Source organism: Gossypium arboreum, chromosome 8 (assembly GCF_025698485.1).
Source record: "Gossypium arboreum isolate Shixiya-1 chromosome 8, ASM2569848v2, whole genome shotgun sequence".
NCBI classification, from domain to species: domain Eukaryota; kingdom Viridiplantae; phylum Streptophyta; class Magnoliopsida; order Malvales; family Malvaceae; genus Gossypium; species Gossypium arboreum.
This window is the reverse complement of record NC_069077.1, coordinates 84634742-84778920: the sequence shown is the minus strand read 5'-3', so window position 1 is coordinate 84778920 and position 144179 is coordinate 84634742.

Below are 144179 nucleotides of genomic sequence, written 5' to 3'. Positions count from 1 at the left end.
TCACTACGAGTTTTTAGTGATGCTGTTTGGGCTCACTAATGCCCCTGCGGTATTTATGGATTTGATGAACCGAATTTTCAGGCAGTATTTGGACCGGTTTGTAGTTGTGTTTATAGATGACATCTTGATTTATTCACATGATGAAACTGCACATGCTGAGCACCTAAGATTAGTGTTACAGATTTTACGGGATAAGCAGCTGTATACTAAGCTCAGTAAATGTGAGTTCTGGTTGAGAGAAGTTAGCTTTTTAGGGCATGTAGTATCTGCATCGGGAATTCGAGTTGAACCGAGCAAAATTTTAGCCATACTTGATTGGAAACCCCCGAGAAATGTTACTGAAGTTTGAAGCTTTTTGGGGCTTGCTGGTTACTATAGACGGTTTGTAAAGGGTTTCTCGATGATAGCCACACCAATAACGAGACTACTTCAGAAAGATGTTAGGTTTGAATGATCAGAAAAATGTTAGAAAAGTTTTGATCAGTTGAAAACTTATTTGACTGAAGCTCCAGTGCTTGTACAGCCTAAATCCGGTAAAGAGTTTGTCATTTACAGTGATGCATCTTTGATTGGGCTGGGTTGTGTGTTGATGCAAGAAGGCCGAGTAGTAGCTTACGCGTCGAGACAATTGAAACCACATGAGAAAAACTATCCAACCCATGATCTTGAATTAGCTGCCATTGTGTTCGCTTTGAAAATTTGGTGACACTACTTGTTTGGAGAGAGGTGTCATATATATTCGGATCATAAAAGCCTCAAATACATGATGACTCAAAGAGATTTGAATCTATGGCAAAGACGTTGGCTCGAGTTGTTGAAAGATTATGAGCTTGTCATCGACTATCACCCGGGAAAGGCTAACGTGGTTGCTGATGCCTTAAGTCACAAATCACTGTTTATTTTGCGAGCAATGAATGTACACCTTTCCATTTCACCCGATAATGTGTTGGTAGCAGAATTTTTGGTCGGGCCAATTAGTACAGTTTATTAGTTAAAGTCTCCCCTGTATCAGGGTTTGACTACTCTGACCTCTATGTATTACAAATTAGATATCTACATGTACAGGGCTTCAATGCCTATACCGTTTGTCTCTAATAAAACTAGACTCAATAATGAATCTGTACATATAAAGCATGACTTCTAATTATTTTTGTAAAATTTATGGTGAATTTCCAAAGTCATAACAGGGGATCCAGAAATCGCTCTGGCTCTGTTTCACAAAAATTTAAACATCTCATAAAATATAGCTCATATACCTGTTTGGCTTCTTCCATATGAAAATAGACTCATCAAGGTTCGATTCCATAATTTATTCATTATTTAATTCCATTTCTACTATTTTTAGTGATTTTTCAAATTCACATCACTACTGCTGTCTGAATCTATTTTATGGTAAAATTTACCTATTTCATGGTTTCCATGGATTAGCTAGTAATTTGGCATACATAACACCAAATATGATCTTGATTAGCCATTCCAATGGCTAGTCATTACCAAGAATTTCCATACTATTCAATAACCATATCATAAGTGTAACACCGAAAATGATCAGCCATGGCATACGGCATAATAATCAAATAGACTTAGACTATTACTCACTCAAAACCGAATTATCAAGGCCAAACTTACTGAACCTTATAACTAAGCACCCATAAGGCCAAATCCAAACTTAGCATTTAAACCATATTCGCATGGATAAAAGTTTGCATATTAATGTTCAAACAAAACATAATAGCCTATAGATGCCGAATGTTCTCTTAGACCAAATAAGAAGAGGGTACCAAAAAGTTGCAAGCCGGTGTGATGACTTCGACGATGGTCCCGAGCACACAAAATGGGTCAAAGAAACCTAAATAAGTAACAAACAAACACACCAAATGAGTATATAACTCAGTAAGTCATAAGCCTCACATACCGTCCATTTATAAAAGATCATAAGAGAAAGTAAATAATGCAAAATCAGCTACTCCAACCATACCGAACTATGCTATAATTTCTTAGAATTTCGATTCAATCTCATGCCAAGTCCTACAATCAAATCAAATACCAAAAAAACCCAATTGATTTAGACCCGATTCCTCAAAGCATGGAATCATGATGCACTAGATAAATTTATACCTACTCAGCACATGGCTCAAGTTCGATATTTTAGTTACTAGTTCTACCACTTCGTTCTTTCATGCACATTTTATATTATCAACCGAATTTGCACACATAGTGCTCGTAACACTCGCACACATAGTGCCGTAGTAAACCGCACACTCAGTGCATTGGATTTTCTCTCATGCTTCAACATCCAAATCGGCACACATAGTGCCACTTAATTCCGCACACATAGTGCCATATGTTAACTCATTATGATAAGGCAATTTACTTAATTCAAATAGCACATATGGTCACATTAATAAATAGGAAAATCGCTCCAAAAGAATACTCATCAAAAGGAATTCTTTTATGATTCACTAGTATTATTTATATACAAACTAATCAACCTTACAAAAATGCTTAAGGACTTACCTTGTGTTGGGTAAAACGGTTCCAACTCGGCTACTCGATGTTCTTTGCTTTGCCCTTGCTTGATTCCCCTCCTTTAACTTCTTGAGCTTAATTGAATAAGTTAAACTAGTTTAACCGTCTTGCTAAATATTTATATCAAGATATTAGTGATTTCATATCATAAGAAACACATGGTAAATTTTTATCTTTCTACCTTATGCTTTTGAGCCATTCGGCTAATAACCATATAATATCACCTTACTATCAATAATCCAATTACACATACATATATACATATTTGTATATTAGGCAACCACCCTTACTAATTACTCATTTTAGTCGATTTTATACAATCAAAGGTAATATCACAAATGGGCATACTTATATAGCCGAATGTGCAAAAATTAGATTTAACATCACCTATACACTTAATTAGATGGCCGAATACATATACTATCAATTAATATCATTTTTATTCTTTTAAACACATAGTTTCCTCTCATGAACACTTGACCGAATTTTTCCTAATCTAGCATAGCTTCACATCTATTTGTAACATCATATAAATCCACATATAACTACATTTCTACCTAAATTTTCTTTCACCTTTCTACTATTTCCATTCACAACATCAAAAGCACCATACTCTTAGCACTTACCTCTCCCTAACAGTATGCCATTTAATTACCTATTTAGGTAGAAAATTAACATATGGGATATAATAAGACATTGGCTACTTGTAACACCCCGTACCCGAGACCGTCGCCGGAGTCGGACACGAGGGGTTAACGGGCTTAATCCACTTACTAGCACAGTTCATTTTAAAAATTTCCAGACAGCTGGCTAACTGTGTCACTGTCACCTTAAAAATCATATCTTGAGTTCCACAACTCAAAAATCAGTTTCGTGATTTTTCCCTGAAACTAGACTCGTATATGCATCTACAAATGTTTTTCTAGAATTTTTGGTCGGGTCAATTAGTACAGTTTATTAGTTAAATTCTCCCATGTTACAGGGATCGACTACACTGACCTTTGCGCATTACCACTTGGATATCTCCCTGTACAGGGCTTCAATACTGATGTCGTTTGTTTCTACAGAAACTATACTCGAAAAGGAATCTGTACATATATGGCATGACTTCTAATTATCTCTGCTCAATTTATAATGAATTTCTAAAGTCGGAATAGGGACTCCAGAAACCGTTCTGGCCCTATCTCACGAAAACTTAAATATCTCTTTACATACAACTTATAGGATCGTTTCGTTTCTTCCATGTGAAAGTAGATTAATCAAGGTTTGATTACATAATTTATTCACTATTTAATTCCATTGCTACTATTTTTAGTGATTTTTCAATCTCACATCACTGCTGCTGTCAGCATCTGTTACTAAAGCAACTATGCCTATTTCATGATTTTTCCTTGATCTAACTAATAATTCATCATACATATTACAAATTATGATCATGACTAGCCATGCCAAGGGTTAATCATCACCGAGCATCTCCCTACTATACTATTACCAAATCATGACTTTAACACCGAAAATAATCAGCCATGACATATGGCATAATAATCGAGTAGGCCTCGACTAATACTCAACCAAAACCGAATTACCAAGACTTCTGTCCAAACATCATAGAACCAAATCCAACCGAACATTATGCCATTTTCGCATGGCTAAAGTTTACATACCCAATTTCAACAAAACATAATAGCCTATACATGCCGAAATGTTCTCCTAGACCAACTAAAAAGAAAATACCAAAAGTTGCTAGCCGGTGTGATGACTTCGATGACGGTCCCGAATACGCAAAAAGTTGAGTCCATGAAAGCTAAAATAGGTGACAAGCAAACACCGAATGAGTATATAACTCAGTAGGTCATAAGCAATGCACTACCAACTATTAGTAACATTATCACAAGAGGAAACAAGATGGAACGAGGCTAATTACTCCATTCAAACCGAACTATACCATAGTTCCTTAGACCTTTCGATTCAATCTCGTACCAAGTTACACATTCACATTCCGTATACTAATCAATAGGAGATTTGAGGCATTTTTATACACCATTTTGTTTTCGTTACAATCATACAACTACATGACCTTTCACTTATTCCACGATAATTCTTATGTACGTGACTTCAATTAAAATTGTCACATAGGTTCAAAACTTACCAAGCTCAACTCCAAATATAAACATAGCGCCTATTAGCCATGAACTCAAGGTACTTACCCGATCCGCTGTCCGTGGTCAACTCAATAATGTCGCACACTCAGTGTCAATAGTGATTCAAAAGCATATAGTGGGTCCACACGCTTAGTGCTATATAATCAACTCGCACACTTAGTGCTATATGATCAAACTCGCACACTTAGTGCTGTACAAATTTTAAACCCGCACAATTAGTGCCATTCTCTTGATCACAAATGTTTATACCCGCACACTTAGTGCCGAAATCAACAACTCAATACATCTCACCTCTTTTATTTTCATTCAATACTTTCATCACCACATACATACATGTATATAAATTTATCATTCCTTTCGGCATAATTACATAGACATTATGTCTATTTAAATCAATACAAAATATATGCTTAGTGACCTACCTTGTGTTGGGTAAAATAGTTCCAAGTCGGCTACTCGATGACCTTCGTCTTTCCCTTGCGTGATTCTCCTTCTTTAACTCCTTGAGCTTAATCAATAAATCAACTAGTTTAACCATCTTGCTAAACATTCATAATTCAATTACACATGCATATGTATGTTTGTATATTCGGCAACCACCCTCACTAATTACCCATTTAGTCGATTATACACATAATTAAAGTTAACATCACGAACGGGCATACTTATGTATATTTATACATATATATATACACTTCCAAATGGGCATCACAATTAGATTTAACACCACCTTCATACTCAATTAGATGGCCGAATGTATGTATATATATACAATGTCAACTATAACATCTTTTAAACACCTAATTTCATCTCATCAACACTTAATCAAATTTTCCTAATCTAGCATATATTTTCACATCTATTTGTATCATCATGTAAATTCACATATAACTACATTTCTTAAGTTCTACATCTTAATGCCCATTATAGCCATTCCCATGGTCAAAATCTAACAATCGGCAACACCTACATTTTCACTATGTTTGCCGAATTCTCATTCTCTTCTTAGTCCTAAATTCGGCACTTCCAACAAATTAGCTTAACAATTCCAACTTTCATGCTAACATCCCAAGCAACTCAACACATCCATATAACTAACATGTTAATAGCTTCAAGGTATCAACTAAAATTTTTAAGCTTCTTTGTTAAATCCCAATTCTCCAACAACCCCAAATTCAACCATGGGATAGATAGAATTCAAACTAACAACTAAAACATGCATGAGTCTCATGGACAACATCAAACATACCTTGGTCTAGCAACTACCATGGCTGATTTTCTCAAGCTCTTCCCCCCCCCTTCTTCTTAGGACATTCGGCCAAGCAAAGAAAATGAAAGGATGGACACTTTTTTTTTCTTTTCTTTGTTTTCATCATATTCCTTTTTCATTATTTTATTCTCTCTAACATAACCACTAACTAAACATGTTTGCAACATGTTCCCACTCATAGCATGGCCGGCCATCATGCTTAACTTTTGGGTAAATTGACATGCAAACCCATCATTTTCACATTATGCATTAATAGCCCACTTTACATTTGCCTAGCACATTTCTAGATTTTCTCACATAAGTCCTATTTGATAAAATTCACTTACAATTAACAAAATCCAAACATGAAATTTTCACACATGTATATGTACATATAATGAGCATCAACTATAACGGTCAATTATTTTTATGTCTCGGTTTAGTGGTCCCGAAACCACTTTCTGACTAGGGTCAATTTAGGGCTGTCACACTACTACTAGATTTTCACAAAAATTTTAACAAAACTAACATGAATCCTACCTTAATCAATCCCCTTAGGATGGCCGAATGTCTTAGAACATTTCTCTCTTCTTTCTCCTAGATCACGACACTTGAAAAAGAAAGAGGATGAAGACTTTCTCTTGCTCTCTTATTTTATTCATCTTTCCTTTTTTTAATTTATTTTAACCATTTACTAATAAAAGCATTACATTAAAAATTCAACTTAATGGAAGAACCATCCTTGCTTGGCCGGCCACTACTTGAGTTTTGGGCAATTTGACATGCAAAACCAAGTTTTCTCACCTTGTTGTTATTTGATCCTTACAATTTACCTATCATCTTTTCTAAGTTTCTCAACTAAGTCCTTTCAAGAAAATTCACATTCCTAAGAATAAATTAAAACATTAATTTTCCATACACACACTATTACACATCAAATATATGCAATTAAAATTAAAGTAAATTTTTATGACTCGGTTTTGTGGTCCCGAAACCACATTCCGACTAGGGTCAAATTAGGTCTGTCACACTCACGAGCATATCGACTGAGTCTCACAAATTTGCACTCATATTCTGTCACAGTCATACGACCCTGTCTTAATTTGAGAAATTCCTTGTGCTTTGGATCAATGAATCTCTGGCTGATATATTTCTTACGGAACTTAGTCTGAAAAAAGTCTCAGGTCACCTGTTCTCTCAAAGACACTGATACTAGTGTAGTCCACCAACGATATGTAGTGTCTCGTAGTAAAGATATAGCACATTTTAAGCATTCATCTGGTGTACAAGATAACCCATCAAACACACGGATAGTATTATCAAGCCAGAATTCAGCTCGCTTAGCATCATCATCATCAGCAGCTCTGTATTCTTCAGCCCCGTGTTTTCTGATTTTATCAACAAGAGGCTTGTTAAATCTATCGGATCAATCATCGAAGGTACCACAGGTATTGGAGATGGATTAATCAGGGGTGGAGGTTGTTGTGTAGCCAGATTAGTTTGGATATATTGAGTAACCCAATCATTCATCACTTGGTAGAAGGCTTGTTTAGCGTCCCCCTCATGGCTACTCGAGATCGGTCGAGAATCAACTGGCGCTGTCCCTTGCACTGGAGCAGGCACTATGCTCTCAACATCATCATCTACAGCTTTGTCGAGATCCATATACTATACGAAAACACATTTTTAAATGTCAGAAGTCATCACACTATCGCAGTAAATTTTATGGCATGTATAGCTAGACTTACACATGCTACATTAGTCCTTGAATCGACTAAAACATAGCTCTGATACCAATAAAATGTAATACCCTTAACCCGTATCCGTCGCTGGAATGGGTTACGAGATATTACCAGAGGAGACATAGCTTTTAGACAATCATAAACATGCTCACATTGTAATTACATTTCAAATCAAATATATATATCATATATATATACAAGTTGACCCAAATATTTATCAAAAATATTACCATTTCAATAAACAAACTGAATCACCAATCTATATATATACAAGTTTTAACTACAATAAGTGATACACCTTTCACTAATTACAACAAGCAATAATCACATCTAATTGTACACATACATATTTCATAACTGAATATGCCAAACACATCCAAATATTTAGACCACATCATTTAATCAAAACATAAACCCATATTTAGCAAATGAACAAGCCATAGATAGCTCAAACAGAATTATTCATATCTCTTAACACATAATCGAATGACCTTACTTCATTTACAGATATTTAACTAACATATATACTTTTATATTAATAGTATATATTGCCACATCAATTAAAAGCCATATCATGACAGAATTATTTCATGTTCGAACATAATAATCAACCTGTAAGCATTGAAACAATTATAATTCATTGACTTAAAACAACCACCTCAATCACTTATAACATATTCTATAAATACCTTAGCCGAATCACTCATATATTCATTCAAGATCATTAACCATTTCCAAAACATAAAATACCTATCATAAACAACATCATTTTATATCACATAGTAATATAACAAAAACAGTTTCAAGTCATAACCAAACATAACCGAAATCAAGCATAGAAAATTTTAGCCATTTTCGCATGGCCTTTATTCCAAAACGCGTTCCAGCCTATACATGACATAGTTCCAAAATATAACTTATAAAATACAGAAGATGGTTGATAGTGTGATAGACTTTACTGACAATCCCCGAGCTTGTAACTTGAATCCAAAATCTATAAAACAGAATGAACATGAAAACAAAAAGTAAGCTATAATAGCTTAGTAAGTCATAAGCAAATAAACATCCCGTTGTTATAATCAACTCATTTTAATCTAATCCAAATTTCATTATCATTATCAAGCTTAACCTCAAACCTACAAATGAGATAAATAACATATTTTATACACAAAATCTACCTTGGTCGAATGCTCACTTAATCAATTTGACCTAATATTATTCATCGTTCAAAGCCAAAATGTCTTAATATAATCAAACATACACATGCGTATTTATATAAGCTCAAGAGCCATAATATAACATCATGTACATATACCATTTATATGGCAGAATTTACATGATCACATATATTCACATATCCAAGAATCAATTCTACAATATTCATACTATTTATTTACAAGGCCGAATACACATACTAAATTCACATGTAATCTTCATTTGTATCACATATAATTAGTAACAAATATCAAGTTACTTATTTACCTTATCTCAAGTAAACAACAAGTTAACTCGTACCTGATTATTTAGCTCGTTTAACGTATTCAATTATCACATCAGCATAAATTATTTTAGGCATAAACTTATAATAATTCACCGGCATAAAGCCTGCTAGGCTTAAGCCTATATTTTACACCGGTACAAGGCCTACTAGACTCAAAGTCTAATTTTTATACACCCGCAATAAGCCTGCTAGGCATAAGCCCAATTTAATTCACCAGCATAAGCCTTGCTAGGCTCAAAGCCCGAATATCACTATTATAAAGCTGTCTCATAAATAATTCATAAATCGAAAAATCCAGATATTCCATATAGTTCATACGGACTTTCAAATGTAATAACTCAGTCGAATTAAACACAAATACATTATTTCCATGCTTAATCACATTCGACTAACTCTACTATAATTCTATGAATTCTAAATTAGCATATTAAACTAATTTACATTCAAAATTTATGATGTTTAATTGCTTAAAGACTTACCTCGGATATCGACGAACAATGTAAATCGACTATTCGACTATTTTTGCTTTTCCCCGATCCAAGTCTGATTTCTTTTGTTCTTGATCTATACAATTTCAAATTAATCTCATTCAAACACAATTTCATTCAATTTAATCCAACAACACATAAATGGGAAAATTACCATTTTACCCATGATATTTCATACTTTTACAAATTAGTCCTAATTGCATAAAACACAAAATACACAAAATCTCACAACAACATAGTTAGTCTGGATCTTGCTTATATTCATACTAGTACATATATTTCATTTATTTCACATTTTAGTCCCTCAATTTATTATTTTTACAATTTAGTCCTAATTACTCAAAATCATCAAAAACTCCAATACAAAACATGTTAATCTAAAACATATCTTTCATATTTCATCATCAAACAACAAAAATCTCAAGCTCACATCAATGGCATAACTAAAAATATTCATCAAAATTAGAAATTCAAGCATGGGTCGGATAGTATTCGAAGCAAGGATCTCAAAAACGTAAAAATTATCAAAAACCGAAACCAAACTAACCTTGAATCAAGCTTGAGAATGGCAGAACCTAAGGAACCCTTATTTCTTTTTATTTTCTTTTATATTCGGTCATGCACATAATATGAGCAATGGCTTTTTATTATTTTATGTTTTATGTTATATAACATTATTAACCATTTTACATTTTTAACCTTTAACTTAAAATATAAACCCATTATAAATTAAGGTTAGTACCGTCCATCATACTTAATCATGGCCTAATTGCATTATAAGTACCTCATGCATCAAATACATCATCAATTCGGCCCTTTTTACATTTAACCACCAAATTATCAATTTACACGATTAAGCCCTTTTTATTAAATTGAGTACTTAAATAACAAAATTAAATCACAAAAATTTCACACATATAAATTCACACATAATAAACACTAAAAATATTTTTTTAAAATATTTTTTTGACTCGAATTCATGGTCTTCAAACCACCATTCTAAATAGGGTTTAAATCGGGCTTTACACCTCTAATTACTAATCCAATGCAATTTCATGCTTGAAGCTTCTAGAACACAAGTTTTGCATCTTATTCAATTTAGTCCTTAACTTCAAATTGGACACTTTAGGCATAGAATTTATTCATGAAAATTTCACACAAATACAATCATATCATGGACCATCAAATAATCATAAAATAGTTATTTCTATTTCGAATTTGTGGTCTCAAAATTAATATTTTGACTAAACCCTAATTCGAGATGTTACAACCCGAAACTATAAGTTCCTCGAGAATTTCTTGTAATTTTTTAGCCTCAATATTTCTCATCAAAGAAGAATATCATTCGTCTTCAAAATCAAGTAATTCAAAGAATTCATTAATAACTTTTAAGCTTATTGGTACCTTGATTCCTCGGACAAAAACTTTCGTTAATTCATTTGAGATCAAATTCACATAATATTTAAGAAGTAACTTTTCATTTGCACTCGGTCTTTTTCTCACAAAACAACTCCCAATTGAGGGCTTCAGTAATTTGTCAAATACACACCATGAAATCGATATAGTTGCTCTCTTTCATGTGTAAGGCCTTTTTCTGGGAGCATTTGCTGATTTTTGAAGACGCAATCATATCTCGCTTTAGCTATTTCACAGTGAAATTTCTTTTGTGATTCTTCAACTTGGACAAAGGCACAAGTTCTTTTTACGAGGCATGATTAACCTGAACATAAGATGGAAACAAATATTTTCTCAAAAATTCAATTAGTATAAAATATTAATAATTCAATAAATTTTAAAAAATTTAAAAATAAAATAAAAGTGAAATTTGGGAGAATTTTTTTTTCTTACCACCGTTATATAAAAACTAAAGACTGAAATAAAACAAAAAATTTAAAGCAAAAGATTTTGATCGAGGGTTGGTTGGAAAAGGTGATCGGTTGGCGGCTAAATGTGATGGAAGTGTGGTGCAAAGGTGACAAGGGTGTGTGGTTTGTGCAAGGGTGAGCACAAATTGAAGAAAGGGGTAGCAGCAAGGTTGAGGCGCACAAAAGTTTTAGGCCAGCAACAACGTGCGAGATCAGTAGCAGCAGTGTGTGAGCAGGGGTTAGTGTGCAAGTCTCCAGGTGTGCAAATAGGTGCATGGCAGTAGGGCGTGCAGGCTTAGAGATGTCATTGGAAATAGTTGCTGATTGGTGCCCAAGTCTCCAAGTGTGCGAGCGGTGCAGAAGTAACTAAGTGATTCTGTAACACCCCGTACCCGAGTCCGTTACCGGAGTCGAACACAAGGTGCACACAGACTTAACTTAATTGTTTTCACAGTCCATAAAAAAAATTTCCAGACTAGCTGGTTACTGCATCACTGTCGCCTTAAAAATCATATATTGAGTTTTAAAGCTCGAAAATCAGTTTTGTAATTTTTCCCTGAAGCTAGACTCATAAGTCCATCAACATAATTTTCTCTAGAATTTTTGGTTGGGCCAATTAGTACAGTTTATTAGTTAAAGTCTCCCCTAATCCAGGGTTCGACTACACTGACCTTCACGCATTATGAATTGGATATCTCCCTGTACAGGGCTTCAATACTGATGTCGTTTGTTTCTATAGAAACTAGACTCAGAGAGGAATCTATACATATATGGAATGACTCCTAATTATCTCTGGTTAATTTATAATGAATTTCCAAATTCGGAACAGGGGATCCAGAAACCGTTCTGGCCCTGTTTTACGAGAACTTTAATATCTCTTAACATATAACTCATATGACCGTTTCGTTTCTTCCATATGAAAGTAGATTCATCAAGGTTCATTTACATAATTTATTCACTAATTAATTCCATTTCTGCTATTTTTAGTGATTTTTCACATCCACACCACTGCTGCTGTCAGCATCTGTTTTCAAGGTAACTTTACCTATTTCGTGGTTTCCATGGACCAACTAGAGTTTTGTCATACATAGGTCCACATATGATCATATTTAGCCATTCCAAGGGCTGATCATTGCCCAACACTTCCATTCCAGTCCATAGTCACATCATAAAACCATATATATACATAAACACAAATGGTCTAATGCCATACTCCACTTTTACGAGCCATTTTCGCATGGCTGTACACACATACATCACAAAACGTACTTGAAAAACAGCAAAGGGTAGTCCTATACATGCCATATCCAGACTTCAACTAAAAGAGTACCAAAGGGCTTTGATAGTGTGGATGACTTCGACTTCGATGATCCCGAATCCGATAGCTAACGAGCAAAATCTATAAAACAGAGAGCCAAAGCAACGGGGTAAGCATTTTAATGCTTAGTAAGTCTCAAGTAATGAAATCAGCTTTGAATAAAGTATTACATTCACATAGCTAAATGAATCACTTTAGTAATACACATTCTCATAATCATACTTACTTCACACTTCATCAACATATACACACACAAGGTATCAACCTATCTAAGAGCTGAAAGTTCGTTAGTCGATCGAACGAACACTATTTCAAACGAATCGACTTTTCCGATGCACATGTAAACATACCTTATCGTATGGGTTTTTCGAGCGTATTAATTGAATTTATTACAGCACCAAAACGCTCACCTTCAACCGAGCTTCTTCGGAATTTAGCCAGATATAACCACAAGCACAATTGCCTTCGGGTCTTAACCCGGATTTGGTAACTTGCACAAATGCCTTCGGGTCTTAGCCCGGATATAACAACTAGCATGAATGCCTTCGGGTCTTAGCCCGGATATAATCACTAGCATAAATGCCTTCGGGACTTAGCCCGGATATAATCACTAGCATAAATGCCTTCGGGACTTAGCCCGGGTATCATTCAAATGCTCATGTACACATATATCAATAATCACGACACATCCATATTTCATTCTCGTTACTAAGGCTCAAACACAAAACATTTATCAAACCTTTCCAATTTCGGCTCAAAAGCCACACACAAAGGCATGATTTTGATTTGTTTATTACATAATCTAATTATACCGTAATCTAAATTCCATTACTCGAAAACTTACCTTGGATGTTGTCGAATGATTCCGATGGCTATTCGACCACTTTTTCCTTCCCTTTATCGGATTTAGTTCCCCTTTGCTCTTGAGCTTAATTTAACAAATAAATTGATTTAATCATTTGAGCATCGAAAAAGGAATTCAAGGTACTTAGCCCACATATTTTCATTAGACATTAAAGTCACATATGTGCGGAAATCATGAATCAACTCAACACATTAGTTAGTACTCTCCTTAGCCGAATTTTCTAAGCCAAGAATAGGCATCAATATGCTTGCCTCTAACCGAATGCATGCACACCAATTCCCCTCATGTGGCCGAATATGCATGTCCATGTTGAGGCCAATTATACACTTAATACCACACAAAAACAGCATACATTTTACTAACTAATGCATTCCATATTGTAACTCAATACGCATCAATCATTTCCTTCATAATCGAAACATCATCATAAGTAAAGATATACCTTGAGATAGTATATATGTCATACCAATACATCATGTGCAAACATATATACATATATATATGCTAGAGCCGAATCTCAAGTTGATTGTAACTAAACATGAACATAAATCCAAAACACAAATCTTACTTTCCATGCAATGAGCATAAATCATACTTATGGATGTACCATGGCGAATACATCACAACACCATAATTTTTGGTCATGATTAAACAAAGAACTTAATGTCTTACTCAAAATACTAAAAATAAAGTCCAAGAGCCATCAATCCACCATCACATGTATCATTAGCAAGCTTCATATTTAACATGCAATGGCATTAACACAAAATCCACCTTGGCCAAATACCATCCCCATGATATAACAAAGATTTGAACCATGGGCTAATAAGAGCATCAAGCTATCAACTAAAAACATGCATGAATCTCATGGCACAACCTCAAACATACCTTAATCTAGATACAAGTATGGCCAAACCTCCTCCTAATCCTCTTCCAAACCAAGCATGAAGCAAAACTCCTTCCTTCTTCCTTAGTATTTTCGCCAAAAGGAATGAAAAGGTTGAACAAATTTTTTCTTTGCTTTTCTTCAACTCACTGAAAGGGAGGAGGAGAAGCCTTCACACACATTTTTTTCATTTTTTATTACCATACAACTTACTTTATTTATTCCAACATAAACCACTTACAAAACATGTTTCATGACATGTTTTGCCCATCCCCTTTGTCATGGCCGGCCACTAGTTCTTAAATGGGGAAATTTGACATGCAAACCCTCATTTTTGCATGCATGATCAACTAGTCATCACACATTTCCCCATCATACTTCCAAAGTTTACTACTAGGTCCTTTCTAGTGAAATTCACATTTATAACTCTAAATCAAAACATCAAAATGTCACACATGAGTTAACACACATTATAGGCATCAAAATAAATTTTAAATTATTTTATGCCTCGATTTTGTGGTCCCGAAACCATATTCCGACTAGGGTCGTTTTAAGGTCACACAACTCTCCCCACTTAAGAAATTTTCGTCCCGAAAATCTTACCATAAATAGGTTTGGGTATCGCTCTTTCATAGAGTTCTTGGGTTCCCAAGTAGCTTCTTCTATCCCGTGTTTGAGCCATAACACTTTCACTAGCGGAACCCTCTTGTTTCGCAACTCTTTCACTTCAGTGCTAGGATACGAATCGGTTCTTCTTCATAACTCATATCGCTTGAATTTCGACCTCGATGGACTAATTATATGCGATGGATCGATCTATAACGTCAAGCATCGAAACATGAAAGACGTCGTGAATCTTTTCAAGTTCAGAGGCAAAATCAATCGATATGCAATCGGACCGACTCATTCGGATACTTCATATGGCCCGATGAACCTCGGGCTCAATTTGCCTTCGGCCAAATCGAGTATCTTTTTCCAAAGCGAAACTTTAAGAAACACTTTATCTCCCACGATACTCAATGTCTTTTCATTTTAGATCCGCGTCGACTTCGGACGATCGGAGGCTATCTTGATTTTCACGGATTACTTTTACTTTACATTCAGCATCTTTAATCAAATCCACTCAAAATTTTACTTTCACCGAGCTCGGTCTAAAACAATGGTGTATGGCATTTACGCCCGTACAAGGCCTCGCAAGGCGCCATCTTAATACTTGATTGAAAACTATTGTTGTAAGCAAATTCAATCAAAGGTAAATACCGTTCCATGAACCATCGAACTCGAGGATGCAACATCTCAACATATCCTCAAGTATCTGAATTATCCGCTCGGATTGACCATCGGTTTGTGGATGAAAAGCGGTGCTAAAATGCAGCTTGGTACCCAAAGCTTCTTACAATTTCTTCCAAAATCGCGAGGTGAATCTCGGATCTCTATCCGACACAACAGAAATCGGTACCCCGTGTAATCTCACAATCTGAGAAACGTACAATTTAGCGAGTTTATCCAATGGAAAATCCGTACGCACGGGGATAAAGTGAGCCGACTTAGTCAGTCTATCAACAACAACCCAAATCGCATCCTTCTTACTTGCGGACAATGGCAGTCCGAACACAAAGTCTATTGTGACTCGATCCCATTTCCACTCGGGTATCTTGATCTGCTGAAGTAATCCTGAAGGCACTTGATGTTCCGCTTTCACTTGTTGACATATTAAGCATCTCGAAACAAAGTCGGAGATGTCTCGTTTCATGCCATGCCACCAAAACCGACGTTTCAAATCGTTGTACATCTTCAGACTCCCGGGTGAATTGACATTCGGCTACAATGGGCTTCGTTCGAATCATCGAAATAAGTTTCAATTCCTTGGAACACACAAACGACTTCGAACCTCAAACAATCATCATCATCAATTTGAAACTCCGATTCCTTGTTCGAACACACTCAAATTGCGTTTGCAACCATTTCATCATCGACTTTACGAGCTTCACGAATTTGATGAATCAATAATGGTTTGGCTTTTAATTTAGCTACTAACACATTGTCGGGTAGAAACGCACAAGTGTACATTCATCGCTTCAGAAGCGAACAAGGATTTCCGGCTTAAGGCATCCGCAACCACATTAGCCTTTCCCGGGTGATAATCAATGACCAGCTCATAATCTTTCAACAACTCAAGCCAACGCCTTTGTCGTAGATTCAAGTCTCTTTGAGTCATCAATTATTTGAGACTTTTGTGATCCGAAAATACATGGCACTTCTCACCAAATAAGTAATGTCGCCATATTTTCAAGGCGAATACGATGGCGACTAATTCGAGATCATGGGTGGGATAATTTTTCTCATGTGGCTTTAATTGTCTCGACGCATAGGCCACAACTCGACCTTCTTGCATCAATACGCAACCTAACCCAAGGAGGAGGCGTCACTATAGATGACAAACTCTTTGCCCGATTCGGGCTGCACTAAAATTGAGCTTAGTCAAATAAGTTTTCATTGATCAAAACTTTTCGACATTTTTCCGTCCATTCGAACTTAACATTTTTTGAAGTAGCTTCGTCATGGGTGTGGCTATCATTGAGAATCCTTTTACAAACCGTCGGTAATGTAACCGACAAGTCCCAAAAAGTCTCGAACCTCGGTAATATTTCTGGAGGCTTCCAGTTAAGTATGGCTGAAATTTTTGCTCGGTCGACTCGAATACCCGTCTGAGATACCACATGACCCAAGAAGCTAACCTCTCTTAACCAGAACTCACACTTGCTGAACTTAGCATATAACCGCTTATCCCGTAATATTTGCAACACTAATCTCAGGTGTTCAGCATGTTCGGTCTCATCTCTTGAATAGACCAAGATGTCATCAATGAACACAACTACTGAACCGGTCCAAATCTCGTCTCAAGATCCGATTCATCAAATCCATAAATACCGCAGGGGCATTAGTGAGCCCGAACGGCATCACTAAGAACTCGTAGTGACCGTACCTCGTTTTGAAAGCAGTTTTGGGTACATCCGAATCTCGAATCCGCAACTGATAATAACCCGATCTCAAATCTATCTTTGAAAACACTGAGGCTCCCTTCAGTTGATCGAACAAATCATCGATCTGTGATAGCGGATATTTGTTCTTTATTGTCACTTTATTAAGTGATGATAGTCGATGCACAACCTCATGGTTCCGTCCTTCTTTTCACAAACAACACCGGTGCACCCCAAGGTGAAAAACTCAAGAAGCAAAACCTCTATCCACCAACTCTTGCAATCGAGCTTTCAGCTCCTTTAATTCCGTTGGTGCCATACGATACGGAGCTATCGAAATTGGCGTAGTCCCCGGTACAAGCTCAATACCAAACTCTATCTCCCGAACAGGTGGCAATCCTAGTAATTCTTCGGGAAAAACATCCGGGTATTCACAAACCACCGGCACAGATTCGGGTTTTATTTCTAACTCCTTATCATCAAGTACATACGCAAGGTATGCTTCGCACCCCTTTCTTATATATTTCTGGGCCAACATTGATGATATTACAACGGCAACCCTTTAAGTCGATGAGACTCAACTCGGATCATCTCGTTATTTACGCACCTCAAATCCATAGTCTTACTTTTGCAATTCACAACCGCATCATGCACGATCAACCAATCTAAACCGAGGATAATATCAAATTCGTCAAACGACAACAGCATCAAGTCCGGGAAAATAGGAACCTCGAATCACTAGGGGCATTTCTTACACACTTTGTCGACAAGCACGTAACGACCCAAGGATTTGATACCGAATTACGAACTCGATGAGACTCAATAGGTAAAGTCTTCTTGGATGCTAAGGTTTTGCATATATAAGAATGAGTAGAACCGAGGGTCAATCAAAGCAATCACATTAGTATCAAAGAGAGTGAAAGTACTGGTAATAATGTCCGGCGAGGAAGCATCCTCACGCCTTGCAGTATGGCATAAGCCCTAGCAGAGCGCCGAGCCTCGGATCTGGTCGTAGCATCTCTAGATCCTCTCGACCACCACTAGCATTGCCCGTATTTCTAGATGGTCTACCTCGAGCAATGGTAACACCGGTTCCCACTCGATCTACATTCATTCGAGACAACCTTGGGCAATCTTTAATGAAGTGGTCAATCGATCCGCACTTGTAACAGGCGGTCACGAAATCTACAACTTCCGAATGCCATTTGCCACAATCGACACTCCGCTACGTCTCGACGTTCATTCCCAACATCGGCGGCCGAAGTGCCTCGTGTACCCACAGGGGGTCGATCACGATCTCGTCTAAAAATGCCCGAAGTGCCTCTAGACCGGCCCACATCATCTCTAAATTTCTTTGATGCATGTTGAAGAGACTTTCCCGAGGATCTTTTACAAAACTCTCCAGTTCCCACATCTACTTTTTGTTTTTCTTTTCTAAGCTCTTCGGCTTTACAAGCTCGCTCGACAAGTACTACGAACTCTCGTATTTCAAGAATGCCAACAAACATTTTTATGTCTTCATTCAGCCCATCCTCAAAGCGTTTACACATGACAGCCTCGGACGAAACACATTCCCGAGCGTATCTACTAAGTCTAACAAATTTTCGCTCGTAATCGCGAATGGCGACATAGAACCTTGCTTAAGCTCAAGAAATTCCTTCCGTTTTTATCAACAAATCTCGATGATATACTTTTTCCAAACTCGGTTTGGAAAAACTCCCAAGTTACTTGCTCTTGGGGCACAACAAAGTCGAGTACTCCACCAATAGTAGGCGTAATCGCGTAGCAAGGAGATAGCACACTTTAGGCATTCATCGGTGTGCAAGATAGCTCATCGAGTACCGGATAGTGTTGTCCAACCAAAATTCAGCTTGCTCGGCATCGTCGCTATCCGTAGCTTTAAATTCAGTAGCCCCATGTTTTGGATTACATCAACTGGGGCTTATTCGACCTTATTTGGTCGATTCTGGGAGGCATTGTAGGTGTGGGGGTGTGTTTGTTGGGAATGGAGGTTGTGGAACAACAGTATTAGTTCGAATGTATTGGTTGAACCAATCATTCATCACGCTATAAAAGGCTTGCCTAGCCTCATCGTTCGGATTACTAGCAATAGGTTGAGAGTCCGCCGCACTGTCCCTTGTGCGGGAGCAGCGCCACACTCTCCACATCATCACTATCGCTTCGGTTGGGATCGGGATCCATTACTATAAATAAACACAAATTCAAATGTCAGAAATATCCACACTATCAATTAATCACATAATGGCATGTATAGCTAGACCCAAACGTATTACGGTAGTCCTAGAATCGACTAAACCATAGCTCTGATGCCAATAAAATTGTAACACCCGCACAGAGTCCGTTATCGGAGTCGAACACAAGGTGCACACAGACTTAACTTAATTGTTTTCACAGTCCATAAAAAAAATTTCCAGACTAGCTGGTTACTGCATCACTGTCGCCTTAAAAATCATATCTTGAGTTTTAAAGCACAAAAATCAGTTTCGTAATTTTTCCCTGAAACTAGACTCATAAGTCCATCGACATAATTTTCTCTAAAATTTTTGGTCAGGCCAATTAGTACAGTTTATTAGTTAAAGTCTCCCCTAATCCAGGGTTCGACTACACTGACCTTCACGCATTACGAATTGGATATCTCCCTGTACAGGGCTTAAATACTGATACCGTTTGTTTCTATAGAAACTAGACTCAGATAGGAATCTATACATATATGGCATGACTCCTAATTATCTCTGGTTAGTTTATAATGAATTTCCAAAGTCGGAACAGGGGATCCAGAAACCGTTCTGGTCCTGTTTCACAAGAACTTTAATATCTCTTAACATATAACTCATATGACCGTTTCGTTTCTTCCATATGAAAGTAGATTCATCAAGGTTCATTTACATAATTTATTCACTAATTAATTCCATTCCTGCTATTTTTAGTGATTTTTCACATCCACACCACTGCTGCTGTCAGCATCTGTTTTCAAGGTAACTTTACCTATTTCGTGGTTTCCATGGACCAACTAGAGTTTTGTCATACATAGGTCCACATATGATCATATTTAGCCATTCCAAGGGCTGATCATTGCCCAACACTTCCATTCCAGTCCATAGTCACATCATAAAACCATATATATACATAAACACAAATGGTCTAATGCCATACTCCACTTTTACGAGCCATTTTCGCATGGTGTACACACATACATCACAAAACGTGCTTGAAAAACAGCAAAGGGTAGTCCTATACATGCCATATCCAGACTTCAACTAAAAGAGTACCAAAGGGCTTTGATAGTGTGGATGACTTGACTTCGATGATCCCGAATCCGATAGCTAACGAGCAAAATCTATAAAACAGAGAGCCAAAGCAACGGGTAAGCATTTTAATGCTTAGTAAGTCTCAAGTAATGAAATCAGCTTTGACTAAAGTATTACATTCACATAGCTAAATGAATCACTTTAGTAATACACATTCTCATAATCATACTTACTTCACACTTCATCAACATATACACACACAGGTATCAACCTATCTAAGAGCCGAAAGTTTGTTAGTCGATCGAGCGAACACTATTTCAAACGAATCGACTTTTCCGATGCACATGTAAACATACCTTATCGTATGGGTTTTTCGAGTATTAATTGAATTTATTACAGCACCAAAACGCTCACCTTCAACCGAGATTCTTTGGAATTTAGCGGATATAACCACAAGCACAATTGCCTTGGTCTTAACCGGTTTGGTAACTTGCACAAATGCCTTGGTCTTAGCCGGATATAACAACTTCGCACGAATGCCTTGGTCTTAGCCGGATATAATCACTAGCATAAATGCCTTGGGACTTAGCCGGATATAATCACTAGCATAAATGCCTTCGGGACTTAGCCCGGTATCATTCAAATGCTCATGTACACATATATCAATAATCACGACACATCCATATTTCATTCTCGTTACTAAGGCTCAAACACAAAACATTTATCAAACCTTTCCAATTTCGGCTCAAAAGCCACACACAAAGGCATGATTTTGATTTGTTTATTACATAATCTAATTAGACCGTAATCTAAGTTCCATTACTCGAAAACTTACCTTGGATGTTTTCGAATGATTCCGATAGCTATTCGACCACTTTTCCTTCCCTTTATCGGATTTAGCTCCCTTTGCTCTTGAGCTTAATTTAACAAATAAATTGATTTAATCATTTGAGCATCGAAGAGGAATTCAAGGTACTTAGCCCACATATTTTCATTAGACATTAAAGTCACATATGTGCGAAATCATGAATCAACTCAACACATTAGTTAGTACTCTCCTTAGCGAATTTTCTAAGCCAAGAATAGGCATCAATATGCTTGCCTCTAACCGAATGCATGCACACCAATTCCCCTCATGTGGCGAATATGCATGTCCATGTTGAGGCCAATTATACACTTAATACCACACAAAAACAGCATACATTTTACTAACTAATGCATTCCATATTGTAACTCAATACGCATCAATCATTTCCTTCATAATCGAAACATCATCATAAGTAAAGATATACCTTGAGATAGTATATATGTCATACCAATACATCATGTGAAAACATATATACATATATATATGCTAGAGCCGAATCTCAAGTTGATTGTAACTAAACATGTGACAGCCCAAAATTGACCCTAGTCGGAATGTGGTTTCGGGACCACAAAACCGAGGCATAAAAATAATTTAAAATTTATTTTGATGCCTATAATATGTGTGTGCTCATGTGTGACATTTCTTGATGATTGATTTAGTGTTATAAAGGTGAATTTCACTAGAAGGGACTTAGTAGTGAACTTCGAAAGTACGATAGGGAAATGTGTGATGACTAATTAAAGCATGCATGCAAAACAATGGACTTGCATGTCAAATTCCCCTTTTTATAGCTAGTGGCCGGCCATGCCAAGGAAATATGGGCAAAAATCATGTCATGAAACATATTTGGTAAGTGGGTTATGTTTGAATGAATAGAATAAGGAGTATGGAATAAAATAAAAAATGTGTGTGTGAAGGCTCCTTTCCCCCGCCATTGCCGTGTAACTAAGAAAGAAAAACAAAAAAAAAAATTGTTCATCTTTTCCCTCCTTCTTTTGCCCGAAAATTCTAAGAGGAAGAAGAGATTTTTGCTTCATTTTCTTTGTTTAGAAGAGATCTAGAAGGAGATTTGGCTAAACTTGCATCAAGATTAAGGTATGTATGAGGTTGTGTTATGAGTTTCATGCATGTTTTAGTTGCTAACTTGATGTTCATGTTAGCCATGGTTCAAATCCTTGTTATGCCATGGAAATGGTATTTGGCCAAAGTTGTTATTGTGTTAAAGCCATTGCATGCTAAATGTGAAGCTTGCTAATGATGCATGCAATGATGGATTGTCTACTCTTGAAATTTCTTTGTAGCAATCTTGAGTAAGACATTGAGTTTTCTTTTGTTTAACCATGACCGAAGTTGAAAGGGGCATGATTGTGATGTATTCGCCATGAAGCATTCATGAGCATGGTTTATGCTTCTTGCATGTTAGTTAAAATTTGTGCTTTGGATGGTTATGGACACCTTGAAATTGCCTTGCACCTATATGTGTATATATGTTTGCACATGATATTTTGGTGATGAAGAAAGTGATAAATATGTTTGTTTAAAGAAGAAATTTGTTTAAGAATGTTGTGAAATTTGCATGTACATTCGCCTAGTACATGTATAGGGTGAAAAACCTTGAAATTATTTTTGATTTTGTGTATTTATGACCATGTATAATCGGCCACATGAGTAATTTGAGCACTTGATGTTATGTTAAAATTCTTGAGCTTAAATATATGGATGTATGTTATGTGGCCATATAATGGCGTTTTGGTTCAAAGGTTGAATGATAAATTATAATAAAGTGAGATGATATGAGATGCGAATGTGATTGACTAGTAAACATTATTGAGAAAAATATTGAATACTTCTACTTGTATTCGTTAAGCTCAAGAGCAAAGGGAGCTAAATCCGATAAAGGGAAGGAAAAAGTGATCGAATAGCCGTTGAAGCCATTCGACAACATCCGAGGTAAGTCCTTAAGAAATGACCCTACTCGAATTATGTGAAATGAAATATGGATGTGTAATAATTATTGATTTATGTGTGTATGAGTATTTGAATGATACCGGGCTAAGTCCCAAGGCGATTATGCAAGTGATATGTTTGTGTTTGAGCCTTAGTAACGAAAATGAAACATGGATGTGTAATGATTATTGATGTATGTGTGTGCATGAGCAATCTGAATGATATCCGGCTAAGTCCCAAGACATTTATGCTAGTAATTATATCCGGGTTAAGACCCGAAGGCCATTGTGCTAGTGACTACATCCGGGCTAAGACCCGAAGGCATTCGTGCAAGTTGTTAAATCCGGGCTAATACCCGAAGGCATTTGTGCAAGTCGTTCTATCCGGGCTAAGACCGAAGGCATTCGTGCATGTGGTTATATCCGGTTGTATTCAAGAAGCTTGGGCTGGAGGTGGCGTTGGTTGCTGTAATAAATTTAATTAGTACGCTCGAAAAGTCCAAAGGATAAGGTATGTTTATATGTGCATTGGAAAAGTCGATATGTTTGAGTAACATTCGCTCAATCGGCTAACGAGTTTTTAGCTATTGAATTGGTTGATATCTTGTGAAAGTATATAATGATGAAGTGTGAAGTAAGTATGATTATGTGAATGTGTATTAATGAAATGATTCATTTGGCTATGTGAATGTAATGCTTTAGTTAAAACTGATTTTATTGCTTGAGACTTACTAAGCATAAAAAAATGCTTACCCCGTTGCTTTGGCTCTCTGTTTTATAGATTTTGCTCGTTAGCGATCGGATTCGGGATCATTAAAGTCGAAGTCATCTACACTATCAAAGCCTCCATTTTGGGTATAATTTTGGTTGAACTTTGAAATGGCATGTATAGGACTACCCTATTGTAGAAGGTCATGTACCTTTCGGTTTTATGTAAGCTTGGATAGCCATGCGAAAATGGCTTATATACGTTGTTAGTATGATTCTATAATCGTTTGTATGATGATCATTATGGGGTATGGAATGGTTTTGAAAAGATTAGCCATTTGAATGGTTAATCATGATCACACTTGTGCTATGTATGCAAAAAGGGCCAATTGAATCGTGGAAATCATGAAATAGGTAAAGGTTACCTTGAAAACAGATGCTGGCAGCAGCAGTGGTGTGGTTTTGAAAAATCACCAAAATTTGTAGGAATGGTATTAAATAGTGAATAAGTTATGTAAATGAACCTTGATGAGTCTACTTTCATATGGAAGAAACGAAACGGTCATAGGAGTTACTTGTTAAGAGATATTAAAGTTATTGTGAGACAGGGCCAGAACGGTTTCTGGGTCCCCTGTTGCGACTTTAAAAATTTTCTATAAATTATCAAGAAAGAATTAGAAATCATACCTTATATTTTCAGATTTCATTTTGAGTCTAGTTTCATTAGAAACAAACGGCACCAGTATTAAATCCCTGTACAGAGAGATATTCAAGTTGTAACGCGCAAAGGTCAGAGCAGTCGATCCCTGTAACATGGGTGACTTTAAGTAATAAACTGTACCAATTGGCCCGACCAAAAATTCTAGAAATTAATCCATGGAAGGATATATGAGTCTAAATTCAGGGAAAATTTACGGAATCAGTTTCCGAGTTTTGAAACTCAAGATATGATTTTTAAGGCGACAGTGACGCAATTTTCCAGCCTGTCTGGAAATGCCAAATTGGTCGGTGCTTTAAGAGGATTTAGCTCGTTAACCCCTCGGGTCCGACACCGGCGATGGTCTCGGGTTCGGGGTGTTACAAAACATGAACATAAATCCAAAACACAAATCTTACTTTCCATGCAATGAGCATAAATCATACTTATGGATGTACCATGGCCGAATACATCACAACACCATAATTTTTTGGTCATGATTAAACAAAGAACTTAATGTCTTACTCAAAAATACTAAAAAGAAAGTCCAAGAGCCATCAATCCACTATCACATGTATCATTAGCAAGCTTCATATTTAACATGCAATGGCATTAACACAAAATCCACCTTGGCCAAATACCATCCCCATGAGATAACAAAGATTTGAACCATGGGCTAATAAGAGCATCAAGCTATCAACTAAAAACATGCATGAATCTCATGGCACAACCTCAAACATACCTTAATCTAGATACAAGTATGGCCAAACCTCCTCCTAATCCTCTTCCAAACCAAGCATGAAGCAAAACTCCTTCCTTCTTCCTTAGTATTTTCAGCCAAAAGGAATGAAAAAGGATGAACAATTTTTTTTTTGCTTTTCTTCAACTCACGCAAAGGGGAGGGGGAGAAGCCTTCACACACATTTTTTTCATTTTTTATTACCATACAACTTATTTTATTTATTCCAACATAAACCACTTACAAAACATGTTTCATGACATGTTTTGCCCATCCCCCTTTGTCATGGCCGGCCACTAGTTCTTAAATGGGGAAATTTGACATGCAAACCCCTCATTTTTTGCATGCATGATCAACTAGTCATCACACATTTCCCCATCATACTTCCAAAGTTTACTACTAGGTCCTTTTAGTGAAATTCACATTTATAACTCTAAATCAAAACATCAAAAATGTCACACATGAGTTAACACACATTATAGGCATCAAAATAAATTTTAAATTATTTTTATGCCTCGGTTTTGTGGTCCCGAAACCACATTCCGACTAGGGTCATTTAAGGTCATCACAGATTCAACTCTTGGTAGGCTAGGGGCGATTGTCCATCTTTGCCATTGGCGACTTAGAGGTGTGGCACTTGGAGTGTGGAGGCGAGTGATGCTAGGGTATATGAAGGGTGAAAGGTGGTAGCTTTGATGGAAAAGAAGGAGTATATGAATGTGGTATTTAATGTGATCGAGGTAAGAGTTCCACTAAAATTCTTAGAACAAATTAAAAAAATATTCTAAGTCCTAATGTCATATAAAGTTAATAAAATTAATAAATACTATAATGTATATTAAAATATTATTTGCTATTACTTTATTTATTAAAATAAAACTCTTGATGAAATTAAAAGCAATTCTATTCTTATACAAAACTCGATAATAATTAATATATATTATAATAAATATAATTATATATTAGTTATTATCAAATTATCAAAAATTAAAAATTTAAAACCTTTATTTTAGTTTTTTAAAATATTTACAAAAAAGACAACTAATTTTGATATTTAAAAAAACATAACTGAATTTTGCAAATAATTCAATTAAGTACCTAAATTTAAAGAAACTTTGAAAATTGAGCTGCGATTAAAACTTGGATCAAAATTGACCATTTTATTTGAAAAATAAAATTTTATTTTGTTGCTTAGGACATAATTTCTCGGAATACTATGTTAAAATCAATTCCCAAGAAAGATTGGAGTGGTCACAACCGGTCTCGCTTAAGTTCCAATCTCCTAGACATAATTTATTTCAACATACTAATCTAAAAAGTGTAGCCTAAGTCATTTATTAATGGAAACAAGAAAAACTAAATATCTGATAAAATAAGCGATGATTTGTCCCGTTCAATTTTATCCCCCAATAGTGTTTCAAACGCTGAGCATTGACTCAAAAATACCTCTCTTACTGTCGAGTTCAACAACTCCATATGGAAAAACTTGGTGAATAGTGAATGGATCAGACCAACGTGATTTCAACTTACCTAGAAAGAAATTTAACCTAAAATTAAACAGCAACACTTACTGACCTGCTTCAAATGCTTGGACTCGAATGTGCTTGTCACTCCATCTTTTTAATCTCTCTTTGTATAACTTGGCATTTTCATATGCGAATGTTTGAAATTCATCTAACTCATTAAGTTGAAGCATCCATTTCTCTTTAGTGAAATTCATCTAACTCTTTAAGTTAAGCATCCATTTCTCTTTAGCAAGCTTGAGATCTAAGTTAAGCCACTGAAGAGCCCTATAAGCTATATGTTCTAACCCCAAAGGTAAATGACAGCTTTCCCAAATACCAACCTACAGGGAGACATCCCTAAAGGTGTTTTATATGCTGTCCTGTAGGCCCATAAAGCATCTTCCAATTTTTTGGATCAATCTCATTAATTGAAACAAACTACCTTATCGAGTATACCTTTTATTTTTTTGTTTGCTAGTTCAGCTTGCCCATTTGTCTACGAATGGTAATGTAACAGCCTGATTTTGGGCCTAGTCAGAATATTAGTTTTGGGACCACAAATCCGGCATAGAAAAATTTGTTCTTACCACATTTTCATAGTCTACAGTTTTACGGAATGATTTCGTGAAAATTTCATTCAAAAATTTTGATGTTTGAGCACTCAATTTAGTCAAAAGGACTAAATTGTAATAAGTGCAAAAGTTGAGTTCTACATGTTAAAGGTGTCCAATTGCTATGAGATTTTAAATTAGTGGTCCTTATATGATAATTAGACCATTTTTTAAATTAGTGGACAAAAATGGACATGAGGTAAGAGAATTTTAGTGATTTGGAAAAAGGGCATTTTGGTCATTTGGTTAACAAAAGAATAAAAAGGGAAAATAAAGCCAAAATTGGTGTCCATCTTCTCTCCTTGGCTGAATTTTACAAGACACCATAGCTAGGGTTTTCTTCAACTTTCAAGCTTGATTGTAAGTACATCCTAGCCCCGTGTTTAATGCTCTTTACATTTTTGAAGTCCTCGTAACCTAATTTACCTATTTCTACCATTATTTTGAAGTAGGGTTCATGTTTAAAAATTTACCCATGTGTGACATGCATGTATTTTGATGTTTTATGGAGGATATTGTATGTTTAAGGTGTGATAAACCATTTTTACTAAGTGATTTTTTAATGAAAATGTATAAAAAGGACTTATTTGTAAAAGTTGTTAAAATGGGTAGTAGAAATGTGATTTGATGAAAAATGTGGGCTGCTATAAGCATGAAATTGGTTTGGATAGGCTTGGGTTATCAATAAATTGAATACATTTCATTTTACGAGCCTAGGGACTAATTTGTAAAAATGTGAAACTTTAGGGGCAAAAAGGTAATTTTACCATAATGTGATGTTTGGGCTGATTTGAGTAATGTGAATAATAAATAAGCTAAATTTTCTATTATAGAGAAAGAAAAACAAAGTTCAGACCTTGATCGGGGGAAGAATAAGGTGTTTGACAATTAAATCCTTTTCTACTAATTTGTACCGAGGTAAATTCGTATGTAAATAATGCATTGTTTTAATTTTGTTTTAAACACTTTATAATTGTATGAATTGTGATTAACCCTTGGACGTATTCGAAAAATTTCTGACAAGCATGAAATCCCAGTTAAACCTCAGGAATAGATAGGATACAAATTTCATGACATTAGTGTTATTTGAGATTACGTGTAAGACCATATCTGGGATATGGCGTCAATATGAGACTTCGTGAAAGACCATAGAGGGGCTATTGGCATCAATATGAGATCCCATGTAAGACCATATCTAGGATATGGCATTGGTATGGTGGTATGAGTGTGAGATTTCCCGAGTATCCTTTAGTATTTCGAGTGGTTCAACGGGAATCGTAACAGAAATGTTAATGTTGCAAAAGAGCATGATATGTTGCAAGATGGTACAGGTATGTACGTAAGACTTATGCTTAATGAGCTCGATATGTGAAGAATCCCTCAGTAAGATTATGATTGTGCAAGTTATGATACTAAGGTTATAATAATATCCATGCCAAGTTGGACTATGAGATTTATAATGACATATATGTTAATTCACTTCATGTAAATTGCATGATAAATGTGTGTTTATGATGCTTATTATTTTCATAGGAACTTACTAAGCTTTAAAGCTCACTCCCTTTCTTTTCCCTTGTTTTATAATGTCACGAAGCCAGCTCAGGGATCAAAGACTGTCGGAGATCCATTCACACTATCAACTTAACATTTTGGGTACCAATGATTTTAATGTTTGGAGTTATGGCATGTATAGGGACTTGGACTTTTGTTATGTGTCATGATTGATTTGGCCAAATGTGTTGGCTTATGTTGGTTGATAATTCATTTTGTAAATGGCCATTGAAATTGGCTAATATTGGTTTAAGTATATGCATATGATGATGCACTTCATGGATGTGGAAATCTGTATGGTTTGAGTTGAATAGCATGTGATGGTTGTATGTGATAGATAATGGTATGTAAATGATGTGTGGATGCCTTGTTTGTGGCTGATTTGGTTGAATGTATGTACCTGGAATGGTGCTATGTTTGTTGTGTAGGTTTGTGCATGGAAGGGTGACAATATGGCTTGGAAAATAGCCTTATTTTTGCCCACACGGGTAGATACACGGGCATGTGTCTAGGCCATGTGTGACACATGGCTTGCCCTATAGGCGTGTGATCCGGCTGTGTGTGCCCTGCACCTTAATTTTTGCAAAACGAAATGCTCAGTATCAAGCACACGGGCAAAGACACGGGCAAAGACACGGGCATTTGTCTCAGCCGTGTAGGCGACATGACCTCAAACACGGGCGTGTGCCCTGGTCGTGTGAAGTCTGCACCTATTTTATGAAAAATTATGAAAATTAAATTGACCACACGGCTAAGCACACAGGCGTGTGCCTTGACTGTGTGACTTAAATTTATTCTTTGGTAACAAACAGAGAGTTACACGGGTTAGGGACATGGGCATGTGTGACCACACGGCCTGCCCACACGGGCGTGTAACTCTTAAAACATGAAAAATTTTTCTAAGTGTGGTGAAATATTCCAAAGTTCCTGGTTTAGTCCTGAACTATTCCAAAAGCATGTTTTTGGCCTTGTAGGCTCGTGTTAGGGACTTTATGAGTATTTGCAAAAGTTTTTAATTTGGACGAGAATTTGTGGCTCGAAAATGTTTGTTTGCTTGTGTTTAAGTCTGGTAAAGCCTCATACCCTGTTTCGGTGTTGAATTTGGGTAAAGGGTGTTACAGGTAAACTGTGGCAACCTTGTGTTTCACTCCATGTCTATCGAGTAACCATTTCAACCATTTGTTCACAAAATGGGACCCCTCATCACTGATGATAGCCCTAGGAGTTCCAAAACTTGTGATCACATGTTTCTGCAAGAACTTCTTCACCACCTTGGCATCGTTTGTCGGATATGCCTCGGCCTCAACCCTCTTAGATACGTAGTGTACTACTACCAATATGTACTTGTTACCAAAAAAAGAAAGGAATGGACGAAGGAAATCAATACCCAAACATCAAACAATTCTACTTCAATGATGTTTGTCTGGGGCATCTCGTTTCTATTAGTAACATTTCCAACCCTCTGGCTTCAATCAAGACTTTTTACATAAGCGTACGCATCTTTAAATAAAGTTGGCCAAAAGAATTTGACCTGTAATATTTTTGATGCGATCTTGTGCTCGTTGATTTTGAGTCATGAATGTCCCGATCGTAAAATTGAGAAGTATTGTTCTACTTTGAGTTTAATTAAAGTTGGCTTAGTATAAGCTTTTAAACAAGGGTTTTCGAATAGGTTTAAGATAGTTTAAGGTTATGGTTCAGCCAAACAAAGAGTTAAGGTGATTTTTAAGGTTGGCAATTTAGATGGAACGATTGAGCTTAAGGTCAAGAAAGAACCAATACTATAGATGAGTATTGACCCAAATCTTATAGGACACTTAAAATGAATGTATGATAGGAATAATACCTTGACCCTCTATCTATTAAGAGATAGGAACCAAAGGTATCGGGGTTGAACGCAACACTCAAGGTGTGATAAGTTTACAAAGAAACAAGGTAGACGCCACTAGCAAGGCTAGATAAGTTAGTTTGAGTCTTAAACGAACAATGAGAGTTGAATAAACTCACAAAAGAAATATTAAACATATAAGGTGTCAAAAGTTTGAATTACAACAAATGAGCTTCATATTTATAGCTCAAAAACATAGCTAGCTGAGTGGACACTAAGTAAGCTAAATGGTCTGCCTTAATTCAGCTTAATTGAGCTGAAACTTCCTTGAATCTTCCCAAAACATCCCTTGTAGTCTCCTCGGTCATCTTAGCTTAATTGAAGTAAATGCGTAGCTAAATGGAGATGGATATGATCGGCTAAGAGGTGTGAACAGCCTTTAAGGAGCTGCCTTGAATAGCCAAATAGTCTTGATTCTTAAAAGTCAACTTGGGCACTTCAATAGCCTTGCAATTGACTCAACCAAAAATGAGTAGCCCTTAAAGTGAAAGCTCAAAACCAAATGCTCTTGTGTGTGAAAGGAACCTCTAGCGAATTTGAACAAGTGTGAAACCACTTGTGGCTGTTGATATACACGATAAGGCTGCTTGGGAAGAGAAATCAATAGTTCACTTTGGCTCATGCTATTCATGAAGAGTTGGTTTGGAGGAGAGTAATCATCAGCACACCTTCCTTAATACTGTCCATGCATGTGCCTACAAACAAATTAAATTCAGCTAAGTCAACTTAAAGGCAACTTAAATTCGACAGCTAGGAAAACTTAAATTTGGCTAAAACAAATTTAATTCAAAACATGTAATTAATTTATCTTACGCTAAGACACATTAAAAAAACTAATTAATAAGTACTTAAACTAGGACATAATTAAAACACTTAATTAAGCTGTTCAAATCATAACATAATTAATACTTAAACTAATTAACTAATTAACTAAGACCGAATTAAATGTTTATTCCAGTAGAAAAATGCGCAAGTTAAACGACTAGAAATGAGCTCAAAGAGCTAGGAACGAGCTAAATGAGCTTGTAAAAGGTTGCAAGGCATTCTCAGTTAACTTGTCCAAGAATGTTCGATTAGCCCCGCAACAGTTTGACCCCATACTCAATCAACCAGAACTGAAACAACCTCTTTGAATCTCTTAGCTTGAGCACGGGTTATCGGACCTAATGGTAGCTCAATAGGATCCATGTCAGCTCTAGGTGAGTGTCGAGTCTTGGCTGTATCATCCCCTCCCTCTTCAAAGCGATTTGTTCACAAATTGTCACCTACATCATAGGGAGATCAATTAGACACGTTAAAACTCACGCTATTGTTATACTCACCTGGAAGGTCGAGCATGTAAAAGTTCTCGTTAATCTGTTCCAACACTTGGAATGGACCACCTCCTCTAAGTGATAATTTTGACCTCTGTTGAGCTGGAAACTGTTCTTTCCTCATGTGAACCCAAACCCAATCCCTAGGTTCAAAAATAACACACTTTCTTCCTTTGTTGGCCTTGTGCATGTAATGTTCGGTCCTTGCCTCAATATTGGTCCTCACTTTTTGGTGTAGCTACTTCACGTACTCAGCCTTCCACTTAGCATCTACATGAACAAGCTGATTGTTAGGCAAAAGAATTAAAAGTGGAGTCAAAGGATCGAAACCATAAACAATGTCAAAAGGTGAGTGTTTAGTTGCTGAAATAGGGTCGTATGACCGTGACCGAGTATCAGCAAGAATTCATCAGACTTAGTAAATACGCTCGAGAGTGTGTTTCCACCGAAGCTATTGATGCGATCTCGGCCTCATTGAGAGGTCTGAGTCATTTATGTGCCCGATCGTCAAACGAAGAAGTATCGTTCCAATTGCAAGCAATGTGTGTATTCGGCTAAGTATGGGGATATGTGTTAAAAATAGGCTCAAAAATGGCTAACTATTTGTTTTTATAGGTTCGCTGACAAAAAATTGAAATGGATAAGTGATTGCTTGGGTGGGATGGAAAAATGAACTTAAGTGTTAAGAATAAACCAACACTATAGGTGAGTGCTGACTCGGGACTTATATGACCTTAAGGTGAATAGGTGATGGAAAGAAGACCTTGACCTATTACCTAGGAAGGTAAGAACCAAAGGTATCAATTTTGGGTGAACACCACACTACGAGAGTGATAAGTTCGATAGAAGAAATAGGTTAATGCCACTGACTAGCAGATAAGTCAAGCTAAGTCTTGGATGGAATTTGAGAGATGAAAACCTCACAAATAACACAAAATTCATTCCAAATGCAAAAAGTCTATACAACTAGCAAATGGGTGAATATTTATAGTAAAATCCTAAGGCTAGCTAAATAGGCAAACAAATAGATAAATAGTCATTATTTTCAGCTTTTAATGAACTGAAAATTCTAGAATAATTCATGAAAGTTCCAAGAGGTTTCTTCAGCCTTGAAAACATCACTGGACAACTTCTAAATAATGTATAATCAGCTAAAATGAACTTGGAGTGAATGTTAGCTGGTTGGCCATGTCTATGTTTGGCTATGGTGCTTTAATAGGCTTAAATGGAATGCCTTGTTCAGCTGAATGGTTTGTGAAATTAATGAGCAGCTTGGATATTGCTAAAGGCATTTGAAGTGTGAATACTGAACTTGAAAGGCCATCCATGTGTGAATGCATAGAACCGAAAAGCCTTCATGTGTGAATGGGATAATCAGCTAGTGTGAAAGCCTTCAAGGCTTCCTTGGGGAACTAATCAACTAGCTTGGAAAACTTGAATAGTCAGCTACTCTTTGACTGAATGGGCACTTGGGAGAAACCAAACATCAGCACACCTTGCGTTGAAGCCATCCATGCATTTGGCTGCACGTAATTCAAATGAACACATTAAATTAGTTTAAGACATATTTAATTCAGTTGCACTAGGAGATATTAAGAACTTGTTTTAATTTAAGAAATATTAATAACATGTATTTAAGCTAAAACTCATTAAATACTTGTATAGACTATGACACATTAAATTCGGCTGAAACAAAACATATTAAATTATGCAATAAGCTAAAACATAATTATGAGGTAAAACTAAATTAACTAACTTAATTAAATACTTGAATTTATTTCAGCTAGTAAATGCATTAACTAAAAGAAGTAGAGATGAGCTCAATTAAGCTGAATTGAGCTAATCTAAGCTCATGGAGCTAAGTTTGAGCTGTGTTCAGGTTGGAAGAGGTTGCAAGGTATCTTGTTGAGCTGGTCCAAGCTCTCTCAATGTGTCCAGCCAATGTCTCGTCCTATACTTGGTTTACTAAATCCGAAATGGCCTCTTTAAATTGCTTAGCTCGTGCTCGACTGATAGGTGTGGCAGCTCCAAAGGATCCTTGCTCGAGTTTGGTGTCACCCAGGGAGTGGCCGTATCATCCCTCCTCTTCAAAGTGATTTGTCCTCAAATCGGAACCTGCATCAAAGGGAGGCAAATCAGACACATTAAAGCTCGCACTTATATTATACTCACCTGGTAGATCAAGTAAATAGGATTTTTTTTTGATTTGTTCCAAAACTTGAAAGGGTCCATCTCGACGCAGTAGTAGCTTGGACCTACGTTGGGCTAGGAAGCGTTCTTTTCACATATGAACCCAAACCCAATCATCGGGTTCAAGCACAACTCTCTTTTGGCCTTTGTTTGCTTTTTTAACATAACCCTCGATTCTTGATATTGGCTCGAACCTTTTGATGCAACTCCTTGACATACTCGGCCTATTTCTTCACATCTACATGAATAAATTGATCGTTAGGTAAAGGCACTAAGTCTAATGGAGTCAAAGAATTAAATCTATAAACAATTTCAAAAGGAGAAAATTTAGTCGTCGAATGAACTATTCGATTATATGCCAACTCGATATGAGGTAAGCACTCCTTCCATGACTTTAAGTTTTTCCAGATAAGGGCTTGCAACAAAGTGGACTACACTCAATTAACCACCCCCGTTTGTCCATCCGTTTGGGGGTGAAAAGTGGTTGAAAATAGTAACTTGGTCCTGAGCTTCCCCCACAACGATCTCTAAAAATGACTCAAAAAATTCGCATCCCGACCAAACACGATCGTTCTCAAAATTCCATGTAGTCGAATGATCTCCCTAAAGAAAAGATTAGCAATATGAACAGCATCATCAGTTTTTGTAGATGAAATAAAATGTGACATCTTTGAAAATCGATCAACTACAACATAAATAGTGTAACACCCCTAACTCGAGACCGACGCCGGTGTCGGACACGAGGGGTTAACGGCCAAACCCTCTCAAGATACCAACCAGTTTGACATTACCAGTCAGGCTGGAAAACTGCGTCACCGTCGCCTTAAAAATCATATCTCGAGTTTCAAAACTCGGAAACTGGTTTCGTAAATTTTCCCTGAATTTAGACTCATATACCCATCCATGGATTTATTTTTAGAATTTTTTGTTGGGCCAATTGGTACAGTTTATTAGTTAAAGTCACCCATGTTACAGGGACCGACTGCTCTGACCTTCGCGCGTTACAACTTGAATATCTCCCTGTACAGGGCTTTAATACTAGTGCCATTTGTTTCTAATGAAACTAGACTCGAAATGGAATCTTTACATATAAGGCATGACTCCTAGTTCTTTCTGGATAATTTATGGTAAATTTTCAAAGTCGCGACAGGGGACCCAGAAACCGTTCTGGCCCTGTCTCACGAGAACCTTAATATTTCTCAGTATACCGCTCATATGGTCGTTTCGTTTCGTCCATATAAAAATAGATTCATCAAGGTTCAGTTCCATAATTTACTCACTATTTAATTCTACTTCTACTATTTTTAGTAATTTTTCAATCTCATCTCACTGCTGCTGTCCGCAACAGTTACTGCAGTAGACTATGCCAATTTCATGAATTTTTCCTTGGCCTTAATCATCCATCATACACGACACAAATTATGGCCACCTTATCAAAATTTGAGTTTCTAAGACTCGTGGCTATAGGTTCTAGCATCCCACTCGACGACCACATAGGCCATTTTCACATGGCTTAAAGTTTACAACCCACAATTCGACAAAATATAATAGCCTATACATGCCAAATGTTCTTCAACAACAAAAACAATACCACAAGATTTCAGCGGTGTGATGACTTCAACGACGGTCCCGATCACGCAAACAATACGAGTCCGAGAGACCTAAAATGGGTGACAAGAAAACACCGAGTGAGTTTACAACTCAGAAGTCATAAGCATTCATCAATCCATCGATAAAGTTACTACAACATGAAACAATAAACGAGGCTAGGTACTCATCCATATCGAATCTATACCAAGTCATACATCCACATTTCATATTCTACACAACAAGATATTTGAGGCATTTTTACACACTAACTCATTTCCATCACAATCATACAATTTCAATCATCACATAGATTTAAGGCTTACCAAATTCAACCCCGAGCATGAACATATTTTCTATTCGTCATGAGCTCGAGGTACTTACCCGATCCGCTGTCCGGGATTAGCTCGATAATGTCGCACACTCAGTGCCAATTGTAATGCAAGAGCATATAGTGAATCCGCACACTTAGTGCTATATGTACTCAACTCGCACACTTAGTGCTATATAATCAAACTCGCACACTTAGTGCTGTACAATTTTAAACCCGCACACTTAGTGCCAATCTTGTCACCGTGTCCATTTATACCCGCACACTTAGTGCCGAGACCAATACCTTATGTATTTTGCTGCCTTTATACATTCAACAATGGCATCATTCCATACACACACATTTCCATTTACACACCAACTCATTTAAACACATTTGCATATATATATTGATCATTTAAATCAACACCAAATATACGCTTAATGACTTACCTTGTGTTGGGTAAAACAGTCCAAGTCGGCTACTCGATGACCTTCGTCTTTCCCTTGCTTGATTCTCCTTCTTTAACTCCTTGAGCTTAATCAATAAATCAACTAGTTTAACCCTCTTGCTAAACATTCATAATTCAATTACACATGCATATGTATGTTTGTATATTCGCAACCATCCTCACTTATTACCCATTTGGTCAACAATCTAAGCCAAGATAAGGCTTCAATATGGTTGCCTCTAACCGAATACATGCACACCAATCTACTTCCTTTGGCCGAATATGCATGTCTATGTGGAGGCCAATTTTACACTAATACTACACAAAAAAACAGCATACATTTTCCTAATTAACGCATTACATATTGTAGTTCTATACACATCTCTCATTTATTTCATAACCAAAACAACATCACAAGCAAATAGACACCTTAAAATAGTATGCATGTCATACCAATTCATCATGTGCAAACATATATTCATGTAGGTGCAATGGCGAATTCTCAAGTGGCTTATATCCAAATATACACACATATCCAAAGCTTAAATCTTACTTACCATGCAACATGCATGAATCATACTTATGGATATAACATGGCGAATACCACAACACCATACCGTTTCAATTTGGTCATGGTTAAACAAAGAACTTAGTATCTCATTCAAAAATGCTAAAAGAAAATCTAAGAATCCCCAATCCACCATCACATGAATCATTATCAAGCTTGATATTTAGCATGCAATGGCATTAACACCATATTCACTTTGGCGAATTTCATTCCCATGACATAACAAAGATTTGAACCATGGGCTAACAAGAACATCAAGCTAGCAACTAAAATATACATGAATCTCATGGCAAAACATCAAACTTACCTTAATCTAGGTACAAGTATGGCCAAACCTCCTCCTAAACCTCTTCCAAACCAACATGAAACAAGAATTCCTTCCTTCTTCCTTAGAATTTTCAGCCCAAAGGAAATGAAAATGATGAACAAAAATTCTTCTTTCTTTCTCCACACTCACGGCAATGGGCATGCATGAGACCATTTTTTCTTTTTTTTGTTCCTTTCATTATTAAATTCCCATGCTCACTATTTTATTTTTTCTTACATACACCATTGTCCCAACATGTTTTATGACATGTTTTTACCCATAATCTCTTGTCATGGCGGCCACTAACTATTAGGGGGAAATTTGACATGCAAGTCCTCCCTTTGACTACATGCACTATTAGGTCCTTATAGATTAGCCTATCACTTTTCAAAAGTGTCACACAAGTCCTACTAACTGAATTCACATGCTATCGGCTAAATCGAAGCTTGAAATTTTCACACATTCATAATTACATATTCTAGACAATAAATATTACGTTCAAACATTTCGGTGACTCGGTTTAGCGGTCCCGAAACCACTTCCCGACTAGGGTCAATTTTGGGCTGTCACAAATAGACTCCTTCCCCATTTTTGTTCGAGGTAATTCAAGGACAAAGTCCATGGATATATATCCAAAGAGCTTCGGGTATAGGGAGTGGCATGTACAGCCCATGTGGTTGAATATTTGGTTTGGCCTTCTTGCATGTCACACAATGCTCACAAACACTTTGACGTCCCTTTTCATCCTAGGCCAATAAAAATGCTCTTGGAGCATTGATAATGTCTTGACTACACCGAAGTGTCCTATAAGGCCCCCATTATGTGCCTCGTTAACCAACAATTCCCAAATGGAACTTTGTGGGATACACAATCTTCCTTCTTTAAAAAGGAAACCTTTGTACCTATAAAACTTTTCAACAAAGACATTCTCACAAGAAGCAAATAGTTCACCAAAGTCATCATCATGAGCATATAATTTGTGACAGCCCAAAATTGACCCTAGTCGGGATGTGGTTTCGGGACCACAAAACCGAGGCATAAAAATAATTTAAAATCTATTTTGATGCCTATGATATGTGTTAATTTGTGTGTGACATTTTTGATGTTTCGATTTAGTGTTATAAATGTGAATTTCACTAGAAAGGACCTAGTAGTGAACTTTGAAAGTATGATGGGGAAATGTGTGATGACTAGTTGATCATGCATGCAAAAATAAGGGATTTGCATGTCAAATTCCCCCCCCCCAACATGAAGTGGTCGGCCATGGCAAGAGAGGATGGGCAAAACATGTCATGAAACATGTTTTGTTGGTGCATTAGGGAGAAATAATAAACAAAGGTGTATGGGTAAGAAAAGAATGAAAAAAAAATGTGTGTGAGTGTGGTATTCCCCCCATTGCCGTGAGTTGTAGAGAAAGAAAGAAAAAAATTTGTTCATCCTTTCTTTGAGCCAAAACTAAGGAAGAAGGAGGGATTTTTGCTCCATTTTTTGGTTTGGAAGAGATCTAGAAGGAGATTTTGGCTATACTTGCATCAAGATTAAGGTATGTATGAGGTTGTGTCATGAGATTCATGCATGTTTTAGTTGCTAACTTGATGTTCATGTTAGCCATGGTTCAAATCCTTGTTATGCCATGGAAATGGTATTTGGCCAAGGTTGTTATTGTATTAAAGCCATTGCATGCTAAATGTGAAGCTTGCTAATGATGCATGCAATGATGGATTGACTACTCTTGAAATTTCTTTGTAGCAATCTTGAGTAAGACATTGAGTTCTTTGTTTAACCATGACCGAAGCTCAATGGGGTATGATTGTGATGTATTCGCCATGATGCATTCATGAGCATGATTTATGCTTGTTACTTGATTGGTAAAAATTTGTGTTTTAGATGGTTATGAACACCTTGAGATTCGGCCATGCACCTATATGTATATATATGTTTGCACATGATGTGTTGGTATGACATATATACTATCTCAAAGTATGTATTTTCTTGTGATTATGTTTTGGTTATGAGGTAAATGATAGATGTGTATTGAGCCACAATATGTAAAGCATTAGCTAGTAAAATGTGTGCCATTCATGTGTGGTATTAAACATGTAATTGGCCTCAACATCAACATGCATAATCGGCCCATGAATGAGTACCTAAGAGGTTGTGTTGTTCGGCCACGAGTAAGCATGTTGAAGGCTTTGTGTGTTGAGTTTGATTCATGAATTCCGTACGCATGTGACTATAATGTCTAGTGAATATATGTGGGCTAAGTGCCATGAGTTCCTCTTTTCGATATTCAAAACGATTAAATCAATTTATTTGTTAACATTAAGCTCAAGAGCAAAGGGGAACCAAATCCGATAAAGGGAAGGAAAAAGTAGTCGAATAGCCATCGGAATCGTTCGACAACATTCGAGGTAAGTTTTCGAGTATCGAAACTTAGATTTTGATTCGATTGAATGAAGTAATAAGCAATCGAAACTGTACCCTTGTATATGGCCATTGAGCCGAAATGATATTTTTGATTAAGTAAAATGTGCATAAAAGTTTGTTATGAAATTGAAACAAAGATGCGAAGGCAATTGTGCGAATTGTGATATCCGGGCTAAGCCCGAAGGCAATTGTGCGAATTGTGATATCCGGGCTAAGCCCGAAGGCAATTGTGCGAGCTATGATATCCGGGCTAAGGCCGAAGGCAATTGTGCGAGTTGTGATATTCGGGTTAAGTCCGAAGGCATTTGTCTGGTTACCATAACCGAGCTATGTCCCGAAGGTGTTTTGAACGAGTAACTATATCCGGATAAACTTCGAAGGTATGTGATTTGAAATTTATAAGCTGCTGGAAAATTTTCAGTTATTGCATTTGTGAAATTCCCAACAAGGTATGTTTTGTGTGTGCTTTGCACACTATGAGTAAATGCGTACGAATATTCGCTCTAATGATAAATGAGCTATCGGCATTAACTAGGCCGTTATTTGTGTATGAATAAGAGTTGGGATTGTGAAGTAAGCATGTCTTTGAGAAATTGTGCATATGAATTATTGTTTAGCTACTTGAATGCTATGCCTTGGTTGTGTGTATATTATGGCTCGAAACTTACTAAGCATAAATTGCTTACTCCGTTTCTTTGTTTCTCTGTTTATAGATTTTGCTCGTTAGCGATCGGATTCGGGATCATAGAAGTTGAAGTCAACCACACTATCAAAGCCCTTTTTGGTACTCCTTTAGTTGAGTTTTGGATATGGCATGTATAGGACTACCCTCGGTTATTTTTAAGTACTTGTGATGTATATGTGTACGGCCATGCGAAAATGGTTCGTAAAAGTGGAGTATGGAATTTGACCATATGTGGTTTGTAATTATATTTGGTTTCATGATGTGATTATGGTTTGGAATGAGAGAGTTGGTCACATGATCAGCCATTGGAATGGCTAAATATGATCATATGTTGGACCTAAGTATGACTAGACTATAGTTGGTCCATGGGAACTACAATATAGGTAAAGCCTACCTTAAAAACAGATGCTGCCAGCTGCAGTGACGTGGATGTGGAAAATCACCAAAATTTGTAGGAATGGTTTTAAATAGTGAATAAATTATGCAATCGAACCTTGACGAGTCTATTTTCATATGAAAGTAACGAAATGATCATATGAACAGTATACCGAGAGATATTAAAGTTCTCATGAGACAGGACCAGAACTGTTTCTGGGTCCCCTGTCGCGACTTTGAAAATTTACCATAAATTATCTAGAATGAATTAGAAGTCATGCCTTATATGTACAGATTCCTTTTTGAGTCTTGTTTCATTAGAAACAAACGGCATCAGTATTGAAACCCTGTACAGAGAGATATTCAAGTTGTAACGCGCGAAGATCAGTGTAGTCGACCCCTGTAACATGGGTGACTTTAACTAATAAACTGTACCAATTGGCCCGACAAAAAATTCTAGAAATAAATCCATGGATGGATATATGAGTCTAAATTCAGGGAAAATTTACGGAATCAGTTTCCAAGTTATGAAACTCGAGATATGCTTTTTAAGGCGACAGCGACGCAGTTTTCCAGCTTGCCTGGGAATGTCAAATTGGTCGGTGCCATAAGTGGTTTTGGCTTGTTAACCCCTCGTGTCCGACACCGGCAACGGTCTCGGGTTCAGGGTGTTACATAATTCTTTCAAGAAAGAGAATCCAAGTAATTTAGAATCAAGATACGATAATAGAGCATACCTTCTCAAAAGTGCATCAGCCACAATATTATCTTTACCTTTCTTATACTTGATGACGTAGGGAAATGATTCGAGGTACTCGACCCACTTCGCATGGCGCTTGTTCAATTTGTGTTGGCCCTTGATGTGTTTCAATGTTTCGAGATCAGAAGAATCATGAATTCCTTTGGCCATAGTTAATTTGGTATAGTTCTTTGGTGAAGATAGTAAGTAAATGAATTCAAAATGAATAGAAGGATTAAATGTGAAATCAGTTGTTATAAGTATGAATTGAGTGTGGATTAAAAGATTGAATGAATCAAGTTATTATGTTGCAAAATGAGCATGATTTGAATGTGATATGAAAGAGAACTTAATTATTTGAGTTGATAAATTGAGTATGAATTGGATATAATATGTTTTGCTATGCTAAATTGTTGTGTGGATTTATGTGATTTGCATTAGTAGTTTTTGATGTATTAAGTAAACTGACATATTCGTTGTTGTAGTGGAATGCCATATTAATTGTCAAATTGGTTTAATAGTTTAAGTTAGCTTAAGATCAAGGTATGTTGTGTTAATTCCATATGAGCTTACTAAGCATTTGTAATGCTTATTTTGTTTGCTTTCCTGTCTCTGTATAGGTTATTTTGCAGAACATGTCAGTCGAATCCATCCAGAGCTCACACTATCTAGCCTCTGATTCAGAAGTATTTTAACTGTTCTAGACTCAGTTATATGGCATGTAATTAGGGTTGGTTTCATACTTATGTTGTCTTAAAAAATTATAACTTTGGTCTAATAACGATATTGAGTTTAGATTGATTTGGTAAGTTGTGCAAAAGTGCGTGGAAATTAACATTGTGGTAAGCCATGTTTGAGACAAGTGAATGGTTAAGTTCTGATGTTTCATAGGTTGATATTTTATGTTTGGATTTGTAACACCCTATGTTCAGTTCGGTCAATCGACCCAAGTTATAAGGTGTTACAACTATAAAATGTTAACATTGTTCACTAACATGACATTAATATCCAAATAGATCATTTCATAATTAAATTACAATAATTTCCATGCTAATCAATCATATCAGAACTTAATCGAGCATACAAAGCATTTAAAACAAATTGGGAACAATTCTAGACTAAACTGACACTTTTACAACAAATTAGGCAAAAAGTGAAAACAGGGTTCACACACCCGTGTGACACAACTCAGACCATGTGGCTCAAGGACATGGTCATGTGGCCAAACCATGTAACAAATTGTGCTTGTGTAATGCAAGGTCACACGACCGTGTCCCCAGGTCGTGTAACTCTTTGTGGCCGTGTGGACAAACCTACACCAAAATCAAATAGGCTAGATATAACATCCCGTTTTTAGTCAAATCAGAACAGTGGTTTCAGTGTAACACCCCTAACCCGTAACCGTCACTGGAATAGGTTAAGAGGCATTACCAGACTTGTAACTCAATTTAGAACAATCATATATCAAATATCATCTCATTTCAATAAATATAAGTCATTCTTATTCAATATGAACTTAAATCGAGCATACAAAGCCTAAATCATGCATTCGGGACCAAATCGGTAACATATGAAAGTTTCAAAAACTTAGAAAAATTTTAACTTTTCAAGTTTCACATGCCCGTGTGAATAGGCCATGTGCCTCACACGGAATTAGACATGCCCGTGTGTCTAAGCCGTGGCAAAACAGACCATACATGCTGACTTGTCCACATGGTCACAAGACATGCCTGTGTGCCAGGCTGTGTGAAAGTTAGTGAGGCTACTGACTTGGCCACACGGCTGACTACACGCCCCTGTGCCAGCCTGTGTGACACACACGACCAATAAACACGCCCTGTGTCTAGGCCATGTCAAAACTGGAGGGTATACTAACTTTAATTCGTAGGGTACCCCAGGGGACACACGGCCATGAAATGTTATCGTGTGTCACTCACGGCTGAGACACACGCCTGTGTCTCTACCCGTGTGGACAAAAATAGGCCATTTGAATAGCCAACTTGCCACCCCAATTGGGTCAAACCTACAAACACCAAACCAAACATATATACACAACAACTTCAGCCAATTTTTATACCAAACCATACATCATTCATGCCATAACATTATCAACCATTTACATGCTCATAAACTCCACTCAATTGTGTCAAAACATAAGACCAAATCATATCAAACATATGGTTTCATAATCTCTAAACTCATGGCCAAATCTCACACCAAAACTTGCCAAACTTACCATTCCTCCTAGCCATTCATGAACACATCAAATAGATCATCTTGCATCACATTTCATATACCAAAATAAAAAACATAAACGCAACCATTTCAAGCCATATCACATGGCTAAATATAAACATTACAAAACCTATCCAAAGTACTTCTAGCCTATACATGCCATACTTTACTGTATACAATTTCAAAAGGTACCAAAATGAGATTCAAAAGTGTGGTGACGATCCTCGACGATCCCCGAGCTCACAGCAACTTCGATATCTATAAAACAATGCAAACACACAGAAAGTAAGCTTTCAAAATCTTAGTAAGCTCGTACTAAATATCATCAACAACTTATAAAATATAAAACATCAACACATAAGCACTTATTAGTTCTCAATTCATCTATCAATTCTATGCCAACACAATTCATATGTTTATACCAATCCACGAACTTCATATACATAATATCATCTACCACATAGGTATCGTACATAACTTAACCTTCCTGTATTTATTCATTTTCATTCTCATCTCTCGTCCATATATTTTAAAACTTTCTGAAGATTATTCATGCTTTAAGCATCCACACACTTAGAGCTTTAAGGTTTAGCCGAAGCTAGAATGATTCTGCACACTTAGTGCCATCTCAATTAACCGAAGCTATCTCGGTATCGCACACTTAGTGCCTCATAAAACCGAAGCTATACCATTTCACATACTTAATGCTATTTATAGCCGAAGTTATTTTGAATCGCACACTTAGTGTCAAATGCAGATGATTTATCATCGTATTCAACCATAATCAAATATATACACAATTTATGTATAATAAAAGTATCAAAAATATACTTGTAACATCATGTATCACGTACGAACTTACCTCGTATTCAGAATTGCTGACTTAGATTGTCACTCTATAACCTTCTACTTCCATCAGTCTAAATCTGAATTCCACTTTTCTTGATCTATATGTATTCAAAATTTACCCTTTTATTCACCAAATAATTCAAATCAATCCATAAACATTTATTTAGAGCATTTTACAATTTAGCCCTCACATTTTCACATTTTGACACTTTAGTCTCTAATTTACAATATCACAAAATACACATAATTTGCAACACTCATGCTTGGTCGAATTCTCCTATACTCATACTAGCCTACACATTTCATTTATTTCACATTTTAGTCCTTCAATTTACAAATTTCACAATTTAGCCTATTTTACTCAAAATCACCAAAAATTCAAAGACAAAATATATCAACCCAACATATATCTTTTATTTTCCAACAACTAACATCACAAAGCTCATAATTTCATCAATGGAACATTTCAAAATCATCAACAAAATCAGAAATTGAGACATGGGTTTGATAGTATTCGAAGCAACGATTACTAAAACGTAGAAATATCAAAAATCGATCAAAACACATACCTTAATCAAAGATTACAAGTGCCAAACCCTGAGCAAAATTTTCTCTTTTCTTTCCTTGTATTTTCGGTCAAGGATGAACATAAAATGATCCATTTCCATGCATTTGTTTTATTATTATTAACATATTAATTAAATTCCCATTTTACCCTTTTGTTATTAAACTATTAAAACATGAATATCAAGGTCATAAATGTCCATTAACCATATAAATGGCATATTAACCACATAAGGACCTCTCAAATAATAAGCCAAATCAAATAGGCACTTTTAACATATAACAGTCAACTTTTACATTTTATGTGATTAGACCCTTTTTCAAAATTAAGCACACAAACATTCAAATTTCCATACGAGACATCCACACATATCAATTCACATATAATAAGTACGAAAAATAATATTAAAATATTTTTCTAGCTCGGATTTGTGGTCCTAAAACCACTATTTCGACTAGGGTATAAATCGGACTATTACAATTCTCCCCCCTTAGGGATTTTCGTCCCCGAAAATCTTATTGTTGAACAGATTCGGATATTGTCGTTTCATAACATCTTCAGGCTCATACGTGGCCTTTTCAACACCGTGCTGATGCCACATCACTTTCACTAACAGAATTCTCTTATTTCTTAGTTCTTTAACCTCACGAGCTAAGATATGGATTGGTTCGTCTTCGTAAGTCATATCAGACTGAATTTCAATATAGATAGAGGAATCACAAGTGAAGGATCGGATTTGTATCGTCGAAGCATCAATACTTGATACACATCATGAATCACTTCTAACTCTAGTGGCAACAACAATCTATATGCTACCGACCCAATATGCTGGGTAATCTCATACGGCCCGATAAACCTCAGACTCAATTTGCCTTTTCTACTGAACCGAAGCACTTTCTTCCTCGGAGATACTTTCAAAAACATTTTGTCACCAACCTTAAACTCAATATCTTTTCTTTTCAAGTCTGTATAAGATTTCTAACGATTGGAAGCTATTTTCAAACTATCTCTGATCACTTTCACTTTCTGTTCAGTTTCTTTTATCAAATCAACCCCGTATATCTTATTTTCATTGAGTTCAGTCCAATATAAAGGTGTACAGCATTTGTGACCACATAGAGCCTCGTAAGGTGCCATTTTAATGCTCAAATGAAAACTATTATTATAAGGAAATTCAATCAAAGGCAAATGTTGTTCCCACGAACCTTCAAACTCAAGAATGCGACATCTCAACATATCCTCGAGTATCTCAATAATCCATTCAGATTGATCATGCATTTGTGAGTAAAAAGCAGTACTGAAATGTAATTTCGTACCCAGGCATCTTGCAACTTCTTCCAGAATCGTGATGTGAATCTTGGACCTCTATCTAACACAATAGACAGTGGCACATCATGCTATCTCACAATATCAAAAATGTATAACACAGCTAACTTATCAAGTGAGTAATTAAATCGTACCAGAATAAAATAAGCAGATTTCATCAATCGATCTACTACAACCTAGATTGTATCTTCCTTTCTCGGATACAGGGGCAAACTCGAAACAAAGTCCATTGTCACTCTATCCCATTTCCGTTCCGAAACCATAATCGGTTGTAACAAATCATATGGCACCTGATGTTCAGCTTTAACTTGCTAACAGATCAAACATTTAGAAATAAAGTCAGAGATATCTCTTTTCATTCCAGACCACCAGTAATGTTATTTCAAATCATTATACATTTTTGTACTACCCGGATACACAGATAATTGACTATTGTGAGCTTCATTCAAAATCATCTGAATTAAATATGGATTTCTCATAATACAAATTCTCTCTCAAAATCTCAGATATCATCTTTATCAACCCTAAATTTTGAATCAAACTCTAAATCACACTGAGCTCATTTTGCTAAAATCTCATTATCAATCTTCTGAGCTTCGATAATCTGCTGTAAAAACAAAGGTCTCCCTTTTAATTCAGCTAAAACTAAACCATCATCGGAAAAAACCAAATGAGCATTCATCACACGCAGAGCAAACAATGATTTTTTACTCAAAGCACTAGCAACAACATTTTCCTTACCTGGAGGATAATCAATGACAAGGTCATAGTCTTTTAGTAGTTCTAACCATCTTCTCTATCGCATATTCAAATATTTCTATGTCATCAGATATTTCAAACTCTTATGATCAGAATATATGTGACATTTCTCACCAAACAAATAATAACGCCAGATTTTCAAATCAAACACAATCGCAGCTAACTCAAGGTCGTGTGTCAAATATTTCTTTACATGCGGCTTTAACTGTCTTGAAGCATAAGCAATGACTTTACCTTCTTGCATCAAAACACATCCCAGACTGATCAACGAAGCATCACTATAGATCACAAATTCTTTACCTAATCCGGGTTGTACCAATACCAGAGCTTCAGTCAACAAAGTTTTCAACTGATCAAAGCTGTTCTGACACTTTTTTTACCACTCAAATTTAACATCTTTTTGAAGCAGTTTCGTTAACGGAGTTGCAATAATAGAAAAGCCTTTTACAAACCTTCTTTAATAACTGAAAAGTCCCAGAAAACTACAGACTTCAGTGACATTCCTTGAAGGTTTTCAATCTAGAATGGCTGAAATCTTGTTCGGATCAGCTCGGATACCAAATGTTGATACAATATGTAACAATCTGGTTTTGACCCAAGCCGGAACAGTGGTTTCGGGACCACATATCCGAGTTAAAAAATAGTTAAATATTATTTTTGTGTTATGATGTGCAAATTAGCATGTGTGAAAGTCTCGTATGAAAATTTGAATGTTTGTGTGCTTAATTTGGTAAAAAGAACCTAATCGCGTAAAAGGTAAAAGTTGTTTGCTACTTGATAAAAGTGCCTATTTGATTTGGCTTTCTAAAGAAAGAGTCCTTACGTTGTTATTTTTCCATTGAAAATGTTAATGGACTAAAACAACCATCCATTAAATGGTTTTATAATTGTTTAAAAAAGGGCAAAAATAGGAAATTGGTTATTAAAGTCATAATAATTAAAAGAAAAGCTATCAAATTCATTTTATTTCTTGGTTCATCAATAGAATATTAGAAAAAAAATGAAAAAAAATTGGTTCTAGGGTTTCAGCACTTTGATTGATGATTAAAGTATGGATTTTGTTCAGTTTTTTATAATTTCTATGCTTTTGTAATCATTGCTTCGTATACTATCAAACCCATGCCTCAATTTCTAATTTTGATGATGATTTTGAATTTGCCATTGATGAAATTATGAGTTTTGTGAAGTTAGTAGTTGATAAATGAAAGTTTGATGTTGGGTTTACATGTTTTGTCTTTGGATTTTTGATAATTTTAACTAAAATGAACTAAATTGTGAAATTTATAAATGAGGGACTAAAATGTAAAATAAATAAAATGTGTGGACTTGTATGAGAGCTATGAAAATTCAGCTAAGCTTGTGTACAAGCAAACTTTGTGTATTTTGTGATTTTGTGAATTAGGGACTAAAGTGTCGAAATGTGAAAATGTGAGGGCTAGTTTGCAATATGCCTTAATTGCGTGTATATGGATTGGTTTGAATGTTTTAGTGAATAAAAGGGTTAATTTTGAATACATATAGATCAAGAAAAGAGGAATTCAGATTTAAACTGAGGGAAGTCGAAGGTTATTGAGTAAACAATCTGATTCGACAACTCCGAGTACGAGGTAAGTTCGTACATAAAACATGATGTTATAAGTATGTTTTGATGCTTTGTTTATACATAGATTGTATATACATTTAGTTTGGATGAATACGATGATAAATCAATGGTATTTGGCACTAATTGTGCAATTTAAACTAGCTTTGGCTATATGAGGCACTAAGTGTGCGATACCGAGATAGCTTCGGTTAATTTAGATGGCATTAAGTGTGCGGAATTATTATAGCTTCGGCTAACCTTTAAGGCACTAAGTGTACGGATGGTTATAGCATGAAAGATCTTCAGAAAGTTTAACATATCCTAACGAGAGGTGAGAATAAAACTGAATGAATACGGGTGTAACACCCCAAATCATGCTCAATGTTACGACCAAATCTGACGTGTCACATTGAAGAGTCGATTGAAAAAGGTTCATTATTGAATTTTAGATCCCCTTTTAATTAATTGCTATTGAAAACGTTAGTGTTGTAAAATCATTGCATGTTAACCACGTATTGGTCCTATCAATTGTTACGAGTTTATTAATCTAAATTAAAACCACGGAAGCTTTTCTAATTTGAAACCTTAATGTTTGAAATGCGTGATTTTCTCTGAAAACAGTTGTTATTTTGAAACCTATTTTTCCTAATCTAGCAGTTGTAGTAAGAAGTTGAAACCAAATAAAAGTTAAAACCTCAAATGGCCTTATTACAAAATCAAACCCAAAAATAAAGTTTAGAATTGTTAAGTCGAAAGCAGATAAACAATGTTCATGTGGCCACCTCCGAGTCCCTCGTGGCTCCAAATCGATTAAGGCTGGGGATTGCCTGAACAGTCAAAGGAAAAGGTGAGTTTACAAAAACTCAGTGTGTAATCCCCTAGCAGTCAAACAGAAGGCAGTGCATGTGAAAATAATCTGGGCCTAAGCCCTATTCAGAATCATAATAGTCTGGGCTTTGGCCCTATACAGTAACAACTTGGGCCCAAGCCCAATACAGTAACAGTACAATACAGATATGCAACCCAACCCAATCCAACCAGCACACCACCCGTACCAACCAACACACCATGTGGGGATTAAATCGACCCACCCAACCAACACACCACCCATACCAACCAACACACCATGTGGGGATTAAATCGACCCACCCAACCAACAAACCAATATCACAGTGAGGCTGCTAATAGTAACGCAGCAAAGCTGCTAATAACAGTATCATGGCAAAAGCCACCAGTATCAGAATATGTGGCTAAGCCACCAGAACAGCAAATACGCGACAAAGCCACTGGTACAGAACTTCCTCCAAATCAAACCCCAACCCCATACAAAATGTCATGTTATAACTATAACATGCATACAAAAGTCATACTCAGATACAATCATACATATATCATACACTCATCAGTCAACCCACATCTAGGGGTATAATGGTCATACCCATCTATTAGGGGTAAAATAGTAATTTTACCCTTAAGGGGTATTTTGGTCATTTTACTAACTTTGGGTTTCGGTACAAATAATGACCCTTTATATGGTCCACTATCATCTCGAATGATTCAAATAACCTATATAACCACAACGGTGTAAATGGGCCCAAGGCCCATTACTTGGCCCAAGTGGGCCCGCACGCTCGTGTGGCCCATTTAGCCCAGCCTCAGTCGCGGCTATACGATCACCATAGCCTAATTCATTATTTCCCACTCACCGTAAGCTTTATTCGTATGGCGCCACGAGCCCATTGGGCTCACACAACCCATCTCGGCCCAATGAGGCCCATAACAGCCTAAGCACACGAGAACACTCGTGGCAGCCTCTACCGTCTGTCACCCATGATTTGTGGGCTCAGTTTTCCTCACGAGCGATCACACACTCGTGAGGCCTTAAATGTCGTAGTTTCTGCTTTTCGACTTTTACCAATTAACAATTAAACAAGGTGCTGTGATTACACACCTGGATTTGCGAAAATGAGAGAATCTCCTACAAGTCCAAAGCCTACAATTGATCCAACATTCAGTTAGTCTCCACTTAAATCAATCGCAATCAACTAATCTCTAACCCAGCTCTTCTGCTTACCCTGATCGAAAAGAGGGTGGCCAACTGCGTCTGGATTAGTTAGGTTGATCACACATATCTAGGCACTTAACTTCACACATAACAGATTAATAGGTAGAACTAATTAAAAAGTAGCCTAAACCCATAAAGATAACACTTTAAGAAACTAGGAGTAATTTGCTTGTACCCAAACCAATCAAGGTACCGAGAATACCTTACTCAAGTATTGGAAGACAGGGTTTCGATGGTTCAAGAATGTTCTGCGCCCTTCGTTTCTCAGTGATACTTGGAATCCATGAAAACACGCCATGGAAAAAAAAGAGGTCACCAATCGATAAATACAGAGAATTAAGAGAAGGGATATTAGGCTTTGAGATGGTAATAGAAGAAATAGAGTTGACAATCATTACACGATATACTTACCAATAGCAGAGAAGCACGGAATTCAGCCAACCAAACTAACTGGATAACATAGAAATTAAATTATGAACAAAAGAAATAGGGAAATGTTTGAAGAAAAGGGAAGGATGTTTTCGCAAAGAGAGTGTTAAGTTCGACAGAAGGGTTCAGCCAAAGAAGAGTGTGAAGAGAAGAAAAGAAAAATGGGGTATTAGAGAAAGATAATATTCAGCCAAAGACTTAGAAGGGAAGAGAGAAAAGAGTAATATGATTCGGCACAAAGTAGAATAAAAAGAAAGAAGTTGAGACAAGGGATTTTAGCTTAAATCCCGAAAAAGTACAAAAGTTTACTAGCAAGATCGGCACTAGGGAGAAAGATACCAAAAACACCAAAAAGAACAAAAACCCAAAATAGAAGAGGGAGAATTCAACACCTACTCCTACACCAATTGTCGAAAATGCACATCCCAAACCCCTTGGCCGAATTTTGTACCAACAAGCTACCCAATTCAACAACAACTTTTCCCAATCTTAAACTCCTTGAAAATCTCCAAGATTCTCTCCCCTTATCCCTCCTTGATATCCTCCACAACCATCGCACAAGACCAATTCAAACTCTCCATCACCAGAGTTCAAATCCAACACCAACTCTTACCGTCCCCTGGTAGCAAAATAAATGCTCCTTGCTTGCCATGGGATTCAAACCCTTGCTCTCACAATAGCCATGTCACGCCACCACCATCAGGCCACAAGCTCATTTGTGACATAAAATCACACACACTTAAACATATCGTAATTGCTAACAACCAAATTCACTTAATAACAAAACTAAAATTTTTGCCAAGGCCCAGACTTGAACTCAGGCTTCCTAAAAATCCCCAAACATATCCAAATTACTTGACCACCAAAGCAAACATGAATTTTTATGCCAAATCATGCAAAATTACAAACCCTACATTTTTGGGGCGTTACAATGGGAAGGTTCAAGTACATATAATACCTATGTGGTAGATGGTATTATGTATATAAGGTTCATTAAATTGGTAAAAAAAATGAGGATGGTGTTGGTATAAAATGGATGGATGAATTAAGAATGTATAAATACTTATGTATTGATGTTTTATATTTTAAAAATTGTTGATGATTTTTAGTACGAGCTTACTAAGCTTTTGAAAGCGTACTTTGTGTGTTTATTATTTTTTATAGATATCGAAGGTACCGGGAGCTCGGGGATCGTCGATGATCGTCAACACACTATCAAATCATATTTTGGTACCTTTCAAAAGTGTAAATATTGAAGTATGGCAAGTATAGGCTATAAATACTTTGGTTATGTGTAACGCCCCGTACCCGAGACCGTCGCCGGAGTCGAACACGAGGTGTTAACAGACTTAATTCATTACTTAAACAGCTCAAACAATTTATTTTTAAAATTTTCAGTCAAGCTAGCAATCTGCGTCATAGTCACTTAAAAATTCATATCTCGAGTTCCAAAACTCGAAATCCAATTCTGTAAATTTTCCCTAAAACTAGACTCATATATCTATTTACTAATTTTTTTCTAGAATTTTTTTTATCTAGAAAATTAGTACAGTTTATTAGTTAAAGTCTCCCCTGTTTCAGGGTTCGACTGCTCTGACCTCTGTGTATTACGAATCAGATATCTCCTTGTACAGAGTTTCAATGACTATGCCGTTTGTTTCTAATAAAACTAGACTGAATAAGGAATCTGAAAATATAAATCATGACTTATAATTATATTTGAACAATTTATGGTGAATTTCCAAAGTCAGAACAGGGGATCCAGAAATCGCTCTGGACCTGTTTCACAAAAATTAAACATCTCATAAAATATAACTCATATACCTGTTTTGTTCCATCCATATGAAAATAGACTCATAATTATTCAATTCCATATTTTATTCATCATCTAATTGCATCTCTACTATTTTTAATGATTTTTCAAACTCACATCACTGTTGCTGTCTGAATCTATTTTATGGTAAATTTTACCTATTTCATGGTTTCCATGGATTATCTAGCAATTTAGCATACACAACACCAAATATGATCATGATTAGCCATTCCAATGGCTAATCATTACCAAGCATTTTCATACCACTCAATAACCATATCATAAGACCATATACACAAAATGATTATAATGCTATACATGCCATACTCAAAATATACAAGCCATTATGCCAAGATGGTATACGGATAGTGTTAGCGTGCCTCCGACCGTTTCTGATTTCCGAGCTGGCTTGTCAACACTACAAAGAATGAAAAGGAGGGAGTAAGCATAAATGCTTAGTAAGTATCACATGCAAATAGCAAGTAACATAACTATATAAGCAAACATAAAACATCATTTGCATAATCATCACCGAGACATTCATATCATATTTTCATTTATCTTCTTACCATATTGTTGTTATATCGAGTTTTCAACCCGAGGGTTAAGTACATACCTGTTCAAAGTATTCATTTCACAACACTTACCAATACGTCCCTTTCATCTCGAGTATTCCTCCATTTGAGTAGAATTTTACCCGTTGAACACATCGGAATATAATTCAGATACATGCAAAGTTTGCACATAAGTGCTACATATGTAGCCAAGCTACCATTTAACCAGCCCATAAGTGAACTCGGACTCAACTCAATGAGCTCGGATGCCTAGTTACATCTCTCGAACTCGGACTCAACTCAACGAGTTCGGATGCTCAACCATCCTAGTGACATGTCATTTGTATCCTAATCTATTCCTAAGGTTCAAACGGGTGTTTTCCTTGATCACACATCTTTGCCATTTTCCACGGAATATCAAAATTGATACTTCGGTGATAGTTCATACCCATCAAGTAATTCACATAATTACATATTATTCAACAATAACCACAAAGCATAATATTTCATGATAATAATCAGCATCATATCATATAAACAACATTAAATTGCTTAAAATGACAATTATGTTACTACATTTACACATGAACTTACCTCGTATGCGAAAATGGCTACTTTTACCATTTCATCCACAACTTGGAATTTTCCCCATTTTAGCCCGAATTTTAGTTTTCCTTGCTCTATCATTTAAAATATAGTCTAATTAGGACTCACATTATTCAAATTGACCCAAAATCATATTTTGGCAAAATTACAGTTTTGCCCCTAAACTTTCTCATATTTACACTTTTGCCCCAAAGCTCGTAAATTAAACTTCAGCCTATTTTGTTATGTTTTATGACATGCTGATCATTTTTCCCTTCTACAGTAACATCAAATGCTCACTCTAACATGTACTTATGACTATTAGGTATTTTTACCAATTAAGCCCTTTTGCTCGTTTTCACTTAAAACCGAGTAGTACAAGTTGTCTAACATAATTTAAAACCTCATATTCTATCATAAAACACCAAAATACACAAATTTCACTTATGGGTATTTTTCCAAATATAAACCCTAGGTTAAATTATTGCTAGCATAAGCTTAACCGAGCTACTGGGACTCCAAAAACGTAAAGAACTTGAAAAGCGGGGCTAGAATGGACTTACAATCGAGCTTGGAAGCTTGAAAAACCCTAGCCATGGTTTCTCCTTGCTATATTCGGCCATGGGGTTGAAGATGAGCAAAATTGGCTTTTAATTTTGTATTTTAATTCATTTTACCCCTAAATGACCAAAATGGCTTTACTACTAAACTTTCCAAAAATTCCATCCATGTCCAATTTTTGTCCATAGACTTAGAAATTGGTAAAATTTCTATTTAATACCTCCTAATTAATATTTCAAAACAATTTCATACTAGAAACTTCTAGAATGCAAGTTTTACAAATTATTCGATTTAGTCCCTAATTTCAATTTAAGCACTTCATGCATAAAATTTCTTCACGAAATTTTCACACAATCATGCAATCATATCATAGACCTCAAAATAATCATAAAATAATTATTTCTATCTCGGATTTTGTGGTCATGAAACCGCTATTCCGACTATGCCCAAAATCAGGATATTACATTATGTTTTGAAATGTGTATACATCTAGCCATGAGATTTGGCTTGCTTATGGATATGTATATGAATGAATTTGTGGTATGAATTAAGTGTTTGAACTTATGGTTGGAAATGCTATATGGTATGTTTGGAATGACCAAAAGAAATGGTCAATGTTGATAAGTTTAGGTAAGTTTTGATCATGTGGTTGAATGATGTATTGAAACATATGCCTTAGTATAATTTTAGTTTAGATTGGTTATGAATTGGTTGTTGAATTGAGATTGGTATGGTTGTTAATATTATGGCATGATTGGTATATGGTTTGGGTTAGAAATTGGCTAAAATTTTTGTGCAAATTTTCTTAATTTGGTGCTTGTAAGTTTGACCCAATTTGGGGTGGAAAATTGCCTACTGAAATAGCCTATTTTTGTCCACACGGGCAGAGACACAGGTGTGTGTCTCAGCCGTGTGTGACACATGGCATGTTGCACGTTAGTGTGTACCTTGGGGTACCATACAATTGTAAGTCAGGCTCAAGCATTGCCAAGGCACACAGGCGTGTGGTTAGCCGTGTGGCTGAAGTCAGTTTCAACCACAGCCAAGGCACACGGGCATGTCTTGTGGCCATGTGTGCAAGTCAGTATGTATGCCCTGTTTTGACACGACTTAGACACATGGGTGTGTCTAATTTCATGTGAAGCACATGGCCTATTCACATGGGTGTGTGACCTGTACTTGTTTGAAAAATGTTTAGGTTTTGGAAAAGTTTGTATGTGTTTAGTTTAGTCCTGACCCTTTTCTAATGCATGTTTATGGTCTCGATAACCTATATAAGGGACTCTATATTGATGTTTAATCTCTGACGCTTTGATGCTTATGAAATGTATTTTATTTGTACTATTTTGTCCGGTAATACCTCTAACCCTAGTCTAGTGACGGATACAGGTTATGGGTTTACATTTTGTTAGTATCAGAGCTATGGTTTAGTCGGTTCTAGGGCTACCATAGTATATGTGAGTTTAGCTATACATGCCATATTTATGAATTGAAATAGTGTAATGGATCCTGGCATTGAAATGTACTTTTAAATAGTAAATGGATCCCGAACGAGCTGTAGCAGACGATGTCGAAAGTAATGCGCCTACTCCTGCACAAGGGAGGGCGCCATCTGATTCTAGACCGGCTACGAGTAGTCGTGATAGTAAGGCTAAACAAGCCTTCTATCAGATGATGAATGATTGGTTTAGTCAGTACATTAGCACCAATCTAGCTGTTCAACAACCTCTACCCCTGGTAAATCCTTCACAAACTCCTGTTATGCCATCAGTGATTCCGATTCAGTTAAGTAAGCCTCTAGTAGATAAGATTAGAAAGTATGGGGCCGAAGAGTTCCGAGCTACAACAAATGATGATGCTGAAAGGGCTGAGTTTTGGTTAGAGAATACAATACGAGTATTTGATGAATTGTCATTAAATCCTGATGAATGCATAAAATGTACAGTTTCACTTCTAAGGGACACAACGTACCATTGGTGGAAGACTTTAATATCTGTTGATTCAAGTGAGAGAGTCACTTGGGATTTCTTTCAAGCTAAATTCTAGAAGATATATATTAGTCAGAGATTCATAGATCAAAAACGTAAAGAGTTTCTAGAGCTTAAACAAGGTCATATGTCTTTTACAAAATGCGAACCTGAATTTGTAAGAATGAGTCAGTATGCTCGTGAATGTGTATCTACTCAGAGAATAATGTGTAGAATATTTGAGGATGGTTTGAAAGAAGATATTTGTTTGCTAGTCGGGATTCTTGAGATCAAATAATTTGTTGCGCTTGTTGAACGAGCATGTAAAGCTGAATATCTTAGAAAAGAGAAAAGAAAAGCTGATTTGGAAGATAGAGAAGTGAGAAAAAGATCATCGAGCAAGTCATTCTAAATCGCATCAAAGAAATTTAGAGATGATAATAGCCGTTCAAAGGTTAATGTGGGATATTCGAATAGAGATCGTGCTAGATCGCATTCGAACTTCAAAGCTCTAGTTACGTCTGTTGCTAGTGTTGGTAGTGTAAAGAATGAAAAACCTAAGTGTAACCAATATGGAAGACGGCATTTTGGATAGTTCTTGGGAAAAATTAATAGCCGAGTTTGTTATAGTTGTGGTTTTCGGGATCGTTTCATAAAAGATTGCCCAGAGTTAGCTGAAAAAGAGAATGTTCAGAATTCGAGGCTAAGTGACAATGCATCTCGTGGTAGACCTTCTAGAAATATGGGAAATGTAAGTGGCAGTCGGAGAGGAACAAAAGATACAACTGTTAGATCCGAGGCTCGTGCACCTGCTAGAGCCTATGCTATCCGAGCTCGGGAAGAAGCTTCATCTCCAGATATGATTACGGGTACATTCACTCTTTATGATACGTTTGTAATTGCTTTGATAGATCCTGGATCAACACATTAGTATATATGCATGAACTTAGTGAACAATAAGACTTTGCCTATAGAGTTTATTGAGTTTGCAATTAGAGTTTCGAATCCCCAGGTAAATGTGTGTTGGTTAATAAAGTCTAGAAGAATTGTCCATTAATGTTTCGAGACATTTATTTTTCGATTGATCTAATGCTGTTACCTTTTGATGAATTTGATACAATTGTGGGTATGGATTGGTTAATTTTGCACGATGCTATTATGAATTTTAAACGGAAAACTGTTGATTTGAGATGCGAGAGTGGTGATGTATTTCAAATTGAATCTAGAGATTTGAAGGGATTACTTGCTGTGATATCTTTGATGAAAGCTTTGAATATTATGAAAAAAGGATGTAAAGCTTACTTTGCTTATGTGATTGACTCAAAAATGTCAGAAAAGAAAGTTGAGTCAGTACCTGTTGTATGTGAATTTCCTGATGTGTTTCCTGAGAAACTTACTAAGCATTAAATCTCTGATACAACAAGTTGAATTTGGGATTGAGCTTTTACCATGAACTACTCCGATTTCGATAGCAGTGTACAGAATTGTGACAGCCCTAAAGTGACCCTAGTCGGAAAGCGGTTTCGGGACCGCTAAACCGAGTCACCAAATTATTTGAATATGATATCTATTGTCTAAAATATGTGATTATGAATGTGTGAAGGTTTTAAGCTTTGATTTAGTAAATTGCATGTGAAATTAGTCGATAGGACTTATGTGTGACACTTTTGAAATGTGATAGGTAAATCTATAAGGATCTATTAGTGCATGTAATCAAAGGGGTGGACTTGCATGTCAATTTCCCCCTTTTTAATTGCTAGTGGCCGGCCATGACAAAGGGTGATGGGCAAAACATGTCATAAAACATGTTGTGACAATGGTGTATGTTAGGAAAAATAAAATAAGGAGTATGGGTAATAAAGAAATGGGAAAAAAAAAAAGAATGGTGTGAGTGTTCCCCCCCATTGCCGTGAGTTGAGGAAAGAAGAAAAAAAGTGTCCATCATTTTCACTTCTTTTGGCTGAAAATTCTAAGGAAGAAAGAAAACAAGTTGTGTTCTTTGGTTCTTCTTGGCCGATTTGAGAGGGGGAAGAAAGGAGTGAAGCAATCGGTCATCTTAGGTCGATATTAAGGTAAGGAAGTTGATACTACTTCTTGAAATCCTAGTTGATTTTGAGTGAGATATCAAGTTATTGTTGGTAACCCATGTTGAAATTGTGATTTTGGAATAAGTAAGGTTTTCGGCTATGGAGATTAATAAGGGTGATGGTTGTGTTTCACGCTAAATCTTGATGATTATGAGTTCCTTTCATGGGTCTACCTTAGATCCATGAAGTATATTTTTATTTGGTGTTGTTGGAAGTATCGGCCATGGTATATCCATAAGCAAGATTTATGCTTATTGCATGATAGGTAAGATTTGTGTTTTGGATATATGTTTATATTTGGTTATAATCAACTTGTGATTCGGCTCTTGCACATATATATATATGTTTGCACATGATGTATTGGTATGACATATGTACTATCTCAAGGTATATATTTACATATGATGATGTTTCGGTTATGAAGTAAATGATTGATGCGTATTGAGTTACAATATGTAATGCGTTAGTTAGTAAAATGTATGCCATTTATGTGTGATATTAAGTATATAATTGGCCTCAACATGGGCATGCATATTCGGCCACATGAGGTGGATTGGTGTGCATGCATTCGGTTAGAGGCAAGCATATTGATGCCTATTCTTGGCTTAGATAATCGGCTAAAAGAGAGTGTGGACTATTGTGTTGAGTTAGATTCATGATTTCGTACATATGTGACTTTAATGTCTAATGAATATATATGGGCTAAGTACCTTGAGTTCCTCTTTTGATACTCAAATGATTAAATCAATTTGTTTGTCAATTTAAGCTCAAGAGCAAAGGGAACTAAATCCGATAAAGGAAGGAAAAAGTGGTCGAATAGCCATCGAAATCGTTCGACAACATCCGAGGTAAGTTTTGAGTAATGGAACTTAGATTATGATTTGATTAGATCATGTTTTAAGCAAATCAAAATCATGCTCTTTATGTGTGGCTATTGAGCCGAAATTGCAAGTGTGAAAAGTGCCTTGTGTTTGAGTTTTGCTAATGAAAATGAAATACGAATGTGTCATGATTTATTGATAAATGTGCATGGTTATTCGAATGATGTCCGGGCTAAGTCCCGAAGGCTTTGTGCTAAGTGACTATATCCGGACTAAGATCCAAAGGCATTCGTGCGAGTTACTAAATCCGGACTAAGATCCGAAGGCATTTGTGCGAGTTATTATATCCGGGTTAAGTCCCGAAGGCATCTGTGCGAGTTACTATAACCGGGCTGTCCCGAACCAACTAGTCTTGAGGTAGGTCTTACCTATTTTGTAGTCTCCATGAACCAACTAGTCTTGCCTTACATAGGTCCACATATGATCATTTTAACCATGCCAACGGCTGATCATGTGACCAACATTCCCATTTCCAATTCATAGTTACATCATGACACCATATATATATATACAAACCACAAATAGTTTAAGTTGATACTTCACTATTACGAGCCATTTTCGCATGGCCGTACATATACATCATAACATATTTAAACCAACAAGGGTAGTCCTATACATGCCATTTCAAGTTCAACCAAGAATTTATACCAAAATGGGGCTTGATAGTGTGGATGACTTGACTTCAACGATCCCGAATCCGATTGCTATCGAGCGAAATCTAGAAAACCGAGAGCCAAAGCAGCAGAGTAAGCATTTTTATGCTTAGTAAGTCTCAAGGAATATAATCAACTCTAATTACAGAATACATTCACATAGTTAAATGCATCATTTCATTAGTGCACATTCACATAATCATACTTACTTCACCATCCCAACTCTTATGTTCATACACAAATAACGGCTTCATTAAGGCCGATAACTCGTTCCATCATAGGAGCGGATATTCACACGCTCTTACTCCAAGCGCGCAAAGCACACACCGCACTTACCTTGTCATTGGGAAATTTCACAAGTGCATTAGCTGAAATTTTCCAGCAAGCTTATAATTTTCAAATCACATACCTTCGGAGTTTAACCGGATGTCGCTACTCGATCAATCGCCTTCGGGACATAGCCCGGTTATGGTAACCCGCACCAAGGCCTCACGGACTTAACCCGGATATCACGATTTGCACAAATGCCTTGGTCTTAGCCCGGATAGAATGACTCGCACGAATGGCTTGGGTCTTAGCCCGGATGTAGCCACTAGCACAATTGCCTTGGTCTTAACCGGTTATAATTTCCAGCATAATTGTCTTCGGCTTAGCCCGATATCATTCAATTTCTCATGCACACATACATCAATAATCATTGGACATACATATTTATTTTCGTTACTAAGGCTCAAACACAATTATAATCACTAACATAATCGCCTTCGGACTTAGCCCGGTATCATTCAATACTCATACACACATAAATCAATAATCAATACATCCATATTTCATTCCACATAATTCAAGTAAGGTCACTTCTTGAGGACTTACCTCGGATGTTGTCGAACGGCTTTTACGGCTATTCGATTACTTTTTCCTTCCCCTTGTCCAATTGTGGCCCTCTTAGCTCTTGAGCTAATTCAAACAAATTCAATTTATCAAAACCTCATTGTGCTAGCTTATGGCCGAATATGACAAGGAATTTAAATGGTCATATGGCCACCCTTTAGCTTGAATACACAATGGTCATGCACATTTTATACTACATCAAGCAATTCAATACAATTTATTCGAGCATCAAGGAAAAGCTAAGGCCTTCAATAGGCTACCCAAGGCCAATATACTTGTCCATGTTGAGGCCAATTATGCACTTAATACCACACAAAACAGCATGCATTTTACTAGTTAACGCTTTGCATATTGTAGCTCAAAACTTACAATATAGCATCAAGCACTCATATGTGTGCTAGGCAATGTGCTTACAATTTCACAATTATTCTTCAACATCTTCTTCTTTAAACAAACTTATTCATCACTTCCTTCATAACCAAAACATCATGTGCAAACATATATATACATATATGAGCATGGCCAATTTCAAGGTGTCCATAGCCATCCAAAACACAAATTTTAACTAACATGCAAGAAGCATGAACCATGCACATGAATGCATCATGGCGAATATGACAATCATGCTCCTTTTCAACTTCAATCATGATAAAACAAAAGAAAGCTCAAAATCTTACTCAAGAGTAGACAATCCATCATTGCATGCATCATCATCAAGCTTCACACTTAGCATGCAATGGCTTTATCACCATAACAACTTTGGCCAAATACCATTTCCATGGCTTAACAAAGATTTGAGCCATGGCTAACATGCACATCAAGTTAGCAACCAAAACATGCATGAAACTCCTAACACAACCTCATACATACCTTATTCTTGATGCAAACTTAGCCAAATCTCCTTCTAGATCTCTTCCAAACCAAGCATGAAGCAAAAATCCTCCTTCTTCCTTAGTTTTGGCTCAAAGAAAGGATGAACAAAATTTTTTCTTTCCTTCTCTACAACTCACGGCAATGGGGGGATTACCACACTCACACACATTTTTTCATTTTTTATCACCCATACACCTTTGTTTATTATTTCACCCTAATGCACCAACAAAACATGTTTCATGACATGTTTAGCCCATCCTCCCTTGTCATGGCCGCCACCACCTATAAAGGGGGAATTTGACATGCAAGTCCATTATTTTGCATGCATGCTTTAATTAGTCATCACACATTTCCTATCATACTTTCAAAGTTCATTACTAAGTCCTTTCTTGTGGAATTCACCCTTATAACACTAAATCAATCATCATAAAATGTCATACATGAGCACACACATATTATAGGCATCAAAATAAATTTTAATTATTTTTATGCCTCGGTTTTGTGGTCCCGAGACCACCTTCCGACTAGGGTCAATTTTGGGTGTCACAACTCTCCCCACTTAAGAAATTTTCGTCCCGAAAATCTTACCGTAAATAGGTTTGGATATCGCTCTTTCATAGAGTTCTCGGTCTCCCAAGTAGCTTCTTCTATCCCGTGCTTGAGCCATAACACTTTTACTAGCGGAACCCGCTTGTTTCACAACTCTTTCACTTCTCGTGATAGGATACGAATCGATTCTTCCTCATAACTCATATTAGCTTGAATTTCAATTTCGATGGACTAATCACGTGCGATGGATCGGATCTATAGCGTCAAGCATCGAAGCGTGAAAGACATCGTGAACCTTTTCGAGTTCGGGGCAAAATCAAACGATATGCCACCGGATCGACTCGCTTCGGATATCTCATATGGCCCAATGAACCTCAGCTCAACTTGCCCTTACGGCCGAATCGAGTATCTTTTTCCAAGGCAATACCTTGAGAAACACTTTATCACCCACCGATACTCGATATCCTTACGCTTTAGGTCCGCGCACGACTTCTCGACGATCGGAGGCTATCTTCGACTTTCACGGATTACTTTCACTTTCTGCTCAAAGATCCCTAATCAAATCCACCTCGAAAATCTTGCTTTCACCGAGCTCATCCAAAACAATGGTGTACGGCATTTACGACCGCATAAGGCCTCGTAGGGTGCCATCTTAATACTTGATTGAAAGTCGTTGTTGTAAGCGAATTCAATCAACGGCAAATACCGCTCCCATGAACCACTAAACTCGAGGACGCAACATCTTAACATATCCTCAAGTATCTCGAATTATCCGCTCGGATTGACCATCGATTTGGGGGTGAAAGGTGGTGCTGAAATGCAACTTGGTACCCAAAGCTTCTTGCAACTTTTTCCAAAATCGCGAGGTAAATCTCGGATATCTATCCGACACGATGGAAATAGGCACCCGTGTAATCTCACAATCGAGAACGTACAATTCAGCTAATTTTTCCATTGAAAAATTCAATGCGTCGAGGACAAAGTGGGCCGACTTAGTCAATCGATCTACCACGACCCAAACCGCATCCTTCTTACTTGCGACAATGGCGGTCCGGATACAAAGTCCATTGTGACTCGATCCCATTTCCACTCGGGTATCGTGATTGGTCAAGTAATCTCAAGGCACCGATGTTCCGCTTTCACTTGTTGACATATTAAACATCTCAAACAAAGTCGAGATGTCTCGCTTCATACCATGCCACCAAAACGGCGTTTCAAATCATTGTACATCTTCGTACTCCCGGGTGGATTGCCATTCGGCTACAATGGGCTTTATTCGAATTATCGAAATGAGTTCAATTCTTTGGAACACACAGACGACTTTTGAACCTCAAACAATCGTCATCATCGATTTGAAACTCGAATCCTTGTTCGAACACACTCACCCCGCTTTTGCGACCAACTCGTCGTCGACTTTCTCGAGCTTCTCGAATTTGATGTATCAATAGTGGTTTGGCTTTCAATTCAGCTACTAACACACTATCGGATCGAACAAACAAGTGCACGCTCATCGCTCAGAAGCGAATAATGATTTACGACTCAAGGCATCCGCAACCACATTCGCCTTTCCCGGGTGATAGTCAATGACCAGCTCGTAATCCTTTAACAGCTCGAGCCAACGTCTTTGTCGCAAATTTAAGTCTCTTTGGATCATCAAATATTTGAGACTTTTGTGATCCGAGTATACATGGCACCTTTCACCAAATAAGTAATGTCGCCAAATCTTTAAGGCGAATACGATGGCGGCCAATTCGAGATCATGAGTCGGATAATTTTTCTCATGTGGCTTTAATTGCCTCGACGCATAGGCCACAACTCGACCTTCTTGCATTAATACGCAACCTAACCCAAGTAGAGAGGCGTCGCTATAGATGACAAACTCTTTGCCGGACTCGGGTTGCACTAGAATTGGGGCTTCAACAAATAAGTTTTAGTTGATCGAAACTTTTTGGCATTTCTCCGTCCATTCGAACTTAACATCCTTTTGGAGTAGCCGTCATCGGCGTGGCTATCGTTGAGAAGCCTTTTACAAATCGTCGGTAATAACCTAAGCAAGCCCCAAAAAGCTCGAACCTCAAGAATATTTCTGAGGCTTCCAATTAAGTATGGCTGAAATTTTATTCTGGTCGACTCGAATACCGATGCAGATACCATATGACCCAAGAAGCTAACCTCTCTTAACCGTAACTCACACTTGCTTAACTTAGCATATAATTGCTTATCCCGTAAAATTTGCAAGACTAACCGCAGTGTTCAAAGATGTTCGGTCTCATTTCTTGAATAGACAAGATGTCATCAATGAACACGACTACTTAATCGATCCAAATATGGTCTAAAGATCCGATTCATTAAATCCATAAATACCGCGGGGCATTAGTGAGCCCAAACGGCATCACTAGGAACTCATAGTGATCATATCTCGCTCAAGGCGCCTTGGGTACGTCCAATCTCGGATTCGCTATTGATAATAGCCCGATCTCAAATCTATTTTTGAGAACACTGAGGCTCCCTTTAGTTGATCGAACAAGTCATCGATACATGGCAACGGATATTTGTTCTTTATTGTCGCTTTATTAAGCTGACGATAATCGATGCACGTACCGCATGGTTCCATCCTTCTTTTCAAGAACAACACCGGCGCACCCAAGGCGAAAAACTCGGGCGAGCAAAACCTCTATCCACCAATTCTTGCAACCGAGCTTCCAACTCCTTTAATTCCGTTGGTGCCATACGATACGGAGCTATCAAAATTGAGTTGTACCAGTACCAATTCGATGCCAAATTCTATTTCCGAACAGTGGTAAACCCGCAATTCTTCGGGAAAACATCCGGTATTCACAAACCACGGCACAGATTCGGGTTTCTTTTCTAATTCCTTGTCATCGAAAGCACGACGTAAGGTACGCCGCACTCTTTTCTTACATATTTTCGGGCCAACATTGCTGATATTACACCGGCAACCCTTTAAGTCCATAGACTTAACCCGAATTATCTCGTTATTCGCACCTCAAATCGATAGTCTTGCTTTTGCAATTTACGACCGCATTGTGCATGGTCAACCCATCCAAACCAAGAATGACGTCGAATTCATCGAACGGCAAAAGCATCAAGTCCGCGGAAACAAGAACCTCGGAACACTAGGGGACTTTTCTTGCACACTTTGTTGACAAGCACGTAATGACCCAAGGGTTTGACACCGAATTACAAACTCAAGAGACTCAATAGGCAAAGTCTTATCGGATGCTAAGGTTTCACATATATAAGATTGAGTAGAACCGTGGTCAATCAAAGCAATCACATTAGTATTGAAAAGAGTGAAAGCACCGGTAATGACATCCGGAGAGGCAAGATCCTCACGTCGCGTGATGGCATAAGTCCTAGCAGAGCACGAGCCTCGGATCGATGGTAGCATCTCTAGATCCTCTCGACCGCCAACGACATTGCCCATATTTCTAGGTGGCCTACCTCGGCGAAGGTAGCACCCGAGTTTCCACTCGACTCACATTCTGCTCAAGCATCCTCGGGCAATCCTTCCTAAAGTGGTCGGCCGATCCACACTTATAGCGAGAGCTATCACGAAACCAACAGCTCCCGAATGCCATTTGCCACAATGTTGACACTCCGCCTCTCTCGGCGATCATTTCCACCATCGGCGATCGAAGTGACTCGTGTGGTCACAGGGGTCGATCGCGTCCTCGTCTAGAAAAGCCCAAAGCGCCTCTAGACCGGTTCACATCATCTCGAAATCTCTTGATGCTGTTGAAGAGACTTTCCGAGGACCTCTTCGAATTCTCCGGTTCCCACATCAGCTTTTTGTTTCTCCTTTCTAAGCTCTTCGGCTTTACAAGCTCGCTCAACAAGTACTACGAACTCTCGTATTTCGAGAATGCCAACGAACATCCTTATATCATCATTCAGCCCATCCTCGAAGCGTTTACACATAATAGCTTCGGACAAAATGCATTCTCGCGCGTACCGGCTAAGCCTCACAAATTTTCGTTCGTAGTCGGTAACTGACATAGAGCCTTGCTTAAGATCAAGAAATTCCTTTCGCTTTTGGTCGATGAATCTCGATGATATACTTTTTTTTTTTCGAACTTGGTTTGAAAGAATTCCCAAGTCACTTGCTCTCTAGGTACCACGAAGTCGAGTACTCCACCAATAGTAGGTGGAATCACGTAGCAAGGAGATGGTACACTTTAAGCACTCATCGGTGTACAAGATAGCTCATCGAGCACCGGATAGTGTTGTCCAACCAAAATTCAGCTCGTTCGGCATCATCATCATCCGTAGCTTTAAATTCAGTGGCCCCATGTTTTCGAATCCTATTGATTGGGGCTTACTTGACCTTATTTGGTCGATTCATCGGAGGTATTGTAGGTGCGGGGTTGCATTTGTCGGAATGGAGGTTGTGGGACAGCCGTGTTAGTTCGAATGTATCGATTAAACCATTCGTTCATCACACTATAAAAGGCTTGCCTAGCCTCATCATTCGGATTGTTGGCCATAGGTTGAGAGTCCGCCGGCGCTGTCCCTTGTGCGGAGCAGCGCCACACTCTCCACATCATCAGCTATTGCTCGGTTGGGATCGGGATCCATTGCTATAAACAAACTCAAAGTCAAATTGTCAGAAATCACCACACTATCGATTCATCATTTAATGGCATGTATAGCTAGACCCCAAACACCTCACGGTAGTCCTAGAATCGACTAAACCTGGCTCTGATTCCAATAAAATTGTAACACCCCGAACCCGAGACCATCGCCGGTGTCGGACACGAGGGGTTAGCAAGCCAAGTTCACTTGTTTTGCCCATCCATTGGACCTTTCCAGTCAGGCTGGAAAAACTGTGTCACTGTCGCCTTAAAAATCATATCTCGAGTTTCAAAACTCGGAAACTGGTTTCGTAAATTTTCCCTGAATTTAGATTCATATATCCATCCATGGATTTATTTCTAGAATTTTTGGTCGGGCCAATTGGTACAGTTTATTAGTTAAAGTCACCCATGTTACAGGGATCGACTGCTCTGACCTTCGCGCGGTATAACTTGAATATCTCTCTGTACAGGGCTTTAATGCTGGTGCCGTTTGTTTCTAATGAAACTAGACTCAAAATGGAATCTGTACATATAAGTTATGTCTCCTAATTATTTCTGGATAATTTATAGTAAATTTTTAAAGTTGCGACAGGGAACCCAGAAACCGTTCTGGCCCTGTCTCACAATAGCTTTAATATCTCTTAACATGTAACTCCTATGACCATTTCGTTTCTTACATATGAAAATAGACTCATCAATGTTCATTTACATAGCTGATTCACTATTTAATACCATTCCTACAAATTTTGGTGATTTTTCACATTCACGTTACTGCAGCTCGCAGCATCTGTTTTTGAGGTAGGTCTTACCTATTTTGTAGTCTCCATGAACCAACTAGTCTTGCCTTACATAGGTCCACATATGATCATTTTAACCATGCCAATGGCTGATCATGTGACCAACATTCCCATTTCCAATTCATAGTTACATCATGACACCATATATATATATACAAACCGCAAATAGTTTAAGTTGATACTTCACTATTACGAGCCATTTTCGCATGGCCGCATACATATACTTCATAACATATTTAAACCAACAAGGGTAGTCCTATACATGCCATTTCAAGTTCAACCAAGAATTTATACCAAAATGGGGCTTGATAGTGTGGATGACTTCGACTTCAACGATCCCGAATCCGATTGCTATCGAGCGAAATCTAGAAAACGAGAGCCAAAGCAATGAGTAAGCATTTTATGCTTAGTAAGTCTCAAGGAATATAATCAACTCTAATTACAGCAATACATTCACATAGTTAAATGCATCATTTCATTAGTGCACATTCACATAATCATACTTACTTCACCATCCCAACTCTTATGTTCATACACAAATAACGGCTTCATTAAGGCCGATAACTCGTTCCATCATAGGAGCGGATATTCACACGCTCTTACTCCAAGCGCGCAAAGCACACACCGCACTTACCTTGTCATTGGGAAATTTCACAAGTGCATTAGCTGAAATTTTCCAGCAAGCTTATAATTTTCAAATCACATACCTTCGAGTTTAACCGGATGTCGCTACTCGATCAATCGCCTTGGGACATAGCCCGTTATGGTAACCCGCACCAAGGCCTCACGGACTTAACCCGGATATCACGATTTGCACAAATGCCTTCGGTCTTAGCCGGATAGAATGACTTCGCACGAATGGCTTCGGTCTTAGCCCGGATGTAGCCACTAGCACAATTGCCTTGGGTCTTAACCCGTTATAATTTCCAGCATAATTGTCTTGGGCTTAGCCCGATATCATTCAATTTCTCATGCACACATACATCAATAATCATTGGACATACATATTTATTTTCGTTACTAAGGCTCAAACACAATTATAATCACTAACATAATCGCCTTCGGGACTTAGCCCGGGTATCATTCAATACTCATACACACATAAATCAATAATCAATACATCCATATTTCATTCCACATAATTCAAGTAAGGTCACTTCTTGAGGACTTACCTCGGATGTTGTCGAACGGCTTTTACGGCTATTCGATTACTTTTTCCTTCCCCTTGTCCAATTGTGGCCCTCTTAGCTCTTGAGCTAATTCAAACAAATTCAATTTATCAAAACCTCATTGTGCTAGCTTATGGCGAATATGACAAGGAATTTAAATGGTCATATGGCCACCCTTTAGCTTGAATACACAATGGTCATGCACATTTTATACTACATCAAGCAATTCAATACAATTTATTCGAGCATCAAGGAAAAGCTAAGGCCTTCAATAGGCTACCCAAGGCCGAATATACTTGTCCATGTTGAGGCCAATTATGCACTTAATACCACACAAAAACAGCATGCATTTTACTAGTTAATGCTTTGCATATTGTAGCTCAAAACTTACAATATAGCATCAAGCACTCATATGTGTGCTAGGCCGATGTGCTTACAATTTCACAATTATTCTTCAACATCTTCTTCTTTAAACAAACTTATTCATCACTTCCTTCATAACCAAAACATCATGTGCAAACATATATATACATATATGAGCATGGCGAATTTCAAGGTGTCCATAGCCATCCAAAACACAAATTTTAACTAACATGCAAGAAGCATGAACCATGCACATGAATGCATCATGGCGAATATGACAATCATGCTCCTTTTCAACTTCAATCATGATAAAACAAAAGAAAGCTCAAAATCTTACTCAAGAGTAGACAATCCATCATTGCATGCATCATCATCAAGCTTCACACTTAGCATGCAATGGCTTTATCACCATAACAACTTTGGCCAAATACCATTTCCATGGCTTAACAAAGATTTGAGCCATGGCTAACATGCACATCAAGTTAGCAACCAAAACATGCATGAAACTCCTAACACAACCTCATACATACCTTAATCTTGATGCAAACTTAGCCAAATCTCCTTCTAGATCTCTTCCAAACCAAGCATGAAGCAAAAATCCTCCTTCTTCCTTAGTTTTGGCTCAAAGAAAGGATGAACAAAATTTTTTCTTTCCTTCTCTACAACTCACGGCAATGGGGGATTACCACACTCACACACATTTTTTTTCATTTTTTATCACCCATACACCTTTGTTTATTATTTCACCCTAATGCACCAACAAAACATGTTTCATGACATGTTTAGCCCATCCTCCTTGTCATGGCCGCCACCACCTATAAAGGGGAATTTGACATGCAAGTCCATTATTTTGCATGCATGCTTTAATTAGTCATCACACATTTCCTATCATACTTTCAAAGTTCATTACTAAGTCCTTTCTTGTGGAATTCACCCTTATAACACTAAATCAATCATCATAAAATGTCATACATGAGCACACACATATTATAGGCATCAAAATAAATTTTTAATTATTTTTATGCCTCGGTTTTATGGTCCCGAGACCACCCTCCGACTAGGGTCAATTTTGGGCTGTCACAAAAAATGGAAGGAATTTCTTGAACTTAAACAAGGTTCCATGTCGGTTACCGACTATGAACGAAAATTTGTGAGGCTTATCCGGTACGTACGAGAATGCATTTCCTCAGAAGCCGTAATGTGTAAACGTTTCGAGGATGGACTAAATGATGATATAAAGCTGTATGTTGGCATCTTGGAAATCCGAGAATTTGTGGTACTTGTTGAGCGAGCTTGCAAGGCCGAGGAGCTCAGTATGGAGGAAAGAAAAGCTGAGGTGGGAGCAAGGGAGTTTCAGAAGAGGTCTTCGAGAAGCCCTTCCCACACCATCGAAGAAATTTAGAGATGGCTTGGGCGGTCTAGGGACACTTCGGCTTTTCTAGACGAGATCGCGATCGACCCCTGTGAGCACACGAGTCACTTGATCGCCGGTGTTGGAAATGACCGTCGAGACAGAGCGGAATGCCAGTATTGTGGTAAATGGCATTCGGGGAATTGTAGGTTCCATGACCGCTCCTGTTACAAGTGCGGGTCAGCCGACCACTTTATCAAAGATTGCCCGAGATTGTCTGAATAGAATGTAAATCAGAGTGGGAAACCGGGTGCTACCACTGCTCGGGGTAGACCATCTAGGAATACGGGCAATGCTAGCGGCGGTCAGAGAGGATCTAGAGATGCTACCACCAGATCTGAGGCTCGTGCTCTTGCTAAGGCTTATGCCATACGCGCACGCGAGGATGCTTCCTCGCCAGATGTTATTACCGGTACTTTCACTCTCTTTGATACTAATGTGATTGCTTTGATTGACCCTGGTTCTACTCATTCTTATATATGCGAAACCTTAGCATCTAGTAAGACTCTACCTATTGAGTCTACTGAGTTCGTAATCCGGGTGTCAAATCCCTTGGGTCATTACGTACTTGTTGACAAAGTGTGTAAGAAATGCCCCCTAGTAATTCGAGGTTCCTGTTTTCCGGCGGACTTGATGCTTTTGCCGTTCGATGAATTTGATGTTATTCTTGGTTTGGATTGGTTGACCGTGCATGATGCGGTTGTGAATTGCAAAAGCAAGACTATTGATTTGAGGTGTGCAAATAACGAGATAATCCGAGTTGAGTCTACGGACTTAAAGGGGTTGCCAGCTGTAATATCAGTAATGTTGGCCCAGAAATATGTAAGAAAAGGGTGTGAAGCATACCTTGCGTATGTACTTGATGACAAGGAATTGGAAAAGAAACCCGAATCTGCGCGGTGGTTTGTGAATACCGAATGTTTTTCCCAAGAATTACGGGTTTACCACTTGCTCGGAAGTAGAGTTTGGTATTGAGCTTGTACACGGACTACGCCAATTTCGATAGCTCAGTGTCGTATGGCACCAACCGAGTTCAAAGAATTGAAAGCTCGGTTGCAAGAGTTGACGGATAGAGGTTTCGCTCGACCAAGTTTCTCACCTTGGGGTGTACCAAGATTGTTTGTGAAAAGAAGGACGGAACCATGAGGTTGTGCATTGACTATCGTCACCGAATAAAGTGACGATAAAGAATAAATATCCGTTATCGCGTATTGATGACTTGTTTGATCAACTAAAGGGAGCCTCGGTGTTTTCAAAGATAGATTTGAGATCGGGTATTACCGATTCTTGAATTCGAGATTCGGATATACCTAAAACCGCTTTCGAATCGAGATACGGCCACTACGAGTTCTTAGTGATGCCGTTTGGGCTCACTAATGCCCCTGCGGTATTTATGGATTTGATGAATCGAATCTTCAGACAGTATTTGGACCGGTTCGTAGTTGTGTTCATTGACGACATCTTGGTCTATTCAAGAGACGAGACCGAACATGCTGAGCACCTGAGATTAGTGTTGCAAATTTTACGGGATAAGCAGTTATATGCTAAGTTCAGTAAGTGTGAGTTCTGGTTAAGAGAGGTTAGCTTCTTGGGTCACATGGTATCCGCATTGGGTATTCGAGTTGACTCGAGCAAAATTTCAGCCATACTTAATTGGAAGCCTCCGAGAAATATTACTGAGGTTCGGAGCTTTTTGGGACTTGCTTTACATTACCGACGGTTTGTAAAGGTTTCGATGATAGCCACACCCATGACGAAGCTACTTCAAAAGATGTTAAGTTCGAATGGACGGAAAATGTCGAAAAGTTTTGATCAACGAAAACTTATTTGACTGAAGCTCAATTTTAGTGCAGCCGAATCGTGCAAAGAGTTTGTCATCTATAGTGACGCCTCCTACTTGGGTTAGGTTGCGTATTGATGCAAGAAGGTCGAGTTGTGGCCTATCGTCGAGACAATTAAAGCCACATGAGAAAAATTATCCGACCCATGATCTCGAATTAGCTGCCATCGTATTCGCCTTGAAAATATGGCAACATTACTTATTTGGTGAGAAGTGCCATGTATTTTCGGATCACAAAAGTCTCAAATATTTGATGACTCAAAGAGACTTGAATCTGCGACAAAGGCGTTGGCTTGAGTTGTTGAAAGATTATGAGCTGGTTATTGATTATCACCCGGGAAAGGCTAATGTGGTTGCGGACGCCTTAAGTCGGAAATCACTATTTGCTTTACGAGCAATGAATGTACACTTGTCTGTTCTACCCGACAATGTGTTAGTAGCCGAATTAAAGGCCAAACCATTATTGATTCATCAAATTCGTGAAGCTCAGGAAGTCGACGATGAGTTGGTTGCAAGACGGGCTAAATGTGTTCCGAATGTGGAATCGGAGTTTCAAATTGATGATGACGATTGTTTGAGGTACAGAAATCGGTTGTGTGTTCCAAGAAATTCAGAACTAATTTCGATGATTCTGAACGAAGCTCATTGTAGCCGAATGTCAATTCACCCGGGGAGTGCAAAAATGTACCATGACTTAAGACGTCAGTTTTGGTGGCATGGTATGAAACGAGACATTTCTGATTTTGTTTCGAAGTGTTTAATATGTCAGCAAGTGAAGGCAGAACATCAAGTGCCTACGGGTTTGCTCCAACCGATCATGATACCTGAATGGAAATGGGATCGAGTAATGATGGATTTTGTATCAGGGATGCCAGTGTCGGCAAGTAAGAAAGATGCGATTTGGGTCGTTGTTGATAGATTGACTAAGTCGGCTCACTTTATCCCCGTACGTATGGATTTTTCAATGGATAAATTAGCTGAATTGTATGTTTCTCAGATTGTGAGATTACACGGGGTACCTATTTCTATCGTGTCGGATAGAGATCCGAGATTCACCTCACGATTTTGGAAGAAATTGCAAGAAGCTTTGGGTACCAAGCTGCATTTTAGCACCACTTTTCATCCACAAACAGATGGTCAATCCGAGCGGATAATTCAGATACTTGAGGATATGTTGAGATGTTGCATCCTCGAGTTTAGTGGTTCATGGGAACGGTATTTACCTTTGATTGAATTCGCTTACAACAATAGTTTTCAGTCAAGTATTAAGATGGCACCTTAAGAGGCTTTGTACGATTCGAAAATGCCGTGCGCCATTGTTTTGGACCGAGCTCGGTGAAAGTAAAATTTTCGAGTGGATTTGATTAAAGATGCCGAAAGCGTAAAGTAAGAATAATTTGTGAAAGTCTCAAGGCGAGATCGATCGTCGAAGTCGACGCGGATTTAAAACGAAGAGATATTGAGTATCAGGTGGGAGACAAAGTGTTTCTTAAGGTGTTGCCTTGGAAAAAGATACTCAGATTTGGCCGTAAGGGCAAATTAAGTCCGAGATTCGTTGGGCCATATGAGATCTCCGAATGAGTTGGCCCAGTTGCATATAGGTTGCTTTTACCCCCTAAACTCGAAGGGATCCACAACGTTTTTCATGTTTCGATGCTTCAACGTTATAGATCCGATCCTTCACACGTAATAAACCCCTCCGTGGTCAAAATTCAAGCTGATGTGAGTTATGAAGAAGAACCGATTCGTATCCTAGCTTGTGAGGTGAAGGAGTTGCGAAACAAAAGGGTTCTGTTAGTAAAAGTGTTATGGCTCAAACACGGGATGGAAGAAGCTACTTGGGAACCCAAGAACTCTATGAAAGAGCGATACCCAAACCTATTTACGGTAAGATTTTCGGGACGAAAATTTCTTAAGTGGGGAGAGTTGTGACGCCCTAAAGTGACCCTAGTCGAAAGCGGTTTGGGACCGCTAAACCGAGTCACCAAATTATTTGAATATGATATCTATTGTCTAAAATATGTGATTATGAATGTGTGAAGGTTTTAAGCTTCAATTTAGTAAATTGCATGTGAAATTAGTTGATAGGACTTATGTGTGACACTTTTGAAATGTGATAGGCAAATCTATAAGGATCTATTAGTGCATGTAATCAAAGGGGTGGACTTACATGTCAATTTCCCCCTTTTTAATTGCTAGTGGCCGGCCATGACAAAGGGTGATGGGCAAAACATGTCATAAAACATGTTGTGACAATGGTGTATGTTAGGAAAAAATAAAATAAGGAGTATGGGTAATAAAGAAATGGGAAAAAAAAAAAAGAATGGTGTGAGTGTTTCCCCCCCTATTGCCGTGAGTTGAGGGAAAGAAGAAAAAAAAAGTGTCCATCATTTTTCACTTCTTTTGGCTGAAATTTCTAAGGAAGAAAGAAAACAAGTTGTGTTCTTTGGTTCTTCTTGGCCGATTTGAGAGGGGGAAGAAAGGAGTGAAGTAATCGGTCATCTTAGGTCGATATTAAGGTAAGGAAGTTGATACTACTTCTTGAAATCCTAGTTGATTTTGAGTGAGATATCAAGTTATTGTTGGTAACCCATGTTGAAATTATGATTTTGGAATAAGTAAGGTTTTCGGCTATGGAGATTAATAAGGGTGATGGTTGTGTTTCATGCTAAATCTTGATGATTATGAGTTCCTTTCTTGGGTCTACCTTAGATCCATGAAGTATATTTTTATTTGGTGTTGTTGGAAGTATCGGCCATGGTATATCCATAAGCATGATTTATGCTTATTGCATGATAGGTAAGATTTGTGTTTTGGATATATGTTTATATTTGGTTATAATCAACTTGTGATTCGGCTCTTGCACATATATATATATATATGTTTGCACATGATGTATTGGTATGACATATATACTATCTTAAGGTATATATTTACATATGATGATGTTTCTGTTATGAAGTAAATGATTGATGCGTATTGAGTTACAATATGTAATCGTTAGTTAGTAAAATGTATGCCATTTATGTGTGATATTAAGTATATAATTGGCCTCAACATGGACATGCATATTTGGCCACATGAGGTGGATTGGTGTGCATGCATTCGGTTAGAGGCAAGCATATTGATGCCTATTCTTGGCTTAGATAATCGGCTAAAAGAGAGTGCGGACTATTGTGTTGAGTTAGATTCATGATTTCGTACATATGTGACTTTAATGTCTAATGAATATATATGGGCTAAGTACCTTGAGTTCCTCTTTTTGATACTCAAATGATTAAATCAATTTGTTTGTCAATTTAAGCTCAAGAGCAAAGGGGAACTAAATCCGAGAAAGGGAAGGAAAAAGTGGTCGAATAGCCATCGAAATCGTTCGACAACATCCGAGGTAAGTTTTCGAGTAATGGAACTTAGATTATGATTTGATTAGATCATGTTTTAAGCAAATCAAAATCATGCTCTTTGTGTGTGGCTATTGAGCCGAAATTGCAAGTGTGAAAAGTGCCTTGTGTTTGAGTTTTGCTAATGAAAATGAAATACGAATGTGTCATGATTTATTGATAAATGTGCATGGTTATTCAATGATGTCCGGCTAAGTCCCAAGGCTTTGTGCTAAGTGACTATATTCGACTAAGATCCAAGGCATTCGTATGCGAGTTACTAAATCCGACTAAGATCCGAAGGCATTTGTGCGAGTTACTAAATCCGTTAAGTCCCAAGGCAACTGTATGAAGTTACTATAACCGGCTATGTCCCAAGGCATTTGAATGAGTAGCTATATCCAGTTAAACTCAAGGTACGTGATTCAGAATGAATGAACTTGCTGTAAAAAATTTCAGTTAATACGCTTGAAATCCCAACAATGAGGTATGTTTCAGATGTGCTTTGAAATAGTTGAGCCCTTACAAATAAGTATTCGCCGCTTGATAAATGAGCTACCGGCCTTTGGCTAAGTTGATCTTTGTGTATGAATATAAGGGTTGGTAATGTGAAGTAAGTATGATATTGAGAATTTGTGCATATGAAATTATCTGTTTAGCTACATGAATGCTATACTTTGGTTGTGTTTAAATTCATGGCTCAAACTTACTAAGCATTAAATGCTTACTCCGTTTTCTTTGATTTTCTATTTTATAGATTTTGGTTCTTCAGCTATCGGACTCGAGATTTTGAAGTCGAAGTCACCCACACTATCAAAGCTCCTTCTTGGTAAACTATTTTGGTTGAACTTTGAAATAGCATGTATAGGACTACCCTTTTGTTGTAGGTCATGTACCTTTCGGTTTTGTGTAAATTTGGATAGCCATGCGAAAATGGCTTAAGTATACTTTGGGCATGGTATTATAATCATTGTATGTTGTTCATTAAGAGGTATGGAAATGTTTGGAAACGATTAGCCATTGGGATGGTTAATCATGATCATATTTTGTGCTATTTATGTTTAAGGGCTAGTTGAATCATGGAAACTATGAAATAGGTAAAGCCTACCTTAAAGACAGATGTTGACAAATGCGATGACGTGGATGTGAAAAATCACTAAAAATAGTAGGAATGGAATTAAATAGTGAATAAATTATGTAAACGAACCTTGACGAGTCTATTAGGAGAGTAACGAAATGATCATATGAACAGTATGTTAAGAGATATTTAAGTTTTTGTGAGACAGGGCCAGAACGGTTTCTAGAGTCCCTATTACGACTTTGGAAATTCATTATAAATTGACCAGAGATAATTAGAAGTCATGCCATATATGTACAGATTCCTTTTCGAGTCTAGTTTCCAGAGAAACAAACGGCATCAGATTGAAGCCTGCTGCAGGAGATATCCAAATCGTAATGCGGAAGGTTAGTGTAGTTGCACCTGTAATGAGGGAGACTTTAACTAATAAACTGTACTAATTGGCCCGACCAAAATTCTAGAAAAAATTTGTAGATGCATATATGAGTCTAGTTTCAGGAAAAATCACGAAACTGATTTTGAGTTGTGGAATTGAAGATATGATTTTTAAGGTGACAAAGACACACGCTTAGCCTACCGTCTGAAATTTTAAAATGAACTGCAAGTAAGTGGATTAAGCCCGTTAACCCCTCGTGTCCGACTCCGGCGACGGTCTCGGGTACGGGGTGTTACAAGAATGGCTCCTACCGAATTAAGAGAATTAAAGTCACAGTTGCAAGAATTAACCGATAGTGGGTTTGCTAGACCGAGTTTCTCATCTTAGGGTGCTCCGGTATTGTTTGTGAAAAAGAAACACGGTACGATGAGAATGTGTATAGATTATCGTTAGTTGAACAAAGTGACTATTAAGAATAAGTATACTCTACCCCAAATTGACGGTCTATTTGATCAGTTGAAAGGAGCTGGTGTGTTTTCAAAGATAGATTTAAGACCCGGATATTATCAGTTGCGAGTAAAAGACTCTGACATACTGAAAACTACTTTTCAAACAAGGTACAGTCACTATGAATTCTTAATTATGCCTTTCAGATTAACGAATGCACCTGCTATCTTTATGGATTTGATGAACATAATTTTTATACCGTATTTGGATCAATTTGTTGTTGTATTCATTGATGACATATTGATTTATTCACGAAATGAAACTGAACATGCCGAGCATTTGAGAATAGTGATATAGACTTTGCGAGATAAGCAATTGTATGCAAAGTTTAGCAAATGTGAATTCTGGTTGCAAGAAGTTGGTTATCTAGGCCATATTGTATCAGCATCTGGTATCCGAGTTGATCCGAGCACAATTTTAGCTATTTTAGATTGGAAGCCTCCGAGGAACATCTCTAAAGTTCGTAGTTTTCTGGGACTTGCTGGTTATTATAGACGATTCGTAAAAGGATTTTTGATGATTGTGGCTCTGCTAACGAAGCTACTTCAGAAATATGTGAAGTTTGAATGGTCCGAAAAGTGTCAGAACAGCTTTGATCAGTTGAAAACCTTGTTGACTAAAGCTCCAGTATTGGTACAAGCTGAATCGGGTAAAGAATTTGTAATTTACAGTGATGCCTCGTTGAATGGCTTGGGATGTGTTTTGATGCAAGAAGGTAAAGTCATTGCTTATGCTTCAAGACAGTTAAAGCCACATGAAAAGAATTATCCGACGCACATCCTTAAGTTAGCTGCGATCGTGTTTGCTTTGAAGATCTAGCGTCACTATCTGTTTGGTGAGAAATTTCACATATATTCTAATCATAAGAGTTTGAAATATCTAATGACACAGAAAGATTTGAATCTACGTCAGAGAATATGGCTAGAATTGTTGAAAGATTACGAGCTTATTATTGATTATCATCCGAGAAAGGCAAATGTTGTTGCTGATGCTTTGAGTCGAAAATCATTGTTTCCATTGCGTGATATGAATGCTCATTTGTGTATATCTAATGATAGTTTAGTTTTAGCTAAATTGAAAGCGAGACCTTTGTTCTTACAGCAGATTATCGAAGCTCAGAAAATTGATAATGAGATTTTAGATAAAAGAGCTCAGTGTAATTTAGAGTCTGATTCAAAGTTCAGAATTGATAAAGATGATTGTTTGAGATTTAGAGATTGAATTTTTGTTCTGAGAAATCCAGAGTTAATTCAGATGATTTTGAATGAAGCTCATAATAGTCAGTTATCTGTGCATTCGAGTAGTACAAAAATGTATAATGATCTGAAACAGCATTACTGGTGGTCTGGAATGAAAAGAGACATCTCTAACTTTGTTTCTAAATGTTTGATTTGTCAGCAAGTTAAAGCTGAACATCAAGTGCCCTCTAGTTTGTTACAACCGATTATGGTTCCGGAGTGGAAATGGGATCGAGTCACAATGGACTTTGTTTCAGGTTTGCCCCGGTCTCTGAGAAAGAAATATGCTATCTAGATTATAGTTGATCGATTGACGATATCAACTTATTTTATTTTGGTTCAATCCGATTACTCGCTTGATAAATTAGCCGAGTTATATATTTCTCATATTGTAAGATTGCATGGTGTACCATTGTCTATAGTGTCAGATAAAGATCCGAGATTTACATCACGATTCTGAAAGAAACTGCAAGATGCTCTAGGTACTAAATTGCACTTCAGTACTGCTTTTCACCCATAAACAGATGGTCAATCCGAGTGGATTATTCAAATACTCGAGGATATGTTAAGATGTTGCATTCTTGAGTTTGAAAGTACATGGGAATCGTATCTGCTTTTGATTGAATTCGCTTATAATAACAGTTTTCAGTCAAGTATTAAAATGGCACCATACAAAGCTTTATATGGTTGTAAATACGGTACACCTTTGTTTTGGACTGAACTAAGTGAAAATAGGATACACGGGGTCGATTTGATAAAAAAGATAGAACAGAAAGTAAAAGTGATCCGAGATAGTTTGAAAATAGCTTCTGATCGTTAGAAATCATACGCGGATTTGAAACAAAAAGACATTGAATTTGAGATTAGGGACAAAGTATTTCTAAAAGTGTCTCTGTGGAAGAAAGTGCTTCGATTCAACCGTAAAGGCAAGCTGAGTGTAACAGCATGATTTAGACCCTAATCGAAACAGTGGTTTCGGGACCACGAATCCGAGTTTGAAAAAAATATTTTAAAATTATTTTTTGTGTTTATTTTATGTGAATTTATATCTGTGAAATTTTCGTGATTTAACTTTGCCATTTGAGTGTCCGATTAAATAAAGGGACTTAATTGCGTAAATTAAAAATTGGGTAGTTTAATGTATAAGGGCCAAAATGCTATTGGCTTGTAAAATGGAAGCCTTTATGTTGCAATTAGCCCATAAATTATTAACTAGATGGCAATAGGTTTATATTATAGGGTTTTGATATAAATTAATTAAGGTTACTTTAGTAAATTAATATTATAAACTATTATAATATAACATATATCATAAAAATAAAATAATAAGCCAAGTTGATATTATGTTCTTTTGACCGAAACCAACATAAGAAAGAAAAAAGAAAAGAAAATCTAGTTCGGCCATAGTCAAGCTCAATCAAGGTATGTAGCTAGTTCGGTTTTTGATAATTTCTACGTTTTTGAGATCGTTGCTTCGAGTACTACAAAACCTATGCTTGAATTTTTTATTTTGGTGAATATTTTGAATTATGCCATTGTTTAGAGGTTGTGATTTTTGTTGTTTGATGATTGAATATGAAAGATATGTTTTAGATTAACATGTTTTGTATTAGAGTTTTTGATGATTTTGAGTAATTAGGACTAAATTGCAAAAATAATAATTTGAGGGACTAAAATGTGAAATAAATGAATTATATGGGTTTGTGTAGACATGGGCAAAATTCGACCCAACATGGGTATTTTAAAATTTTGTATATTTTGTGTTTTGTGTAATAGGGACTAAATTGTAAAAATTGTAAATGTTAGAGGTAAATGGTAATTTGCCCATTTATGTGTTTTTGGACTAAATTGAATGAAAATATTTTTGAATGAGCTTAATTTGAATATGTTAAGATCAAGAACCAAAGAAATCGGATTTGGATCGGGGAAAAACGAAAGTTGTCGACTACCAGCCCTGTCTCATTTTATAACGTCCGAGATAAGTTAATAAGAAAATAGACGTACTTAATTTTAATTAAATGCAAAGTATATAAGCTGAATTGAAATATATGAAATTATAAATGCATTGGCCGAATGTTGTTAAGCTTGGCAACTATGTTATGACTTCGTTTCGATCGAGTTACGACCCGAAAGCCCCATATGAACCTTAGGAATAGTTAGGATACATATGTCATGACATAGGATTCCAATATATGTGTATGAGTAAGACCATGGCATCATTATGTGATTCCGATATGTGTTTACGAGTAAGACCCTATTTGGGGTAGTGGCATCGATATGTGACTGCATGTAAGACCACGTTTGGGACGTTGGCATTGTACGACTTGTGTGATTATTTGAGTACCCTATCCAATTTCGAATGGTTCATCGGGCAAAGGTAAATTGTGTACAAATGTGTAAAATGAGCTAAATGGCCAGGTATGAGTTAGCTTCTTGGCTACTAGTAAAAAGGTAAGTATATAACTTGATATTTGCTACAAGTCATGTGTTATGCTAATGTTGAATAAATGTGAGATTGATATGTGTGTTTAGCCTTGTGACTAAATAAATTGAGTATCAAAGAAATGATTCCTAACTATGTGCATATGTGAGACCATGTATATTTGGTCACATATCAAGTATAGGCATATAAAGTTATATTATGATATATGAGCTTAAGAATTGGAGAGTATGTGGATTAGGTTTTTACAATGATTATTGGTTTGGAAGATTGAATGTTAAAATGTTAATTTGACCATATGGATATTCAGCCAAGGTGATTTTTATGTATGGAAAATATATCAATAATGAAATTCATATATTTGTGATTAAGTGTGGTAACGATGGTATAATTTGGTTTAGTTTAGTTGAATCGATAATATTATTGAGTTGTTTAATTGCTTATGACTTACTAAGCTAAGATAGCTTATTGTGTGTAAAATTGCTTTTGTTTTATAGATTTTGGATTCAAGTTACGAGCTTGGGGATCATCAGCAAAGTCTTTCACACTATCCACAGCTTCGGTATTTAAATAGTTGAACTTGAACTATAGCATGTATAGGCTAGCTTAGAGTTGGCTTATTTTGGAAGATGAATGTATATAGGCCATGCAAAAATGGCTTTATTTCTATGCTTGAGTTCGGTATCGATGAAATCTTGGTTTAAGTTTATTTTTGTTATCATGTCGTATGTCATGGTTGCTTATAAATTGTGTTATGTGATTATGATTTTGAGGTTGGTTGTTGAACTTGGATGTAGCATGAAGGAATCGGCTATGCTATATACTTCTATATATATGTGTGTGTTCGGTCTTAGTTTGAGCTTATATTGAAAGAGTAGCTAAATATATGATGTTTGTGAAAATGCTAAGTGTTTCGGCCATTTGTATAAATGGATGTTAATTAAGCTAAGGTAGGTTATGTGTAACACCACAAACCCGGCCCAGACGTTATGGCCGAATCTGACGTGCCACATCGGAGTTGAAAACCCACGTTCCGTTTTTAGTGTTTTAAATCCATATATTTTGTTGAGTTAACAAAGTGTATGGAAGCTGGGCACCAGGTAGGTATCCGAGATAGAGGAGGTGAGCCATGAAGGCTGCTTAAGTACCACGCTCTTTAATTGGATCCAATCCTAGACATGCCCACAACCATAGCCACACTTTGTCATATCGAGTTTAAATTTGTTTAAGTGGCGGTCTTTGATAAATCGATTAATCGTGGTGTTGAGATATTTTGAAAACAAGTATCATTTTGAAAACATGTCCTAAGTCTAGCCCATTTGAACAATTATCAACCAGGTTTGAAGTTATTAAAAATAAAATAATCCCGAGAAGAAATAAAAGAAAAGTTAAAATGGCCTTATTACAACCCAAAAATAAATAATAATTAAAGTAAATTTAATGAAAACCAACGCTTGTTTAAAAGCCAAAAGACGATCACCGTGGCTACTCTAAATCCCCTCCGGCCCAAGTCCCCACATCAAGGCTCACCTGCAAGGTTAAGGAAAGGGGGTGAGTTTGGAAACTCAGTGTGCAACAAGCCCCTTTCAGAGCCCAAAACAATAACTGCCTGTTGGGTCTAAGCCCAAATCCAATCTCAAACATATACTGGGCCATAGCCCTTTTCATATTTCATATTTCATAACACTGGGCCGAAGCCTTTTCAAGTTTCATATTACTGGGCCGAAGCCTTTACTGTAAACGGTATGGCCCATAGGCCCATTTTTATATCACATGTAATGTCAAATGAAAGAATGCAACCCATTTGGGGAGACTAATCAACCCACCATCCGCTACTCTCCACCCGTACCAACCAACACACCATGTGGGGATTAACTCGACCCACCCCGCCAAAGTTTCCACCGGGCAAATTAGTCTTTATCATATAACCGAGGCCTAGCCTCTTTTAATAACTGGGGCAAAAGCCCTTTTTATAACTGGGGCATAAGCCCTTTAATAACTGGGGCGTAAGCCCTTTTGATAACTAGGGCATAAGCCCTTTTGATAATTGGGGCATAAGCCCTTTTGATAACTGGGGCATAAGCCCTTTTAATAACTGGGGCATAAGCCCTTTTTCACTTCCTCCATTCATATAAAAAAATCCCAACCCAATGCATTTATGAACATCTCGTGTGCATATCATACATATCATGTGCATATCATACATGTCATGTGCATATCATACATATCATGTTTATCAAAATCCCATGCATTAAGTTCATATATAAACCCTAGGGGTATAATGGTTATTTTTACCTAGGGGCAAAACGGTCATTTTCATATTATAAGGGTAATCTTGTAATTTTACCAAAAATTAGGGTTTCCATGTTCATTAACGGTTACAAACAATTCATGGGTGCAAACAGTGATTCTGGCCCTTTTTAGCGAAAACGAGTTATTGGGCCAAAAAACCCATAATAGGCCCTACTTAGCCGATTCTGTCATCTAGGCCCATCTAGCCTATATTCCATAACGGTTTTAATAGTCTTATCATGCAATTTAACAGATTTCCCATTTTCTACCAAATTTACCCAAATGGGCCCGAAAGCCTATTGGGCCCTAATTCAGCCCCTCGAGGCCCAACTTACCGTGAACGCCAAAATCACGCCCTTACCGCTTCCATTGTTCCCAATCATCATCTCATCGATTCTAACTAACTAGTGAGCGTCATTGTTCACACGCCCTCGAAATGCCGAATTTTGGCATTTCGCTTTTCGCATTTTATCGCTTTAAGCTATGAAAAGGGTTCGTTACACACGATTTGCGATATTCCTTGACGAGATCTCCTATGCGATTTTTCCTATAATCAACCACTTATAGATTAGACCATGTTATTATTAAACCAAATCGAAACTACCTATTATCATCACTTACACATTCGCCACCATCCACAATGGCCCTTGGGTTCATACCTTTGCCGGGTTGATGACTAGATTTAGTCACTCCGATGATCCAAGCTTTTCACACACTCTCGATCGGTAGCCTTTAATCCTCACTAGCACCAACAAACCAAATAACACCAAAAACCCTTTTAGCCTTAGTCGACGAGGGGTTTTCACTTTTCTTAAACCACAAGATACAAATGGAAAGAAGGTTCAATACTTACCAAGAGATCTACTCATTGAAGAACGTTCCAAATACCTTCCTACCCCATATCCGCTAGAATCCAACTTAAACGCATGTAGAAAATAGATCTAAATATTAATTCCTAATCACTAAAATATGAAGCTTTCGCTTTTCGAAAGTATTAATCTAAGCTATTTAGAGGTTAGTACACACTGTTATGGGTTGAAGTTGAAACATTTCCAAAATCAATCGCCTACGATAACCACCACCGTCACTCAAACTTAACTAATCCAATATCAATATATGTAAATCCTAAGCACATCACCATACGGAACATAAGGGCATATTCGTCATTTTACCATACAGGGTATTTTGGTAGTTTTACAAATTGAGGTATTGCGGTAATTTCAAAACCAAGGGTATTTTAGTAATTTTGTAAATCGAGGGTAAAACAAGAATTCGTGAATCAAGGGTAAAACAAGAATTTATAAATCGAGGGTAAAATGGTAATTCAGAATCGAGGGTAAAACGGTAATTTCAGTAAATCGAGGGTAAAACGATAATTATGTAAATCGGGGTAAAATGGTAAATATGTAAATTAGGGTAAAACGGTAATTCTATAAATCGAGGGTAAAATAGTAATTTTGTAAACCGAGGGTAAAACAGTAATTTCAGTAAATCGAGGTAAAACAAGAATTTTACAAATCGAGGTAAAACGGTAATTCTATAAATCGAGGTAAAACAAGAATTTCGTAAATCAAGGGTAAAATAATAATTTCAAACCGAGGGTAAAACGGTAATTCAGAAATCGAGGTAAAATAGTAATTAGAACCGAGGGTAAAACAGTAATTCAGAATCGGAGTACTTTGGTAATTTTACAAGTCGAGGGCATTTCAAGAATTGATAAACTAAAGTATTCTAAACATGGATAACAATACGAATGGGCCTAAAGCCTATTCTCGGCCCAAATGGGCCCACACGCTTAATGTGGCCCTTTTAGCCCAAACCTAGCCACAGATATGCGATTCACCTAGCCTAGTCCAATATTTACTACACAATCAAACAACTTATCCAATTGGGCCCAGTGGGCCCATTGGGCCCATATGGCCCCTTTCGGCCCGAAGTAGCCATCCAACAACAAGAGTAGTGATAAATACACACCTGATAGGAGACTGGAGTTAATCCATGCTCCGAGCACTCTTAGCCGACGCCCAACCCAAACGAGCACACCATACAGCGAAAGGGATCAGCCAAGAAAGGTACATTTACTCTCTTCATGGTTCCTCTATTTAAAGCCGACTTCACAACCACTCTTATATTAGCTTCGATGTGGGATCCTCCAACATTAGAGTTTAAATTCAACACCAACTCTTGCCACTGTTAGCAAAATAAATGCTCTTTGCTTGCCATGGGATTCAACCTATGCCTCCCTTAAATGCTCCACACGCTACTTGCCACTAAGCCACAAGGCTTTTTGTGTCGATTTTATCCCCAATTAATTATAAGGTCTAAAGGCCAAAGTCCGTGTTCCCTTTAAAAAAACAAAATAAATTGCAAGAGCCAAGGCTTGAACCCGTGCTCCCATACAACCTTAATGACACCACAACCACTAGACTACAAGCTTCCTTGTGTCATTTATTTAAGACAATAATTTAAAACCCTCATCCAAGCATCCGTGTTTTTTCACTTAATACCAAAATTTTTGCTAAAGCCCAAGTTTGAACCCAAGATTTCTCCAACATCGCCAAAGCCATTAACCACTAATAGCAAACATTTAATTGTTTCATTTCATTGCACAATTAAATACCTATATAAAACCTCTTTACGGACCCACACTCAAGGCCCAATACTTCTAGGCCCAAATTGGGTGTTACAATTCTACTCCTTAAAGAAATTTCACATCGAAATTTCCAACTATCAACTAACCAGACATTACTCAAGTCAAACCTCTATGCTTCCGCTACGCACTCTAATTAAAAATAATTCTTAGTACGACCGAACATCTAATTACCAAAGTAAAGAAACATTTATCAAGCATGCATACAATTCATAACACATATTTAAATAAAATAAACTTGGCGATCCCGAGCTCGATGCTCCTTGGACCCACATCTAAGACATGCTCTGTCTTCCTATGGCATTCACCCGGATGACGTCCGCCGATCTTTTTGCATTGGATAGTTTGGTCGTGCCTTAACATGTTTCACGAACGAGGCTTGGTTTTCTCGAGAACTAGAATCCTTCCTTTTCTTACACTCTAAGCACCACGCTTGAAGCGTTTCCCTAATTTCCTTAATTTTGGTATCCAATACTTCCTCTACCACTTTCCTTACTAACTCGGCGGTGCCTCAGCACCAAGCTCCGAAGTTACCGCAACCCAAGTTGGTAGACTTTGCTTACCCTCGAATCCATATCAATACTCTACATTACCAAGACACATATCAATTAACTACAAAGATCTCAAAAATTTTACTATTTATTCATATGTCTTATACAGAGATAGTATTTTAAAGTTTCTATTTTCACGTAATCATAGCCTAGCTACGGTCTCGGTATTCTAGAGTTTTTAGGGTTGCCCTAGTCATAATGTCATGATATGGTCTCAGTTCTATCTACAAGAATATCTTAATACAAAGGTAATATGAGGAATGAAATACTTACAGACTTGGTGCCGGGGATTCAGTGCGCCACTTCTTTCTCAATCCATTTAAAACTCGAAAACCATGTTCTTGATCACCGAAAAAAAAACTTTGATTTGAAAACACCCTTTATTTTGAAACTCTTGATTTAAAACAGAAAAACTTGGACCATTTTAACATATATACACTGCAAAACATCTTTAAAATGAACTTTTCAAAAACCATTTCCAAAAATACCCTACTTAGGCCTAAATTTTCAAAAAAATTTTAGACCCGATCCACAGCCGAGTTGTTGCAACTTAGCTCTGATACCACTAAATGTAACACCCCAAACCCGGCCCAAACGTTATGGCTGAATCTGACGTGCCACATCGGAGTTGAAAACCCACGTTCCGTTTTTAGTGTTTTAAATCCATATTTTTTGTTGAGTTAACAAATTGTATGGAAGCTGGGCACCAGGTAGGTATCCGAGATAGAGGAGATGAGCCATGAAGGCTGCTTAAGTACCAAGCTCTTTAATTGGATCCAATCCTAGACATGCCCACAACCATAGCCACACTTTGTCATATCGAGTTTAAATTTGTTTAAGTGGACGTCTTTGATAAATCGATTAATCGTGGTGTTGAGATATTTTGAAAACAAGTATCATTTTGAAAACATGTCCTAAGTCTAGCCCATTTGAACAATTATCAACCGTTTTGAAGTTATTAAAAATAAAATAATCCGAAAAGAAATAAAAGAAAAGTTAAAATGGCCTTATTACAACCCAAAATAAATAATAATTAAAGGAAATTTAATGAAAACCAACGCTTGTTTAAAAGCCAAAAGACGATCACCGTGGCTACTCAAATCCCTCCTACCAAGTCCCCACATCAAGGCTCACCGCAAGGTTAAGGAAAGGGGTGAGTTTGGAAACTCGAGTGCAACAAGCCCTTTCGAGCCCAAAACAATAAGCACTGTTGGGTCTAAGCCTAAATCCAATCTCAAACATATATTGGGCCATAGCCCTTTTCATATTTCATATTTCATAACACTGGGCAAGCCTTTTCAAGTTTCATATTATCGGGTCAAGCCTTTATCAGAAACGGTATGGCCCATAGGCCCATTTTTATATCACATGTAATGTCAAATGAAAGAATGCAACCCATTTGGGAGACTAATCAACCCACCATCCGCTACTCTCCACCGTACCAACCAACACACCATGTGGGATTAACTCGACCCACCCCGCCATAACTCTCCACCGGCGGCTTAGTCTTTATCATATAACCGAGGCCTAGCCTCTTTTAATAATCGGGCAAAAGCCCTTTTTATAATCGGGCATAAGCCCTTTAATAATCGGGCGTAAGCCCTTTTGATAACTCGGGCATAAGCCCTTTTGATAATCGGGGCATAAGCCCTTTTGATAATCAGGGCATAAGCCCTTTTAATAACTGGGGCATAAGCCCTTTTCACTTCCTCCATTCATATAAAAAAATCCCAGCCCAATGCATTTATGAACATCTCGTGTGCATATCATACATATCATGTGCATATCATACATATCATGTTTATCAAAATCCCATGCATTAAGTTCATATATAAACCCTAGGGTATAATGGTTATTTTTACCTAGGGCAAACGGTCATTTTCATATTATAAGGTTAATCTTGTAATTTTACCAAAAATTAGGGTTTCCATGTTCATTAACTGTTACAAATAATTCATGGTGCAAACAAAGATTCGGCCTTTTTAGCTTAAAACGAGTTATTGGGCCAAAAACCCTAATAGGTTCTACTTAGCCGATTCTCATCATCTAGGCCCATCTAGCCTATATTCCATAACGGTTTTAATAGTCTTATCATGCAATTTAACAGATTTCCCATTTTCTACCAAATTTACCCAAATGGGCCCGAAAGCCTATTGGGCCCTAATTCACCCTCGAGGCCCAACTTACCGTGAACGCCAAAATCACGCCCTTACTGCTTCCATTGTTCCCAATCATCATCTCATCGATTCTAACTAACTAGTGAGCGTCATTGCTCACACGCCCTCGAAATGCCGAATTTGGCATTTGCTTTTCGCATTTTATCGCTTTAAGCTATGAAAAGGGTTCGTTACACACGATTTACGATATTCCTTGACGAGATCTCCTATGCGATTTGTCCTATAATCAACCACTTATAGATTAGACCATGTTATTATTAAACCAAATCGAAACTACCTATTATCATCACTTACACATTCGCCACCATCCACAATGGCCCTTGGGTTCATACCTTTGCCAAGTTGATGACTAGATTTAGTCACTCCGATGATCCAAGCTTTTCACACACTCCTCGATCGGTAGCCTTTAATCCTCACTAGCACCAACAAACCAAATAACACCAAAACCCTTTTAGCCTTAGTCGACGTAGGGTTTTCACTTTTCTTAAACCACAAGATACAAATGGAAAGAAGGTTCAATACTTACCAAGAGATCTACTCATTGAAGAACGTTCCAAATACCTTCCTACCCCATATCCGCTAGAATCCAACTTAAACGTGCGTGAGAAAATAGATCTAAATATTAATTCCCGAATCACTAAAATATGAAGCTTTGACTTTTCAAAAATATTAATCTAAGCTATTTAGAGGTTAGTACACACCGTTATGGGTTGAAGTTGAAACATTTCCAAAATCAATCGCATACGATAACCACCACCGTCACTCAAACTTAACTAATCCAATATCAATATATGTAAATCCTAAGCACATCACCATACGGAACATAAGGGCATATTCATCATTTTACCATACGAGGTATTTTGGTAGTTTTACAAATTGAGGGTATTGCGGTAATTTCACAAACCAAGGGTATTTTAGTAATTTTGTAAATCGAGGGTAAAACAAGAATTACGTGAATCAAGGGTAAAACAAGAATTCTATAAATCGAGGGTAAAATGGTAATTCAGAATCGAGGTAAAACAATAATTACAGAATCGAGGGTAAAACGATAATTATGTAAATCGGGGTAAAATGGTAATTATGTAAATTAGGGTAAAATGGTAATTCTATAAATCGAGGTAAAATAGTAATTACGTAAACCGAGGGTAAAACGGTAATTTTGTAAATCGAGGTAAAACGGTAATTTTACAAATCGAGGTAAAACAGTAATTCTATAAATCAAGGGTAAAACAAGAATTACGTAAATCAAGGGTAAAATAATAATTACAGAACCGAGGGTAAAATGGTAATTCAGAAATCGAGGTAAAATAGTAATTACAGAACCGAGGGTAAAACGGTAATTCTATAAATCGGAGTACTTTGGTAATTTTACAAGTCGAGGGCATTTCAAGAATTGGTAAACTAAAGTATTCTAAACATGGATAACAATACGAATGGGCCTAAAGCCTATTCTCACCTAAATGGGCCCACACGCTCGTGTGGCCCTTTTAGCCCAAACCTAGCCACGATATGCGATTCACCTAGCCTAGTCCAATATTTACTACACAATCAAACAACTTATCCAATTGGGCCTGTAGGCCCATTGGGCCCATATGGCCCCTTTTCTACCATCGCGTCCAAGTAGCCATCCAACAACAAGAGTAGTGATAAATACACACCGATAGGAGACCGGAGTTAATCCACGCCCGAGCACTCTTAGCCGACGCCCAACCCAAACGAGCACGCCATACAATGAAAGGGATCACCAAGAAAGGTACATTTACTCTCTTCATGGTTCCTCTATTTAAAGCCGACTTCACAACCACTCTTATATTAGCTTCCGATGTGGGATCCTCCAACATTAGAGTTTAAATTCAACACCAACTCTTGCCACCCCTCGTTAGCAAAATAAATGCTCTTTGCTTGCCATGGGATTCAACCTATGCCTCCCTTAAATGCTCCACACGCTACTTGCCACTAAGCCACAAGGCTTTTTGTGTCATATTTTATCCCCAATTAATTATAAGGTCTAAAGGCCAAAGTCCGTGTTCCTTTAAAAAAACAAAATAAATTGCAAGAGCCAAGGCTTGAACCCAGTGCTCCCATACAACCTTAATGACACCACAACCACTAGACTACAAGCTTCCTTGTGTCATTTATTTAACACAATAATTTAAAACCCTCATCCAAGCATCCGTGTTTTTTCACATAATACCAAAATTTTTGCTAAAGCCCAAGTTTGAACCCAAGATTTCTCCAACATCGCCAAAGCCATTAACCACTAATAGCAAACATTTAATTGTTTCATTTCATTGCACAATTAAATACCTATATAAAACCTCTTTACGGACCCACACTCAAGGCCCAATACTTCTAGGCCCAAATTCGGGGTGTTACATTATGTGTTGTTAGGTAAAAATCAAGACATATGCATGGTTTAAACTGGGTGATCATTGATGGACTATATTAATGATATGAATGACACTGAATTCCGGTTTTGGTAAGTAAGACACATTGGGATTTAGATTTATATAAGCATTTGGGTTAATGATAAAGGACATATGTGTACTTGGTCAACGGTTAAGTTATATTAGTTGAGTTTTTAAATGTTTTACATGTATAAATATATGTGCTTATAATATGGTTGATATGTATATGTGCATGACAATATAAATTTGTTAGATATTTTTAAGTTATTAAATATGTATAAATGAATTGAGTTAGCCAAGTAGACATAAAATTGAAGTAGGTTACTTATAACCGAATGCTTGTTATTAAATTGTGTTAATATGCAAACATAAGAATCTCACATAGATTAACACACTAATGCCGCATTTATGAATGAAAGAGTTAGTAATGAAATTTTGTTCAATTGATATAAAACTTGGGTATATGCATGACTTAATTAATTATAAAAATATAGGTTTAATATTCAATAATGAATTTATTGATATGTTATATATATATTCTATATATAAATTAAATGATTTTAAATATATATAAATATTGGATTATGTTTTATTTAAGCTACGAGGTGAATGATAGTAAATTTATGATTAGATATTGGATTAAGTCATAAGCATTGATGTGATGTATGTCTTGAATTGCATTGAACGTATGATTCACATTTGTAATACGGTTGTTAAATATAGATGATTATCACTTGAATTAATATGATAATATTTGAAACTGTGCTTTCATTTAGTAATACCTTGTAACCCCTATTCAGCGAGGGATACGGGTTAGGGGTGTTACACTGAGTCCGAGGTTCATTGGACCATATGCGATTACCGAGCGTATTGGGCTGGTAGCATATAGATTGTTGTTCGCACCAGAGTTAGAAAAGATCCATAATGTGTTTCAAGTATAAATGCTTTGACGATACAGATCAGATCTTTCGCACGTGATTCCTACGTCTGAGATTGAAATTCAGTTTGATATGACTTACAAAGAAAAGCTTATGTGTATCTTAGCTCGAGAGGTTAAGGAGTTGTGAAATAAGAATTACATTAGTAAAAGTGATGTGGCATCGACACCGTATTGAAGAGGCCACATGAGAGTCTGAAGATGCTATGATATAGCAATATCCGAATCTATTCAACGGTAAGATTTTTAGGGACGAAAATCCTTAAGGGGGAGAGAATTGTAATAGTCCGGTTTAGACCTTAGTCGGAATAGTGGCTTTGGGACCACATATCCGAGTCAGAAAAAAATTTTAAATATTATTTTTCATGTTTATGATATGTGAATGAGCATGTGTGAAAGTTTCGTATGAAAATTTGATCATTTGTGTGCTTAATTTAATAAAAGGACCTAATCACGTAAAATATAAAAGTTGACTGCTATATGTTAAAAGTGCTTCTTTGATTTGGCTTTATAATTGTGAGGTCCTTATGTGGTTATTTGACCATTGGAATAATGGATGCACACAAATGCCCATTATTAGTGGAAATTTAATGTTATGAAATAAGGTTAATTTAGTAAATGTGTAAATTAGTTAATAATTTAAGAAAAAAAAATTGATTCATTTATCTTAATGGCCACCGAAATTGAAGAATAAAATTAGGGTTTGAAGCATAAAAACATTTGGCACTTTGAAGATTAATTAGGTATGTGAATTTTGATCCATTTTTGATAATTTTTGCGTTTTTTGTAATCGTTGGTTCGAATACTATCAAGCCCATGTTTCAATTTCTAATTTTTTTTTATGGTTTTGAAATGTGTCATTTGTGAAACTATAAGTTTTGTGAAGTTAGTTGTTGATAAATGGAATATATGTGTTGGGTTAACATGTTTTGTCTTTGAATTTTTAATGATTTTGAGTAAAATGGGCCAAATTGTTATATTTGTAAATTGAGGTACTAAAATGTGCAATAAATGAAATGCGTGGACTAGTATGAGTACTAGGAGAATTCGGCTAGGCATGAATATATGCAAATTATGAGTATTTTGTGATATTGTAAATTAGGGACTAAATTGTTAAAATGTGAAAATGTGAGGGCTAATTTATAAAATGCCTTAACTGTGTGTATTTGCATTGATTTGAATGATTTGGTGAATAAAAGAGTGAAAATTTAATTTATGTAGATCAAGAAAAGAGGAAGTCGGTATTAGATCAAGGAAAGTCGAAAGTCGTAGAGTAGTCGATTCTGTTTATCCGAATCTCTACAAGGTAAGTTAGTATGTTATAAGTGCATTATTTCTTTATATATAATGCTTAAGAATGATTAAATTGTATTTGGGGTTACTAGATCAGTGGTTACAAGTATATCGAGTTTGAAAAATAGCACTTAGTGTGCGAGTTACTAGGATGGCACTTAGTGTGCGAAAAATCCAGAAATGGCTCTTAGTGAGCGAATTATCGAGGATGGAACTTAGTGTGCAAGACATCCAGGATGGCACTTAGTGTGCGATACATCCATGAAGGCACTGAGTGTGCGAAACTTTGAGAAGAATACTTTGGTTGAAAGGCATTGTTTGTGCAATAGCGAACTTCGGGTATATAGAAATTGAGAGAAGTGAGTGGGTGAAAGGTTTGTTAGAAATCTCAGAAGATGTGTATGTTATTATGAACTGTTAATGTTTATGTATATAGATGAGTTATTATTATACTATCTTACTAAGCTTTAAAAACTTACTTTGTGTGTTTATTATTATTTTTATATATATCGAAGCTACCGGGAGCTCAGGGATCGTCGAGGATCGTCACCACACTATCAAATCATATTTTGGTACCTTTTGAAAGTGTAAATATTGAAGTGTGGCATGTATAGGCTAGAAATACTTTGGTTATGTTTTGAAATGTGTATACACCTAACCATGAGATTTGGCTTGATTATGGATATGTATATGAATGAATTTGTGGTATGAATTAAGTGTTTGACCTTATGGTTGGAAACATTATATGGTATGTTTAGAATGACCAAAAGAAATGGTCAATGTTGATAAGTTTGGGTAAGTTTTGATCATGAGGTTGAATGATGTATTGAAACATATGCCTTAGTATGATTTTAGTTTAGATTGGTTATGAATTGGTTGTTGAATTGAGATTGGTATGGTTGTTAATATTATGGCATGATTGGTGTATGGTTTAGGTTAGAAATTGGCTGAAATTGTTGTGCACATTTTATTAATTTGGTGCTTGTAAGTTTGACCGAATTTGGGGTGGCATATTGGCTACTCAAATGACCTATTTTTGTCTACACGGGCAGAGACATGGGCGTGTGACTTAGCCATGTGCGACACATGGTCATGTTGCACGGCCATGTGTCCTCTGGGGTACCCTACAATTGTAAGTCAGGCTCGAGCACGGCCAAGGCACACTGGCGTGTGGTTAGCAGTGTGGTCCAAGTCATTTTCGACCACGGCCAAGGCACAGGGTCGTGTCTTGTGGCCGGGTGTCAATGTCAATATGTATGCCCTGTTTTGACACGGCTTAGACACACAGGTGTGTCTAATGCCGTGTGAAGCACACAGGCATGTGACCTATACTTGTTTGGAAAATGTTTATGTTTTGGAAAAATTTTGTATGTGTTTGGTTTAGTCCCGACCCTTTTCTAATGCATGTTTATGGTTTCGATAACCTCCCTCTATATTGATGTTTAATCTCTGATGCTTTGATGCTTATGAAATGTATGTTATTTGTTCAATTTTGTCTGGTAAGGCCTCTAACCCTAGTCCAGTGACGGATACGGGTTAGGGGTGTTACAAGATATGTGATACAATATGATATATTTGATATGTTTTAGTTGGACAAAAGAAATGGTAAATGTTAGTAACTTTTGGCAAGTTTTAGCATGAAATTGAATGATGTATAAAAAGAAATGTTTTGACAAGCTTTTGACTTATGTTTTGATATAGATTGTTAAGGCTTATGAGTATGTATTTTATTGGAATTGATATGTCATGAGTGGCTTATGTTTTGGCTTGGAATTTGGCTGAATTGGTTGTGCATATATGCTTATTTCTTTGCTTGTAAGTTGACCCAAATTGGGGTGGCAAATTGGCTATTCAAATGGCCTATTTTTGTCCTCACGGGCAAAGGAACAGGTGTGTGTCTCAGCCGTGTGCAACACACGGTCACGTTAAACAGCTATGTGTCCCTTGTGGTACCCTATGAATTAAAGGTAGTATACCCTCTAGTTATGACATGGCCTAGACACACGGACGTGTCTATGGGTTGTGTGTGGCACACGGGTTGGCACACGGGCGTGTGGTCACCTATGTGGCCAAGTCAATAGCCTCCCTAATTTTCACACGGCCTAGCAAACAGGCGTATCATGTGGCCGTGTGGACAAGTTAGTATGTATGCCTTGTTTCGCCAAGGCTTAGACACACGGGCGTGTCTAATGGCGTGTGAGGCACACGGACAGTTCACATGGGCGTGTGACCTTTTAAAAGTTGAAAATTTTTATAAGTTTTGAAAAGTTCACATGTTATCAATTTAGTTCTAGATGTACGGATTAGACCTTGTATGCTCGGTTTAAGTGCGTAATGAACATGAATGAATGGTATTTTATTGAATTGAGATGGTATCTGATATTTGGTTATTTTGATCTAAGTTACAAGTTCGGTAATGCCTCTTAACTTATTCCGGCAATGGATATGGGTTAGGGGTGTTACATTTTATTAGTATCAGAGCTATGGTTTAGTCAGTTTTAGGACTACCATAGCGTATGTGAGTCTAGCTATACTTGCCATATTTATGAACTGCGATAGTGTGATGAATCCTGGCATTGAAATGTGCTTTTATATAGCAAATGGATCTTGAAAGAGCTATATCGAATGATGTCGAAAGCAATGCGCCTGCTCCCGCGTAAGGGACTGTGCCATTTGATTCTCGACTGGCTACATGTAGCCATGATAGTGAGGCTAGACAAGCCTTCTATCAGATGATGTATGTTTGGTTCACCCAATATATTAGAACCAATTTGGCTGTACAACAACCTCCACTCCCGGTTAATTCTCCTCAAACTCCTGTTATGACTCTTGTGAATCCGGTTTAGTTAAGTAGACCACCAGTCGATAAGATTAAAAAATATGGGGCTGAAGAGTTCCGAGCTACAACGAATGATGATGCTGAAAATGCCGAGTTTTGGTTAGAGAACACGATAAGAGTGTTTGACGAATTATCATTAAATCCTGAAGAATGCATAAAATTTCTTGTTTCCCTTCTGAGAGATATGGCATACCATTGGTGGAAGACTTTGACATCTATGGTTCTGAGTGAACGGTTTACTTGGGATTTCTTCCAAACTGAATTCCGAAAGAAATATTTTAGTTAGAGATTTATCGATCAGAAACGTAAAGAGTTTCTTGAGCTTAAAAAAGGCCATATGTCTGTCATAGAATACGAATGGGTATTAGTAAGATTAAGTCAGTATGCTCATGTATGTGTATCTACGGAAGTAATAATGTGCAAGAGATTCAAGGATGGCTTAAACGAAGATATTCGTCTGTTATCGGGATTCTGGAAATCAAAGAATTTGTTGTGCTTATTGAACGAGCATGTAAAGTTGAAGATCTCGGGAAAGAGAAAAGAAATGTTGATTTTGAAGCTAGAGAGGTATGAAAGAGATCATCGGGCAAAGGCTAATCTAATAGTCATTCAAAGGCTAGTGTGGGACATTCAAACAGAGATCGTGCTAGGTCAAAATCGAGCTTTAAAGCTCTAGCTACGTCTATTGCCGATGTTGGTAATGTCAAGAATGAAAAATCTGAGTGTGATCAATGTGGCAAACGACATTTTGGAGAATGTTGGGGAAAGAGTAGTAACCAAGCTTGTTACAGTTGTGGTTCACAAAATCATTTTATAAAAGATTGTCGAGATTTAGCTGAAAAAGATAATGTCCAGAATCCGAGGCCAAGTGGCAATGCTTCTCGTGGTAGACCTCCCAGAAATACGGGAAATGTAAGTAGTAGTCAAAGAGGAACAAAAGATATAGTTGTTAGATCCGAGGCTCGTGCACCTGCCAGAGCCTATGCTATTTGAGTTTACAAAGAACCTTCATCTCCAGACGTGATTACAGGTACATTTACACTTTATGATACTTCTGTGATTGCTTTGATAGATCCTGGATCGACACATCCGTATATATGCATGAACGTAGAGAACAGTAAGACCTTTCCTGTAGAGTCTATTGAATTTGTAATTAGAGTTTCGAACCCCCTAAGCAGATGTGTTTTGGTTGATAAAGTCTGTAAGAATTGTCCGTTAATGTTTTGAGACACTTGTTTTCCGGCTAATCTAATATTGTTACCTTTTGATGAATATGATATAAATTTGGGTACAGATTGCTTAACTTTGCATGATGCTGTTGTGAGCTGCAAATGGAAAACTATTAATTTGAGATGCAAGAATGATGAAATAGTCAAAATTGAATCTAGTGATTTCAATGGATTACCTATTGTAATATCTGGGACGAAAGTTTTGAGTATGGTGAGAAAGGGTTGTCAAGCTTATTTTGCATATGTGATTGATTCGAGAATGTCAGAAAAGAGAGTTGAATCTGTGCCTATTGTCTGTGAGTTCCTTAATGTGTTTCCTGAAGAACTTCTGGGATTACCTTCGGTTAGAGAAGTAGAATTTGGCATTAACTTGGTACCTGGTACTACTCCGATTTCGATAGCTCCGTATAGAATGGCTCTGACCGAACTAAAAGAATTAAAGTCTCAGTTGCAAGAATTGACTGATAGAGCGTTTGCTAGACTAAGTTTCTCACCTTAGGGGGCTCGGGTTCTATTCGTGAAAAAGAAAGACAGAACGATGAGAATGTGTATAGATTATCGTTAGTTGAACAAAGTGACTATCAAGAATAGTATCCTCTGCCTCGAGTTGATGATTTGTTTGATCGGTTGAAAGGAGTTCTGTGTTTTTGAAAATAGATTTGAGATCAGGCTATTATCGCCATGCAGTGAAAGACTCGAGACATTCAGCCGCCTGCAACGAGGTACGGCCACTATGAATTTTTATTTATGCCTTTCGGATTAACTAATGCACCTACTATCTTTATGGATTTGATGAATAGAATTTTCAGACCGTATCTAGATCAATTTGTTACTGTATTCATTGATGACATATTGATTTATTCACGTTATGAATCCAAACATATCGAGCATTTGAGATTAATGCTACAGATTCTACGAGATAAATAGTTTGTATGCGAAGTTCAGTAAATGTGAATTCTGGTTGTGAGAAGTTGGTTTTCTGGGTCATACTGTATCAGCCTCTGGTATCTAAGTTGATCCGAGAAAAATTTTAGCTATTTTGAATTGGAAACCTCCAAGGAATGTCTCTGAAGTTCGCAGTTTTCTGGGACTTGCTGGTTATTATAGAAGATTTGTAAAAGGTTTTTTGATGATTACGACTCCGTTCACAAAATTGCTTCAGAAAGATGTGAAATTTGTGTGGTCTAAAAAGTGTTAGAACAGTTTTGATCAGTTGAAAACATTGTTGACTGAAGCTCCAGTATCGGTACAACCCGAATCGGGTAAAGAATTTGTGATATATAGTGATGCTTCGTTGATTGGTCTGGGATGTGTTTTAATGCAAGAAGGAAAAGTCATTGCTTATGCTTCGAGACAGTTGAAGCCGTATGAAAAGAACTATTCGACACTCGATCTTGAATTAGCTACGGTTGTGTTTGCTCTAAAGATATGGTGCCACTACTTGTTCGGTGAGAAATGTCATGTGTATTCTGATCTTAAGAGTTTGAAATATTTGATGACTCAGAAAGATCTGAATCTGCAACAAAGAAGATAGTTAGAACTGCTAAAAGACTACGAACTTGTGATTGATTATCATTCAGGAAAAGCAAATGTTGTTGCTGATGCCTTGAGTCGAGAATCGTTGTTTTCTTTGCATGCAATGAAGGCTCATTTGGTTCTGTCCGATGATGGTTTAGCTTTAGCTGAATTGAAAGCAAGACCTTTGTTCTTACAGCAGATTATTGAAGCTCAGAAGATTGATAATGAGAGTTTAGCTAAAAGAGCTCAGTGTGATGTAGAGTCTGATTTAGAATTTAGAGTTGATAAAGATAATTATTTGAGATTCCGAGATCGAATTTGTGTTCGAAGAAATTCAGAGTTAATTCAGATGATTTTGAGTGAAGCTTACAATAGTCGGTTATCTGTACATAGGGGTAGTACGACAATGTATAATGATCTGAAACAGCATTACTGGTGGTCCGGAATGAAAAGAGATATCTCTGAATTTGTTTCTAAATGTTTGATATGTCAGCAAGTTAAAGCTGAACATCAGGTGCCATCTGGTTTGTTATAATCGATTATGGTTCCAGAGTGGAAATGGGATCGAGAGACAATAGACTTTGTTTCAGGTTTACCCCTGTCTCCGAGAAAGAAAGATGCAATCTGGGTTATAGTTGATCAATTGACGAAATTAGCTCATTTTATTCCGATTCGATATGATTACTCACTTGATAAATTAGCTGAGTTATATATTTCTGATATTGTGAGATTGTACGGTGTGCCACCATCTATTGTATCATACAGAGACCTGAGATTCACATCACGATTCTGGAAGAAATTGCAAGATGCTCTAGGTTCTAAATTGCAATTTTTTACTTCTTTTCATCCGCAAACGGACGGTTAATCCAAGCGGATCATTTAGATACTTGAGGATATGTTGATATGCTTCATTTTTGAGTTTGAACGCACGTAGGAACAATATCTACCTTTAATTGAATTTGCTTATAATAACAATTTTCAGTTGAGTATTAAAATGGCACCTTACGAAGCTTTATATGGTCACAAATGCCGTACACCTTTGTATTGGACAGAGCTCAGCAAAAATAAGATTCACAGGGTTGATTTGATAGAAGAAACTGAATAGAAAGTAAAAGTGATTCGAGATAGTTTGAAACTAGCTTCCGATCGTCAGAAATTTCATGCAGATTTGAAAAGAAAAGATATTGAGTGTGAGATCGGTAATAAATTATTTTTAAAGGTATCTCTGTGGAAGAAAGTACTTTGGTTCGGTAGAAAAGGCAAATTAAGTCCGAGGTTCATCGGTTCGTATAAGATTATCGAGCGTATTAGGCCGGTAGCGTATAGATTATTGTTGCCACCAGAGCTAGAAAAGATTCATAATGTGTTTCACGTATTGATGCTTCGGCGATACTAATCCGATCTTTCACAAGTGATTCCTCCATCTGAGATTGAAATTTAGTTTGATATGACTTACGAAGAGAAGCCGATCCGTATCTTAGCTTGAGAGGTTAAAGAACTGGGAAATAAGAAAATTTCGTTAGTAAAAGTGATGTGGCATCGACACGGAATTGAAGAGGCTACGTGGGAGCCTGAAGATATTATGAGGCAGCAATATCTGAATCTATTCAATGGTAAGATTTTCGAGGATGGAAATCCCTAAGGTCAGAGAATTGTAACAGTCTGGTTTAGACCCTAGTCAGAACAATGGTTTCGGGACCACATATCTGAGTCAGAAAAAAATAGTTAAATATTATTATTTTTGTTTATGATGTGTGAATTAGCATGTGTGAAAGTCTTGTATGAAAATTTGAATATTTGTGTGCTTAATTTGGTGAAAAGGCCCTAATCGCTAAAAGGTAAAAGTTGCTTGCTACTTGATAAAAGTGTCTATTTGATTTGGCTTTCTAAAGCAAGGGTCCTTATGTTGTTATTTTTCCATTGAAAATGTTAATGGACTAAAACAACCATCCATTAAATGGTTTTATAAATGTTTAAAAAAGGGAAAAATAGAAAATTTATTATTAAAGTCATAATAATTAAAGGAAAAGCTATCAAATTCATTTTATTTCTTGGTTCATCAACCGAATATTAGAAAAAAGAAGAAGAAAATTTGGTTCTAGGGTTTCGGCACTTTGATTGGTGATTAAGGTATGCATTTTGTTCAGTTTTTGATAATTTCTACGTTTTTGTAATCGTTGCTTCGTATACTATCAAACCCATGCCTCAATTTCTAATTTTGATGATGATTTTGAAATGTGCCATTGATGAAATTATGAGTTTTGTGAAGTTAGTTGTTGATAAATGAAAGTTTGATGTTGGGTTTACATGTTTTGTCTTTGGATTTTTGATGATTTTGAGTAAAATGAACTAAATTGTGAAATTTGTAAATGAGGGACTAAAATGTGAAATAAATGAAATGTGTGGACTTGTATGAGAGCTATGAAAATTCGGCTAAGCTTGTGTACAAGAAAACTTTGTGTATTTTGTAATTTTGTGAATTAGGGACTAAAGTGTCGAATGTGAAAATGTGATGGCTAGTTTGCAATATGCCTTAATTGTGTGTATACGGATTGGTTTGAATGATTTAGTGAATAAAAGGGTTAAATTTGAATACATATAGATCAACAAAAGAGCAATTCAAATTTAGAACGAGGGAAGTTGAAGGTTATTGAGTAAACAATCCGAGTCGACAACTTCGAATACGAGGTAAGTTCGTACGTAAAACATGATGTTATAAGTATGTTTTGATTCTTTTTTTATACATAGATTGTATATATATTTAGTTTGGATGAATACGATGATAAATCAATGGTATTTGGCACTAAGTGTGCGATTTAAACTAGCTTCGGCTATATGAGGCACTAAGTGTGCGATACCGAGATAGCTTCGATTAATTGAGATGGCACTAAGTGTGCGGAATTATTATAGCTTCGGCTAACCTTTAAGGCACTAAGTGTGCGGATGGTTATAGCATGAAAAATCTTCGGAAAGTTTAAAATATCCTAACGATAGGTGAGAATGAAAATGAATGAATATGGGAAGGTTCAGGTACATACAATACCTATGTGGTAGATGGTATTATGTATATAAATTGGATAGATGAATTGAGAATGTATAAATACTTATGTATTGATGTTTTATATTTTATACATTGTTGATGATTTTTAGTACGAGCTTACTAAGCTTTTGAAAGCTTACTTTGTGTGTGTTTGCATTGTTTTATAGTTATCGAAGCTACTGTGAGCTCGCGGATCATCAAGGATCATCACCACACAATCGAACCTTATTTTGGTACTTTGAAAATGTATATATTAAAGTATGACATGTATAGGCTAGAAGTTGTGAAATTATGTTTTGTGATTTATATATTTAGCCATGTGATATGGCTTGGTATGGTTGTGGATATGTCATGGTTTTGGTATAAGATATGTGATGCAATATGATATATTTGATATGTTTTAGTTGGACAAAAGAAATGGTAAATGTTAGTAAGTTTTGGCAAGTTTTAGCATGAAATTGAATGATGTATAGAAAGAAATGTTTTGACAAGCTTTTGACTTATGTTTTGATATAGATTGGTAAGGCTTATGAGTATGTATTTGATTTTTATTGATATGTCATGAGTGGCTTATGTTATGGTTTGGAATTTGGCTGAATTGGTTGTGCATATATGCTTATTTCTTTGCTTGTAGGTTGACCCAAATTGGGGTGGCAATTTGGTTATTCAAATGGCCTATTTTTGTCTACACGGGCAGAAACACAGACGTGTGTCTCAGCCGTGTACGACACATGGTCACGTTACACAGCCGTGTGTCCCCTTGGGTACCCTATGAATTAAAGACAGTATACCCTCCAGTTTTGACACGGCCTAGACACACGGGCCTATCTATGGGTCATGTGTGGCACACGGGTTGGCACACAGGCGTGTGGTCAGCTGTGTGGCCAAGTCAGTAGCCTCACTAATTTCACACAGCCTAGCAAACGGTCATGTCTTGTGGCCATGTGGACAAGTCAGTATGTATGCCCTGCTTCGCCACGGGTTAGACACACAGGCGTGTCTAATGCCATGCGAGGCACACGGCCATTTCACACGGACGTGTGACCTTTTATAAGTTGAAATTTTTTATATGTTCTAAAAAGTTCACATGTTATCGATTTAGTCCTAGGTGTATAGATTAGACCTTGTATGCTCAATTTAAGTTCATAATGAACATGAATGAATGGTAAGTTATTGAATTGAGATGGTATTTGATATTTGGTTGTTTTGATCTAAGTTACAAGTCTGGTAGTGCCTTTAACCTATTCTGGCAACGGATACGGGGTTAGGGGTGTTACACAATATAACCCAAAAAATCGACCTCTCGTAGCCAGAATTCACATTTACTGAACTTTGCATACAATTTCTTATCACGCAAAGTCTGTAGCACTATTCTCAAATGCTTGGCATGTTCAGAATCATGACGTGAATAAATCAATATGTCATCAATGAATACAACAACAAATTGATCTAGATACGGTCTGAAAATTCTATTCATCGAATCCATAAAGATAGCAGGTGCATTAGTTAATCCGAAAGGTATAACTAAGAATTCATAATGGTCGTACCTCGTTCGGAAAGTAGTTTTTAGAATGTCTGAGTCTTTCACTCGCAACTGATAATAGCCTGATCTCAAATCTATTTTCAAAAACATTACAGCTCATTTCAACTGCTCAAACAAATCATCAAGTTGGGGCACAGGATACTTATTTTTGATAGTCACTTTACTCAACTGATGATAATCTATACACATTCTCATCGTACCATCTTTCTTTTTCACAAATAGAACCCGAGCACCCCAAGGTGAGAAACTTGATCTATCAAATCCTCTATCAGTTAACTCTTACAACTGAGACTTTAATTATTTTAATTTAGTTAGAGCCATTCTATACGGAGCTATCGAAATCGGAGTACTTCCCGATACTAACTCAATACCAAATTCAACTTCTCCGATCGGAGGTAATCCCGAAAGTTCTTTAGGAAACACATCAATGAACTCACATACAATAGGCACTGATTCAACTTTCTTTTTTGACACTTTCGAATCGATCACATAAGCAAAGTAGGCTTCACAACCCTTTCTCACACTACTCAAAGCTTTCATCGAAGATATCAAAGCAGGCAATCCATTCAAATCATTAGATTCAATTCTAACTATTTCATCATTCTTGCATCTCAAATCAATAGTTTTTCATTTGCAGTTCACAATAGCATCATGCAAAGTTAACCAATCCATACCCAGAATTATATCAAACTCAACAAAAGGTAACAATATCAGATCAGTAAGAAAACAAGTGTCTCGAAACATTAACGGGCAATTCTTGTAGATTTTATCAACCAAAACACATCTGCCTAGGGGGTTCGAAACTCAAATTACAAATTCAGTAGACTCTACAAGCAAAGTCTTACTGTTCACTAAGTTCATGCATATATACGAATGTGTTGATCCAGGACCTATCAAAGCAATCATAGATGTATCATAAAGAGTGAATGTACCCATAATCACATATGGCGACAAAGCTTTCTCACGAGCTCGGATAGCATAAGCTCTGATAGGTGCACGAGCCTTGAATCTAATAGCTGTATCTTTTATTCCTCTCTGACTGCCACTTACATTTTCTGCATTTATGGGAAGTCTACCACGAGAAGCGTTGCCACTTGCCTCAGATTCTGAACATTATCTTTTTTAGCTAAATCTGGGCAATCTTTTATAAAGTGATCTCGTGAACCACAACTGTAACAAGCTCGGTTGTTACTTTTTCCCTAGCATTCTCTAAAATGTCGTCTTCCACAATAATTACACTCAGGCTTTTCATTCTTTACATTACCAACACTAGCAGTAGACGTAGCTGGAGCTTTGAAATTCAAATACGATCTAGCACGATCTCTATTAGAATGTCCCACATTAGCATTTGAACAGCTATTATCATCTCGAAATTTCTTTGATGCGGATTGAAATAATTTGCCCAACGATCTCTTTCGTATTTCTCTAGCTTCAGAATCGGCTTTTCTTTTCTCTTTCCCGAGAGCTTCAGCTTTACATGCTCGTCCAACAAGCACAACGAATTCTTTGATCTCAAGAATCCCAACTAACAAACGGATATCTTCGTTCAAACCATCCTCAAATATTTTGCACATTATTTCCTCAGTAGATCCACATTCACGAGCATACTAACTCAATTTTACAAATTCCCGCTCGTATTCTGTAACAGATATACGGCCTTGTTTAAGCTCTAGAAACTCTTTATGTTTCTGGTCGATAAATCTCTGACTGATGTATTTCTTCCTAAATTTAGCTTGAAAGAAATACCAGGTAACTCACTCACTCGAAACTACTGATATTAAAGTTTTCCACCAGTGATACGCTGTGTCTCTTAAAAGTGAAACAACACATTTTATGCATTCATTGGGATTTAATGACAATTCATCAAATACTCGTATTGTGTTCTCTAACCAGAACTCGGCCCTTTCAGCATCATCATTCGTTGTAGCTCGAAACTCTCCGGCCCCATATTTTCTAATCTTATCTATCGGAGGCTTACTTAATTGAGCCAGATTCACTGATGGCATAGCAGGAGCTTGTGAAGGATTAACTAGGGGTGGAGGTTGTTGTATAGCCAGATTGGTTCTAATATACTGGCTAAACCAATCATTCATCATTTGATAGAAAGCTTGTCTAGCTTCTCCATCACAGCTACTCGTAGTCGGTCTAGAACCAGATGGCGCCATCCCTTGTGCGAGAGCAGGCGCATTGCTTTCAACATCGTCCACTACGACTCTTTCGGGATCCATTTGCTATATAAAAGCACATTTTCAATGTAAGGATTCATCACACTATCGCAGTTCATAAATATGGCATGTATAGCTAAACTCACATACGCTATGGTAGTCCTAGAATCGACGAAACCATAGCTCTGATACCAACCAAATGTAACACTCCTAACCCGTAACCATCATCGGAATAGGATAAGAGGTGTTACCAGACTTGTAACTTAATTCAGAACAATCATATATCAAATATCATCTCATTTCAATAAATATAAGTCATTCTTATTCAATATGAACTTAAATCGAGCATACAAAGCCTAAATCATGCATTTGGGACCTAATCGGTAACATATGGAAGTTTCAGAAACTTAGAAAAATTTTAACTTTTCAAGTGTCACACACCCGTGTGAATAAGCCGTGTGGCTCACACGACATTAGACACTCCCGTGTGTCTAAGCCGTGGGGAAACAGAGCATACATACTGACTTGTCCACACAACCACAAGACACACCCATGTGCCAGGCCGTGTGAAAATTAGGGAGGGTACTGACTTGGCCACACGGCCGACCACACGCCCATGTGCCAACCCATGTGACACACATGACCAATAGACACGCTAGTGTGTCTAGGCCATGTCAAAACTAGAGGGTATACTAACTTTAATTCGTAAGGTACCCCAGGGGACACACGGCAATGTGACGTGACCGTGTGTCACACACGGCTGAGACACACATCCGTGTCTCTGCCCGTGTGGACAAACATAGGCCACTTAAATAGCAAACTTGCCACCCCAATTGGGCCAAACCATACATCATTCATGCCATAACATTATCAAACCATTTACATTCTCATAAACTCAACTCAATTGTGACAAAACATAAGACCAAATCATATCAAACATATGGTTGCATAATCTCTAAACTCATGACCAAATCTCATACCAAAACTTGTCAAACTTACCATTTCTCTTAGCCATTCATGAACACATCAAATAGATCATCTTGCATCACATTTCATATACCAAAATCGAAAACATAAACACAACCATATCAGGCCATATCACATGGCTAAATATAAACATTACAAAACCTATCCAAAGTACTTCTAGCCTATACATGCCATACTTTACTATATACAATTTCCAAAGGTGCCAAAATGAGATTCAATAGTGTGGCGATGATTTTGAATGATGCCATTGATGAATACATGTGTGTTTTGATGTTTGAAGATAGATTATGAATATTTGTTGTGAATTATACAAGATATATTAAGTGGTTTTTAGTGAAAATGCAAAATAGGAATTAAATTGAGAAATGTTGAAACTTTATGGTTAAACTGTGAAATAAATGAAAAATATAGACTACTAGGGACATAATGGTAACTCGGCTAGCATGGGTTTATTGTGAATTTCATTAATTTTTTATTTTATGAAATAAGGACTAAATTGTGAAAAATGTGAAATATTAGGGGCAAAAGTGTAAATGTGTTTAAAGTGTGTTTCATTGAATAGAGATATAATTAAATGAGCTGAATTGGATATTATATAGATCAAGAAAAGAGGAATTTGGAATTAGATTGGGGAATAGATAAAGTACTGATTAATCAACACTTTCATCGTTTTTGAACCAAGGTAAGTTCGTATGTAATAAATTTCAATACAAATGTATTTCATATACTTTGATGTTGCATAAATTGCGAATATGATATTGTGGATATGAATGATAGTGATTTGACGATGATTTGACATTTGAAATCTCGGTTGAACCTTAGGAATAGTTTAGGATGCTAGTGACATGTCATTAGGGGATACAATGAGTTGGCTTCGGGCCATAATATAGCACTTCAGGTGTGAGTTATAATGATTTGCCTTTGGGCCATGATATCAGTATTTCGAAGATAACTTACCTTGATTTGGCTTCAGGTCATGGTATAGGTACTTATCATGTGGAAACCTTGAGTATTCGATTTCTATTCTGAATGGTTCAACAGGTAAAAGAAAGACGAGAATATGTATGAGATTGGTATGAGATGGTATAGGTATGTTAATAAATCATATTAGCTTTGTATCGGAGAAATTGTGAAGAAAGCATATAGTTTCGTGATTAGAAATCAAATGTTTTGTCAGTTGATTTCAATTCTTATATCTATAATCTCTTTTGAAATATGTGTATATGATTATATCAAGTTTATTTCATACGAGCTTACTAAGCTTTATAGCTTACATCATTTATTTTTCTATGTTTTATAGTGAATTCAAGGCTATCTCGGATTCGGGGATTGCCGGAGATCGCTTCACACTCTCTACCTATCACTTTGTACATATGAACTTGGTATTTTAAGTATATGGCATGTATAGGAATTTGATCTTTATGGTGTATGTGTTATTATGAATTTGGCCATTTGTTTTGGCTTATAAAAGTTGTGTTTATAATGTTGTAAATGGCTATGTAAGTTGACCTATTTGGCTTAATTTGGTGGATTTTATTATGTACATATATGTCCATATATGGTTGTCATGGTGAGTTAATGGATGAATATTTGATTAGCTTATATTATGAGGTTTGTGCATATTGATATGGTCAATAATGAATAGTTTATATTTGACATGAATTGTGCTTGTGAGTTGGTATAAAATGATGTATGATTAAGTAAGATTTAGTTAGTTGAGATGTACATGAATTTTAGTACAAATGGTATAGTATAGTTTAAGATTTTTGTATTGAGAAAAGTGGTTTAGATTATGCATGAACTATGCTTGAATTGATTGTTTTAAATGCCTATTGATGCTATATATTGTTATAATTGAGTTGATGTAAGTGAGCACAAGTTTGGGTGGCAAACTGGCTTGGTAAATAGCCTATTTTTGTCCACATGGGTAGAGACACGGGCATGTGTCTCAGCCGTGTGTGACATATGATTAAGTACATGACCACGTGTCTCATGGTGTTGAATTTGAATTCAAGTCAGTATGCTCCACAAGCCTCACACATAGGCGTGTGACTTGGCCGTGTGACATAAGTCAGTATACCCTATAGGTTTGGCACGGCCTAGCACACGACCTGGCACAAGGGCGTGTATGGCCATTTTTATGGCACACGGGCATGTCTGTTGGCTGTGTGACTAAGTCTTACATGGTCGAGCCACATGGGCATGTGTCCCCTGTTTTGAAGAAAATTTTCAAAGTTTCTTAAGTTATCGGTTTAATCCTGAACCACTCCCAAAGCATTTTTTTTGGCCTTGTAGACTCGTATTAGGGACAAATTGATTGATATTGATTGATGAATGTATTAATTGATTAAATTTATGTGAAAAGCCTGTATAATTGTGTTGTAAGTCCGCTAATGCTCAGAACCCTATTTCAGCGTTGAATATGGGTGAGGGGTGTTACATTTATTGGTATCAAAGCTACGGTTTAGTCGATTCTAGGACTAACGTACGTATGTGAGAGTCTAGCTATACTTGCCATATATAAACTATGATAGTATCATGACTCCTGAGAATTTAAACTATGTTTACATATAGTAAATGGATCCCAATCTAGCTATAGCTTATGAGGTTGAAAGTAACGCGCCAGCTCCCGCTCAAGGGAAAAAACCGTTTGATTCTAGACCCGTATCGGGTAACCAGGGAGGAGAGGCTAAAGAAGCCTTCTTCCAAATGATTAACGAGTGGTTCACACAATATATCCGAATGAACTCGGCTACTCAACAACCTCCACCCCATTCTAATCCCCAACTGATTCCTGTAACTCCTCAAGGAGTCAAGCTTTTAAGATTGAATAAGCCTTCAGTTGGTAAGATCCATAAACACGGGGCTGAAGAGTTCAGAGCTAATGTTGATAATGATCCTAGAGAGCCGAATTTAGGCTTGAAAATACGATTCGAGTGTTTGATTAGCTTTCTTGCACACCAACTGAATGTTGAAAATGTGCTATTTCACTTTTGAGGCACATTACATAGCAATGGTGGAATACTCTAGTATCTGTTGTACCAAGAGAATGGGTTACCTGGGAATTCATTCAGACCGAGTTCAAGAAGAAATATATAAGCCAACGGTTTCTAGATCGAAAGCACAAAGAGCTTTTAGAACTTAAATAAGGCCATATGACCATAAATGAGTACGAGAGAGAATTTGTGCGGTTGAGTAAATATGATTGGGAGTATGTTTCTACCGAAGAGACTATCTGCAAGCGATTTGTTGACGGGTTGAATGAAGATATTAAAATTCTAATTGGGAGTTTAGATTTGAAAGAATTTGTTGTGTTGGTTAACTAGGCTTGCAAAGTCGAAGACTTTAGCTGAGAAAGGAGGAAAGCTGATTCAAAAGCTAGATATTCGAGGAAAAGACCGATGAATAAACCTTATCACTCTTTATCAAAGAAATTCTAAGATTTGTATAGTTGATTGAATGCATCAGTGGGATACCAAAATAGAGATCGTGAAAATCAATATGTGAGTCCTAAAGCTCAAGCAATTTCCATCTCAAGCGCTAGCAGTGTGAAAAACAACAAACCCAAGTGTCAACAACATGGGAGAAGTCATTTTGGAAAGTGCTGGAATAAGAGTGTTAAAGCTTGTTTCAAATGTGGCTCGCCTAATCACTTTATTTGAGTTGCTCGGAGGTATCAGAGAAAGATAAATTTCAGAATACAAGACCGAGTAGTACGACTGCGAAAGGGAGACCACAGTGAAATACGGGGAATGTGTCCAGTGGTATAGGTGTGACTAGGGATTCAGCTATGAGATCCAAAGCTAGAGCTCCAGCCCAAGCTTACGTTATTCGCACTCGCGAAGAGGCGTCGTCTCCAGATGTTCTTACTGGTACATTCTCTCTTTACGACACTAATGTGATTGCTTTAATTGATCCTGGACCGACACATTCATACATTTGTGAGAATTTAGTGTCTAATAAGAAATTGTATGTTGAATCTATAGAATTTCTAATTAAAGTATCGAACCCCTTAGGCAAGTATGTTCTAGTTGACAAAGTATGCAAGAACTGTTCTTTAATGACTCGGGGTTACTATTTTCCGACTAATTTGATGCTTTTACCATTTGATGAGTTCGATGTGATTCTGGGTATGGATTGGTTGACTTTACATGATGCTGTTGTGAACTGTAGACAAAAGATTATAAAATTAAAATGTCAGAATAATGAAATTCTTCAAATTGAATCTGATGAGTTGAATGGATTGCCAATAGTGATTTTGTCAATGTCGACTTAGAGACATGTGAGAAAAGGTTGTGACGCGTACCTATCATATGTTTTAGATACCAAAGTGTCTAAAATGAAGATTGAATTGGTGCCTGTAGTTTGTGAATATCCAGATGTATTTCTAGAAGAATTGCCTGGGTTACCGCTGGTTATAGCTCTGTATAAAATGGCTCTAACAGAGTTGAAAGAGTTGAAAGCTCAGTTGCAAGAGTTAACAATTAGACTTAGTTGTAAGAGTTAATAAATAGAGGTTTTGCATGACCTAGTTTTTTGCCCTAGGGTGCCCCAGTTTTGTTTGTTAAGAAGAAAGACGGGTCAATAAGAATGTGTATTGATTATCGACAGCTCAATAAGGTGACAATAAAGAATAAATATCTATTGTCGAGGATAGACGATTTGTTTGATCAGTTGAAAGATGAAACAGTGTTTTCAAAGATTGATTTAAGATCTGGCTATTATCAGTTGCGAGTTAAAGACTCCGATGTGCCAAAAACTGCATTTAGAATGAGCTACGAACATTATGAATTCCTTGTTATGCCTTTTGGTTTAGCTAATGCTCCTGTTATTTTTATGGATTTGATGAATCAGATCTTTAGACCATATTTAGATAAATCTGTTGTTGTATTCATTGATGAGATTTTAATTTATTCTCGAGATGAATTTGAGCATGCCAAGCATTTGAGGATTGTGTTGCAAACCTTGAGAGATAAGAAACTGTATGCTAAATTCAGTAAGTGTGAGTTTTGGCTCCGGGAAGTCAAATTTTTGGGACATATCATCTCGGCGAATGGCATTCAAGTTGATCTAAGTAAGATTTCTACAATTATTGACTAGAAACCACTTAGAAATGTATCCAAGGTCAGAAGCTTTCTGGGATTAGCTGGCTACTATTGACATTTCGTTAAAAGGTTCTCAATGATTGCTACATTGATAACCAGATTGTTAAAGAAAGATGTGAAGTTTGAATGGTTCGAGAAATGTCAACAGAGTTTTGATCAATTAAAAGCATTGTTAACTGAGGAACCAATGTTGGTTCAACCTGAGTCGGGTAAAGAATTTGTGATTTTCAGTGATGTGTAATTGAACAGTTTGGGTTGCGCGTTGCTGCAAGAGGGAAAAGTGATAGCTTATGCTTCCTAGCAGTTAAAACCAATCAGAATTCTAGCACGTGAGGCTAAACAGTTGAGAAATAAACGCATAGCTCTCGTGAAAATACTTTGGCAACAACACGGTGTTGAAGAGGCTATGTGGGAGCCCGAGGAAGCTATGAGAAAATAGTACCCTAACCTATTCATTGGTAAGATTTTCAGGGACGAAAATCCCTAAGGGGAGGAGGGTTGTAACAGCCTATTTTCAGTCAAATTAAAATAGTGGTTTCAGAACCACAAATTTGATGTCAAAACATTTATTTTCTTATTATTTCAATGTTTATAGTGTGATATTATGTTGGTGTGAAAATTTCGTTAGGAAATTTTATCGTTTGATTGGTCAATTTGATAAAAAGGACTAAATCGCGTACAGTGTAAAACTTCTGTTCTATTAGTTAAAGGTGTCAAATACAATAGAACCTTAAAGTAAGGGTCCTTAAATAGTAATTAGACCATTTTTTTGGTAAGTGGAAAATATTGGACATTAAATGGACGTTTTATTTGGTTTATCATTAAGGGTATATGTGTAAATTGGTAAATAACATAAAATAAATAAAAAAACAAATTAAAGGCATTCTCTCTCATCTTTTACCTGAAATTGAAGAAGAAGAAAAGAGAATATTAGGGTTCTTCGTCCGGCTAAGGAAGTTGATGCAATCAGGTATGTGTTTTGTCCTATTTTTAATGATTTCTATGTTTTTGTGATCGTTGCATCTAGTACTAACTAGCCCAAGGACTATTTTGCAAAACTATTAAAGATTTCGAATGATTCCATTGATGAATACAAGTGTGTTTTGATGTTTGAAGATAGATTATGAATATTTGTTATGAATTATACAAGTTTTGTTAAGTGATTTTTAGTGAAAATGCAAAATAGAGATTAAATTGAGAAATGTTGAAACTGTGGTTAAAATGTGAAATAAATGAAAAATATGGACTGCTAGGGGCATAATTGTAATTCGGATAGCATGGGTTTATTGTAAATTTCATTAATTTGTGATTTTCTGAAATAAGGACTAAATTGTGAAAAATGTGAAATATTAGGGGCAAACGTGTAAATGCGTTTTAAAGTGTGTTTTGGACTAAATTGAATAGAGGGATAATTAAATGAGCTGAATTCGATATTATATAGATCAAGAAAAGCAGAATTTGGAATTGAATTGGGGAAAAGATAAAGTACTCGATTAATCGACACTTTCATCGTTTTTGAACTGAGGTAAGTTCGTATGTAATAAATTTCAATACAAATGTATTTCATATACTTTGATATTACATAAATTATGAATACGAGATTATGGATATGAACAATAGTGATTTGATGATGATTTGGCATTTGAAATCCCGGTTGAACCTTGGGAATAGTTTAGGATGCTAGTGACATGTCATTAGGGGATACATTGAGGTGGCTTCGGGCCATTATATCAGTGTTTCGAAGATAAGTGACCTTGATTTGGCTTCGATCCATGGTATTGGTACTTATCATGTGGAATACTAAATGTATACATGGAAGGCGATTGCACACAAGTGCCACATATGTAGCCAAAGCTACCTTATATTTCATATCACATAAAGGCTCACTCTCGAGCAAATCACGGGTCTGCTCACACAAGCTGACAGTCAAGACGTAGCTACACAAGTTGCTTACACAAGCTGTCATGTATCCACAGCACATGCCGGACTACCTAACCACCGATAGAACGTACATGACCAGCACCCAGATCACATAGTCATATACATCACATGGGATCCTAGTGACATGTCACTCGTATCCTATTCTATTTCTAAGGTTCAAACGGGATTCTCTCTCTTATCAGAACTTTTCGAATGTTTTCATCGAATCAGTTATACAATTCATACAATATTAATCCATTAAAAATATGTTCATGATATTGAATTATTTACACATTACCCCGATACAAAATTTGGCTAACTAATTCGATTTAGTCCACAACCTTGTTCGTTCCCCGCTCTAGGTCCAAACTCCATTTTTTTAATCTATAATAGAAAATTTAGCTCATTTAATAACCACATTGTTCAAATCAGTCCAAAAATCATACTTTGGAAAAATTATAGTTTTACCCCTAAACTTTCACATATTTACAAATTAATCCTTAGGCTCGAAAAATGAAATGCATTCAATTTCTTTGTTACTCAAGCTTAGCTGACACACACACATGCTCATATCAGCCCACATTTTTCATCAATCAGATTTTTACTACACATTTTACAACTTTTACAAATAGGTTCCTCATCTAGTACAAGTTGTATCAAACTTTAATTTTCTACCATTAAACATCAAAATACATGCATGTCACACATAGGTAAATTTTTAAACATGAACCCTACTTCAAAATAATGGTAGAAATGGAAAGTGAATACAACTTCAAAAACGTAAAGAGCATTAAAAACGGGGCTTGGATGCACTTACTATCAAGCTTGAAAGTTGAAGAAACCCTAGCTATGGTGTCTTGGAAATTTCAGCTAAGGGAGGAAGAAGATGTGTAACATCCCAAAATAGGGCCTAAATAGAATAGTGGTTGCGAAACCGCGAATCCGAGATAGAAAAGTTTATTTCGATTAATTTTTATAATTTACAGAGTGGTTAGATTCATGTGTTAAAGTATCGATGGAAAATTTATAGATAGCATGCTTAATTTGCCTACTAGGGCTTAATTGCAAAAGTTGATAAATATTAGTTTTAGATGATAAAGGATTAAATTGAACAGTATAATTGAAGTAGAGGTCCTTAAATTGTAATTAGACTATTTGGTTTTTAAGGACAAAAATGGACATACTTGAATTTTGGCTCGAGAATACTATCAAGGTCTTTGATGAGTTATCCTGCACACCTGAAGAGTGCATGAAGTTGTTGTATCACTTTTACGAGATTTGGCCTACTATTGGTGGAAGACACTTGTGTCAGTAGTATTGAAGTGAGTTCTGGTTACAGGAAGTTGGTTTTCTTGGATATATAGTCTTAGACGAAGGTATTAGAGTTGATCCGAGCAAGATTTCAGCCATTGTTGATTGGAAGCCTCCCAGGCATGTATCAGAGGTCAGAAGTTTTCTTTGTAACAGCCCTAAATTGACCCTAGTCGGAAAGTGGGTTCGGGACCACTAAACCGAGTCATAAAAATAATTAACTGTCATAGTTGATGCTCATTATATGTACATATGCATGTGTGAAAATTTCATGTTTGAATTTTGTTAATTATAAGTGAATTTTGTCAAATAGGACTTATGTGAGAAAATTTAGAAATGTGCTAGGCAAATGTAGGGTGGCCTATAAGTGCATGTTGTGAAAAAAGGTGGGTTTGCATGTCAATTTACCCAAATTTAAGCATGATGGCGGCCATGCTATGGGTGGAAACATGTTGCAAACATGTTTAGTTAGTGGGTATGTAGAAAAAATAAAATAAGAAACATGGGTAATAAAGAAAAAAGAAAAGAGAATGGTGTGGGTGTACCCCCATTGCCGTGAGTTGAGGGAGGAAAGAAAGAAAATGTTCATCATTTTCTTTCACTTCTTGTGGCATGAAAATGAGAGAGTTTGAATGCTTAATAAGGAGGGAAGAAGGAGTGCTCATGTTTTCTTTCTTTTGCAATTGTCGTAACTAGAGGAAGAAGAGGAAGCAAGATTCGCCAAGGTGGTCCTTTAGATCAAGGTATGTTCAATGATATTTTTTTGAAGTTTACACAACCTTTGGGTGATGGGTCTAAATACTATCTATCCCAAGGTTGGATTTGGGGTTGTTGGAGAGTTGGAAGTTGACAAGAAGCTTAAAATTTTAGTTGATACCTTGATGCTATTAACATGTTAGTTGTATGGATGAACTAAGTTGCTTGTTATGTTAGCATGAAAGGGAAGATGTTAAGTCCTTTTGTTGGAGGTACCAAGTTGGGACTAAGAAGGGAGGAGTATTCGCTAACATAGTTGAAAGGGATGTTGCCAATTTTAGAATTTGATTATGGGAGTGGCTATAATGGGCATAGAGATGTTGAACTTAAGAAATGTAGCAACATGCAAATTTATATGATATCACAAATGGAGGTGAAGCTATGCTAGATTGGGAAAAAGGTTGATCAAGTGTGCATGAGAAAAATTTAGGTGTTTAGATGATGTTGTAGATAACACTATACATGTATATATATATTCGCCATCAAAGTGAGTATGTAGGTGATGTTGAGTCAAATTTTGGTGCACAATCGGGTATGTATATATATATAAGTATGTCCATTCATGATGTTACCTTTAATCATGTATATAATCGACTAAATGGGTAATTAGTAAGAGGGTTGCGAATATGCAAATATACATATGCATGTGTAATTGAATTATAAATGTACAACAAGATGATTAAACTAGTTTATTTATCTATTAAGCCCGAGAAGTTAAAGAAGGAGAAACAAGCAAGGGCAAAGCCAAGGACATCGAGTAGCCTGCCTGAATCGTTATACTCGATGCAAGGTAAGTCCTAAGCACTTGTTGTGAGAACTCCTTGATAGATATTTTTCGAGTGATTCTCCTACTTGTTAATATGACCATATGTACAATTCAATTTAGCAAATTGCTTTACCATGATGAATTGACATAGGGCACAATGTGTGCAAAAATTAAGTGGCACTATGTGTGCCGATTGGGAGGTTGAAGCATGAGGGAATCTCAAATGCACTATGTGTGTAATTTACTATGGCACTATGTGTGCGATTTACTATAGCACTATGTGTGCGATTTACTATGGCACTATGTGTGCGAACATAATAAGCACTATGTGTGCAACGTTTGGTTGTTGGTATAAATTGTGATGAATGAGGTAAGTGATTGAGCTATTAACTAAATATCGAATTTGAGGTTGTGCGGTGTATGCATAGATTTATCTAGTGCATCGTTGTTCCAAACTTGAGGAAATGGGTCTACATTGATTGGGCTGACTTGGCATTGAATTAATTGAAGGACTTGGCATGAGATCGAACCAAGAATTTAAGAAACTGTAGCATAGTTGTTATGATTTGAAAGAAACAAAAAATGATTATTAATGTTGGATGGTAGAGTAGTGCTTATGACTTCATCGAGTTATGTACTCATTTGGTGTGCTTGTTTGTTGCTTAACTAGGTTCTTGATCCATTTTGGTGTGCTCGAGACCGTCGTCAAAGTCATCACACCGGCTAGCAACTTTTGGTACTTTCTTCTTAGTGGGTCTAGGAGAGCATTTTGGCATGTATAGGCTAATATGTTTTGTTGAGAATTTGGTATGTAAACTTTTAGCCATGCGAAAATGGCTTGTATGCACCTTGGCATGGTATCATGATCATTTTGTATGTTGTTCATTAAGAGATGTGGTAATGTTTGGAATCGATTAGCCCTTGGAATGGTTAATCGTGATTATCTTTTGTGCCATGTATGTTAAAAGGGCTAGTTGAATCAAGGAAATTATGAAGTAGGTAAAATCTACCTTAATGACAGAGGTTGACAGCTGCAGTGAGGTGGATGTGAAAAAATCACTAAAAATAGTAGGAATGGAATTAAATAGTGAATAAATTATGTAAATGAACCTTAATGAATCTACTTTCATATGGAAGAAACGAAACGGTCATGTGAGTTGTATGTTACGAGATAATTAGGTTTTCGTGAAATAGGGCCAGAACAGTTTCTGGATTCCCTGTTCTGACTTTGGAAATTCATTGTGAATTAACCAGAGATAATTAGGAGTCATGCTATATATGTATAGATTCCTTTTTGGGTCTAGTTTCTATAGAAACAAACGGCATCAGTATTGAATCCCTGTACAGGGAGATATCCAGGTCATAATGCTTGAAGGTCAGTGTAGTCGCACCCTGTAAGAGTGGAGACTTTAACTAATAAACTGTAACCGACCAAAAATTCTAGAAAAAAATTTGTAGATGCATATATGAGTCTAGTTTCAGGGAAAAATTACGAAACTGATTTTCGAGTTGTAGAACTCAAGTTATGATTTTTAAAGTGACAAAGGACGCAGTTAGCGATCGCTGGAAAAAATTTTAAAATGGACTGTAAAAGTGAATGGTTTAAGCCGTTAGCCCCTCGTGTCCGATTCCAGCAGTGGACTCGGGTACGGGGCGTTACATTCTTGGTCTCGCCAGTTATTATAGACTATTTGTAGAGGGATTTTCCATGATAGCTACTTTATTAACAAGATTGCTACAGAAAGATGTCAAGTTTGAATTGACTGAAAAGTGTCAGCAGAGTTTTGACAAGTTAAAGGCATTGTTGACTGAAGCTCCTATCTTAGTACAACCAGAACCGAGTAAAGATTTTTTGATTTACAGTGATGCATCCTTGAATAGACTAGGCTGTGTACTTATGCAGGAAGGAAAGGTAATTGCTTATGCCTCTAGACAGCTAAAGCCACATGAGAAAATTTATCCGATACATGATTTAGAACTATCTGCCATTGTATTTGCGTTGAAAATTTGGAGACATCACTTGTATGGTGAGAAGTGTCGAATATTTACTAATCATAAAAGTTTGAAATACTTGATGACTCAGAAATATTTGAACTTGAGGCAAAGAAGATGGCTAGAGTTGATTAAAGATTATGAACTAGTGATCGATTATCACCCAGGTAAGGCAAATGTAGTTGCTAATGCTTTGAGTAGAAAATCTTTATTTGCATTAAGAGCTTTGAACACTAGTTTAACCTTATCAGATGATGGTTCTATCTTAGCTGAATTAAGAGCTAAGCAAATGTTTCTTGAAGAAATTTGTGAAGGTTAGAACGTTGATAGTGAGTTGCAAGCCAAAAGAGCTTAGTGTAAGTCGGGTATAGAGTCAAATTTTCAGATCAGTTCTAAAAGTTGCTTAATGTTCAGAAATCAGATATGTGTACCAAAGAATGATGAGTTTATTCAAAAGATTTTAGAGGAAGCACATAGCAGTTCTTTGTTTCTAGATGTATAATAATTTGAAGAAAATGAATTGGTCGGTAGGAATGAAGAGAGATATCTCAGAGTTTGTTTCTAGATGCTTGATCTATCAGTAGGTAAAAGCCGAACATTAGGTACCTTCAGGTTTATTGCAGCCTATGTTAGTTCCTGAGTGGAAATGGGATCGAGTTGCCATGGATTTTGTGATAGGATTACCGTTGACACCGAGAAAGAAGATGAAGTATGAGTTGTGATTGATAAGCTAACGAAGTCGGCTCATTTTATTCCAGTTCTTATTAATTATTCACTTAACAAGTTGGCTGAGTTATATATTTTTGAGATAGTCAGACTACATGGAGTACTGTTATCAATTATTTCAGATAGAAACCCGAGATTCACTTCACGGTTTTGGAAGAAGTTACAGGAAGCTTTGGGGACAAAGTTGAGTTTTAGTACAGCTTTCCATCCTTAGGCCGATGGTCAGTCAGAGAGAGTTATTCAGATATTGAGGATATGCTCAGATGTTGTGTCTTAGAATTTCATGGTAGTTGGGAGAAATATTTTCTATTGGTAGAGTTTACTTATAATAATAGTTACCAGTCGAGTTTGAAAATTACACCTTATAAAGCTTTGTATGGATGTAAATGTCGCACACCTTTCTATTGGATAGAGCTTAAAGAAAATCAGATTTACAGGGTTGATTTAGTTAATGAAACTGACAAGAAAGTGAAAGTTATTAGAGATTTCTTGAAAGCAGCTTCAGATAGACAGAAGTCTTATGCAGACTTGAAAAGAAAAGAGATTGAGTATCAAGTTGGTGACAAAGTGTTCTTGAAAGTATCCCTGTGGAAGAAAGCCTTTAGATTTGGCAAGAAAGACAAACTAAGTCCACCTTTTATTAGACCGTTTGAGGTGACTGAAAGAGTTGGACCATTAGCATATCGGTTAGCTTTACCACCAGAGTTAGAGAAGATTCATGATGTGTTCCATGCGTCCATGTTACGTCGTTACCTTTCTGATCCTTCACATGTGATTTCACAGACAATGTAATATCCTAATTTTGGGCCTAGTAGGAATGGTGGTTTTGAGACCACAAATACGAGATAGAAATAATTATTTTATAATTATTTTGAGGTCTATGATATGATTGCATGATTGTGTGAAAATTTCGTGAAGAAAATCTATGCATAAAGTGCTTAATTTGAAATTAGGGACTAAATTGAATAAATTGCAAAACTTGTGTTCTAGAAGCATTTTGCATAAAATTGAATTAGATTATTAATTAGAGGTCCTTAAAGAGTAATTTGACCAATTTCTAAAAAAATTTTGGACAAAAATGGGCTTGGAAGGGTAAAAATTTAAAGAATAGTAAAAAGGGCATTTTGGTCATTTAGGGGTAAAATGAATTAAAAGACAAATTTTAAAACCCAAATGTGTCCATCTTCAACCCCATGGCCGAATATAGCAAGAAGAAACCATGTCTAGGGTTTTTCAAGCTTCCAAGCTCGATTGTAAGTCCGTTCTAGCCTCGTTTTTAATTTTTTTTATATTTTTGGAGTCCCGGTAACTTGATTTAGCTTATGCTAGCAATAATTTAACCTAGGGTTTATATTTGGAAAAATACCCATAGGTGAAATTTGTGTATTTTGGTGTTTTATGATAGAATATGAGGTTTTAAATTATGTTAGACAACTTGTGCTACTCAGTTTTAAGTGAAAACGAGCAAAAGGGCTTAATCCGTAAAAATACCTAATAGTCATAAGTACATGTTAGAGTGAGAATTTCATGTTTCCATAGAAGGGAAAAATGATCAGGATGTCATAAAATATAAGAAAATAGGCTGAATTTTAATTTACGAGCTTTGGGGAAAAAGTGTAAATATGCAAAAGTTTAGGGGCAAAACTGTAATTTGAATAATGTGAGTCCTAATTAGACTATATTTTAAATAATAGAGCAAGGAAAACTGAAATTCGGGCTAAAATGGGAAAAATACCAAGTTGTGGACGAAATGGTAAAAGTAGCCATTTTCGCATACGAGGTAAGTTCATATGTAAATGTTGGTAACATAGTTATTATTTTAAATGTTTTAATGTTATTTAAATGATATGATAATTATTATGAAATATTATACTTGTGATAAATGTTTGATAATATGTCAAATTATGTGATATACTTGGAAAATGTGAAATACTACCAAGTATCGGTATCGGCATTTCGTAGAAGATGGTTGAGACACATGATTGGGAAAAAGGTCCCGTTGAACCTTAGGAATGGATTTGGATACAAGTGACATGTCACTAGGATATTTGGGCATCCGAACTCGTTGAGTTGAGTCCGAGTTCACTTATGGATGCAAATGTTCGAACTCGTTGAGTTGAGTCCAAGTTCGAGAGATGTAACTAGGCATCCGAGCTCGTTGAGCTGAGTCCGAGTTCACTTGTGGATGTGAACGCTCGAGCTTATTGAGTTGAGTATGAGTTCACTTATGGGCGAGTTACATGGTAGCTTGGCTACATATGTGGCACTTATGTGCGAACTTTCCATGTATCCGAACTATATTCTGATGTGTTCAACGGGTAAAATTCTACTCAAATGGAGGAATACTCGAGATGAAAGGGACGTATTGGCAAGTGTTGTGAAATGGATACTTTAAACAGGTATGTACATAACCCTCGGGTTGAAATCTCGATATAACAACAATATGGTAAGATGATAAATGAAAATATGATATGAATGTCTTGGTGATGATTATGCAAATGATGTTTTATGTTCGCTTATATGGTTATGTTACTTGCTGTTTGCATGTGAACTTACTAAGCATGTATGCTTACTCCTTCCTTTTCATTCCTTGTAGTTTTGACAAGCCAGCTTGGAAATCAGGAACGGTCGGAGGCTCGCTCACACTATTCGTGTATTATCTTGGCATAATGGCTTGTATATTTTGACCATGGCATGTATAGCATTATAATCATTTTGTGTATATGGTCTTATGATATGGTTATTGAGTGGTATGGAAATGCTTGGTAATGATTAGCCATTGGAATGGCTAATCATGATCATATTTGGTGTTATGTATGCTAAATTGCTAGCTAATCCATGGAAACCATGAAATAGGTAAAATTTACCATAAAATAGATTCAAACAGTAGCAGTGACGTGAGTTTGAAAAATCATTAAAAATATTAGAGATATAATTAGATGATTAATAAAATATGGAATTGAAGAATTATGAGTCTATTTTCATATGGATGGAACAAAACAGGTATATGAGTTATATTTTATGAGATGTTTAAATTTTTGTGAAACAGAGCCAGAATGATTTTTGGATCCCCTGTTCTGACTTTAAAAATTCATCATAAATTTTACAAAAATAATTAGAAGTCATGATTTATATGCAAAGATTCCTTATTGAGTCTAGTTTTATTAAAAATAAACAACATAGTCATTGAAACTCTTTATAGGGAGATATATGATTCGTAATACACAGAGGTTAGAGCAGTCAAACCCTGAAACAGGGGAGAATTTAACTAATAAACTGTACTAATTGGCTGGACAAAAAATTCTAGAAATAAATTATTAAATAGATATATGAGTCTAGTTTCAGAAAAAATTTACCGAATTGGATTTTGAGTTTCGAAACTCGAGTTATGAATTTTTAAGCAACTGTGACGCAGATTGCTAGCTTGACTGGAAATTTTAAAAATAAATTGTTTGAGCTGTTTAAGTAATGAATTAAGTCTGTTAACACCTCGTTTTTGACTCCAGCAATGGTCTCGAGTACGAGGCGTTACGTTTGGTAGTATCAGAGCCAGGTTTAGTCAGTTCTCGGACTAGCTTAGGATGTGTAAAAATTTAGCTATATATGCCACTGATCTGTGATAGTGTGATGTCTTCTGACGCGTATAAGTATCGTCTTGTTTAGACAGGGTACTCTCCAACCGAGCTGCGCTGACCATGTTCAATGTTATATGAAGGTATTTGAGTAAAGTTATAATTATGATAAGTCTCGGTTCAGAAAAGTATGAATAAAAGTTTATGATACATATGTGATAATATGTGAGATGAAAGTTCATGTTGTGATAAATATCCATATTTGCTTAATGCTCATATGATGTAGTGTATGTGGCTTACTTGATAAGATGAACGGAATAAATAGAAAGTAGTAGAGGTATGAATAAAGGTCATAATATCATGATACGAATGAAAATGTCTTTGTCTTGATTGGACGTTGAATGTTGATAAATGTTAATGATATACAATTTTTATGAGATAAAGGATTACAATGAAATGAACTTATCTATGTTAAATTGTTGGACTGAATTATATGATTGTAATGATATGTACATGATGATGCACGAAATGAAAGTTGTGATTGTGATGCAAATATCTATGTTTGTTTGGCCTTATATGATGTCATGAGCATGAATTAATTTAATTAAATGAATGGATAAGTAAAGCTATCTAGAAAACATAGAATGTATGCATAAGTATATTGTCTAAATGGGACAATAGGAAAATTGGTGTAAGCCAACATGAATGTTGCATTGCCTGAATGAATGACATGATTTTGATGATGTTGCTATGATGATGGAAGTTGTGTCATATGTGTATGTATAAGAAAGTCAAGTCAGAGGTCCTACAACCCCTCCCCCTTACCGAAGTGGTACTTATAATGGAATTTCATGAGATTTGTATTGAATAAGTTTCCGGTTGAAATCCCAAAGAGTTCAGTGATAGAATAATTATAAGTATGATCAGAGATTGAAAATGAGCTGATAAGTAAAGTCAAAGCTAGTAAAGTATCTGATTGATATAAAGATTATTGGAATTATGCACTATCCCAGTTAGAGAAGGAATTCTCTTTGGTAAATCGAATTACTCAGGTGTAAGGTCGAGAAAAGTGTAAATCGAAATTTATTCAGAACCTGCCTTCTTTAGTGAATGGTTTAATATGAAATTTGTGACGGCAGAACTAGTTGGGGAAATGATATTTGAAATGTGAACTATCTGAGTGTGACAGTTATGACTAGACAGATTTAGCAGTCTCTTTTGAGATGTTCTATGTGTTTACCCGCTCTCGTAAATATTTCTATGGCTATTGATCTTCAAGAAATTCTTGTTATATGGGAATGTCTTCTAATTCTAGTGTTGGATGAAAGCATTGGTAGTCTGACTGGTTTACAATTTATATTGCTCTATTTCATCGGGTATTCTATTTCATTTCGTCTGATAAGAATTGATGAGAAAATACATATGATATTATGATTTTGTTTCTTCTACTTGATCATATGATATTATGATTCTGTTTCTTTTACTTGATGCTTCATCTGATATATATGTATGTGAAGATATATTGTTCTTGTTATATTTGATACCAGTGGGATTAAATGATGTTTTCTTTTGGACTTTCTTTCTTTGAAGAATTATCAGGGTATTCTGTATTTTCTCTATGAGTTTGGTTTTTGATTCTCCGGCATAGTATCGTATCTTGGGTTTCTTTATCTTGGATCTCTTTATTCTGGATTTCTTTATTCTGGGTTTCTCTATCTTGGATTTCTTTATTCGGTTTTCTTGTTATCTTTGTTCCATAATTTTTCAATTAAGACTCATGTTCAAAGTGCATTCTTCAGCTCGTGATAATCATGTCAAATATGACTATACTTCTAATTTGATCTTGGTAATGTGGTGATTTTAGTGTTGGGATTTTTTCTAATTTCTATGTAAAGATTTGACATCAGTAAAGGCATAAGTGATAAAAGCACGAGTTTCAGTCGGTATGGTGAATTATTTATTTGAAAGATTTCATGTGACAATTATGTTAGGATTATTTTTCTCAAGTCTGATAATAGAATTTCATTTCTGTACTGATAAAATAGTAAATAGTCTAAACGAGAAGTGTATATTTATTAGAAAGATTTGGATATTAGTTAAAGTCACTACGAATGATAAGGTTTTCGTCTTGTGAAAGTTGAAAAGTTTATTACATGTTGACAGAGTTCGGATAGATGAGAATATTGGTAACCGAAGTGTCTGAACTAGACTAGTCTACATTGAGCAAAGACATCCTGACTTTTAGTAATGTACTGTTGTATGAATTGTGATGTGTTTCAAGACAGTGAGGTAATGTGATAGTTTAGAGCATTCGATGTTACATAAAATCTGAGTTGTTAAAGAGGTTAAAGCCGAGCATTGGGATCTATCAAAATTATCCTTGTCAGTGTTGATATTGGGATGGAAATGAGAAGGATTATTCTTGAGGCCATATCAGAATTATTTTCATGGCGGAAAGAGGAAAATGTGATGTATCCTATTGTTAAATGTTTGGCGAGATCTATAAATCATATCGGTATTGAATGAATTCCTACTCATCAGATTCATGGAATTTCGTGTCTCTTTGATTGTTGGATTTCTTGGAATTCTGCTCCATTAAATCAAGTTGAGATCCGGTTTTATGTCATGATATCATGGGAAACCGAGAAGGGTTGAAAATTTAAGAACAGTTGAGAGTTGAGACCTGTAAGCTTTCAGATCATATGAGAAATTAAAGAGATGTATTGGACGACAGACCTAAGTGAAAGTTCTTCGGCACCGAATATGAGATTAAAAGTGAGGACCACTTTTCCGGTAATATTTTCGGGAACGAAAATCCCTAAAGGGGGGAGAGTTGTAATATCCTGATTTTGGGCCTACTCAGAATAGTGGTTTCGAGACCACAAATACGAGATAGAAATAATTATTTTATAAGTATTTTGAGGTCTATGATATGATAGCATGATTGTGTGAAAATTTTGTGAAGAAATTCTATGCATAAAGTGCTTAATTTGAAATTAAGGACTAAATTGAATAAATTGCAAAACTTGTGTTCTAGAAGCATTTTGCATAAAATTGAATTAGATTATTAATTAGAGGTCCTTAAAGAGTAATTTAACCAATTTCTAAAAAAAATTTGGACAAAAATGGGCTTGGAAGGGTAAAAATTTAAAGAATAGTAAAAAGGGCATTTTGGCCATTTAGGGGTAAAATGAATTAAAAGACAAATTTTAAAACCCAAATGTGTCCATCTTCAACCCCATGGCCGAATATAGCAAGGAGAAACCATGGCTAGGGTTTTTAATTTTTTTACGTTTTTGGAGTCCCAGTAACTTTATTTAGTTTATGCTAGCAATAATTTAACCTAGGGTTTATATTTGGAAAAATATCCATAGGTGAAATTTGTGTATTTTGGTGTTTTATGATAGAATATGAGGTTTTAAATTATGTTAGACAACTTGTGCTACTCGGTTTTAAGTGAAAACGAGCAAAAGGGCTTAATCGGTAAAAACAACTAATAGTCATAAGTACATGTTAGAGTGAGAATTAGATGTTGCCATAGAAGGGAAAAATGATCAGCATGTCATAAAACATAAGAAAATAGGCTGAAGTTTAATTTATGAGCTTTGGGGAAAAAGTGTAAATATGCAAAAGTTTAAGGGCAAAACTGTAATTTTTCCAAAACATGATTTTTGGTCAATTTGAATAATGTGAGTCCTAATTAGACTATATTTTAAATAATAGAGCAAGGAAAACTAAAATTCGAGCTAAAATGGGAAAAATACCAAGTTGTGGACGAAATGGTAAAAGTAGCCATTTTCGCATACGAGGTAAGTTCATATGTAAATGTTGGTAACATAGTTATTATTTTAAACGTTTTAATGTTATTTAAATGATATGATAATTATTATGAAATATTATACTTGTGATAATTGTTTGATAATATGTCAAATTATGTGATATACTTGACAAATGTGAAATACTACCGAGTATCGGTATCGGCATTCCGTAGAAGATGGTTGAGACACATGATTGGGAAAAAGGTCCCGTTGAACCTTAGGAATGGATTAGGATACAAGTGACATGTCACTAGGATATTTGGGCATCCGAACTCGTTGAGTTGAGTCTGAGTTCACTTATGGATGCGAATGTCCGAACTCGTTGAGTTGAGTCCGAGTTCGAGAGATGTATCCGAGCTCGTTGAGTTGAGTCCGAGTTCACTTATGGATACGAACGCCCGAGCTCGTTGAGTTGAGTCCGAGTTCATTTATGGGCGAGTTACATGGTAGCTTGGCTACATATGTGGCACATATGTGCAAACTTTCCATGTATCCGAACTATATTCCGATGTGTTCAACGGGTAAAATTCTACTCAAATGGAGGAATACTCAAGATGAAAGGGACGTATTGGTAAGTGTTGTGAAATGGGTACTTTAAACAGGTATGTTACTTAACCCTCGGGTTGAAAACTCGATATAACAACAATATGGTAAGATGATAAATGAAAATGTGATATGAATTCTTGGTGATGATTATGCAAATGATGTTTTATGTTTGCTTATATGGTTATGTTACTTGCTATTTGCATGTGAAATTACTAAGCATTTATGCTTACTCCCTCCCATTCATTCCTTGTAGTTTTGACAAGCCAGCTCGGAAATCGGGAACAGTCGGAGGCTCGCTCACACTATTCGTGTATCATTGGCATAATGGCTTGTATATTTTGAGCATGGCATGTATAGCATTATAATCATTTTGTGTATATGGTCTTATGATATGGTTATTGAGTGGTATGGAAATGCTTGGTAATGATTAGCCATTGGAATGGCTAATCATGATCATATTTGGCGTTATGTATGCTAAATTGCTAGCTAATCCATGGAAACCATGAAATAGATAAAATTTACCATAAAATAGATTCAGATAGCAGCAGTGACGTGAGTTTGAAAAATCATTAAAAATAGTAGAGATATAATTAGATGATGAATAAAATATGGAATTTAATAATTATGAGTCTATTTTCATATGGATGGAACAAAACAGGTATATGAGTTATATTTTATGAGATGTTTAAATTTTTGGAAAACAGGGCCAGAGCGATTTCTGGATCCCCTATTGTGACTTTAAAAATTCATCATAAATTTTAAAAAAATAATTAGAAGTCATGCTTTATATGTACAGATTCCTTATTGAGTCTAGTTTTATTAGAAATAAACATCATAGTCATTGAAACTCTTTACAGGGAGATATCTGATTCGTAATACACAGAGGTCAGAGCAGTCAAACCCTGAAAGATGGGAGACTTTAACTAATAAACTGTACTAATTGGCTCGACCAAAAATTCTAGAAAAAAATTAGTAAATATATATATGACTCTAGTTTCAGAAACAATTTACCGAATTGGATTTCGAGTGTTGAAACTCGAGATATGAATTTTTAAGAAATTGTGATGCAGATTGCTAGCTTGACTGGAAATTTTAAAAATAAATTGTTTGAGCTGTTTAAGTAATGAATTAAGCCTGTTAACAGTTCGTTTTATACTCCGGGGATAGTCTCGGTACGGGGTGTTACAGACAGAGGTTGAGATTCAGCAAGATATGACTTATGGTGAAGAACCGGTAAAGATTGTATCTCTAGAGGTCAAGTAACTAAGGAACAAAAGTATTGCACTTGTGAAAGTATTATGGAATAGGCATGGGGTAGATGAGGCTACATGGGAGCCTGAAGAGGTTATGCAAAAACAGTATCCAAATCTTTTCACAGGTAAGATTTTCGAGGACAAAAATCCCTAAAGGGGGGGGAAATGTAACATCCCAAAATAGGGCCTAAACGGAACAGTGGTTGCGAAACGGCGAATCCGAGGTAGAAAAGTTTATTCCGATTAATTTTTATAGTTTATCAAGTGATTAGATGCATGGGTTAGAGTATCGATGAAAAATTTTGTCAAGCTTCCAGGCTTCATAGTAAGTGATTCCAAGCTCCGTTTTTAATTTTTTTTATGTTTTTGAAGTCCTGGTAACTTGATTTAGCTTATTCTAGCAATAATTGAACCTAGGGTTCATATTTGGAAAAATATCCATAGGTGAAATGTGTTTATTTTATGGTAGAATATGAAGCTTGAAATTATGTTAAACGACTTGAGCTAAGCGATTTTAAGCAAAAAACGAGTAAAACAACATAATCGGTAAAAATACCTAATGGTTATAAGTACATGTTAGAGTGGGAATTTGATGTTGTTGTAGGTAAATAAATGATCAGCATGTCATAAAATATAAAAATTAGGGACAAAGTTTCATTTCCGAGCCTTGGGGAAAAAGTATAAATATGCAAAAATTCAGGGGCAAAATCATAATTTTGCCAAAGTTAGAGTTAAGGACTGTTTTGATAAATGTGAATATTAAATAAGTTAAATTTTCTATTATAGATCAAGAAGAAAGAAATTCGGGATTAGACTGAGGAAAGAAAAAGGTTGAGGACTAAATCAAAATATTTGATCGTATTTTGTATCGAGGTAAGTTTACGGTAAATAAATGCAATGTTTTATTATTTATAATTAATGATGTTATTTTTCAGCATCTATATATTTATTTTGTAAATTTATTTCTTGATGATTCAAGCAAGAATTGACGGAGAAATGATACTTAAAAGTCCCGGTTGAACCTCAGGAATGCGTAGGATACAAATGTCATGACATTAGGGTTTAAGGATACCAAGTAAGACCATGCCAAGGCATGGCATTGGTAAGTTCTACAAGGCAAGGAAATCATGTAAGACCATGTCAAGACATGGCATTGATAAACTACTATAAGGCAAAGATCCCATGTAAGACCATGCCAAGGCATGGCAATGGTGAGTTCATAAGGCAAGGATACCACGTAAGACCATGTCAAGACATGGCAATGGTAAGTTAAAAAGGAAAGGTACCCGTGTATCCTTAGTATTCCAAATGGTTCAACGGAAAATTCAAATAGTGTACTAAAGGGAAGGTAAGATAAGTCCCTGTTCGAAAGGTTCAGGTTATTTTGATAATTCATTTAGAATGTTGTTATTTATTTACATGCAAACTTACTAAGCTTTATGCTTACTCCCTTTCTTTTCTCTCTTTTTTATAGTATTCTAAAGCCAACTCGAAAAATCATAAGAACGTCAGAGATCGCCTCACACTATCAACGAGTTGTCTCGGTATTTTGTGACTAGAAATACTTTAAGTTATGGCATGTATAGGGACTTGGCTATTTTGTGTGTATGTTCTTATGATATGGTTAAAGAATGGAATGTGAATACTCGGTAATGATTAGCTTATGATATAGCTAAATAAGAACATGTTTTGGTATTATGTATGCGTAAATTAGGTTTGATGCAAAGAAACTATGAAAGGGTAAGAGTTGGCCATGGAACAGTTAGGAAACAACAGCAGTGACGTGGTTTTGAAAAATCACTAAAAATTTTAGAAAAGGAATTAAATGATTAATGAGATATAAACTTAAATATTATTGAGTCTATTTTTATAAAAAAGAAACAGATCAAGCAAAAGAAGTCTATATTATGAGATATTTAAATTTCTGTAAGACTAATTTAGAGTGACTTTGTGATCCCCTATTCCAACTTTGTAAAATCACTAGAACTTTTTAAAAAATAATTATAAGTCAAGGTTTATATGTATAGATTCCTTGGTGAGTCTATTTTCATTAGAAATAAACAGAAACATTATTCGATTTCTGTATAATGAGATAATCAATTTTTAGTAAAGAGAGATCAGGTCCACTAAACTGCAAAATAGGGGAACATTTAATGAATAAACTGTACTAATTGGCCAAACCAAAAATTCTGGAAAATTTATGGTAAGAAGATATATGAGTCTAGTTTCAGGAAAAAATTATGAATTTAAATTTTGAGTTTTGTAAGTTGAGTTATAATTAATTTTGTGAATGTTATGCAGATGGACAGTTTTATTATGAATAGTTAAATAAATTGTTTTGATTGATGCAAAGAAACTATGAAAGAGTAAGATTTGGCCATGGAACAGTTAGGAAACAGCTGCAGTGACGTGGTTTTGAAAAATCTTTAAAAATTGTAGAAATGGAATTAAATGGTTAATGAGATATAGAATTAAATCTTATTGAGTCTATTTTTATAGAAAAGAAACAGAGCAAGCAAAAAAAGTCTATATTATGACATATTTAAATTTCTGTAAGACTAATTTAGAGTGACTTCGTGATCCCCTATTCCAACTTTGTAAAATCACTAGAAATTTAAAAAAAAATAATTATAAGTCAAAGTTTATATATCTAGATTCCTTGGCGAGTCTATTTTCATTAGAAAAAAACATAAACATTATTCGATTTCTGTATAATGAGATAATAAATTTTTAGTGAAGAGAAATCAGGTCCACTAAATTGCAAAAAAGGGGAACATTTAACGAATAAACTGTACTAATTGGCCAAACCAAAAATTTTGGAAAATTTATGGTAAGAAGATATGTGAGTCTAGTTTCAGGAAAAATTATGGATTTAAATTTTGAGTTTTATAAGTCGAGTTATAATTAATTTAGTGACTGTTATGCAGATGGATAGTTTTATTATGAATAGTTAAATAAATTGTTTTGATTTGTGTAAGTAATTGGAAAATTTTTAATGTTCCCGGCTTGGTCCCAAACCGTTCCAATTGCGCATTTTAGGGCCTCGAGGGCCCTTTTTAGGGATTTATTGGATGAATGTGAGCAAATTAATATTTTTTAAAAAATTAATATTTTTATGCCTCGAACAGGTAAGATAAGTCTGCTAACGCCTCGTGCTCGACTCCGGCGATGGTCTCGGGTAAGGGGTGTTACAAGATGGACACAATTTTTGACTTATTTTTCCCTTTTTTTTCTTTTATTTACCAAATGACAAAAATACCCTTTTAGCCTTTCTTTGAAATTTTGTCTCTCCATGCCCATTTTTGTCCCATAGCTTAACAAATGGTCTAATTACCATCTAAGTACCTCTAATTTAAAATCTCATATCAATTAGACACTTCTAACATGTAGAACTCAAATTTTGCACTTTTTACGATTTAGTCCTTTTGACTAAACTAAGTGCCCAAACGTTAGAATTTTCGAACGAAATTTTCAAGAAATCATTCAGTGAAACTGTAGACCATGAAAATATAATAAAAACAAGATTTAGACACACGTGTGCCCAAAATCGGGATGTTACAACACGCCCGTGTGCTAGGCCCTATGAGCATATTGACTTGTGCTCTTAAAAGATATAGTGGACACACGACTGTGTCACCTAGCCATGTGTCACACACGATTGAGACACACGCCCGTGTCTCTGCCCGTGTGGATGAAAATATGTCATTTTCTAAGCCACATTTCTTGCCCAAAAATGGCATTAACCTATTCCCAAAAATGCACATATATGCTAGTTATAATCAAGCATCCCAAAACATGCATAAACAAGCTTTAAACATATACTATAATCACATACAACCAATATGCCCTTAGGCACTTCAAAAGACAATTTAAAAACATGTTAACCATGTGTCCAAACTTACCTAAATGACCAAATACATATATGCATAATTGTACCAAAACCTATCATGTAGATCACTTATCAAGCTCACCCAGTTGATACCAAATATACCATTCTAAACCTATCATCAATATACCTATAAGTGTTTTTGTAACAAAGCACTAAATCACACCAAGGTACATAGCATATCTTATATGCATATTCAAACCACATTTACTTTCCATCATTCTACCATATCAAACACACATCAAATATGATAAGGCTACATATATATACATCAAAATATACCAAACACAAGCCAAATAAGTGGCTAATCTCAAAAAAACACTTATATGCCAACATTGGCCAAATTAACCTATACATGCCATTATAACCGAAATTAAATAACCAAAAGTATCAAAAGAGCCGATAGATAGTACAATATAGCTCAACAAGCTTCCAACCTAAACGAGCTTTTGAATCACTATAAAAACACAAAAAATAACACAAAGTAAGCTTTTAAGCTTAGTAAGTTCGTATAATAGAGAATTTAACTTACTATTTTAATTACATTTATGGTAAGCATACAAAACATATCTGACTCAACTTGGCCAAAAGCCTAAACACATATCCGCAACAACCATGTTAGTCATGTAATTCATATAGAATCAAGAAACATATATGAATTCAATAATAATCAAACTCCATGTACATATATTTTCCACTTCATATAACTATAGATCATGTACAAATAATTTTCATATATCTTATATAAATACCTATAGTAATTCATATTAAACTCATGTAATCTCGTAATAGAACAGTGCCTGTTGAACCATTTAGAATATCATTGGATACGCAGGTAGTACACACGAGGTGTACTAAACTGTAATCCATCAATTCATGTACATGTATACTCATACGAGCTGTAAATGGTAAGCTTCTCTAATCTAAATAACGGTAAGCTCCTCTGAGTTGAATAACAGTAAGCTCATACGAGTTGAGTATCGGTAAGCCTATAAGAGCTTAAATCGGTAACCCTAACGACATGTCATTGTATCCTACTAATTCCTAAGGTTCAAACGAGGCTCAGTAATCATCGTATGTCGTTGGATATGCAATTGGTATTTATATATGATGATAATGCAAATAACATACATTTAATTCAAACAAATCATATAATTACACAATTTAATTACACAGACTTACCTTGACAAGTGTACATAGATACTAAAGTGACTAATCTGATATTTTTCCTTTGCCCCAGTCTAACTCTATACGAGGTCTAACCAGATCTATACGAATGAATTTAACTCAATTCAATATAATTTATATTCAATTTAGTCCAAAACACATTTTTGGAAAATTTATCATTTTTCCCTATACTTTTAATTCTTTGCAATTTAGTCCCTAGGCTCGGAAAAAGAAATTCATTCAATTTTATCACTACCCAAGCTAGCCAAGCTATATACATGCTTATAGCAGACCACAGATTTCACAAATTTACAATTTTACCCTACAATTTATTATATTTTTCAATTTAATCCCTATTTGACAATTTCTTTAAAAAATCTTTTACAAAAGTTACTTATCTAACAAAAATCATTCATTTTCTACTATTAAACTTCAAAAACCTAACATGTTCATCAATGGAAAAACTCAAATACTTTAACAATTTCACAAATTAGTCCCCAGGCTAGCTAGATTAAGCTACAACGATGCCAAAAATGTATAAATCATTAAAAACGTGACAAAAATCACTTACCGATTGAGTTTTTAAGCTTAGTTGAATATCAAGCTCAAAAATGGATTTCCAAATCCCTAATTTTGGCTGAAGAAAGAACAAAAAAGATGAAGACTTGATTTTGTTTTATTTATTTTATCTTTAATTACTAATTTCCAAAATTAACCTTAATAACTAAACCAAATTTCAAAATTGCCAAGACAACATCTTCCACTAACTTATAAATGGTCTAATTACTATATAAGGACCTCCACTTTAAACTTCTACAACTATTAAAAACCTTTGGCTATTAGAACACAACTTTTGCACTTTACGCGATTTAGTCCTGTTTATGAAATTGAGCATGTAAACGGTAAAATTTCTTAACAAATTTTTTATACGGTAATACTATAATGTTGTAGACCATAAAATGATAATAAAATAAATTTCTTAACTTCAAATTTGTGCTCCCAAAACCACTATTCTGATTTCACTGAAAATGGGTTGTTATAACTCGTATGAATATTACATGTATATAAATAATATAAAGTTGAAGATTGAATGAATGGGCTTATTACCTTACCAAACATGTCTTAAAATATTCTATTATTATATGAATAAAATTGAAAATATTCATGTATAAGTATTTCATTGTTTGGATGAGTATTAGGAATTGTGGTTTATGTATGGTTATGTAAATTACTTGAATTCCCCTGTAGTGATTGTCTTATTACATGCGAACCTTGAAAAGTATGTGAACCGTACAAACATATGAAAACCTTTGCATGCATGTTCCTTATTTGCAAGGTATTTTTATTTGCAAAAGCATAAAGTCTTTGCGAACTAATGATATTATGCGAGCCTTAGTTTTGTGTGAAGCCCTTAATTTAAGAGTTTTATGAGCCCTTATGCTATGTTCTTTTAAGAGAAGTCTAATAAAAATGTGAGCCTATGTATTATGTTGTATAATAAACTCATGTTTATGTTGTTAATAAGATATGTGAGCTATTTTTATTAATTGAAATTTCTTCCTAATTAAAACCCCTAATCTTGTATTAATTTGCTCCATGGATCCCCTATTAGATTTGACTCTAATCCAATATATTTATGTCATCCTATTTCTAGGATTGCATGGAACTCTATTCAATTATATAAGATCTAATCACAAGAAGGGTCTATTCAACCTTAGACATAAGCACATTGATTAACACTTTAGAATTATCAACCCAAGAATAATTAAGCATTCAAGATTGAAAGCAAAGAAACTAAAGTTTTATTGCCTAAAACTAGAAATCAAATAATAGTATTCATCCTAGGGTTCATCTCCCCCAAATATTAAGAAAATTAGTTTCTAATTGCACGAATAAACACCAAAAATACAATATAACCACTAAAATAAAAGAAAACCATGATAAATCCCTTCGAAATCAACTTGGATTGTAACATCCCTAACTTGTATCCATTGCCGGATTAGGTTTAAAGGCGTTACCGAACATATCGACACATTTATTGTAATAGCCCGATTTAGACCCTAATCGGAACGGTGGTTTCGAGACCATAAATTTGAGTCAGAAAAATATTTTAAAATTATTTTCTGTGTTTATTTTGTGTGAATTTATATCTGTGAAATTCTCGTGATTTAATTTTGTCGTTTAGGTGTCCGATTAAATAAAAGGACTTAATCGCGTAAATTGAAAATTTAATAGTTTAAAGTATAAGGGCCAAATAGTTAGTGGCTTTCTAATTTGGGGCATTTATATTGTAAATATTCCATATATAAATTAGTGGGACGGTTTAAGACATATACTATGTGGTTTTTGTACTAAAACATTAAGGATATAAAATTAATTTAAATATTAAAACATATATATGTTATAATAACATAAATTAAACTATGTTTTTATCATTATCTCTTGACCGAATATAAACCAAAATAAAAAGAAAGAACAAAAGGCTAGGGGTTGGCCAATTTGAAGCTAGATTAAGGTATGTGTTCAACTCGGTTTTTGATAATTTCTACGTTTTTGAGATCGTTGCTTCGAGTACTACAAGACCAAAGCTTTAATTTTTTATTTTGATGAATATTTTGAGTTGTGCCATTGTTTATAGTTTGTGATTTTTGTTGTTTGATGATAAAATATGAAAGATATGTTTTAGATTAACATGCTTTGTATTGGAGTTTTTGATGATTTTGAGTAATTAAGACTAAATTGAAAAAATAATAATTTGAGGGACTAAAATGTGAAATAAATGAAATATATGGACTTCTTGTATGAACATTAGGGATATTCGGCCAAACATGGGTAATTGGAAATTTTGTGTATTTTGTGTTTTGTCCAATAGGGACTAAATTGTAAAAATTGTAAATGTCAGGGGTAAAATGGTAATTTTCCCATTTATGTGTTTTTGGACTAAATTGAATGAAAATATATTTGAATGATCTTAATTTGAATATATTTAGATCAAGAGCCAAAGAAACCAGATTTGGATCCGGAGAAAACGAAAGTTGTCGACTAGCTGCCTGATTCCATTTTGTATCGTCCGAGGAAAGTTTATAAGCAAATAGACGTGTTTATTGATAATTTAATGTTATATTTACATGTTGATATGAAATGTTAAGATTAAATTATGCTATGGCCGAATGTGTTTGAATATGGTTACCACACTTCCGAATTTGATTCGACCGAGATACGACGTCCGAAAGCCCCGTATGAACCTTAGCAATAGCTAGGATACATATATCATGACATAGGATTCCGATATATGTATGCGAGTAAGTCCATGGCATCGATCTGTGATTTCGATATGTGTTTACGAGTAAGACCCTATCTAGGACAGTGGCATTGTATGATTTGCATAATTATCCGAGTGTCCTATCCAATTCCAAATGGTTCATTGGGATAAGGTAAATCGAGTTCAAATGTGATATTTGAGCTATGCACCAAGTATAAATTAATATGACACTTACTTGAGGTAAGTTATGTAAACACCATGACTTTATGTTATAAATCTTCTATGGTGCAAACACGGTAGAAAAGGTGTATGTTATGTGAATTTGGCTTGCTAAATGAATTGTTAGTATGTCATGAATAACTTATACATATATATATATGATGAGGTATTTTTGGTTATATATTTATGCATGAATATACAATATTATTTCGATATTCAAAATTTTGCATTTGGGGGAAACATGTACTAAATTTTAATATGACTATTTGCCTTTGGAAGTTATTTATTAACATGATAAATGCCTATATGGGTATTCGGCCAAATGAAGATTATGTGTACATAATGTTAAATTGTGACTCTTGAACTTGTTTTAATACTAAGCATGCTTGATCATTTGATGATATTTTGGGATCCGAAATGTTGATTGATTGCTTATGAAAGTATTCAACCGTGTAAAAAGAAGTGGTATATGGAAGTGTACCATTTTATTTTATTTATTGGTTTAAAGATAAGCTTTAGTCATGATAACATAATTTAGGTTAATAAGCTAAGTTGAAAGTATTATTGAACTGTTTATTTGCTTATAGCTTACTAAGCTACAATAGTTTATTCTATGTTTTATGCTATTCTGTTTTATAGATTTTGGAGTCAAGCTACAAGCTCGGGGACTGTCAGCCAAGCTCATCACACTTTCCACTGTTTTTGGTACCTTATTAGCTAAACTTAAATTATAGCATGTATAGGCTGGAACATATAATTTGAAGTGTTCATTTTGGTTATGTATTAAAAGCCATGCGAAAATGGCTTGCTAAATATATGTTTAGATTCAGTTTTATGTGTGCTTAGTTATGATGCTCACGATCTTGGTTTGATAGATGCGATTATGCTTGATTATGGTTTATGTTGTGGTAAGTATCTTGTGTAATGGAAAATGACTTTATTTTTAGGCTTGAATTTGGTTTCAGGTCGAATTATTGCTTAACTCTTTTGATAAATATGCCATATGATGCGGTAGTTAAAATCTTTGTGATATTTTAAAGGTGTATTTAAGTATTTATATAGCTTGTAAAGTACTTTATGGTTCGGCTACATGTCTATAATTGATGTTATTTATGTTAGGGTTTACCATGAGTTTGTCATGTAAAAAATTATGACATATGTTTGCAGTAATTGATGACTATTATAACTTAAGCTAGAACGTGTATATATGTGATATTCGGCCACATTGTTTTAGTTGTATTTTATTTATAATTTACTTGCGTATAAGGTACATATACTTCGGACATTATGTTAGTTAAGTTTTTGCATGTTATGCACGTGCAAATATATGAGTTTATATCATGTTTGATAAGTACATGTGTGTAACACCCCAAACCCAGCCCAGACGTTATGGCCAGATCTGACGTGTCACATGGACTTACAACTTAGTATGCATTCGTTGGTTTAAGTGATTGGGGTGGTCTTTGAAAAAACAGCGGTTGAATGAAAAGTCGGTTTATCAATCTTTAGGCTATCCATTTGTTATGCTTGTTGAGTCTGGAAAACGTTCATTAATTTTGAAAGCCCGCGCAGCCTAACACTAGTAGTTTCGTCATAGTATAAATATAATCAGAAAATAAAACCATAGTGGAAAAAGAAATTTAAATAACAGCCTTATTACAGCTTAAAACCCAAAATTAAATCAAAATATAAAAATAATAAAAAAAAACTAACTTAGAAAAACCAACTTTGCAGATGATGTGGCCACTCTGAATCCCTTACAGCTCCAAGCCCACTATGGTTAGGGATTTCCTGCAGAGATGAAAATGAAGGGTGAGTTCGGTAAACTCAGTGTGTAACATAACCCAACCATAGCCCAAAATAGATCAAACCTCAAAGTCAGACTTATCTCGGCCTTGGCCAAGCATGTAAATCGAATGAAACCCATAGGCCCATAGCGTCTGAACAAATATATCATGAATGCGTAAATCCCAATCCGAGCCATCCATAACACCCCGCATCACCTTACACCATGTGGGGTGAGTACTCGACCCACCCAACCGCTACACACCACAGAAATTGCAGCGAGGCTACCTGATATTGTGACGAAGTCACCAGATATAGATATTGTGGCTAGGCCACCAAAACAATATATATATGTGGCGGTTACCGATTGCAAATGAGGTCGCGGATATTGTGACGAAGTCACCGAATAAATATATGTGGCGAGGCCACCAGATTGCAAATGAGGTCGCTAGAACGCTTCCTCCACCAATATAAACCCATGTCCCATGCAATGTAAATAATATGTCATGACATACGATACGTAAATGTAACATCATGCTTTTCGGAAAAAAAATAACCCTAGGGATAAAATCGTAATTTTTCATGCATAAGGGTATTTCAGTAATTATTACCTATTGCTAAGGTTTCATGCTCATTCTAACGTTTACCAAGTAATCAGAAGTACTTACCTCGTCTTTTTACCAAAGTGGGCCCGGTGGCCCATTGGCTCGTTTTCGGCCCATTAAGCCCAAAAATACCGTTGTGCACGAAAATGTACACTCTGCACTCTAATCATCCAAATGCACCATATTCATTAACAACTGTCTCACGAGCGCTCGCATACTCGTAAGTTCACAAAATACTAACGTTTCGGTATTTCGACTTTTAACGATTCAGTCTAAGGGAGGGTGTCGTTTACACACCTGGTTGATGATGATTGATGACGATATCTCCAACACGATAATCCTACAATCGATCACTAACACAATAGACTTACGAATTAATGATAACTTACATAAATCCACGTCAACTAACCCAATCATCACACAAGTTAGTCATTTACGCACGAGGGGCAAAATAGTCATTTTACCCTCCAGGGGTAAATCGGTAGTCCTACCCTACAGGGGTATTTTAGTAATTCTACAACTTATCCACTTGGGCCTACGGACCCATTGGGACCACATGGCCCATTTCATCCCATCGCGACCCGAAATAGCCGTCCTACTGCTAGAGTAATGAGAAATACACACCTGTTAGGAGACTGCAGTTAATCCGTGCTCCAAACACTCTTAGCTGACGCCCAACCCAAACGAGCACGTCACAAAGTGAAAGGGATCAGCCAAGAAGGGTATGCCTACACTCCTCATGGTTTACTCTATTTAAAGCCAGCTCTCCATCTACTCTTATGTTAGCTTCCCGATGTGGGATCCCTCCATCACCAAAGTTTAAAACCAACACCAACTCTTGCCGTCCCAACATAGCAAAATAATCAACCTTTGCGTGCCAAGGGATTCGAACCAAAGTCCTCTCACATGCCAACACACGCGACCACCACTAGGCTATCAACTCATTTGTGTCATAAATCCAACATATTAAACTTTAAAGAGCACCTACTTGCTTCCAGGTTTATTGAAAAGAAAAACCAAAATATATTGCAAGAGCCAAGACTTGAACCTTGGACCCCTTGCTTCCTCTATGGCGTCACTTCCTTGTCCCCTAAGTGGCGCCACCTTGCCACTACACCACACTCCTTTTTGTGTCATCTTTTACCCCTTTACTCTTAAAAACCCAAACGCCAATTGCATCACCTATTCATAAAATTAAAATTCCGAAGACTACCATAGATTTAACTTAAGTTTGGGCCTTCCAAAGGCCCACTAACCTACTAAAATATATTTTAACCAACCAGAACACACAAAAATTTTAAAAATCACAGAAACACAGAAAACCCGAAAATTGGGGTGTTATAACTCCACCCTTCTTAATGAAATTTTGTCTTCAAAATTTTACCTGAATCAAACAGATGAGGATATTGTTGACGCATCACCACTCCTGGCTCCCAAGTAGCTTCTTCTCTGCGTTGATTACGCCACAGCACCTTTACTAGCGGAACTGATTTCCTCCTCAAAATCTTAACATCTTGATCCAAAATCTGCACAGGCTCTTCCTCAAAAGTCAAGTCTGTTTGGACCTCGATCTCTGCAACCGGCACAACATGAGTAGGGTCAGAACGATACCGCCTTAACATGGAGACGTGAAAGACATCATGAATCCTATCCAACTCTGGAGGTAGATCCAACTGATAGGCCACTGGACCCACTCGCTTAAGAATCCGATAAGGCCCAATGAACTGCGGACTTAACTTGCCTTTCCTCCCAAACCTTAGTATTTTCTTCCAAGGCGAAACCTTCAAGAAGACCATATCACCCACAGAGTACTCAATTTCCTTGCGCTTCAAATCTGCATATGACTTCTGTCTATCAAATGCTTCCTTCAACCGGTCTCTAATCAACTTGACCTTATCCTCAGTATCTGCCACCAACTTAGGTCCAAGAACCTGTCGTTCACCTAACTCGATCCAACAACTAGGTGTATGACATTGTAACACCCCAAACCCGGCCCAGACGTTATGGCTGAATCTGACGTGCCACATTGGAGTTGAAAACCCACGCCCGTTTAGTGATTTAAAACCATACATTTTATTGAGTTAACAAAGTGTATGGAAGCCGGGCACCGTAGGTATCCGAGACAGAGGAGGTGAGCCATGAAGGTCGCTAAGTACCAAGCTCTTTAATTGGATCCAATCCTAGACATGCCCACAACCATAGCCACACTTTGTTATATCGAGTTTAAATTTGTTTAATCGGACGTCTTTGATAAATCGAGTAATCGTGGTGTTGAGATATTTTGAAAACAAGTATCATTTTGAAAACACGCCCTAAGTCTAGCCCATTTGAATAATTATTAACCAATTTTAAAGTTATTAAAATTAAAATAATCCCGAAAAGAAATGAAAGAAAAGTTAAAATTGGCCTTATTACAACCCAAAATAAATAATAGTTAAAGGAAATTAAATGGAAACCAACACTTTATTTAAAGCCCAAGACGATCACCGTGGCCACTCTGAATCCCTCCGCCCAAGTCCCCACATCAAGGCTCACCGCAAGGTTAAGGAAAGGGGTGAGTTTGGAAACTCAGTGCAACAAGCCCTTTCGAGCCCAAAACAATAACGGCTGTTGGGTCTAAGCCCAAATCCAATCTCAATCATGCATCGGGTCGTAGCCCTTTTCATATTTCATATTTCATAATCTTGGGCAAGCCTTTTCATATTTCATATTCTCGGGCAAGCCTTTATCAGAAACGGTATGGCCCTTAGGCCCATTTCAATGTCACATATAATTTCAATGAAAGAATGCAACCCATTTGGGAGACTACTCAACCCACCATACGCTACTCTCCACCCGTACCAACCAACACACCATGTGGGATTAACTCGACCCACCCCGCCAAACTCTCCAATCGGCAAAGATAGTCATTTATCATATAACCGAGGCCTAGCCTCTTTTAATAATCGGGCAAAAGCCCTTTCAATAATCGGGGCAAAAGCCCTTTCAATAATCGGGCATAAGCCCTTTTGATAATCGGGCATAAGCCCTTTTGATAATCGGGGCATAAGCCCTTTTCACTTCCTCCATCCATATAAAACCCAACGCAATGCATTTATGATTACCTTATGTGCATATCAT